Source organism: Contarinia nasturtii, unplaced genomic scaffold (genome assembly GCF_009176525.2).
Source record: "Contarinia nasturtii isolate CC-2019 unplaced genomic scaffold, AAFC_CNas_1.1 Cnas_scaffold_187, whole genome shotgun sequence".
NCBI lineage: Eukaryota > Metazoa > Arthropoda > Insecta > Diptera > Cecidomyiidae > Contarinia > Contarinia nasturtii.
The window spans coordinates 3,521,362-3,665,540 of record NW_022197544.1 but is presented as its reverse complement, the minus strand read 5'-3'; the positions used below and the strand labels follow the sequence as shown (position 1 = coordinate 3,665,540).

The 144,179-nt window shown below is 33.6% G+C and overlaps 12 protein-coding genes, 1 long non-coding RNA gene and 1 pseudogene across 16 annotated transcripts in view; 6 read left to right on the top strand and 8 right to left on the bottom strand.

Annotated features, from left to right (window-relative positions):
- Positions 1-4,974: 4,974 nt before the first annotated feature.
- On the bottom strand, positions 4,975-5,764 carry LOC116336668. Its single transcript, XR_004200727.1, has 4 exons — positions 5,591-5,764; positions 5,448-5,490; positions 5,259-5,384; positions 4,975-5,189 (listed from the first exon to the last, which is right to left on the bottom strand). It is a non-coding gene; the product is annotated as an uncharacterized LOC116336668 (long non-coding RNA).
- Positions 5,765-29,431: 23,667 nt separating this feature from the next.
- Positions 29,432-30,322, bottom strand: LOC116336774 (annotated as a pseudogene).
- A 960-nt stretch (positions 30,323-31,282) lies between these two features.
- On the top strand, positions 31,283-34,991 carry LOC116336660 (epoxide hydrolase 4-like). Its single transcript, XM_031760656.1, has 8 exons — positions 31,283-31,673; positions 31,775-31,854; positions 31,927-31,971; positions 32,065-32,177; positions 33,075-33,138; positions 33,398-33,502; positions 33,566-33,705; positions 33,860-34,991. The coding sequence occupies exons 1-8, from the start codon at positions 31,482-31,484 to the stop codon at positions 34,150-34,152; spliced, it is 1,032 nt and encodes a 343-aa protein (XP_031616516.1). The 5' UTR covers positions 31,283-31,481; the 3' UTR covers positions 34,153-34,991.
- A 4,034-nt stretch (positions 34,992-39,025) lies between these two features.
- LOC116336659 lies at positions 39,026-63,386 on the bottom strand. Its single transcript, XM_031760655.1, has 8 exons — positions 62,466-63,386; positions 46,274-46,704; positions 42,681-42,931; positions 42,392-42,504; positions 41,950-42,085; positions 41,600-41,774; positions 41,216-41,381; positions 39,026-41,079 (listed from the first exon to the last, which is right to left on the bottom strand). The coding sequence occupies exons 2-8, from the start codon at positions 46,320-46,322 to the stop codon at positions 39,894-39,896; spliced, it is 2,076 nt and encodes a 691-aa protein (XP_031616515.1). The 5' UTR covers positions 46,323-46,704; positions 62,466-63,386; the 3' UTR covers positions 39,026-39,893.
- A 1,410-nt stretch (positions 63,387-64,796) lies between these two features.
- LOC116352024 (dolichyldiphosphatase 1-like) lies at positions 64,797-67,046 on the top strand. The gene is made up of 4 exons (XM_031784208.1): positions 64,797-64,941; positions 65,447-65,547; positions 65,622-65,800; positions 65,866-67,046. Exons 1-4 carry the CDS (start codon positions 64,833-64,835, stop codon positions 66,218-66,220), a joined length of 744 nt encoding a protein of 247 aa, XP_031640068.1. The 5' UTR covers positions 64,797-64,832; the 3' UTR covers positions 66,221-67,046.
- Positions 67,047-68,604: 1,558 nt separating this feature from the next.
- On the bottom strand, positions 68,605-71,968 carry LOC116352022 (1-acyl-sn-glycerol-3-phosphate acyltransferase gamma-like). The gene is made up of 6 exons (XM_031784206.1): positions 71,838-71,968; positions 70,028-70,262; positions 69,584-69,918; positions 69,098-69,508; positions 68,876-69,023; positions 68,605-68,801 (listed from the first exon to the last, which is right to left on the bottom strand). Exons 2-6 carry the CDS (start codon positions 70,206-70,208, stop codon positions 68,716-68,718), a joined length of 1,161 nt encoding a protein of 386 aa, XP_031640066.1. The 5' UTR covers positions 70,209-70,262; positions 71,838-71,968; the 3' UTR covers positions 68,605-68,715.
- Positions 71,969-77,017: 5,049 nt separating this feature from the next.
- Positions 77,018-81,080, top strand: LOC116352023. The gene is made up of 4 exons (XM_031784207.1): positions 77,018-77,704; positions 79,930-80,054; positions 80,132-80,569; positions 80,652-81,080. Exons 1-4 carry the CDS (start codon positions 77,489-77,491, stop codon positions 80,971-80,973), a joined length of 1,101 nt encoding a protein of 366 aa, XP_031640067.1. The 5' UTR covers positions 77,018-77,488; the 3' UTR covers positions 80,974-81,080.
- Positions 81,081-83,585: 2,505 nt separating this feature from the next.
- On the bottom strand, positions 83,586-86,898 carry LOC116352455 (ubiquitin carboxyl-terminal hydrolase 5). 2 transcript variants are annotated; one of them, XM_031785063.1, is made up of 7 exons: positions 86,739-86,898; positions 86,376-86,489; positions 85,988-86,302; positions 85,201-85,907; positions 85,050-85,126; positions 83,881-84,963; positions 83,586-83,807 (listed from the first exon to the last, which is right to left on the bottom strand). In XM_031785063.1, exons 2-7 carry the CDS (start codon positions 86,469-86,471, stop codon positions 83,635-83,637), a joined length of 2,451 nt encoding a protein of 816 aa, XP_031640923.1. In that variant the 5' UTR covers positions 86,472-86,489; positions 86,739-86,898; the 3' UTR covers positions 83,586-83,634. The 2 variants fall into 2 exon arrangements, with proteins under 2 accessions (XP_031640923.1, XP_031640924.1); XM_031785064.1 differs by lacking the exon at positions 86,739-86,898 and having other exon boundaries at positions 86,376-86,509.
- Positions 86,899-87,399: 501 nt separating this feature from the next.
- On the top strand, positions 87,400-91,334 carry LOC116352286 (ATP-binding cassette sub-family F member 1). Of its 2 annotated transcripts, XM_031784770.1 has the most exons (8): positions 87,400-87,538; positions 87,666-88,007; positions 88,135-88,777; positions 88,879-89,839; positions 89,918-90,330; positions 90,398-90,576; positions 90,646-91,038; positions 91,107-91,334. In XM_031784770.1, exons 2-8 carry the CDS (start codon positions 87,711-87,713, stop codon positions 91,206-91,208), a joined length of 2,988 nt encoding a protein of 995 aa, XP_031640630.1. In that variant the 5' UTR covers positions 87,400-87,538; positions 87,666-87,710; the 3' UTR covers positions 91,209-91,334. The 2 variants fall into 2 exon arrangements, with proteins under 2 accessions (XP_031640630.1, XP_031640629.1); XM_031784769.1 differs by having other exon boundaries at positions 87,400-88,007.
- A 9-nt stretch (positions 91,335-91,343) lies between these two features.
- Positions 91,344-92,577, bottom strand: LOC116352285 (thymidylate synthase). The gene is made up of 3 exons (XM_031784768.1): positions 92,388-92,577; positions 91,644-92,320; positions 91,344-91,578 (listed from the first exon to the last, which is right to left on the bottom strand). The coding sequence occupies exons 1-3, from the start codon at positions 92,491-92,493 to the stop codon at positions 91,441-91,443; spliced, it is 921 nt and encodes a 306-aa protein (XP_031640628.1). The 5' UTR covers positions 92,494-92,577; the 3' UTR covers positions 91,344-91,440.
- A 236-nt stretch (positions 92,578-92,813) lies between these two features.
- LOC116352283 (U11/U12 small nuclear ribonucleoprotein 35 kDa protein-like) lies at positions 92,814-93,947 on the bottom strand. Its single transcript, XM_031784766.1, has 3 exons — positions 93,540-93,947; positions 93,293-93,423; positions 92,814-93,217 (listed from the first exon to the last, which is right to left on the bottom strand). The coding sequence occupies exons 1-3, from the start codon at positions 93,640-93,642 to the stop codon at positions 92,843-92,845; spliced, it is 609 nt and encodes a 202-aa protein (XP_031640626.1). The 5' UTR covers positions 93,643-93,947; the 3' UTR covers positions 92,814-92,842.
- On the top strand, positions 93,813-95,113 carry LOC116352284 (protein OPI10 homolog). The gene is made up of 4 exons (XM_031784767.1): positions 93,813-94,055; positions 94,176-94,350; positions 94,433-94,629; positions 94,722-95,113. The coding sequence occupies exons 1-4, from the start codon at positions 94,026-94,028 to the stop codon at positions 94,914-94,916; spliced, it is 597 nt and encodes a 198-aa protein (XP_031640627.1). The 5' UTR covers positions 93,813-94,025; the 3' UTR covers positions 94,917-95,113.
- A 1,738-nt stretch (positions 95,114-96,851) lies between these two features.
- LOC116352282 (neuropeptide CCHamide-1 receptor-like) lies at positions 96,852-135,491 on the top strand. Of its 2 annotated transcripts, none has more exons than XM_031784764.1 (9): positions 96,852-97,354; positions 127,827-128,384; positions 130,433-130,659; positions 131,578-131,684; positions 131,988-132,200; positions 132,514-132,617; positions 133,641-133,778; positions 134,974-135,096; positions 135,265-135,491. In XM_031784764.1, exons 2-9 carry the CDS (start codon positions 128,071-128,073, stop codon positions 135,353-135,355), a joined length of 1,317 nt encoding a protein of 438 aa, XP_031640624.1. In that variant the 5' UTR covers positions 96,852-97,354; positions 127,827-128,070; the 3' UTR covers positions 135,356-135,491. The 2 variants fall into 2 exon arrangements, with proteins under 2 accessions (XP_031640624.1, XP_031640625.1); XM_031784765.1 differs by lacking the exon at positions 96,852-97,354 and adding an exon at positions 110,129-110,238.
- Positions 135,492-142,784: 7,293 nt separating this feature from the next.
- The window catches only part of LOC116352578 (trehalase-like), a 3,612-nt gene continuing 2,217 nt past the window's right edge, over positions 142,785-144,179 (bottom strand). Inside the window, exons 4-7 of the mRNA XM_031785286.1 lie at positions 143,819-144,179; positions 143,497-143,742; positions 143,271-143,435; positions 142,785-143,143 (exon numbers count right to left, since the gene is read on the bottom strand). The exon at positions 143,819-144,179 is cut by the window's right edge and continues 353 nt beyond it. Coding sequence (XP_031641146.1) covers positions 143,012-143,143; positions 143,271-143,435; positions 143,497-143,742; positions 143,819-144,179 — 904 coding nt within the window. The 3' untranslated portion in view covers positions 142,785-143,011. The remainder of the gene's footprint in view (positions 143,144-143,270; positions 143,436-143,496; positions 143,743-143,818) is intronic.

Here is a 144,179-nt window from a genome sequence, read left to right as displayed (position 1 = left end):
AAATAAACTGATAGCGTTCAAGCATTTGAACGATATGAAAATTCTCTCTACAATTTTAGAACGGAAAAAAGGCAACTCGAATCGCCATGAATATTTATTCCAATATAAAATTATTTTCGAAAATGTTTGAATGGAGAAGACCTTTCGAATTATTAGTCATGAGAGTCTTCTCATTTCGGTTTGGCCGATTCATTTAACGGAAAATTACGGAACATTTTTGAGAGTGAACAACACATTATTGTTTTTATCTGGTAAAAAGTTTCGTTTTACTTTCTCCAACTTCACGACTGTGCGTTTTTGTTTCGGCTAATGTAAAATAGGCAATAAATCGATGGGCAAATATTGCGCTCTGCATTTCGAAGAGTCTACTAGAGACCAGAGAGAGAGAGAGAGTCATGTGGCATGCCAATGCTGGTTATCGATGCGCGCCATTCACTCTATCTCACTGCGACATTGTATAAGTATTTATATATGTTTGAAACAGATGAAACGCTGCAAAATATATCCATTTTAATTGTTGTAGCGAAAATTTAATTTTACCAAGCAAGCAGCAGGCAAGCAAACGAAGCGAACATAAACATAATGCACACACACACCACACCAAAAGAAGAGAGTGTGAGCAAGACGGCCAGTTCAAAAACGGGAAAAGAAAGGAACAGAGCGTGGGCTAATGTTGCATGCCATTGTTCACATGAGCTCATTGGTGTGGCTCAAATGGCTTTTTTTATGAGAAAAGAATATTTTTACTAAGCGGTAATTAAATTCCATTTGAGTTCTTTATTGTGAATTTGATAAAAATGCGAATTCGTCTTAGAGAACATTGAAAATGTGAGGTCGACCATCGAAGCGATATGATCCAACAAAATGAATGGCACACTTTGTGTGTGTGTATGTTGACAATAAACTTCAAAGTTGATGCATCACTTTCATCAGAACATTTTACGACTTGAAACATGAGTCGTGTTTAGCCAATTTCAGTGCTCAATTTTGTGTCATTTTGTCGACAACGACATACAGCGTTTTGCAATGGTCATATACCAATTGGTGATACCACGTCTCATTGTACAATGTACATACACTCAATCGGATATGATCAATGCTAGATTTATACAGCGAGACTATTTTTTTCTTTCTTATTTATTATTTGATTACAACTTCTGAGAAAGCGAACGCCAAGAAATGAAATTGAATTAAAGACACGAAATGTGGAAAAGTTAGTTTTGTTGTTGTTTTTTGTTCTTGGGTTGGGTGTCGAGTGTCTAGAGGTGATGTACGCATTTGCTCATTTGCACGGCCGGTCGATCGAATGGGCCGCATTCTGTAGCATATTTGAGCCAAAGAAAAGCGTGAATAAAAAAGGTTGTCTTTAACCAAAATTAATAGTTCCGGTTGTGGATAGATTGAACAATTCATTCTTCTTTCGTCAGGTATTTTAACCCAAGAGTACGACGAAATTGTCGTGCGCACCGTCCGAAATGAATCCAAGCGAGAGAAAAGAGAGTTCGAGTGAGAGGGAGAGCGAAAAGGTGGCAAGTGCTCGGTGAAATCTAATTTCCATGTTAAAAGATTTAGTATTTTGAATCCAATTTAAGGTGATGTGAAGTAACTTACCTCTTCTTGCAAAGTGAGAAGAGAGAAAAAAAGAAATCGAAAGCTTTTTGTGCCGACGGAAACGTGGAACGGTTGTATTTCGGCTGCTTTTTACTCACACTATTTTTGTCCACGTAAAACAATTCACTGTGTAAAATATCGTACGTCTTTTTTTTAGCCCCAAATGTTTACATACACTTTGCCATCGGCATAAAATTAGCAAAATTAAACATTCACTTTGATACGTTCCATACGCGCAATGTTATTTTGTGTGCAGTAGAAAAATTAACATCATTCTTTGGCAAATTCAATTACACGGCTGCAGCATGATTTCATTATTTATGTGTTATGCGATTATGAATGAAGAGAAAGCTAAATCACTTTCAATTTTAAATTAAATGCGCATCTAAATGGATCTAATTTGCTTTTGTTAATTAGAAAAAAGTACACAGAAAATTGGATGGAACATCTCTGCTTCAAATGGAAATGATTCGAATCAACATTTACCATACAACTTTGACGTGACTGTGTTTTGTAGTGTTTTTTCCCCATTTTTTTTTTTGTAAAAAAATGCAGAAGCTTTTTTGGATGCGGTTGTGAAAGAGTTAAAAAACGGTACACATTTTTTTTCGCCGAAAGTTCAGTTTTCAAAGGAGTAAAAGGTTGTAAAAAAAATTAGCCTCAAAAGTGGTTTTTATATTTTTTTTGTTTATTTTTTTATTGAAGGTCTATTTTATAGAAAAACATGGGGAGACAAAAAATATGTTCCGCAGGTGACATAGCTCATGGCGGATTTGCTATGTGTGTGTGTGTGAGCGAACAACAAAAATGAGTTTGTTAAATAATGAGGTGAATATCCATCTGCAGATTGGTCCAAAATTCCGCTTCACTGATCGCTTGGCTCGCAAAATATAGGGAGCACTGTGCAACATACAAAACGGTATGCGAGCGAGAGATAGAGATAGAGAGAGAGGGAGGAGAAAATGGCATAAAAACGTGAGACGTTTCATTTTATTTTCAATATAATATATATATTTTTTTATGTCACTAATTAAATGAACCGATCGCACTCGAAATGCGTTTGAAATACCCATTCGCATTTTTATTCTCGCTCTCTTTCGCCATAACATAGAGTTAAACTCGGAAAGAAAACGAAAATCGAATGACCTGAAGAAGAAGAAAGATTGAGATTTTGTTTTTTTTTGGGGGGAACATTTTGTTAAGCGTGGATGGCATAAACGCTGGTGAGATAGATGTTAACATTGCATTGAAAACCCAATATGACTGCGATCCGACAACAAAGGTAGAAATAAAAAAACATTAAAAGATTATCCAGTCCGAAAAAGGAAATACGATTTGGCAGCCGTTGGCGCGTAGCACACAAATATTTTTGATAAGAGAGTGCGAAATACGTAACGGTATTATAACGCTTTTCCTGTTTTAAACACCTCGTGTATTTTCAGTTTGGATTCCATTTTCGTTCACACTCTCTCTCTCTCTCTCTCTCTCTCTTCGCTCCGCTTTATGTCGAACGTTAAGCACTGACCCCATTTCTTCTTATATTACATTAAAACATTGTAGCATTTATGTCGATCCACACCGTAATTATTGTGTTCGTGGACGGTGATTGTGATGGTATGTGGACCATGTAGTAGCATTTAACAGCACCATGACTAACGACAACAATTGAATGAGTGCGAAAAAGACGCACATATAAATACCCGAAAAAAAACGGCACCATGAATAAGCGCACATACTCACTTATTCGCTGAAGCACACACTGTTGAAAATATAATGAGAGCAGAGAGGAAACGGAAACGGAAAAACAGGAAAAATTTATACGAAATGAGAGGGGGAGAGAGAGATAGACAGAGAAAAAAAACTGAGCAAAATATAAAGTGAAAATAAAAAGACAAATGATGCGGCTGTAGATGCACAGGTAGATGTAACCAGTAAATAGCGACACTATAAAGTCCAGTAGTGTTGAACGGATAGCGCATTTATATGGTGACCAAAGCATGTTTCACAAACACATTGGATCATCATCATCATCACCACCAATATGCCTTTTACACCAATGACTGCCATGAGAAATATATATATGAACCATATAAACCAACGAAATAACCGAAATTGTCAACGTTGCAATAATAATAAATGTGATTGTTGCCTGTATTTCGAATTTTCGTCGCCTCTTTTTTCCGTCGGAATGAATGAGAGCAAATGGATGAAAGAGAAAGAGGAACCAATCTGGCACGAAATGTGAATGCGTTAAAGTTACACATTGTGCGTGTTTCGTGTTTAATTTGGTGCAAATATAAAAACATAATTTTTCGAGTATAAAACCATTGAGCAATGAAAACTGGCAGAAATGGAATAGACTGGTATAGGACACACAGATATTTATGGGATAATGCAGAGAGTTTTGGTTTCGGGCTGAACAAAATGGAGAGAGAGAGAGAGGAAGGGAGACCGAACAAAAAGTGAGCGATATGGAACACACCAAATCTGGCGATTCAATCGAACAGAAAAAAATGTAGCCCTTTTTGTGTATGAAACAAAAGAAAAATGAAGAGGTAGCGGCCAGGAGTTGGGGGGTAAAAGCGAATGATGTAAATAACCATCACACTAGAAAAATTACCGAAAACTCATGGTTGTTGGCTTTTTTTATTCTTCTACACTAGTGAACTTGCGAATTTCATTCTAATATTTTAAGGCATTCATTCACTTTATATCTCATGGGATTTTATGAACTCTCGTCATTCAAATTGAATGAGTCTGGCGTTCATAAATAAAAACCGAACCCTCAGTACCCACACAAACAAAAAGGACATAGGCATTTTTATTGGGTGTGCATTTGTTTTCTAAAATTTCCAAGCCACCGCAAAATCTATTTGACGTAAAGCATTTGGGCGCATTTTGTGAACATCTCAGCGAACATGTTTTTTTTTTGTTTGTTTGTTTATTCGTTCGTTGGTTTGCTTCTTTTTTTTATTTACGTTGGGATCTTTTACGAAAATGAAAGATGGACTGAGAAAATCATTTTGGATTTTGGAAATGATTTATTAAATTTGAACGAAAGAAAAAAATCAACAACAAAAATTCTGAATATTGAACAATGACAATGACATTTTAAATTATATTTACTTCAAATTCACTTAATACATTAATATTCTATCAATGTAAGCATTATTTTCAATGAGAGAAATACCATACATAAAATAAAATGCAAGACATTTTTTTTCTCCATCGATTGTGAAGTAGAAAATTTCCGCTTTTCAACGGACATAATTTATTCATTTCGATGCTTGCCGATAAGTAGAAAAAATTCAATTTATAAAGATAAATCTTAAATATTTGCATAAATGTAATGAACAAAAATGTAGGGGAAAACGATATTACGTTACGTTGAATTTTGACCAAGACACCGAAGCTCTCAATTAAAATAAGTTAAATTTCAACATAATTAACGTACTCCAATTGAAAGCTCCAGTGGTATCAATCATGTTTCGTTTGCATCGTGCACCAAATCCAATTTGTAAAAACATGCTGAGCACAGTCACAGGCAGTCAGTCACATTCCTTGGAAAATTATTTTGACTGGAACAAGAAGCGATCATATTTATTTACATTTTTGATGAGAGCAAATATGCATACGCATCCTGTTACCTGCTACAATATGTATTATGAATGTTGCATTGCTGTGTTTTTATCAACAGTCGAATATCGGTACCGCCTTTAAGCGCCATCAAAAATTATGTTTTATGTCAATTCTCGAATCAAATACAACAGCACCTACAACCAGAAGCATGTAGATTTTAGATTTTAACTTTAAAAATTTACACACATCCAGTTTACCTGAATGCAATTAAATCATTTGAAGACAAGACGATTTATCGTTCTGTAGCCGAAGGCGCGTGTTAAAATGAAAGTCAGACGAAAAAAAAAAGAAAATTGTTTCAACTGTTTTCACATTTGAATAAATACGCATTCAGTAGTACTTGTTCGAAGTTGATTTGATATGTGTTGAACGTCAGTTGTTGTGATTTCTCTTCCTTAGTTTCATTCTGATGTACACTCGACTAAAATCAACCGGAGCTGCTGCCATCATCTTGCCATCATCTCGACATACACACACACACACACACGCCAACACATTCAGCTTAAACCAAATGAATGCACATTTAGTTAAATGTAACTGCTCGACAAAACTATGACGTGCAAAATTTTTAATTGGAAAATATACATTCATTCAGTTTACCTGCTGTTTTTGTTTCTGGTTTGGATGTGTTGTTTGGATGAAAACGCGTGTTATCACAGCTTTTCTCTTCAATCACTTGTTCCACTATGTGTATGTGTGACTAAGTAATTTCAGTGCGAAAATTTCATTTTGATGTAAATGAATGCTTGTTACTCTTAATTAAGCAAAGTGCAACTGACGATTTAGTTTCAAGAAAGCCAACTATTTATACATCACCAAACAGCGAACGCGACACAAACCAAAATTTTAGATAGCGAATAAAAGCAGATAAAACATCAAAAACAACAAAGTTCACACAAATAGACGCGTAAAGCGTGAGAATAAATTTTTGTACGTTATAAAACCACATTCACGGAATATATATCCTGTTCAACGTTTCCAGCTCAACGTTTGAGTTAATGCAAACCTTTCTAGAATCTGTGCAACCACACACATTGTATTGTTTGTATGAATCAGAGATTTTTCGCTTTCCTATCTCATTCAAAAACACAAAACTCCCAACCACATTATGTTTTCCGGCTTTTGGTTTGTTTGCGAGCAATTATGCTGATTGCGTGTTGCATGATTTTTGTTTGTATACACATACGTCGATACAGTTTCCTTTCTATCACGAGATGACCGCAACCGAAATGTCCAAATGAGAAATGTTTTGTTATTTGTTCTATTTCTCTCTATCTCTCTATTCTATTTCCAGTTTTTTCTTCTCGCTACTTATCTGAATGTAACCAAGTGTAATTAATCAAATACATTCATATACTTTAACGACAATATTTTTGTATTTTATCTCAAAAAGTCGAAAAACGGAACTTCACAGCAAAACCAAGGTCCAAGCATTGATTTGAACATATTATGGGAATTTGTTCTTATCAAATACTGACTACTCTCAAAAATTCCCATGCAAACAAAAAAAAATTAAATGAGTTTCGAAAAATAATTTTTGCTCGTGCCATACGCAATCTGTCTGGATTTATGGACTTCAGTGTATGTGTGTGTACGTGATTACGTGATGAACGTTTGTCTATCGGTCACATAATTGACACATGTAATATGCAATAAAATTAACGGATCATTAAACCCTTTCAATTAATATTGATTCCTTGATAAATATGTACAACGATTATGCAGGTTTTGACCGATAATATCTGATGCTGGTGTGAGAGCATGCGTGTATGTGTCCATGTGTTGGGGTTTCAATTTGAAATCAAAATAATAACAAAGATGCGTGCTATGTGTGTAGTGGAGCATTTCTGATTCTCCGAGATTGTTCAAAACATAAACAAACTCTCAATTGCAATGCTTTTGTTCGTGCAACATTTTGTGCACACTGAACATGGCACAAACTAAATTGCATACTTCAAATTAACAAACACAGAAATCACAACGGGAACGACTCCATCACCAATCTCTTGGGCGCATCCGAGTTTCGTTCCGAATAGATGAAGCAATTCAAATTAATTTAATTTCGAAGGTCGTTTTTGGTCATGTAACTGTGTCATAATAATATCGCAATTTATTTCATGCATATATTGATTAACAGTTAGTTGGAACTCGAACTGACCAAAATTATATGAAATTAGTCGTTCAATTCAATCGGGAGGAAATTCTAGTCATTTGTAACACAATTGCTGGGTGCCTAGATTACTTTTGGATTTGATATTCCCAGTTGGTAGTATCTATTGCACCTTCTCTCTCTATCTCTCTTTGTTTGATCTCTAACTTGCCCACACCATCCTTCATTCACGCTCACAGAACAACGTTCCATGATAAATCGATAGAAAGTGTGAAAGTGACTTGTGCATGATGCAAAGCGATTTGCTTGTGTGTTTCCAATCTGCCACATGTAACACATTTTGATAATAAATATTTTGGAAATGGTGAGAATTGAGGGCATTTTGGGTAAATAATATTCATGTCGCATGTTAATGGAATATGCATACAATGGCAAACACAGTTTCATTTCACGCACTCAAAACTCAACTCATGCACTCACACTCATTTGCTTTTCGACTTGGCATTACTCTCAATAAACCATTATTACAAACAATAATTATAATCATAAATGCTATGCTACGCACTCAGACACACATATAGAGATATAGAGATGGATAGAGGGTAGAAGAATAGATAGTGACTCAAAGAAAACACAATTCGTTGACTAACGTCAATAATAATTATATTATAATTTAGATGGCAAAATAGTATGTGAATTCCGACGACGATCTATGTACACATAGATAGATGGGATGAGATTAAGAATATGTGTGTAATGTTAAAAGAGTTTCGATTACCAGCATCGAACGCATTTAGTTCATGATCTTGAGAATGTGAAGAGCATTATCGTTGGTAGAATGGGTACGAATTGATATTGCATATACCCTAATTACAATGTAACGGTTGCTTTCAACAACACAAGCATTTTATAGATATATTGGCCTTGAGCTTTATACATCTAGTTTAAATTGATACATACACTTGGCTTGATTGCGCGTCGAATAAACGCATCAACAACAGTGCTCCCTCTCACTGTTATTGTCTCTTCCAACTTTTCACCATGCTATTATATTTCTGTTTGTCTGCTTTTCTGTATTTGCTCCATTTGCAATTCATTTTCATTTGATGAGATTTCTGATTGTTTTCGATTTCGTTACGTACTTGTTTGGATTAAATTATTTCCGCACATAATTCAATTATGAACATTCTACACTTGTCTTTCTGAATCTTTTGCGCAAACGGTATGTAAAACATTTTCAACGCCACTACAATCAAACCACGTCGCCGTTACAGATGGCAATTCGTCGACACAGGCCATTGAAAAGTGCAAAACCCATAAGCAAAATAGCTGTGAGCTTTTCAAATCATCGGTGTATGTATGTGTGTGTTTTTCTTTTAATACATTGTAAACATCTTTGAAAATTAATGTGTTTTCATTGGATTTTTTCGTCGTTTGTTTTCTTGGCGCGTTCCACCGATGAAGAATAAGAAGAAGAAGAAGAAGAAAAAATGAATCTCGGGATCACTTTCAAGCCTCATTACGTTCAAACGTGATTAATACAAAATGATCGCAGTTGTGCTTCGTTCAAAAACAAAACGTAAAATGAAACGGATTTATAAGAACAAAAAAGAAGCTGCCAAATTCATTTGTACTTTTTGATTGAGGCATTGAGCAGGTGTTTAATTGCACCAAATTCATCGGAAATGGAGGAATTAATGAGATTGCCCGAGATTCAGTTTGTATATAACTTTCGGTGATGTGGGTCTCTTTTTGCCAAACGCTCAAAAAGTGAGACAAACAACCACTCACACCACTTCGCTGAAGAAGAAAAAAAAAGAGAAGACACAGTAAACGAGAGGAAAGATAGGGAAAAAACGACCGTGACGAACGGCACAACAATAAATTCAAGACGCTAGTTATAAGTTCTCATACATTGTTAAGGATGACAATATTGCTTTATTTCATGTTGTTGTTTTTTTATTCTTTGCCGCTCATTCTCCCAATGTTGGCTGTTAAACGAATGGCAATCATTTCTTTTGTTGTGTCAGGCCATTTGATTTTTTATGGGTGCACCCACTTTACTTTATTCCGTGTGTATTGAACGATCCCAAGTATAGTCATAAATTTGCGTAGAAATCAGAGTGTCAGTAGAGTCGATTTCAATGCGCGCGCGACAGAGACGCGTTTCAAATACTTCACCCGATTTATCTCTCTTTCTCTCTGGCCGCGTCGTCTTGAAATAAGTTTCACATGTACCGGGGTACTTTTTTCTCTCTCTCTTCTTTTCATCCCCATGCCACTGTCTTTGGTACAGTATTAGTGTTTTTGAGTAATGTGCTTCACTAAGATGAAGTTAGATGGGAAGCACATGATTCATTTCCATCCGTTTATTTTAACACATAATTTTAAATGAAGAAATTTGTTTGAATTTTTATGTGCGAAGAAGTGTGCTCTCGTTCATGTGGTGATGGCGAAAAAGAGACAGCGTAAATTAAAATGTATATGTCTCGGAAGTGTCTTTGTCTAGCGAGGGAAGGAGAAAGAGGTTTCAATACTTTCTCTCTCTCTCTCTCTCTCTCTCTCTCTCTCTCTCTCATTCAATCTTATTTTCGATATGTGTGAGATCGTTTCCCATTGGAATGCGACAATATACGAGAAATGACTTTATGATGAACCTGTCAGTTTTTCTTATAAGGGTGCTGACTTTTTCTTCATCTCTCGTTCCATTGCCTCTTTTTTCCATTTTTTTCCGTCGACTTTTTTCTCCATTCATTTATTTTTCTTTTGGCAGTGCATACGAAATAAGGCTTAAGTCCATCAGTTTTGACGAGCTAGGAGGCACACGAAAGGTTGAGAGAGAGAGAGAGAGAGAGAGAGAGAGAAACGCATGAAGCAACGGGCGCACCCCGTACAAAACCAACCACTTGCCACAGTGGGATGCTGCAAGCATATATGTGTATAACACTTATCGTTGTCGATGCTGCCGTTGTCTTCGTCGTCATTGTCGATGGGTGGAGGCAATGGTGGCCAACGAAAGAGAGCATTAGTATTATGATAAACGATCAAAACTGAGTTTATTTTCTTTTCGGTATTTTAGCATTCGGTTGCGTTTTGCCCGTCACTGAATCATAATATATACGTTTAAATGTATACCATGTTAAATATATTACATTCAACATGGTATGCAAACAACCCACTTCTTATTATCGTTTGCATCTTTAGTGCTTCGCCGTTTTCCCGATTGTTTTCCTTTCTTTTCGAGTTTCGTTTTTTTTCTCTCTTCTTTCATTCTCTTTCGTGCTCATTTTATTCTCTTTTTTTATTTACATTTTTTTTAGCTGCTTTCTTTTGTTAACTTGTGCTTTGCTATTTTATGACTTATATTTTGAATTGTTTCGCTGCTGATTATATTTCTTTTCTTTTCGTTTTGTGTGTATGTGCTGTTTTCCTTATTCGGACCAACTTTAAAAGCATGCATTCGATTCAATTGAAAGATTTGTATTCACAAGAATATTCAGCGCTGTGTGCATTATGTAGTGTACACACTCAATAAAATGAAATAACTTCTTATGAAGTAATAAAATATGTAATTCTTGGCTCCTTGCACCGGTGCGAAGCGCACGGCTACCCCAAACGTCACCATTCAAATGTACTTAGCAACCACAAGATAGAATGAGTGAGCGAACGAATGAAAAAGCGCAATGAAACAAAAAAAAAGAGAAAGAAACGAAGAAGAAGATGAAAAAAAAGTACCCACGCAGTAACGGCAACAACAAAATCTGTGGAGCAGGTGAAGTAATACTTACATGTGGTGAAGTTGGATCAAATTGGTTAAAAATGATGTTTTAAGGAAAAATTGTGTGTAAAAAGATCGAGAGGAGAGAAAGAGAGCGGAGATCATAACGGCAGAGAAAAATGGAAGCGGGAAAAGGGAGTCTCAAGTGACAAAAGTGTATTATGATGATAAATAGTACATATATATTGTTGTTAACGCTTTTCGCAGCCGTTTTTTTTGTTCTCTGCTTCTCTCTGTTGCTCAAACATTCTTTACTTGTGTTGCAGGTTGGCATTTTTTTTTTTCATTTTCGTCAATGTAATAAGTATATATGTGTGTGATTTTTCGCACAGGAAATGGAGAAAAAAAAGGCTACCCCCGTGTTTTTGTCTTGCAATTGCAACCCAACCCCCTTTACCACATATATACATACCCATATATGTACTCATACACACGTACCGTTTTGTGTAGTGCGATAAGATAGCAATGGGTTTATATAACACTTGAAGTCAAGTCGATTCATTTTATTTTCTACATTTTTTTTTCATCTGGTCTTTTGTTAAGCCATTTCCAGCAGCAACTGCCGAAACAACCGACAATTTATGTCATAATAAAGTACAATAACTCAAACAGCAGGTAGAGAGATACCAGCACTAAAGAATAAACCAAATAAGATAAGCAGTGATCTGCTCAAATTTTTTTTTCGATGTTGTTGTTTCGGTGGTGGATTTTTTTTTCTTCGGTGTGTCCTTGTCGGTGCTACACTTCACCTTTGAACGAAATCTTTCTCGTACACACATGACCAACCGTGATATGTACACACCTGCAACATACATGACCAAAAGCTTTATGAAATCAACGTTAGATTCAATTTATCTTGATTTTCATGCTCGACTTGAAAGAAACACCATAGAGGAACGCAACTTAACTTGAACCTCATGAGCCAAGCCAAAAAAAAATGAATGTTTTTCACACTATTTAAAAGAAATAAAAATATACGAACAGTGACAAAAAAAAATAAATAAATACGTAACTTTGTTGTCAGAGCAAAAAAAAAATGGTTCTTGGCTAAATATGGAAAAATGTCTGGGTTCATCTCGGCACATTCAAACGTTTTTCGATCCTATTTTTAAGCTTATGTAGTTTTCTGTAAATCGCAAAATAAAGCTTGGGGAAATAGTTTTCAAATTAATAAGAATTTATTTATCAACGATTCCATTTGATTCGCATTCGCTCATTTTTAGCTCGTTCACTCATTCGATTTGAGCACATTCGTGGAACGAGGACGACGGAGAATAACGACAACGACGAAAAAGAACAAACGATTTTAAGCTTCCACAAAACTTGAACAACTCTTTTGTACATTTCTGTTTATTTTAAAGAACGCTAAAATATCGTCCATTCATTTTCGTTCCATTCGAAATCATTCAATTCGATAAAATTTACTTTCCGGATTTTCGCATCTCTCATGTTCCGTTTAACCGTTGTTGCCGTTGTTATTATTATTATTATTGTTGTAGCATCTTGCATCTGCTCACCCATTCATTTCACATTTTTTGCCTCTCTATCTTCTCTATTTTACGCTTGAATTAATATCCCGTTTCGTGTACGCATTTTCTTTTCGTTTTGTCAATCGATTTATCGAAACAGTCCAAATAATAATCGGCCAACTATTATCTTTGCTAACGGTTGCTTAACAACAACTAAAGCGATTTTGATCCCAATTCACAACATAAAATACTGTCGTTCGTTTAGTTTGGCCTGAATGCGACAATATCACATTTTCTCTCGTTCTCTGTTCGTGCCGGCTTTCTTCTTCTTCTTCTGTTACTTCTTCTTCTGTATTCACATCGAATGCATTTGAATTGAAGTACATGAGTGTTTGTGTGTATGTAAGGGAGCAAATAAAGAGGAATGAGAGAGTTTGTGTGCAATTCACCAAATACCGAGGGCGTTGCAATTTTTCTCGATCGGAAGTGCGTGTGTGTGCATGTACTTCAGGATTTAAATGAACAAGTCAAACTTATTACTTGAAAATCGACAACAAACTTTTATTGCTGGCGCATTCAAAAGAAAATGCCAGAGAAATCGCAACAACTGCACATTTCATTCGTTCGTTCTCGTTCATTCGCTAACTTTATACTCTGTTTCTTCTATCTCTGTCTCTTGCATCTCATAAAGATTGCAAAGGCAGAAAAGTTTCACTCGTTGAATTTATAGAGTTGTCGATGAATAAATGACTATTTTGATGCCTTTATACAATTACATCAAAAGGAAAAGTTACGCCAAACTCATTCAACTTATTGGCTCGCTTTGGTGCTCTATTGGTTATTTTTTTTTCAATCTCTCTCCGTTTTTTCCGCCTCTTCTTCTGATTGCGTTTATGAGAAATAATTTATTTATTGCTTAATTTGTGTTTCAGTTGTCACATTGCAATAATTCTCAATTACAACTTGGAATATTTTTCATGATACTTTAAGAGACATTTTGCCGACAAAGCAAATAATTTATATATTGGAATATTCCATATGAAAAGCAAAATCAACGAGAAAATATACAAAATTGAATGGTGAATGGACGAAGAAACGAAGTGAAGTGAGGTGGAGCACTGTGCGCATCTAAATGCATTCCTTGCAGATTCACAAGTTTTATTATTGAAATGGTTTATGGGGAGACTGTTGTTTGTGTATGCCTGTGCATGTAGCGTCATTTGTGCGTCAATTTATCACACACACGCGCGCAAACACACACATTCATATATAGAATGTTTTTAACTGTCGTTCTGGTGGTCACTCAATAGGCCAACATTCTCAAGTCGTTGGCTTGAGCTCAAGTTGCGTACGTGCTTCAGCTATTAATGGGGTCAACAACAACAACAAAAGCAGCAGCAGCAGCAATATGCAGCATTAACGCCAATGGCAACGACAACAACCACACACAAAGTGAAGAAGACGGTGCGCGTGCACACAAACTCATTTTGATGGTGTACCAAAGCATATATGTGATGGTGGTCAAAGAAAAGTTGAGGCAGCATTTAATCCATGACATCGTAAACATTGAGACAGCTTAATCGTCTTAATCACGAAAGAAATGCCTGTTTCACATTGGCAAAAACATCAATTCATTCTTCCCAGAGGTATACATCAAGACGTAGCGATGATTTTATTCGGCACGTCGAATAACTGACAAAACATATTTGTCGCTTGTCTAATTCGGCTTTTGCTCTTTGATATGCCCCCCTTCACATTTGTTCGTTTCTATCTTTCATCTCTACTTGTCCTTGTATTTTTCTCACTCGTTTTTTTTTTTCTTTTCACTCATTTTATTGTTATTCGGTTTCATCTCACTGTCTCTCTCTATCTCCGTTTTTTTCTTCTAAAAGTAACAAATTCAATTGCTATTGTGTTTGCACGCGTGTGAGCTTTATCTCTTTCAATCGATTTGAGCCTGTGTGTCAGTCAGCGGCTTTATACGATAAATAAAAGTTAATCTGCGGCAATTCAATAGATTATATTTGATGAATACTTTGATATTGGAAGAAAGCTCTTAACTTTACTTGCACGAAATATTATGGCGAATCGAATTTTGTGCTTAATAAAGTGCAATCGAGTTTTGCACTCTTTGTGTCGAGGCCCGTTTGCAGTTGTCCATTGCATGCGATATTCAATCCGTAATCCTTTTCCTAGTTGCTGGTTTTTTTCATCGCCATTATTTTTGCTGTTGTTGTTATTATTATTATAGTGATATATGTGATTTTTCGGTGTGTGTGTGTGCTGTGGCAAATGGCAAACTCGTTGCGTATATTTTTGCGCTTACTCGCTGTGCCAAAGAGATCGAGGAGTGTATCAAGTGAGAAAACATCCCAGCTGCCCAAATGTAATTGAATGAACAGTTCAGCGTTATGCAACCAGTAAATAGAAACGATGCACCACGATAACAGCAAACGATGTTCACCACTCGCCGATAAACTTGATCCTATGAATACGAGAACATACGTAAAAAGGATACAGTTAAACAGAGAGGGAGAAAGGCAGGGAGAGCAAATGAAATTGCGTGCATTTGCATTTTACCGTTAGCAACAACCTGTTATGGCAAAAAGTGGCAAATAAAATCAAAATACTTCAACAAGCCTGATAGCGAAATGAGCTTTTTTTTAACTGTTGTTGCGTCGCCACAGTTGTCGTGGCTCTTGTTGTTGTTGATGATGATGATGTGTTGCTTCTTTTCTAACGCTTTGTATCGGGCATTCACGTAGAATGGCCCCGCAGCACTGGTTGTGAATATATATTTATACATAAAAAAAGAACGGAATTTTCATACGTCGCACCAACGTGCATTAATGGAAATTTGATTGTATGTTGGAAAAAATGAAATTATGTCGAGTGAATAACGTTAAAATTCCGTCTTCATTATCGTAGTCAGCCACTTTTGTGAACATTTATATTACGGATACACATTGGCTAAGCGTCAATTCATGGTGACATTTTAATTATTGAAGCAGGAAACAAATACATTTAAAGGTTGTTACACTTTAAATTTTATACCAAATCACATCAAACTCCAAAGCTTTATGATTTTCGGATCTATTGAAAATGTGCAATTGGCTATTTTGAGAGAAATTTAATGACTATTGACTGGAAAACTATGATTATACCAAACCAAACATAGAATCTCTGTCAAAATATTCCCATAATAATCGGTGATATTTTGAAGGCAACTATAAACACTTCCAGCCAGTTCATCACTTTGAAAAAAAAAAAGTTGTATTCAAAATACTACTGATAACGCTTTCAGCATTCACAAAGCAAATGGTATTTTCAATGAAATTCATACTTAAACAGTAATGTAAAGACCGGCTGTAAGAGAAGAAAGATGAAATGCCTTTAGCTCTATCGAATCTCCTAAGAAACTAAGTATTTACCGAAAATGTATGATGTTGTTTTGTGATTTTCCTGTAATAAATTTACATTGTACTTGTACAAAGCTACAAGTCGATAGAAAGATGGCGCTATATAAGCTATTAAAGTGAACATTTTATACATCTATAGCCTATTTGGCTCTACCTCGGAATCTATATTTCTATATAAAAATTGCTTTGATGTCACATTTCGGCTAAAATCCACGCAACCTCACTCTGCGTTTCCGTTTTAATTCAACTCTGCATATTTAAAATAAATTTCAATGGATTTTAGAGCATTTATGCATGTGAAATATTTAAAGCACTTCAAATCATTGATATCATTTTCAAACAGACCATTCAATGCTATTTAATTTCGACAAAAATTACATGCTGTTCAAAAAGCAATTCAATTGATTTAATTAAATACAAAGTACCATACCATAGAAAACGCAAAATACACGCTTAAATACTCGCGAACCAACTACGTCTACTCGGTCGCTTGCCAACATATCATCAACATGAATTTTGTTTTGTTTTTGAATATGTGTTATTTGTTCCGCTCTTTTTTTTCCCATTCAACTCATTCGCTGCGCAAAACATTCGCAATGGGATTATGTGTGATGAGAGTACGTTTATTATTTTCATCAATGGAATTTTATGTACTATATCACCGGCTTAAATACAGACAATTTATTAAAAGATTTTACAATCTTTCTTGATGAGCACCGAAACGAGGGAACAGATCTTTTGAAAAAATGAATTTTATCAAATAATTATGTATGTAAGGATCTCAGTTTTCCATACAATTAATTGCTACATAATCAGTGATTACTTGCTAATCAGTAGTTACTTGTTCTTATTAAGCAACTGAAATGAAAATGACTAGTACAAACTTTGCAACTGTTTATTTGAATGGGTCATAAAATGCATGATAAAATCATAACGAATAAAATGTTTGAGCAAGTCATTTGATTTTCGAAGAAAAATTCTCCACTTTACATAAGAGTCTTATGCGTATTTATGCATTTTATTGTGTTGTGGTTGTTGCTGATATTCTAATACAAATCGCACATCAACACAAATGATTGCCAATATTACCTGACCTTAATTGAGTCAATAGTATTCACAGAATGAGTCTGGCAATGAGTACACATTCATGGTGTCTGCATACACTTATCCTATGTTCAAAAGAATGGAAGCAAAGAAAAAAATACCGCATACAAATTGAATAAGAAATACCAAACTTTTGCATTTGAAATTGGTTTGTCTGGGTTTTCATAATCTTTCGGGATTTCCATGTGTCACTTTTCATTTGAATCATTTGCAAAGTTTTTTAAAGCGCATTGATTTAACCATTAAATTCGCTTAATTTAAAAACCAAATAAACATGAATATTACATGTGTTCATTCAGTTATAAATCATGCCATTGATTTAAATGACGAAAAAAAAAATGAATCCCAAATCGAAATAGTTTTGTTTAAAACGAATAAAATCGACATGATTACAAAACACCAACGGATAGTTAGATAGAGAGTAGACATGAATATAATCATTTATGCACACACACATAGTATTACGCATACAGCACCGATTTATACTATGTAGTATAGAATTATTTTTTTTAAACCCCAATCTCTTTTATACCCCATTTGTTGAGTTGTGAATGGCACATAATTGCTTTTAATTAGAAGCGCTAAGTTTAATTACATTTATTACTACTGTGAGAGATGGGAATTTTGTTCGAAAATAAATTTAATTACGTATTTATTACTCCGTGAGCGACTCAATTGAATCAAAATGCTTTTCATTTGCGCTTACGCTATCTGCTGTTGTTATTCTCTCTTACCCAACCTCCTTGTTCTGTTCATTGTGCCTGTTCAGTTCAGTTCTCGGTTTTGGTTTAATACACATATTCATGGTGTGTGTAGAGCACATGCTTCTTGTATTCTGCTTTTTGTGAGTCTACGTATTTTTCGCTGGCATATATCGAACATTTTGTGTAACTAGAAAATGTTCATTCCTTTGACAAGCACAACGCTTACAATTAAATTCATTTCACTCCATTTGCTCACCATGTTTACAGCCAATAATACACATTGTGTGTGTGTGTGTGTGTGTGTGTTTGCCATCCGGTGAAACTGGTATATGTATATAGATTTTTTTATTAACAAAAATCGCGATACATTGCACGCGAGTTGCCTTGTTTTTGCGCTTAAAATCATATGAATGAGCGCATTTGTGCTGGGGACTCAATGTTTTCTACACATGCATGTATTTTGTTTTGTTTTTATTTTTTCCCATAAGGCACACGTCAATAATTCGCATTGTGCTTTTTGCAACACACAAAAGTGATATTAATACATGTGTTTGTGCGTATGCATGAAAAGAATAAGTACATCATTGAGTACAGAGAGCATGATATTCAGGGTTTGTTCTCTTGCCAATTCACCCCTCATAATGTCACACAATATACACGTAGAGATGGTGAGAGGTGGTGTGAATAGATTGAAAAGCGCACACTTTTCGCACAATTTCTTGCTTTCGTTGTGTACATTCGAACGACATTGACGTCGTCGTTTTACCTATGCTGCCGCGAGGTATATGCATTTGAATTTTCGAATTTATATTCAAAATCTCATTACATCACATTCACCGTAAAATTTTATTTAAATGTAATACAATATGCTAAGTGCAAGAAGACAAAATAGACGACAGAAAACAACATCGACGAAGATGGTGTTCGTTTTTTTTTGCCGTTGTCGGTGAAAACGATGAAATCAGGTAGTGCTTTGTCTGTTAAAGATAAAATGATTCATTCATTGTGATTCACAGGCTCTGTAAGTAATTTGCACTGTCGTATGTTCATATAGTCGATGGAAGCCGAAAATCTGATGTGACATTTGCCAGATTTTATGTTACAAATCATGTATCTTCGTATATTGTTTAAAAATTATGTCAAATGAATAATGAAAATGGGTGCGTGTTGATTTTTGACCTCGATCACAACAAGAATGACGACAAAATATAAAAAAAAAAAATAAAACAAAATATAGAAATAGGTACAGCAACAACAGCAACTGCTGTACACAACATAAAGTAAGGCAAAAAATAAAAATAACCCAAAACAAATATTGAGAAAATATACGCTTTACCTGCTGTGCGGTTTTGGAAAATTTTATATTAGTTTTTGTCGAAATAATTAGTTTGCGAGCATCTAGTTGCACCCGGCGGCGCATAAACTCAATATTTTTTGATAAACTTTAAACTACGTGCCACTGTAATTTGCACATTACCACCCACAACTTCTGAGCTTCCTATCTCTCTCTCTCTCTCTCTCTCTCTCTCTCTCTCTTTCTCGCTCACTCACTCGATTTCTCTGTCTCTTTCTTTCTCACACTCTTCCTATTCGTCCAATTCAGTTTTTCAACTCACACCACAGTTTCTCAATCATACCGGTTGATGTTCGCTTTGCATTTTACACATGAACGAATTCTTCAGTCATGGAATACAAAGTTTTAACCATACAAAAACGAAACATTTACAATTTTCAAAGCATCCGAACATTATGGAGCGAACAGAGTGAATGATTTTAGAGATAAAGAGAAATAGAGACTGAAATAGGGCAGCGAATATTGCAAACGAACGGATTATTACAAAATAAACAAACGACACACAATAAAACAATATCTGCATATAAATAATAAATTGCGATCTGTTTTCTCCTTGTCTCTGTTGTGGTATGGCGTGGGAGATGGCAATGCTGGTGGTGGTGACAGTCCAACGACAACAAATAGAGAGAAAGCAAGATAAAGGGAGAGAGAGAGACCAAAATGGAGCAAAATTGGAAGAAGATTTTGGGGGGAATAACGGTACGAGTCTCAGCCGTTTATTTCCATTCAACGGTGTTCAACATTTTATTGCTTTATTCAAAACATTATAAAAGGACGTGTTCTGCATTTTGTCTTTTCGTTTAATTTCCGACCTTTGCATTTTGCCAAAACAATATAATGTACATTTGAAAATTCGTGTTTTTTGTTCATACAAAAACGATTTCGAGTATTGGAATTAAGCGTATATTTTAAAACGCAGTCAAAGAAAATGCGAGTGTGTGTGTAAATAGCACTTTACAAGCGTATCTTTTGTTAAATTGAAGTGGGATTGTGTATGCATGTTCTGGTATTGTGGCCAACAGTGAAAAAGGAAAAATCATTACCACATTGAAATTCTTCTTATTCTTTTATTCTTTTTTTATTTTCATTTCACCAAAGAATTCCAATGTTCATGCGGTTTACCATTTCGGCACAGTTATAATTCAAAACATCCTCCCAGCTCAGCAACGTTTTTTTCCCCATTGGTTTTCGTTCTTTACGTTGCTGGTACTTTTGTACTTGAAATCACAAGTACTGAAAATGTATCAAGCACACTTTTCGTGATATTGTATTTTGTTTAAATATTCACTGTTTGAATGTGTGCGCCATTTACCTGCTGGCTATTTTACCTTCATTTCAATTTCCTTGAGCCATCACCGCAACAATTCGTTCATTTCTTTTTGTTCTTTTTTTCGCAAAATCAGACCAAGTTTAATTTCGTGATGTTATTAGCGATTCACGGGCTCAATTGATGCGAGCGCATTTTTTTTGTTTTTTTTTTCTGCTGACAACTTTGAAGCCTCCAATTTGCGCATTTATATGCGTGTAGATATTATAAAGCAATCCAGTCATCTGTCACTCGCGACTTTGGTAACTTGTGGTACTTTTTTTGTGCGTGCCATTGTTTGTTTCCCTTGAAGCGGCATGAGTGCAACGTCTTATGTTCTTCTTGATTTGAATGAAAATTAGTTTGATCGTGTGTAATTATATATCGTCTCGCAATATTCCTGTTGGCATTTTTCTGCAGATCAATCATTTCAATATTGAGAAAATGTTAAGAGAAAAAAAAGGCAGCGACTATGACGATATAACGATGGTTGTTGCGGTGGCGAATGAATAAATGGAAAAGTCAATTTTTAAAATGGATCGCAGAAATTGGTTGGCATGGTGTGTGCGTTGTATTGATGTTGTTGGCTGCTTTGCATGCAGCATCATTTCAGTGCTCAAACGTTTTATTGGCCGAACTTTGAATTTTAACTAAATTTTCATTTATTTTCCCATTCAATTTCAGTGTCGTATTTTTTTTTTATTCGCCGAATGAAAGAGGATTTTTTTGCATCGTTGCTCTTTCATCTCAGTGCGGAGCGACACAAAAAATGAGAAAGCAAGAGACTTCGATTTGAAGTAGTTAAACAGTTGGGGAGAATGGGGTGGATTTGACTTTGCAATACGCTCTCATCCATTTCCTCATTCGTTACAATTCATACAGCCATTTGTAATCAATCTTTCGTCTTTTTAACGTTTTTTTTTGCGTTTCGCCCATTTTTTTGTTCCTTGGTTCATTCTTCTACTGTTTCTTTCAATGTTTCAATCGTATTATTTTCGCTTTTGGTTCATTGCACTCATTTTTATTTTTTCGTTATTTTTGTTCTTTTCTCGTTCGTTCGCTTGCTCGCCCTCTTTTCTCTCTCTATCATTTCGCTATTTCGAATGAATTACGAATTTGAAGATCACATCTATGCACCCATCTAAAGGAACAATGAGCTTCGCGAAGCTCTTGTGAACGCGCTTGTGTTCGTTCACAATGTAAGAGTCGTCAAGTATTGAATATCGGTAATTTATGCGATTATAATGCAAAAATTTTTCGGAAATTGATAGAATGAATCGTTTCGCAACATAATGTAAAAAGTTGTTGCTGATGTTATTTGCTGCTCCTGTTGATGCTTCCATCCCATTTCAATCGATGTTGTACTTGTCGATATGTACATTGTCTAACTTATGCTACGACGGTGAGGGGAATAAAACAAAAGAAAGGGAAACACTGAATAAAAAGGAAGTACAGCTTCAATAAGTCATCGTTTGAAGAAGAAAACCGTACACGTAACTGGGGAAAACAATAAGAACACATTTAAGAACTCCACCATTCTCATATTATATATCCATCAATTTAATTCATTCGATTGGTCGCAAGTCGCTTTCATGTTTTACCATCCCTGTAAACGTTCATGTTCTTTGTTTCATCTTGTTCGATACCGATATCGACAGATAATTTAAGTTTATTTCTTCACATCCAGATCGTTCTTGCATCTTTGATGCGAACATAACAATGATGAGCAAGAAAGAGAGAAGCGAAAATGTAAAGAAAAAAACTCAATCAAAAATTCAAATAACGTAAAATACCTTCGACACAAAAAGCATACAAATGATGAGTAAGAAGAGAGAGAAAAAAAAACGCTCGCGCGTACATTTTAAGACCAACAGCGAAAATAATCCATTTTGAGTGTGTGTGTGTATGTGTATGTATTTTTTTCATGGTTCATTCTTTTCGGGAAAACGCACATTTAAACCGGCCAGTATAGTTGTTGGTCGCCAAGTTAGCAATGCCACAGTTCAGCACGATTAGATCGTGAATTAACCGTTGAAACCAAGTACAAAACCCCCAAATCGTAAATATTCGAATATACCTATGACCATTTTTGTGTTCTTATCTATTCGCATACACCGCTCACTTCTCGGCCTCTACGCGTCTCACAAAAATGCGAAGAAAATTGCGTATTCCATAATAGTCAATCTTATATTGGTCAATGATAAGGCACCGATAAAAATGGATTAAAATGGAAACGCTTAAATGTGAAAATGGTCAAAGCGAGAGGATATTGCATGAATTCACATCCGATTCGTAGCTCACATTCGTTCGCATGAATCAAATCGAATTGGCATGTTTTAGATCGACAATTATACGTGCACTGGAATAAACGGAGCGTAACCGAATAGAAGACGAGCAAGAGAGAAAGCGAAAAAAAAGTCAGTATATTGAACGTAGCAGCAACACATTGTATACACATTCAAAAATGTTCACGAAAATAAGCAATTCATTGGTATTTTGGAAGCCAAACATTGCAAGTGTGCCAATGAGAATAGTAACTATCATAAAAATTGGAAATGCGAACAAAACTGTATAATGAACAACGAGATGAAGGGACACACAGAGAGAGAGAGAGAGAGAGAGAGAGAGAGAGAAAGAGAGAGAGTAAAAAATATATAGAGTGAGAGTATACAATGCCCAAAATCCAAAGATGAAGCTGAAAAAATATATATGTAGTGTCTACGTATTACTTACTGATGCCATGCGCGTATTATCGTCATCATTACATCATTTTTGATGGTTTAGCTGCCGGTGCTCGAGCATAGTTTTGTTATTGCTGCTAGAGTAGATGAAGACTACTCTATATATAAAAAAATAAAGAAAAAGAGCAAAAAAAAAAAAAACAAACCTTGAAGAGCACAAAAAAATCGAAGCATAAAGGACCAACTGTACACATTTTATATCCGATTCATCGACGACGACGACAAAGGATATAGCAAGGAAAAGCTTGAAATTTATAAATGCACGACATCACATTTGTTCGGGATATCTGCAGATACAGAGGAGAAGAGCGACCAAGAGCGAGTGAGTCTCTCTCTCTCTCTCTGTGTGTGTCGTCTCCAGGCGCATTCGATGAAGGCATTTGACGTGCTCAAAATTCGAAAGGGAAATATACTTTACTAATCGAATCACCCAGCGATGACTAGGAAGGAAAAATGAGAGACGAAAGACACATGAACTGCAAAAACATAGGCAAAGCACAAAGCAAAGCTTGAAACGAGTGAACCAAAAAAAAAAAAAAAACAACAAGAACATCGAAATGGCATCGACACCGGGGAGATAGAGAGAGAGAAAGAAAGGGAGCGCGCAAAGAAATATCAAGGAATAAAACACCGCAGGGATACGAACACAGAGAGGAAAAGGTGTGAGAAAGTAAAAAGGAGCCGGGGCAATGGAGAAAAATGGGAATATATCAATGAAAGTGAACTATAAATGCTACACGATTTGCAATGTTTTGCGGTGGCAAATAGACCTTGTCGACAGAAATGGATCGTTTCGAAAGCAATTTTGGGTTGCAGACTGAAGCAACAACAACAACACCATCACCACCACCGTCAGAAGCAACAAAAAAATGAACACCATCGTATGTTATTGCTCCTACTGCTGCTGTTGTTGTTCGTTTTCCATCATGTCATTTTTTTCTGGCTTGGCTTCTCGTGTGTGCGTCATATTATTTCGGTGCAGGTAAGTGCGACATGGAAATCTATATCCACACAGTTTCGATATTATCGATGGTGTTGTCGTGGCACTTGCCGACAGAAGATTGAATTGATTTCATGGCCAAACTGAAATATCCATTGAAAATGAATATAAAATAAGCATTTATTTGGTTTCAACGGCACCTGTACGTACGTACTCTCGAAAAGATGAGAAAGAAGTTGGAAAAAAATGAACATGCTTTTGGCATATATTACCGATTCAAATCGAACGTCTTCCTGTATGTTATTATTACCTCATATTACGCGTCATATTTCGCCTATGCAGCTATCTAGAAGATGAAGAAAAAAAAGTTATCATGTCATAATTATGATTTAAGTGTATTCACTGCCATAACGGAACGGCACTGAATTGATCGAAAAGTCATCATATGTATATATAAAAAGTATATTGACTTCCTCGGTAATATCATTTCGGCATTCATGTTTATCTTATGGTATTCATCGTTTTATGTATTTGTGGAGCGGAATTGGAGCGGAGTGGACCGAAGTGATGGCAAACGTAAGGCATTCAACATCTTCGGCTATACGCTGCTTTTTTCACAGCTCTCTTTTCCCGTAGAGAAGATGCTGGAAGTAAAAGCTAATTTTACAACACCTTTAGAAAGACTTCAAAGTGAAACCACATTATACGATTAAAGCCTAAATGGTTTTTTTCTATCTTTCACATCACACGAATGGTGTTGAAATCGTCAGAACAGTGAGAGAACCATGAAAACTTTAGAGGGGTTGAGGAGCGTGCACGAAACAGCAAGAGAACAAAAGGAAAAAACGGAAACATTTTACATTAATTTCTTAGAGAAATGATAGAGACGATTTTTATTCATTTTCATAGTGAAAGTTTTCGTGCCTTCAAGTACATCATTATTATTTTCCTCTCGCTTTTCTTCTCTCTTTCACATAAATACACTTTTTCGTCACTTCCTTGGCCCGAAGTAACAATTTAAAGGCCGAAGCAATGAGTGAGCGTACGACAAGAACAACGATGATGGCGACGTCAACGGTATTTTGTCCGAGTGAAAAGAGCGTAAATGCAAACTTTTTGCCTAATTAAATACATATAAGTTGGCTTTGAAAAGTAATCGAGCATCGAGTAACGAACAACGATGCAAAATTACAAGCATGCGGTCAGCATTTCGTAAGCACAAAAGCATAATGCGCCCATCTTCGCTCTCTCTCTCTCTCTCTCTCTTGCTTTCTCTTTCTTGTTCGTGCTTCCTCATTCCTGTATACGCACGCCAAACAACTTCCGTTTAAATCATTTACTCTCTCGTCAGTGGAAATGTTGAAAATTTCGTAACACATAATCTAAAAAGTTGTTGCCTCCCATTTGAAAGTGGAAATGCTACAACAAATAATAAGTTTAATTTACCGCTATAAAATATGCATACATATTATCTGACAAACTGTGAGTGAGAGAGATTCAGGCCGAATAAAAGTGACGAAGTGTATGTTTGATGTGCTTGGCTCTTGCATTCTTCATTTTATACTCAGTTTCAATGATTTCCCATAGAATTGTGTGTATTTTAAAAGCAACATTCGTTTCGTTTATTCCATAGTACGATTTCAAAGTGTAGCAAGTTCATATGTTTGTCATTCATATTTGGTGAATTTAGAGAAGAGCAAGAGTATATATATCATGCGATAAAGCTTTTTGAAATGATGCATCGTAGACGAGTGATAACAAAGCGACATGTGGGGGGGAGCCGACGAGATATGAAATGACGTAGTTTTCAATGAGGAAAAGATCCTGTATATGAGCTGTCTTAATTTTCATTCATTTTTGTCGTATCGTGTTGATTTGTCATCAACACCATGTTCAGATGGTTGGCAATCAAGCCGACCCACTCAGTTAGGAGGTTATAGAAGTTTTACCATGAAAATACCCATCCGATAACATTTTTGTCTGTTGTCAAAATAAAGATCACATTTATTTAATATGCAGACACTAATTAAGATGAAAGGCGTATGACGGATATGTTAAATGAATGTAATGTGCATGATGATGATGGTGCTACCTTAAGGTAACGATGATATATTTTTCTACAGCCAAGAGAAATGACGTTGAAATAATATATACATCATCAAGAAAATGTCAAAGTTATTCAATTTAAGGCCTTTTTTTCCTTGTCGTCTCTGCAATGCTTCATTTCTAAATTATTCATTTTCGTTTTCATCGGAACATAAAATATTCACACTCGTCGACAGTACGGTATTCAATTTTAGTATGTGGCACGGAATTTTTTTAGTTGTTGTCGGCTGCGATAGCGATGATGCGCGCAATTTTTGTAAAGAGAAATGCCAAATTAGCGATATAGATTAGACCAAATCATAGAGTTGTTGTGTTTGTGTGTGTGTGTTTTTTTTTGTGCTGGTTCAAAAGAGTTTTTGATCAAAAATTGAACCGAGTGAACCCAAAATGAATGCGAACTAGGAAAGAGGCGATGATTATGCCAACGGCGACTAACATAATTCAATCAACACATCTTTTATTCAGCCACCATTCATTTATGCCAAAGACAAGGATACGTAGAGAAGGATTATGTGCACAAAGGTTAAAAATCAACATTTTGTAAGTAGCCGAAAAACAAATCTAATGTGTTGTTTTTCCTTTTATTATCCATTGTAACGTCATTTCTCTTTTTTAATATTCCACATTAATCAACAAATGCCATATTATTACAACAACAAAAAAATCTCTCACGCACTCTGTTTATACCACTTTGTTTCACAACCAACAAAACCCCAATTACGAAAACGGTTAAATCCAGGTTAAATCTGTGTGGATTTTTGGCACTTCGTTAATACTGATTCAACCAAATTTCATTTGCAACACAAATACACACTGAATAAAATACATAGATACCATTCACATTCACTTTCACGGCATAAAATCAAATATTAAAATCAGATTATTTTAACAATTTAATTACAATTTTTATGCCGTATAATTTTTATTGTTGCATTTTTTTTCGTTTTCTCACTCCCGCTTTTTTCTCTTCTCCAGTCTCGGTCTGTCGAATAAAAATTTCTTTTCTGACAGTTAAAATGTTTGTTCGGTAGCGTAATGTGCACTTGATGTGGTTGCTGTTGAACACAAGTGTCCGCATCAACTGCATTGGCATTGAAAATTTGAAGTCAAGCTGTTTTATGAAGCGCACTTTGATTATTAGTCAAAGTTATTGTAATGCGTGCGGTACCATAGAATCTAATGGTTATGAATTTAAATTGTTCTAATTAATCTCTCTCAAAAATGTTCGCTTCAAGGCAAAACCAGTTTTGTTTGCTATGTTCTGCACTAAGAAATTAACCCATTGCAATTTATGTCAAAATACGAGGAAAAAAAACAACATCACTGCCCGGTTTCGACTGTGAAAGTTTTGTCATTGAGTCAGAAAGTCGTGTAGGTGAGAAAAAGAGAGATATAGACAGTGATTGATTGATAGATAGAGTAAGAAAGTAGAGAGGCAAGGGTACTAGTGCAATTAACATGAGAATTTGCCGACAGAAACGAGCACATAAAATAATTTTATGGTTGCAATCATGCTTTAAAATTGACGTGTTTTTTTATTGCACGGACAGATGTGGAGAGAAAATCAAGCGAACCAAATTACAGAAAATGAACGATTCAATGATTTTGTTCAGTCAAGTTCAATGGGTCGTTTCATGTACGTAATTTCTCTCTCTCTCTCTCTCTCTCTCTGTTGCTCTCTCATTAACTGTTTGTGTTGAATCATATCCAGAAAAAACATGCACATACACATCACACCTCATTTCGAGTATCAAGAGAGCTTCGAACAATGACTTTGTTGAAAAGAAAAATAAAATCGAGAGAGGGAATGTTGTAATGGTAAACAACGTGAAAATGAGCCTCATATTTCCATGTTGCATGATATCATCAACGTGGGCTTGTATACAATGGTGTTGGTATGCTTGTGTGCAACAATCACATACTGCAAATTTTACCCGATTTAAAAATACAAAGTGAACATCAAATCGACAATTCGATTTGTATCCATTATTATGTACACCTTAAATATTGGTGATGCGGTGGTGTGTCTTTCATATATTCTTGTTCGTGTTGTTTTTTTTATCGTGACACATTAAGTGACATATTAACCAACAATTTCCAATGACGACTTACAATACAAAGAGAAAATAAAAGTTGTTCCAAATAATACACACTTCATTCTTGGGGTATACGTTGCGATAAATGGTAGAATGTGGCTTTTTTTAGCTCTACGTGTTTATAGTTTGTTTCAATCATTCTACACACGTTTTATAGAGGAGACGTGTTGCGAATCTCTTATGAAGAAAATGCTCGAGTTTTTTACACGAACACACACACACTCGCTCTCTCACGCTATCTCTTTCACTCTATCTCTGTCTCTGATTTACACTCTTTAGAAAACCAAGAACGATGTGAAGTAGAGATAGATAGAGAAAGAAAAAAGCACAAGAAAAAAATTGCACAGAAGGAGGGAGAGGATGATGATATCTGGCATCAATGCACTATCAACATCGTCATCAACACGCTAACGAAAGTATCAAAGCGATTTCAGTCGTCAGCGTCATACAGAATTCGTATGAAAACGCTTGTCCTCAATTTTATAGATATAATCATTGGCCACAACCATTTACCATAAACAGCGAGAAAGACACATAAGGGCAACGGTCGTTGATGGTTATATGTTGACATCATCTTGCTGTGAAATTGTTACAAACAAGCTGAACAAAGTTTTGAAACAAAGATTCAGAGAAGAAAGAAAGTGTTTCGCAAACGAGCAATTTTCGCGTGAATGATGTTGTTTCTGTTTTCGTTTAAATTTGTGTGATTTAACTAATAATTGCTTTAATGTACGAATGATGGCGACACTATACAACCATCCAATTGCATTGGATATGCTATGCGGAGTATAGTCGATGTTTTAACCACAAGTATGATTCATTCCATTGAGCATAATTGAACGAAGATTTGAATATCTCAAACCTTCAAAATTACTCAAACTTTTTTTTCTACATATGTAAAATGAACAGGATTACATAAATCAGTCAAAATGATACCAGTTTACAAGCGGTGTTCACTACTAGCTTTATTTATCGAGAAAAAAAAAACATTTACTTGGTCATCTACTATATTTTTGGTAAGTAATTTATATATCATGTAACACTTGACTTAAACTTAAGGTATTAGTTGATGACGACCGTAAAGACTATAATCGAGTGTAAATTCTTTCAATTTTACTCCTACTTCGATAAATTTCTGTGCTGCATATAGTTGTGATTTTGACGGCCTGATTTTATCAAAGTTTCCAATGAATGCAATGCGAATGCCATTTAAACCATCACTTTTTGTGTCTTCGTCTAAAACATCCCATCCACGGCCCACATAAACGGAACCATCTCCACCAATTAGGAAATTGTATCCAATGTCATCCCATTGTCGTAACTCCATGTCCAATTTTTGAAGTCGATTTAACACGATCGATGCATGATGTCTGCAAAACAGAAAATATTCGTTTGGAAATTATGAGGAAAAGTTCATTCTATGGTATAAATACCTGTGTCGTACAGTTTTCAGTGGCCGTTTGTGTGATTATAATATGTGTTACGGACAAATCAAGTGGTGTCAACTCACGTCTAGGCGGTGCAGCTATCCAATCAGATCGAGAAATTACAGTTAACGGATTGCTTGGTGGCTCTGTGTTGTCAGAGTTAAGTATAAACCAAATAAAACTCCATTCATTGTAAAAATCAAAACCAAAATCACACTTATGAACATAAATTTTGTATCACATTTCTGTAAATAAGTCATGTCCTCGACATCTGAAACGAAACACAATTAAAATGGTGGAACAAAAGTTTCACAATAAATCGTAAACTTCATTATTATTATTTTTACTTGGTTCGCTTACTTCCTTCGACCCAATCATTTTATGAACGAATGATTTTTATTGGAGCGTTTGCACTTTTATTCAAACAAATTGATCAGCCTGCCATTTCATTGAAAGTACATGGAATCGATCACTTACCTTTTTGCTTTTTTCATTCCATATTTGATTAGATAACCCATTGTGAATTCCATTCATGATATATTATATCCTTTTGGACACATAAATAATGAGATCAAACACAGCATCTAAACTGACCACTTGAATTCAAAGCGTGGACAAGCTTACATCAATACAGATCAAATTGAGCGTGTATTGAAGTTTCCATTGAAGAAATCCAGATTCTTCATAACTTTCTATCATAGTTTCTGTTGTTGAATATTTGATGAGAAAAAAGGAGAATTTATTCTTTTACGAGAAAAAAAAATTTACTCCATATCTAACATTTCCAGACAGTTTTTATTCTTTTACCTTTATCTTTATTGTTTTTTTTTTTAATGTAAGTAAACAATTTTTTCAATTGAAATTCAAATTGAAAAACATTTACCAAGTCAAGCGTGCATTTTACACATTCATTCTGTGAAAATAAAATATAAAACGTATGCGATGTGTTGTGCGATGTGTCCCAATCAAATTTTATTTTATTTTTATTTGTCTCGCTTATCATGATTTCAAATCGAAATTGTGAATTTATCAAAATATTGATAAGAATATATGAACATAGACAGAATATTTGAATGAGCTAGAATAAATACCCAACTTGAAATAAAAATCAAAAAATTGGAACGCATCGTCTTTCATAAATGTACAATTGCCTTGAAAAAAAAATCAGTGATGGTTTTTTGCTGTCTGAGTAGCCCTAGATATTTGTAGCGCCTATACAGCATTGCAGTTCAGATACGATGGCCGCATATTTATTTTGAGTCGGGATTTTATTCTAACCACATCATTTAAGTGCATGATTTTGCTTCGATTCGCAACAAAGAGCAGCATACAACAAACACCAGCAACAGTACGTATTAGGTGTACTTGGTACGTATGTACGCACGGCACATCGTATACTTGTATAACAGAAACCGACTCTTGTAAGCATACATATATATATGAAATCAACTCGCTTCAATTTAGTAGACGTAGATAGTATGTAATTGGCATTTGTACATTTAACAGCACACAAAGTCATCTCTCTGTCAAATAACTGGAATATTTTCGATTCTTCTCAATTCGTTTTGAAAAAGAAACATTTTGTGTGCGTACCGTACAATATACTTTTGTCAAATACGCACATTTTGATTGAAAATCAACTAAATTGAGTGGAATAGATTGTTTTTTTAAGGCAAAATGTTTGAACTCATTCGTAGTGTAATACTTTGGACATTTTGTAGTGTCTACAGTATTGTGATCGTCCTTAGGCTATGTGTGTTATATATTACAAAGTTTTCATCGCAACCATGGAAACCAAAAGATCGTCCCAATGCACCGGCCGCTTTGACTGATCCCAAATATGGCGTTCATAAATTTGCCACAGTTAATGTAAGTCATTTTAATTCAAATCATTTGTAATTTACATTTACGATTAGCTTCGTAAAAAATTTGATTTTTTTTATTACTGTTTGCCTAAATTACACGTACAGGGAATTCGTTTACACTACGTTGAAAGCGGAGATCGAACCAAGCCGTTGATGGTTTTTGTACATGGTTTTCCAGAATTTTGGTATGCGATTGCAGTGTAGGAATTGCGTGTGTGATTAGTAATGAATTTAAAAATGTTTATCCATTTGATCAGGTACTGTTGGCGACATCAAATTGTTGAATTCTCCAAGGATTATTGGTTTGTTTTTTTGTTTTTATTTTCTATTCAATAAAATATCTGATATGGCAATAAAAATCGTTATTATTTACTTTATTTATTCGATCGTTTTAGGGTTGTAGCAATTGATATGCGAGGCTACAATCTCTCCGAACGGCCGAGTGATCAGCAAAATTACGAAATCCAATACATGGTTGATGATTTACGTGCATTAATCGAATATCTGAGTAAGTTCATTTTATTGAAAATCACGCAAATTGTGATGATATTTAACTTCGCAAAAAGCTATTTAAAGAACGAACATTGATCATATGAATTCAACAAAGTTCCGGCCATAAACTTTGTATTTTCTAACAATCATCAACATTGATCTAGCCCGTGTACAAAAAAAGTGACTGACTATTTTGGGACAAACTGACTGACTATTGACTGTAGAAACAAGCAACCTTAGTTAAATTTAGTTAACTTCAATCAATTAAAGTAAGCTATGGTTAACTGCAACAGCTAACTATAGTTGACAATAATCATAGTCACCCGATAGTCGAAACGTCCCAAAATAATCGCCTGACTGACTGAGTAACTATAGTCGATTGTTTTCCATACAAAATTTTAAAATTCATGAATATAGCTAACTATTGTCACTTACAGTCAATAGTAACTTAGTCACTTTTTTTCCACTCGGGAGGCCAGTTGAATCACAAATATAATCAAATTACTTTTCCACCAGAAATTATAGTTTATTTTCTTCCCTAAATGCGTAAGCAATTATTCACGAATTGTATGAACAAATTTATTTTAGACCAATCGAATTTCATTTAGAATTTATTTTAAAATTTATGATTAAATAAATGCGTATTAGAGCGTAACACAAATATAATAATGAATGAAAAAAAATTGATCTAGGGAATCTCCCAAACACTAATCAGTTACTAAAAATTGATCTGACATTTAATTGTGTCAATTCATGGATCCAATATTGGAAATTTTCCAAGTGAAACCAAAATTAAAGCAAATCATCGTCATTTATTAGAAATAAAAACCGGAAGTCATTAAGCTCGATATGGTGTATTGTAATAATACGAAAATGTTTTATAATTTTTAATGAATAATTTCCATTGTTTCAGATCGAAAGAAGTTCATTTTAGTTGCTCATGACTGGGGCGCGTTAGTTGGCTGGGAGTTTGTTGCGTAAGACTTTTTAAACACATTTTTTTTGTCTTATGTTGTGCTGAGAATAAAAGTGAGATTGGACGAAACCAAGTTTTAAGACTTATTTCTGATAAGAGATAGCTGACAAGTGTTGTCAAAAACGTTGAAGACCCCATCAAAACGTTGAAAGACACTGCTCAATTATCTGCCAATCAAGAAGTTAATAAAGACATTGTTTCCCCCTTTTATTCTCGACCACTCGAAGTAGATAAATTATGATTTTCTGCATTTCTTCAAGTCAAAACAAGCAAATGATATACAAGTACGTGATGATGGGTGCCCCGTCTTCTCAAGTTTTCAAGAAATTGTTCAATTCATCGTTGGATCAATTTAAAAAATCATGGTATGTTAAATCAAATGGCATACCTTAACGCGCTCGAATAATGTTTTGACTGCTCTTATATAGGTACATATTACTCTTTCAAATGCCAATTTTGCCCGAGCTAATGTTGTCATCCGATGACTTTGCTGGATTTGCGGCTGTATTTAATGAATTTTTCAATGCCGATGATTTGGAGGCTTACAAATACACCTTCTCCAAACCGGGTAAGTAATTGTGTGTACAAAAACAAAGCACATACTTACGCATTTTCCGCATAGAAACCAGCAGACACCTGACATCACAAAATATTAATTTTGATTTCTCGAATTTAAATTAAATAATTTTATTAAACAAGATTTTATTATGATGTATTTCTAGGCACATTATCGGCTGGCATAAATTACTATCGTGCAAACTTTGGTGGCGCGTCAAAAGTACAAAAATCGGATGAATTAGACGGTACAGATGGAATGTTCGTATTGGGTGAATATGAACGATATATTTCAATGGATGCAATTGCGTTAACAGCCAAAAGGTATCCGAAAATTCGTGTCGAAATCGTGAAAGATGCCAATCATTTTCTGCAGCAACATCAATCGCACGCCGTAAACGAATTGTTAAGAGAATTTCTCGGTTCACCCGCTGATTGTTCAGTTGAAGCACTCATATAATCGTCCAGTTTTTGACTGAAATATAAACAACACATGGACAACACAGCAAAGAAAAAGACTCGGGATTTGATTCAAGAAAAAAATGTTATTTATTTTCGTTACTTTTCTTTTTTTTTGTTTGTTTTGGGCATTCTTTTTTTTTTTTGTTTTTATCTCTTTCTTTTTTAAACTCTTTTTTTTTGCCAATCACTACAATGGACATGCACGCTATAGGTGTGCTGTTCATCCATTTGAATAAGTTAGAATTTGTCATTTATTGTTTCTGCTCTAGATGAATACTACGGATGCACCAGGCCATTCATTTTTTTCATCATCATATTCCTCTTCTTCTTTCAATTCGAAAATGAATGACGCCGATTTGCATACAACTCTTGTTTTCTTTTACACATATTCAAAACAAAAAGACAAACATTATGCAAACAAAGCATGTTGTATTGTGTTGTTGTGATATTGACTGTAACACATTTCAATTATTGATCAAATTGACACACGTCGAAATTAAGTAAACATATTATGAAGAAAATTATCGAGAGAACATAGAAATCAATGTAATTTTCCTTACTCTATTAAGGTCTTAAGGCATTCGTTTATATCGTTTTCATTTTGACGACTCCAACTATTTTTTTTTAAACATTCGCAAGAAAATATCAAATTATAAATCGTGTCAGTTCTTATTCCATCGCTTAGTTGATATTGCAATATTTAGCACGGCAATCATTTTAAATGAGAGAGGCAAATTGACAGAAAAAGAGGGAAAAAATTGTTTGGCTCGGTTTAATTATTCATAAAAGTATTAATGTGTCACATAGTGTAATAAATGCTGTTTCTAAATATTCTCATTTTTGTGTTGCTTCATTTTCTTTTATTTAAAATCAAATTGAAGAGAGAAAAATAATGCAAATCAATTTTGAAATACAATCTAAGTTAATAAATATTGTATTGTGCATTTTAGATATTTTCTTTTATTATATGTTTCTCAAATTAAAACGATTCACCTTTTTTCCCCCATTTCTTCAATCATTTTTCTTTTTAAATTATTAAAAGATTGTTCTTCTTCTCTAAATCTCGATTGAAACAATACATAAATAGAAAGCTGTGTGTGTGTGACACATCGAATTATTTAATATGTATCTTGTTCGTTTAAATGTTTGTTGTGTGCATGAAAAATGAATATACATAAATTTGTGTTTGAATTTGATTGATCTTTAAAATTGCTGAATTAAAATCGGACAACGAGGAATAGCACAAATTGATAATTGTATATTGTTGTTGGTTTTTTTTTTTAATCAGTAAAACGTGTATTTTAAATGAATTCTACTACTACTACTTCGATCTCTCACTCTATTTAAAAATATTTGTTTAAAATGATCAATTGATTTTTTATTACATTCGTTCGTTTCTCTGTTATTTTGTTATTATTCATTATCAAGTTTTTGCAAACTGTCTGTACCGTGTTAAGAATTTGACTTTTGTTTAAAATTCGATCGTTATTTTTAATTAATTTTTTTCCCATCGATTATTGATGCTGAAGATTTACTCACTGTTATAGCTTAAATTTCGTATTTTATTTTTTACTTTTTGATTAGGTGTGAATGAGTTCATGATTTTTTTTTTAATTCTTGTTGCTTCATCATAAATTATCAATATGATTTTGTTGTTTTAATTGGATGTCATCTAATAAATATTCCCTGAAAAAAATTTCTCATATTTTCACAACAGCTGCTCGATAGCAAAATGTTTGCATTTTGTAAAATAAAGCTATACTTTCGGAGACTCATCAGGTGTGTGTGTGTGAAATTAGGAGGAGGAGGAGGATCGTACGAAAAATGCGATGTATTTTATCAGTATTCTCTTTTTGGCTACTGTCAAAATGACTGAATTGGCTTTTCATTCAACAATTTGTTACTCACGATATGGGCGAGTTGAAAAAGAAATCGAAGAAAAATCAGTTTATATGATTTCTTTTATTTTAAATGATTGCCTATAATAAACCATCGCTCGAAAGGATTAGATTCTGGATTAATATTTTTTTTTCCTGATGAGTTAAATGTGTAATTCACAATGTACATTCATTTTTATTATTCTTGTTAATCTCACGTTTAAGATCAATTTGAACTTAATTCTATTCAAAATCAAATGAAAAGGAAACCAAAATTGTAACAATTATGCTACGATTGCCATTGCGATTGCCAAAAAAGTTAGATTTTTTATATGTTGAATAAAAAACCACACACACATTTTTTCAGTTTAAAAAAAAAAATTCAGTTTCGGTCACATATTTTTTGTGTTCTTTTCTTCCCTTCTAACGTTTCGTTTTGGCAGAGAAAAGTTGAGAATGAAGGCAAGGAACGATGATGATGTGAATTTTGTGAGAGAGGTGGTGACTTCGGGGGAAAAAAATTGTTTGAAGAAATGTGCCTGCATACAAACATCTATCTAGTTACAGCGAATAAGAGAAAGAGAAAAATCTCACTGATTATCATTAATATGTGTGTTTTTTTTTAGTACGTTTTAATTATTTTGTTTTCATCTAAATATAATTATGAAAATATGCATTCACTCTATCTCAGATATATTTTAGATTTTGTTGTTGTTTATTATTTGATTCTTGATTTCGTTTCTCGTCTCTCGCTTCTTCGATCTTCTCTAAAATGTGCTATTATTGTTGGTGGTGATTGTGAATGTGGTGGTGGTGGTGGTTGGTGGTCGAAACGTCGAGTCAGTATCGTAAATGCTTCTCGTTATACTCTCTTCATTTTTGTTTTATTTCTTGCTAATTTTTGAAACGCATTCAAGTGGTCACCTGATGCGACATTGTTTTTTTTTTCACATCTTCTTTTCGCATCGTATAAATTTAATATAAAAATATAGTGACTTTTAATTATTTTTTTTTTCTATAATAAATGTTCCAATACCAATTCATAGTTTGCCCGCTGTCACTCGTTATCATATCGCATCGAACCGTTTGAAATATACAATATCTGTTTACATAATCGCAACGAAACGAACGATTATTTTGATTGTTTAGAATCGAATTAATAGCCGCTATTATTTGTGAAAAATGAAGAAACGGTGATATTATTGTGACACGTTTCTATGAACGACCAACACTATTCAGGCAATTGCATTCGATTGTTTTTACTTTATCAATATTGAATTTTTCGGTGATATTAGTTTCACATTTGATTCGAATTTATTTGGTTAAACATTTTCGTGGTGATGAGCAATGACAGCACGCCAAGAAACGATCATGTATCATCAATGATTTCAATCAATCATAATATTCATCAATACCCAGCGTTAAACCTAAGATCACCACGACTAATATGAGCTGAGAAATGAATGGAGGCTTTGATGCAGATGACCGACGACATCCAAACAACAACGCTATCATTTTGCACTGGTGCATAGATTTACGAATCGACACTCACCAATTTTATCAGCAAAAGAAAATGGAAGCGTTGAAGATGGAACATTACTATATACAATATCAATTCAACAATTTGCATTCGACATGCCAAAGATTTTGAATCTCGGGAATGATGGTATTTGTGTTTTCTCTTGTAACGACGATAGTCTGACGATATCATTGTGTATTTTTGCACCAGAACTGAATTCAGAGGAATCATCGGTAACGATAGAATCAAAAAGTTGTACGAAAATTATTACATTTATGCTAGAAATTGAGACGGGTATTCGTATATATATATTTATATGTATGGTATGTAAGCACAATGAAACCGATAACGAAGTATGTTTGTTTATATCATTTTTCGTTTGTAAATGTCAGGAAAATATCACAATTAGCGGTTCGGGCGAAATATGGAATCGAGAAACACAAAGTTGAAACTTATTGTTATTCCTATCCATCGTCCAAGAGACGTTAAAATTATATGTGCTGATGTAGCATTGCTACATTGAACATATCAGTGTGAAGGTGATGAGGCCAGAAATGAAAATTCACCCAAAATGAAATTCCAATCAATTCAAATTGGCAGTTGGGAAAAGTAGTTATCACGAGGAAATGCAATCGATGGCACCAACCTAGACACCAACAAATGGTTGATGATGGGAAAATTCATATCAGAGTCCCATTGAAGAGTTCTACATCAACTGAAAAGTGTTTAGTATCGAGATATAGTCGCATCCAAGCGTATTATGTACATACATTGGTTTTATATGGTTTGGAACGAATAATCCGCAACTACCGAGACAAAATCATGGCAATGCTGCAGATGACGACCGCGACTACGTTTATTGTACCCATAGGTGAGTAGAGGTTTTTAAAAATAGTTTCCATCTCGAATGGATGCAAATAGTGGTCATTTCTTTTTTTTTGTTCATATATTCTTACTGTTACCACGCCAAAATTTTACGCTATGACAACCATAAAAATGATTAAAATTACAATCAAATGCTGCCCCCAAATGCTACCGTGAACATTCCTGGCAATGGATGTATTAACGTTAACAATTGTTTCTTAGTTTTCTATAAAAATACAGTGACTTTGTAATTTTGATAAATAAAAACCGCAATTTGGTGTGAAAGGCCTACGGATATTGGTGTCATTTCTCTAAAACCACGAGATAAAATGAAATGAGAAATAAATATAAAATTCTTTAGAAACCTATGTGTTTTGTTAGTTATATTTCATTTCATCATCATTTTCTTCTTCCGCTAGTATGTGAGTGTGTATGTGTATTTTTAAAATTTTCAAAAAAACAGACGAACAACCAAATAAAAAAAGTAATGGCAAAATATAAGGATTCAAAGAGAGAAAGAGATAAAGATAAATGATTAAGAGTGCAAAATTATCATTTGGGATTCGAAACATGATTACTTGAATGTGCACAGCTCAAAATATATTGTTATATTGTTTATTTGTTGTTTAATTACTTGCTTTGTTTTATTTTTCATCTCTAAACAGCAAAAGCCAAAACGTACAGGCAAAAAAATGATCACTACAAAAGTACGAATATAGATAGTTTGAAAAATGCTTAACAGATTCATATCTTCTTGCAATATATATTTAAATTTCTTGAAAAAATCTCGCTACACAAATGTCTAATGCTCTAATATTATGAGTAGTTCATGTTTGTCTATTTTCTTTTGTCGGTCAGAGACAGAGTGAAAGACAATTTAAAGGGATTTGGTGATTGTGTGGAATGATTATTGACAAGAAGTGATACGACACAATCGAAACCGAATATTTACTGACGAGAAACAATATCTCTCCCAAATGATTTTCATTTGAATTATGCACGTACAGTTTGAGTTTGAATTGACTCGTTTCACCGAACGATTGAGGTTCAGCGGTGTGGGTTTGATTTGCTTTGAAATAAAATTAAAACAACAAAAAAAGAAGAATAATAACGGGATGAATTAAATTATATTTCAAATATTTAGTTCAATAGACATAATTGTTAATTGTCGCTTTGTATGATAGAACTATACGAATAGTTGAATTCTAATTTTCTTTTCTTGATGTCACATCATATGATAAAATTTGTTATTTAGCTCAATGTTGACAATGGCTTCATTTAAATATCGTTTGTTTTTGTTCACATTCTCATTAGCATATCATTTTTTTTCTTTTTCATATATAAATTTTCATCTTTTTCGAAAACTCTTGATCTCTTTGTTTTTCTTCAATTCTTCATTTATTGTGAATAAATTGTGTAAGTATTGTGTACGCGCAGTCACAAATCCGTATTTAAATTTTATTTTATATTTTTTTTTGTTTACTTATTGCGTGTTTTATTTTGTACTCTTCGTGCTTTCTTATTATAGTTATCACTTAAATTAGAATTGGCAAGATTATTGGTGGCCATAGCATTGGATTTGCAAATTGCCATTGGATTGTCCATTCCATCGCCGCCGCTGCCGGGCATATTCAGTATCGCATCATTGGTTGATTGAAGTGTTGTGCTATCATCCAATTTACGTTTGCCATAAAATCGTAACACGGTTACGCTGTTGTTGCTGCCGTTGATTGGTTTTTGTTTAGTTGGTTGTTGTTGTTGTTGTTCAATTGATGGTGCTCCTGAGGCTGGTGCTGTGGGCAATGATTGTGCAATCAACGATGATGATGTTGTTATTGTCGTCTGTGTCGAATCACATGCTAAACTATTTTCGATAAAATTCGTTTTATCATAAGACGAACATCGCCATTCGTTCATATTTTGATTGGCCTTGTGCCGTGCCAATTTCAATCGCTTTTCGAGACTATCGATATAACCATTGCAATTGATTGGCGTTGTGATATTTGTTACACCAGCACTTGACGATGATGACATTGGATTAATCGTTGGACTTATCGGTTCCGATGTTGTTTCGGCTGGTATCGATAAACCCATGGACGATATGGTTTTTGAATCGTCCAATGCAATCGTTGCATACTTATTGTCATCAGAGTGCATTAACATCATTGAATTGATTGTATTTGTTTTGGGCATTGTTGCTGCTGTCGCTGCTGCTCCAACTGTGAGATCTTCTGAGATGCTTGACTCATGGCTTTGTACTTTCGATTCCGATTCAAAATTACTACATTTACCTATGACATTGATTATCTCATCACGGCTACTATTGATATTACTATTTTTCATTAATGCTAACAAATTTCCCGGTGGTATGGTTAAATTAGTGGTTTGACCACAATTATTGCAGATCGGGGTGGCTGGACTTTTTGACCGATAATAATGCAATTCATTTTTACACTTATTCAATTCTTGTAACAATGTCGAGATTTTTGATGACATTTCTTCACTTTTTTTATCATTTTCATCCAACCGATTTAAGTATTCGAGCGTTTGCTTTTGCTGTTCGGCCAACATATTTTGTAATTCGGTGATTTGCTTTGCTTGATCCGTTGATTTTCGCTTGCAGAAACGTAAATCGGTGCGCAGAACAGACAATTGATTATTGTATCTAACGAAGAAGAAAAAAACAGATAAATTTTTATTTCATTTTATTTGAAAATAAATGATTGTTACTGAAAAATTGAATTTACTTTCCGGCATTCTTATTTTAAAAATGGTTCATACGTTTAGAAGGAATTACTTACTTTTTCATTCCTTGTTTAATTTTTCGTATGCCTTTGCGCAAAACCATATTACTTTGGGGTGGTGATGGCATCGAACTAGATTGGCTCGATCTTGTTGATATGGACACTGAATTTGCTGATGATGTTGATGATGTGTCAAATACAAAACAATTTTTTGATGCTGCACCTGTTCAAATGAATCATTCAATCATTCATCGCCATCATAAATAAAGTCATTTTAAATCGAGCCTTTCTATTAAACTGCTGTCAATAATAAAAGCTAATGCTAAATTGCTCATAATTAATTTTTAATTGCACTTAGCTAATTCTTTATTGAATAATAATTGTAATTGTAATGTAGCTCAATGGTTATATATAATTATACATGAAAAGTGATAATCTTACGTGTTGCAGTCGAACTTTTGCCAAAAAATTGTGGCATTGATGGCTCCAAATGATCTTTAAAATATTCCATAGCCATCGTTGATAGATCTATCAACTCTTCGGTTACTTTAAATGGACGACCTAAATTTGGTGTGGTTCGGATATCATTCAATACGTTGTAAACTTCATCAAGAAACTGTAAATGAATTGGTTTTGATGACACAAAAAAAAAAACAATTAAAAAATTAAATTATTTTTTATAAAATAAAAAAAATACACAGAAATTTATAGCGAAACAAAGACACAGATTTTACATATGAAATAGAAAGAAGATAGAAAGAGAGAGAGAGATAGAAAAATAAAGTACGTACTGCGCCCGGAAAGAAGCATATATGTTTGTGCTCAATGTACCGACCAAATGTCATTTGCAACAATGATAAACGCATACAGCATGTCTCAATGATATCACATTCGTAGTACAATGGATGCGCTCGCCGAGCTGATTCTCTATAGTGTTTTGGATAGACAAAACAATGTGTTATTATTTTTAGTTCTTTTATTTATTTATTTCTTTTTCTTTCATGCGAGTATGGTATACAACAAATCGTCATTTTCGACTTCACATCAACATAATTAAATGAAAATTAAACAATAGAATCATTTCACAATTTGAATCGCTCCGTTAGTTTGCAGCCACAAAAGCCGTACATTGCCTTTTGTGATCAAATCAGAACACAATTCTATTTATCGTTATATTGTACAATGTACAGTGTACATCGTACATTGATTTATGTTGAAATCTCTGCCACTTACCTTCTGGGCATGATTTTTTTTATATTTTCAAAACGTCTTATCAATTGTGTTTGCAGTTTTGTGAATGTTGAATTTAAAATTGTCTTACAAATTTGATTTGTATGAGTTGAAACCTGCATAAAGAATAAATAGAAAAAAAAACCATACAAACGACTGATAAAAAAAAGAATGCACATTGAAATACATTCGAACATTTTGATTCAATATAAATTGAATGTTAGCGATAACGTGCGTGTATGCAAAGTGATCTAATTTTGTACTTTTTTTATTTCGCTTATATTTTCCTTACCAATCGCATGTTCGACACTTCCTTGTAGCCGGTGTATTGGAAGATTCGCTCAAAAATCTCCAACGGCAAATCTGTTAGTTGTATTTGGTATGCCGGAACAATAGCATCAGTATTGGAGTGAGTTGAATCGATATTAGCCGAGTTGGTGTTCGATTGTTGTTGACGTGATGTTGAGTTATTGGTGCTTTGGTGACTGAGTGAATTAGACGTCATTCGACTCGATCCGTTGTGTGTATTCACTCCCGACGATCCTAGTGTTTCAGCAAAGGCAAAAAAAATGTGCGAAAAAAAAGCAAATGAAATGAGCATAAATTGATATCTTGAATATTGATGGTTTTTTTCCTGTTTCTTTTTTTTCTCTTCTTCCTCGTTGCTATTTAGTTATCGTTAATTCAATCGTTCACTCATACCCCAAAAAGATGTAAAAAGAAGCTTTTATGAACGGTTTTTTTAATATGCAAGTATTGCGACTTGAAAAGTCAAGATTGTAAACAAAACAGGCAATTGATAACGCACACCATTTAATCGAGAGAATGAGAAAAATATAAAATGAACATTTATAACAATTTAGTACGAAGTATATAGAATTTATATTCTAGACTATGTAATACCAATTGATTTCAGCTGAAATATTCAAACATTAATTCAAATAAAAATCAAATGAATGTCAATTAAATTGTGTTTTTTTGTTTTTTTTTTAATGATCTAATGCTTTCCGCTCAACATATATCTTTCAATAAGAAATTTAAAGCATTTTATCATCAAAGTTCATTTTCTATAAATGCTTTTTTGTGTCTTTATCGTTTGTTATCTATCATTTCGCGCCGTTTTAACAGTGAACAATGTAAATGAATTTGGAACAGCGGGCAATAAGTCATAAACAGAGAGCATTGTGTTGCAACACCGAAATCGATTCTCGCAAATATAATAAACATCACTGTTTTGTTTTGAAAATCGTGAGAATCGTCATTCGTTCATCGACAAACATTGACAAAAAGTAGATTTATTCAAGTTGTATGCAATGGTGTCTATAATTTGGAACGCATGCGGTTTTTGACACTTTACAAAGCACACAAATGGTGTGACAAATATTTTGTGAGATTTAATTTGCTTGTGTTTAAGATGGTGCCGGTATTAAAAAAAACTGTGTGTCTGATTTCAAATTAAAATGCATATTTGTGAATACAGCCAGCATTGTTATTTTTATTGTGTTTGATTCAAATTGTGAGGTTTTGTTTTTGCTGTTGAAACATAAGAAAATCTAATAAATCGATCCATTTTGTTGTTTTTTTCTTAAAATAATTGCTTCACATTTTTGTAAAATATCAGTGTATATTCAAAGGCAAAAGAAAATTGACAAAAGTTGTGTGTGGTTTGTGGTTTTTGAAGTGTTCACCACCAGCAAACAATTGATTTAAATTGATGATAAAATTTGGAAAGAACAGAATGTAGTGTCACATTAAAAATCTCTGTTTATATAGAATATCTGTGCATTGAATTCAAAGTTTGAAAATATTTTGTGGTTTGTACTGTCATTATGATATTTCTCCGCACACATGAAATGCAGTTGGCCAGCATATTTTTGGTTGCTTGCCAAATTTGAGTACAAGCAGTCAATTGTATGCTGGAAATCGAATTTTCTGCACATCGACACTGCTTTCCAAATAAGTTGAAGAAATGGATTTATTATTTAATTTGCCTGTAAGTATCGGAGTAGATCGAAAGACTTCACAGTTGATTTTCATCGGTCACCATAATAAAAAGAGGCTCCCACAATTGCCGCAGCAAGCACAGATAGAAAATAGAAAAGCAAAAAGTTGTCGAAATACCGACGATCAAAAGTAGTCTACGAGCTGTAAAATCGCTTGCATTTCAAGAATTAATTACGAAAAATGTCAAAGTTTTTGTTTGAAGTTGGGCAGATTAAATAAACATTATTTTTCCAATTACTAGTTCAAAATTGCAACGACGACAAAATCAATCGTTTTTTCCGACAAAAAGTCGATAAAAAATTCTTTATTGATTATTTTCGGAGCATGGATCGTGACTCAATTGCTGCATCAAATGCAAATGGCTACAACTTGTTTTCAGCAATAAGAACACTGTGCTAGAAATATCAAGTACACGCACCATCAATGAGCAAAAAAAATATGCATGCATGGATACAGACGCATGAAGCGATTCCTGTTGCATATAAATTCCGATGGAAACAAGGTTCACAATACTCTGGAGTATTTGTTCAAAGAAGATTCTTCATGCACACCGGATCAAGATCGGTTAGACGCAATTGTTTCAAATCTACATCCAATCGATTGGATAAACAACGGGAAAGCGTACTTTTACAAAATGATATTCACTTGGCATCGATTTGTACCTTTGTTCATTCGACTACAAAGGTTCGTTCACGATTCTTTTTTATGGTAATTTTCAACGTTTTTTCCATAATGTTTTCTTTTTTCCATTCGAACACAGTTACATTCGTGAACAAAACAGTCAATTTGAGCCAAAGAAACTAAAAGAGGTGAAAGAAATGTCAAAACAGCAACCAAAACAAGAACCAAAACCACGCAAAAATAACAGTCGAAACCGTGTCATCAAGCGTAAACGGAAGATCAAGAGACGACATAAAATGCACCTCGATCGATAACAGATTTCACCGTCATCATATCTGTATTGACGATTGTGAACTATTTGAAATGGTGAAGAAGATTGATCCAGAGCGGTTGCAGTAGAATGAGAAGAGAAAGGACGAAAACGGCAAACGGATCAAAGTGTTCAAGAAATTTATGAAGGGAATACGTTGAATTTGATGCTGACGAGAAACGATCATTCGAGCGAAAGAAACCATAAAGACCAGGTGCTGCTGTCATAAAGTTTGATAATTTCATTCGAACCGATGGTGTCTCGAATGGTGTCATTTAATGGAGCGAACCAAAACGATTGTGCACAAAAGTGAGGAGGAACGCAAATCCGTGCTGCACAATTGTTAACATCAAGAGTATGCGTTCGATTTTGGTCACTGAAACTGTCACTTGGCGGCATTCGATTTGATCGGTCGGCTGATTCGGAAACTAACCACCGACTCAAATCGACAAAATTCCACCATGAAACCGGTTGCTACAAACGCCAGAAGAAAATGGAAAATATGAGAAAAGTGTTCGATGAAAAAATGTGCCTGCATCCAAAGACTTTGTTGCGTATGCTGATTGATGCATTTCAATGAAGCGATTGAAGCATACTGTCAATACAATTATGCTTTTCAATCGTTGCTAAAGTATATCGAGATAGGCTGGTGTGATGTCATGAGCTGGGTATCTTCACGAAAATCAAATTGATTTACCGGCTCAGGTTTGTGGAAATGATTTAGTTTGAAAGTGATGTGATTCTATTGTGTTTTTTATGCGGAATGATTCTGTCCAAGGTCAAACTCTTCAGAGCGGAAGCTACGACTTGAGGATCTGGAAGTGCTACTTTGTAAGTGCCACACAGTTCTAGAGAATAGAATTTTCGTACTAAATTGCTATATAGTTATCATATTACTAATATTCGGTTTTTTTTCTATTTGCAGTGTAAATAAGATTGAAATTCGTTACCTGTTTCAGGACCGATGGTAGTTATAGACATTTGCCGTGTTGAAACCATTTTTAAATCGCTCGTTTACTTTGGGGGGACTGACTGCTTCGCAGACGACAAGCACTTGAGATTTATGATGAAGCACTTTATATTATTTTTGTTTTGGCTTTTTTTTACTTTTTTCCGTTACTCGAAGAAGAAATGGAAAAAAATGCAACAACTCCACCAATTCTATCAATACACTACTCAAACACTCACAAGCCGTGTATACAGTCTCGCTTTCATACAGACTTACACGCACCTAACACATTCACACTCATGCATACATACAATCTCTTTGAATAGCACACACGACGAGTATTGAGATGATCAACAACAAACTCAATCATATATATCTATCCTTCTACTTTAAGCTCCTCCGGTTGTTGAATTAATTGTTTTCGCTTCAATCCTGAAAAAAAAGAAGAAGAAAGAAATTAATTAGAGTGAAATATAATATTGATCACTATGTGTGTCTCTATTCAAATATCGATTAATAATTTATATAAATATAAAATTCAACGATTGTTATTCAATATTAACAATCTAAATAATTCAAAACATTATTTTTGAAAAAAATTAATTGTTGAAAACTTATGAGTACGCAGCCAATATTTCAGTGTTTAATATACACTGTTTATATTATTGATGACAGAAAGAAAATGATAGAATGAAAGTAATGACTGTTTCCGTTTAAATCTGATGGACAATTTAACTATGCATGAAATTGATATACGAACGGATGATAAAAACGACAATGGAAAACGGAAAACTCTCTCTCTCTCTCTCTCTCTCTCTCTCTCTCTCTCTCTATCTCTTTCTTTGAAATAACTTCGTATTAAATAACCAAAAAGTTTCGATGCGTGAAGGTTCAAGGCGAAAATCAGGATACAAAGGGAATAAAATAAAATTCATGGGAGCATTAAAAAAGGCAATAGAAAATAAAATGCACAAATCGTAACTTTCATGTTTTTCTTTAAATGGTGCATATACTGACAAGAACAAATTTTTTATCTGGAATCGTGAATCATTGTTTCTGCCTTTCGCGCATCTCTACAGTCCCAATACACACATGTACTGGTAATCCGTTAGCAAAACGAAAAAAAACTGATGTTCAACAAAACGGACTAACGAAATAAAAGCGCATCGTGCAACAAGGAAAAAGAAATAAATAGAAAATGAATTAACAACAAGTAATTCGTGTGTATGTGTAATGCAAACGGCAACAAATAAGGCAAAAGATGCAATGCGCTCACTTGTTCGATGCATATTGGAAAAAAAGTTGAACGGCTAAAATAACAACAACGCCAATGATGACTATGACGACGAATGGCAACAACAATAAAAAAAAATTGACTATTTAAACAGAAAATCAGCTACGTTTCATTGTTTCACCGAGAGATTAGGTTCGTTGTCTTATTTTGCCATTCACTCTTGCATCAGTCACTGTTGGTGTGCCTTGTGCCTCTTATACACCATTATATACCATCATTCTTCGGCCATCTCCTTTTCGGAAACAAAGGCCTTCGTTTGGATTTTCTTTTCGAGTTTTGTAAAATCGCTAATTGCTTTTTATCTGTGTGCCTTAAGTTCTTCAATCTTTTTCTCGGCATCTTTAACTTGCTTATGCCCCGTTGCTCACATCTCCTGACCCGTGTACAAGTCTGTTTACCCAATCGCTCACGTTCACTTCAGTTAGAATTGTTTCTGTCTGTTTTTTAATACATCTAAGTTTCTTTTCATTTCTTTTTTTTTTTTCACTAAAGAATTGTGTTTTTTTCCAAGTGAGTGGTACATTATGAAAGGCTCACATTATTTTCATTCACTTCGTCTCCCGATCTAACTATATTGATTTTTCTGTTCTCGTTTCATCAATGCGTCGAATTCAGTTTAGTTTCTGATAGTTATTGCTTTGTTTAATTCGATTATTGTGAAACAAATGTAGAAGACAAATAAAAAGCAGCAACAGCAACGATAGAGAGAAAAAGAAACAGCCAAACTCACACGTACTATCTGTAGTTTAAATTTATTGTCTGATATAAATAATGAACCACTCACTAATGCACTTACATACATACACACAGTGTACGAATACTTTTTCAAGATAAATGGAGACTATCAAAGGGCGTTCGTCTTTTTTTTTGGTTGCAATTTTGCATTTGATTCGAGTCAATTAGAAATACATGAGTGTATAGCAAACGATACCGTACAATTCGACTCTAGCACTGTATTAAGTAGAAAGGGCCAAAAGACGCATCATTTGACTGAACTTATCAAAAACAGAGACAAAGAAGAAGAAGAAAAAAATAAGGAAACGTTCGCGACAATCGATTGTTTTACGAAATAAACGCGGCACCCATACATACTTGAACGAGAAAAAAATAAAACAATGTCAGCATGAGGTTTTTGCGCTTAAATGACGTTGGATTTGTCCGATGGATCGATCCCCGCATATACACAAAATCACATATGCACAACAATAACAACAGAACATAGTCAACGAACGAATGATTATTAAACGATAGCAAAACGAAACACGTATAACGGATAGATGACATGTACCTCGGCTCGAATCTTTAAGCTATAAATTTATTACGCCATAATTTTGCTTTTGCATGACTATCACACTTTGATGTTGATGTATACAAAAAAAAAAAAAAATTGTGGACGTATGAAAGTGCTACTTTATCAGCATTAGGCATCCACTTTTCGTTTATTCTGATCAATTTGCTTGAGTCAATCATATATTTTTTTGTTCTCTACAACAAAAAAATAATCGTGTTTCGAAGTGTTACCCTTCCATAAAGCATTCACACGTTTTTGATACGTTCAATCGATATGTGTATTCAAAATTCATAAAAAATGGAAGTATATTTCGAAACATGCATTTTGGGAAAAAGTAATCACCCATCAGATACTCCCTGGTCTGGTCATATCTTTTTCTCTCGAATACGACACCTAAAATGCATCGCATCAAATATATACACATTCCGAAATCTATATTTCGGGAAATTTGAAGTTTAGCGAATTATATTTTTTCTCAAATGAAAAGTTCAGACACACACACAATATGGTTTTGTTCTTGCTACATTCTGGTTGTTGTATTAGATAAACTATAGTATATAACTGTGTGACACATTTGGTGTAGATACGTTTTTTTGACATTTTAATTAAACATTTATGTATTTATGCACTTGCATGGCATGACCGAAAAAAAAAATCAAACAAAAAACAATATTCATGCCAGTAAATTGACAAAAAAAATGTTTTATTTTCAACAGAGAATCGATATCATGTCAAAATCGAAACCTGTCTGCATATTATCGTTCAATGTTTCGACACATGTTCAGCGTCCATAACTCTTTTATGCAGGTCAACGGCTTGACAATGAAACAATTGATCGTTCAAACGATGCTACAAGCATTCACATATAATTCTAAAAAAAATCAATGGAGACATCGAAGTCAAGAAAAGGGCACATTGATTACAATGCCTACACCAAAGAAGTTCTTGTGTCGATTGTCGATTGTCGTGACTTGGTACTTTTTAATATGCTACTTTTTTTCTCTACTCTCTTCTCTTTTTATTCATTTATTATATTCCTGTGTATTGCGTTCCTGATTGCCGTTATTTTGCTGCATTTGCCGCACTGATTTCTAACGTTTTTTTTTCTTTCTCTTTTTATTATCTTTCTTTCTTAGCTCTTCATGTTTGTTGTTATTGTTGATCCTAAAGAGTTTAATGTTTAACCGTAAGCATTCTACCATATACTTTTTTTTTCTGTTCGCTTCTTTCATTCGACACGAAGTTATCTCCTTTTAGAAAAAGTCGCGGTGCAATATATGCATATGTATTTATTCTATGGCACGATCATTTAAAGTACTACAACCGATGAACGTGATTAAACAAAGTTCGAATGGAAACATTTTAAACAAATTAAATGGATTACAAATCGATTGGGATTGAAGAATAATAAAGAAATGAAATTTAAAAAAAAACTCGTTGACTTTCCTAATGGCAATACACTTCCACATTAAAAAAAACATTATAGTCAGGAGTGTGTTTACTATATTTACTATGTTTTCACTTCAATATTTCAAAAAAAAAGTGTATTGGAGCCTATGGAATACTAATAAGTATAACAAAATACGTAGTAAGTATAGCAAAAAAGTATCCAATTCGTAGAGAAAGAAATCTTTTTGACAAAAAAAAAAATTAATAAAAAATAACACCGACAAAAAATAATTACATTTTAACTTTTGCGGTCATTTTGTCATACAAACAGGGTTATTAACGGTAATTATTTAAAGAAAAAACGCTCTTAAAACGCTCTGATTCAAGATACAAAATTCTTCTCAAAATGTCTGCAGTCTGTAGTAGTGAGTTTTGATGAGAAAAATTAAAATTTCTAATTTTTTCTTCAATTTGTTGAAATCAGATACAGTCGTTGTAAGTGGAAGAGTGGAAGACCACTTCTAAAAATATTGAACCAACTTCACCAATTACAACTAAGCATAGCAATTTTTTTTTAAAGCCATACGTCCAACAAGATTGATGTAACATGAACAATCAGGTGTTATATGATTGATAGTTTTTCTCTCGTTTTCAGCAAATCGTTCAGAAATCTTAAGTTTTTTATTTTATTTTAATTGTAAGTGTTTGACGGACAAACTACTCAAGATATTTGAGCGTACGCTGTATTTTATTTGCTGTTCAAAGCATATAAGGTTAATGATGATAGCGTGATCCGAATATATGCGTTTAAAACCGTTTCAATGCATCGTTCGATCAAGCCGTACGTTGTTTGTATATCTGTTCTAAATTTTTCATCGTGAGTACTTCGACATCGGTCTCTATTTAAATAGACTGCGCTTCATTCAGTTGCAAAACTATGACTAGATATATAGTGAAAAAAATGTAATGGAAACTAACAGAAGGGAGAGAGAGAGATACAAAAGAACCAAGCAACAGAAACAGCTACAAAAATATATATATCTATATGAAATACCGCAAATACATCGGCGAGTCTACATGTTGTGCACAATGTATACGAGAAACGACCAAACGAACGAATGAATACGTGCACACAAATTACGCTAACTAATTTAATACGAAATAAATTAATGTGTTTGCCGAAGATAAATGGCATGAGTCTGAACGAAAAAAATAAATATATATATATACTATAATAATAATAATGGATAACGGAGACAAACATGAAAATTCACTCATTTGTACACTCAAAATGTATGAACATGGGAACGCATTTATCATTGAGCACACGTACGGTTATATATATGTGTGTGCGAGTGTGGAGTTTGCATTTGGGCCTGAAGAAGCGCGCGCGCTACCATGATCACGCTCATTCTTCAATCCATCCATTTCGTACACAATTTCTATTCTGACACAATCAAGACTATCACCAGCACCATCACCGATGAATTCGTGCCATTCGATGTGATATATGCTGTATGCATTAATCATGCAAAACTCTATGACTGCATCGATATCAAAAAAAAAAAAAGAAATTCTTCAGCAAAAGGAAATCCAAAAGCACATTTACTAGACCAGCAAATACAATATGCACACATATAAAACCGCACATGTATCCTCTATCTCTCATCCTCGATACCACCAACAATAACAACTTCGACTTTTCAGATTTTCGATTTTTACGATGTTAGACCATACTGGCACCAATGAATTTCACTGTCTTCACTCCGAAAATTGCATAAAATGAGAAGCAAGAACGGTCCGGGCCCGTGTTTGTATGTGTGTGTGTGTGTGTTTCTATTTCAATAAATCAACATTCGGGCCAACAAATATCTTCCGTTTGACTCTCGGCAATATTACGAGAGAATCAGTGCAACACAAATCCATACCGAGCGAAGATGATAGACACAGAAGAGAAAAACAAAAAAACACAAGAAACTACTAATCTTGCATTGAGTCTTTCTTTTTATTTTCATCTCCTTCTTCTTCTCAATCGGTGTATATCGGCGTCTTGCTTTCTTTCTCTTCTCAATTGCTTGCTTTCATCAACATACAAATACTCGTTATCCATCAGGATATTCAAAATAAATCATTTTACCATGTTTGTTTTTGCATAATGCGTGTGTATCGGATGTCGCTCGAAACGATTCTTTGACGTATTTCTTTCGCATTTTGAATTATTCTCTCTTGATTTTGAATCGTACGTTGTGAATAACCATCGTCATCTTCAATATTCAAACTTCACAGATAGATCAAAAGCAGATAATGTGTCACACAGAGACTGGCACAAAGAGAGAGAGAGAGAGAGAGAGAGAGAGAGAGAGAGAGAGAGAGAGAGGGAGAGCAAGATAGACATGTGTTTTTGTTGTGGTTGCGGATCGAATTGTAAATTATTCTTTCTATTTCGTCTTTCTTTATCAAGAATTGAGAAAAGATTGTGATGAGACTTTTTCTGGCATTCGCAAATGGTTTCGAAACACTAATTGGCCGTATATAATTTGTTTTGAAAATCTAACTTATATTATGACCCTTGGATATAATTTCGTAGTGAAATATGGTTTTTGGAAGGGCAAAGGCTGGTTGAAGTGTCCAAGTATATGTCACAATTCTATATTCTATCGTTTGATGTGAGCTTTATATTTAGTTTCATAAATTCATTACTCTTCTTGATTGCACTGTTTGACCTTTTGGATATATTAAATGCTAACGTCTATCTACGTCTTTCTCTCTCTGTGTGTGTTTCTCTCTCAGTGTCCATGAAATAATTGCAATGAATTTTCCTTATCATTATGTTAGATATGTTGATAAATGCAAATCGATGTGAATTTTTAGTTGGAAAAGTAAATGGCAAGTCATTGCCAACCGAAGGAAGCAAGAGAAAATACCACAAATATTATGTGCTATGCAGAAAATGAAAATCGCAATTGAATGGAATGAAATACACTCTCCGTACATATTTACATAATAAACAACCATGCATGAGAATGTTTTAACTTGTATGTTGAGGAAAATTGGAAGAGAGAGAGAGAGAGAGAGAGAGAAAGAGTAAAAAAATGAATTCCAAGGCTATAACAGTGCAACAATGCGCGATATATGTATATTATTACATCTTGCGCGATATCATTTGCTTGGCATGTTTTATTTTTAATTCAATTGGTGCGCTGTATGTTCACTAATAATACGCCACATACAATGATTGCTTATTCACAATGGAAGAGCGGCGTGCAGTGGAGAAAGAACTAACCAAAATAAAAATGATGAAAAGAAACCAACTGAAGAGAGAAAAATATTTATGCGAAAACAAAACGAATGAAAACCAACAAATCATTGTGGCTCTTTAGCTCTTGGTTATGAGCATAAAAGTCAAATTTACTTTATAAGAGTATCACCCAAAATGATGCATATACCTAACGATAATAACGAAACCCAGAAAGAAAGATAGAGAAGAAATGACGACAAGGCGGAAAATGGCTCGCAGGAGGGCACAGCAACTGACCGTTTTGTAAAAGACGAAGTTAGAAAATATATAAAAATCGTACATAGTTTTAGCTAGTGAAAATTCTGGCATAAAAATCTCGGACGAAAAAAATGCAGACTAAAGAAACTGTGAAAAGCGTAAATGTTCAATCAGGAAAAACTCATATCCCTCCAGTGGTTATCCAGTCGATGACACTAAATTATGCCACCAGAAATGTAACATATTTGACATTCAGAAAAGTTAGCCGATTTTTTTCTTGCGCGCACATACAGTTGCCCATTTACGATGCGAATAAAAAAAAAAGTTTACCGAAAATTCATTGAGCATATCATGCGGTTTCTTGTGGCATATTCTATCACTCTTTTTTCTTGCTGCTCTTTGGCTCCGTCACTATACAACTGTCTCGTTTCGAGTTTGTATTTTTCGATTCTCATGCAAATAAAACGTGAAATACGTACATTAAACACGACTTTGAATAAGAACAATTTTACGAAATTGCACGCAAAAGGAAGTTTGTAACGGAGCAACGAAATAGAGAGCGAGAAAGGGAGAAGAGACAGAGAGAAAAGAAAATGAATGAGATCGTGGTGAACAATTGTTATTTTCGTTGCTGAATATCATCTCTTGGAATATAGCTACAACAAATCCAAATCAAAAATAACTGTTTTCAGTTTGTGGAAACAAGCAGTAGCATAAGTAAATTGAAAATTAAACGGCAACGAGGTGAATATATACATGAGCGCACAAATAAAACAGACCATTTGCATCAATGTAAATGTACTTGCGTCGAGCTAAACGGTTGTGAGAGATAGATGAAAAAAGCAAACAAAATAAATGCATATTCACAGTCCATTTGACGGTAAATGTGACTGAATATATTGAAATTGAAAAGGATTCAACGAAACATTTTGATTAACTTCCTGGTATTTTGGTATTGAGTAAGCTGTGGACTCCCTCTCTTTCTATCTCATTTGTGTGTGTGTGTTTATTTATTTCGCACTGCCAATATATTTGGTCTTCCGCATTCTCATCTGAATGTTCAATTTAATCATACATTGTTTTCTTTTAATTTGATAAAATTACTTTTATTCCGGTTAAGCATGTGCATTTGTTTGATGGCTATCAAAGCAAATCACCGTTGAATTCGTTCGCATTTATAGTGAGTCGAACTCCGATCGATAAATGAACTCTATAATAATTTCGACTCTTTTTTTTTGCGAAAGTTCAACTGGCACATTGCATTTGAATGAAAATGTGTTCTTAAGACGTAGTTTTATTTTCTGATTTAAGACCCATTTATTGTGTATGTGAAATGTGATGAGAAATCACAGAGAAAATCACCTGTACTCTATGATTTGGAAAAGTACATTCGTAGCGAGGGAACAGCACGAGAAAGTCATTTTGTAGCATAAACTGTATAATCGATTTACCTTTAGGTCGCGAACACTCAACAACAACAAAAACGACGACGAAAACAATATAAAATTATTCACGGTGAAACAAAAAAATAGTCAAAACCGAATGTTTGCTAGGTTTGTATTTTTGATTTTCGCAATATCATTGTGGCTGTGTTCGTTTTCTTTCTCCGAGAATTTTGTCGAATTTATCAACAAAAATGGAAATATGTTTTCTTCATATGAAAAAAAAAGACCACACGGAGCAAAGGAGACGTCGAAAGTAAAGAGCAAAAATACACTTATACACACAGACATAGTTGAAACATAATAGAATCAAATCAAGCGGTGATTCTAAACTCAGCAAACATTTGCAAACAAAATGAATTCGGATTGCATTTTATTCTTGCTTTTGTTGCTGATTTCAATAATCATAATGAATAATTCTCTCATTGCAATGGCATTGTGAAAGAATAAAATGAAAAAAAAAAACAATATGCATACCAAGACCGCTTTTTCATATTGCTGAAATGAGAACGTGGTGCAAGAATCCAATGAAATTACCGTACAGACAATTCATAAAAATAAATGATAATATATATATATAGACTTTTTTCAACAGTATTCCACACACACAAACACACACGGACAGACAAGAAAAAAAAATTACTGAATTGTCGATTCAGTTGAATGTTCCCCAAGTCTAAACGGGCTCCTTTTTTTGCACTGTCGTTGCTGCTGCTGCTGTGTTTTTTTTAAAAAGCCAAGTAAGAGACAAAGATAGACAGCATTTCAGTTTCGTGCGCTGCTCTGTTATCCGGTATCAATGCATCGGTACACGTGTATTTGTGCTATTGAATAAGAGCTTTCCTCAAACTTGTACACCGCATGTTCGTGAATATGTACATTTTTTATATGTATAACATAATTTTCTACGAGAGACAGAGACGGGGGAGAGAGAGAGAGAGGAGCGAGCGAAAGAGAGATAAGACATTAACGACAACGTGTATAAGTCTGTGTGCTTTGTGATGTTTTGTCGACCCGGCTCCTTGTTCGTCGATTGCTCTTGTATCAGCGTCATGTTATGCATGCATTTTGGTTCATTCGTGTGTTTTTTTTCTATGTTGTGTTATTCCTTTAGTTCGCCAGAAATTAATTTCACATGTGCAACTGAAACCAAATTTTAAGTTTTCGACGTTTGTTTGTGCAGCAAAAAAGCACTTCTTGCTGTTGTTTCACATTTTGTGTCTGTATGTATGGCCCATACAGTATGGGTATTTTTTCATTTTCAATGAGTGTTGGCATCTCATACTTTTGTTATACGGAGTTATTTTATTAGTACATTATGACTTATGTGTGTGTGCGCGCGCGATAAACTGTCGTTTTTTTAAAAATTCAAATGAACGATGAAATGGCAAATGTGAGTGTCTCAAATCATTCCAAATACATTCGACAGGAATATTGTATCTCTCTTTGTCTGCCTGAATGTACGTACACGTATTTTTTCTTCTTATAGACTGTGTTGCAGTTACATTTTTGCAAATGCAACAAATACATCTATATTCGCACCAAAAAAAATGAAAATTAATGAGAAAAGTGATGCAGAGAGAAAGAGAGAGAGAGAGAGAGGGAGGGAGAGAGAAACAAAAGTCGAAATCGAGGTAATGCTGTCAATTAGTTTGGCTGCTTACTAAAAAAAATGAATATAATACGATGATATTTTGTTCGAATGCAATTTAGTGTGATTTGCAGAATCAACGGCATAGATTTTATTATTAATATTTTGCAATTTTGATTACTTGAAACTGGTTTTACTCATAAATTATGCAACCAAGTAATATTTTATCCATTTTTATTTGCAATTTAAAAGCGCGGGCGCGCTCACATTTAATTTGGTGAAGAATATGAAGAGAAAGGGAGTGCACCAAACATTGATGGAGCAGTCCATTTGATAATTTAATAAGTAAAATGTCTTGTTGCCTTGCAGCCTTTGTTGTCTTTGAATCAGATATTATAATCACAAATACGATTAAAAACTAAACAAGATGGAAATGAAATATGAAATGAAATCAAAGGCTGTGGAGAGTTTGAGAGGAATATGAAAAAAGAAACGTTTGAAAAATTCGTGTTGTGTGTGTTTTCTATGCAATATTACCGCTGTTTATTTTTTGTGTTAGTGTGTATGTGTGTGTGTTTGTCTGTATACAGAATCGCTGATATAACAAAAATATAATAGAAATTGGGTACATATTTAATGAAATATACTAACTTAGAAATGTTCATTGCATGCGGTTGATATTTGTTTGAAATCAGTATTATTAAATTAGTTAGTATAGCCTCATAAACACTCTCTATTTCTAGCCCCATACATACTCTCTATTTCTCATTCTTTATTATTTATATGAGCGGCGTTTTAAAAAAAATATATATATTTCTATTTCATTCCCTCTTCTTCACATGCAATGAGAGTATATTTCTTTCTTTATTGTTCTTGTTTCGTCTTATTCAAACTTCGCTTTGCGCTTTGGCATAGTGCGCCCGCGACAGAGAATGAGTAGTATTTGCTCAAATGCACATTGCGTTCGTAGGCACCGTCTATAATTCTATAATTGTGATGTGAATAATATAAAAAAAATTACTATATGATACATTATGGAAAGGCAATTTACATATAGGGTATGTGTCGGCAAGAGGTGACGAGAACCGTTTCAAAATTGTGATCATAAAGGAGAGACGCTAGAAACGAAAGACCAAGATGAAGAAAGCAAAAAAATACAGCAACAATGTAACGTGAACCATTTCAATGAATTGCCCTGCCAATCTAATTGGTATGGCATGCACAGTGTATAAAACCCTGCGCGCTCAATGTGAACGATGTGAACGAACATATGTGAAAATATTTTTCTTCCGTCATTTGCACATTAAACATCATTAACTTTTGCAACAAAAAAAAAGAAGAAGAAGAAAAAAGAGTAAAATCATCGCCAACTATAACGATGACGATAATGACAACAACAAAATGAAAACAATACAGAATTAGTATGTGCACCAGCCAGTAAACCCGCGCGAGCTTCGTTTCTTTGTTCGTATTCTAGCTCCAATTTTTCCGCTTATTATTATTATTACGAATTTTTAAGTGGTCTGATAAATATATTGGCCAAACGTCAATAACAGAAATACGAGGGTTGCTCCATAATTTTTTTTAAAAACATATATAACACAGTTGTTTTTTGTCGAAAATGGTTTTATTGTTTTTCAAAATATTCCCCGAGATGATCGATACACTTTTGCATTCGATGAAACCATTTGTCATAGCATTCGTGCCACTCCGAAACTGATATCTCCAAAACGTGTGTTTTGAACGCTTCAACTGCTTCTTCTGGTGTCGAAAATCGTTGACCACGTAGTTTTTTCTTCACGCTTGGGAACAAAAAAAAGTCATTGGGTGCCAGGTCAGGACTGTACGGTGGATGACCCATCAGTTCGATGTTTTGACCGGTCAAAAATCGAGTAGTTTGAAAAGATGTGTGAGAGCTCGCATTATCGTGATGAAGAATTATTTTGCGACGGTGGTTGTTTTTTCTTATTTCACCAAACACTTCGGGCAAACAAATGGTGGTATACCAATCAGAATTGACGGTCTTACGATCCTCTAGTGGAACGGTTGCCACATGACCACTTATCGCGAAAAAACAGGCGACCATTTGCTTCGCAACACTTCGAGCTCGAACAACTTTTGTTGGGTTATCTTCACTTTGAAAGACCCATACAGTCGACTGCTGTTTAGTTTCGGGCTCATACGCGTAGATCCATGATTCGCCACCAGTGACGATTTTATTAACGTCTTTTGAAGCACCACGATTGAATTTCTTGAGCATTTCTTTACACCAACTCACACGAGCCATTTTTTGTTCATCGGTCAATTTATGTGGGATCCAACGAGAGCAAATCTTTTTTACGGCTAAATGTTCATGCAAAATTGTATGTATGCTGTGGGATGAAATGCCCAAAGATGCCTCAATCTCACGGTAGGTCACATGACGATCTTCCATAATCAGTTTTCTGACAGCATCGATGTTTTGTGGCACAACAGCCGATTTTGGACGACCTGTATGAAACTCGTCTTTGAGCGAACTACGACCGCAACGGAATTCTCGGTACCAGTTATAAATTGTCTGAAGGGTTGGTGCTTCATTGCCAAAGGCCAAATGAAGTCGATCGAAACACTGTTGTTGAGATAATTTACTTCGAAAATCGTAGTAAATCATTTTACGAAAATCTTCACGTGTAAAATTCATTTTTTTGTTGAGTCGCAGTTTACCAGTCACTGTAAACAATACAAATAGCGTTCGTACGACAAAAGGTTCAGGGCACGAATACATACCAAAACATCAAACTTTACGAATATGACAATGGTTTACATCGGGCAACACTATAAGTACCATTTTAAAAAAAATTATGGAGCAACCTACGTATTCCAAAAAAAATTGATAATGCTCTATATTATCGATTAGAATATTTAGACAACAAATTAATATCATCAAAAAAATCACATCTCTCCTCATTTCTCTCGCCATCGCAAAATGCATTTTAACAAATATCAAATGGTTGAAACCGATAAAATATATGAAAAAAATGTCCAATCACCTCATTATAGACAGACATATTTATGTGCATTACATTAAAAATCAATTCGTATATTGAAATTTAAATCAATGCGATCGTATTTTGTTTGTGCGTTGTTACATTTATCAATTATTAATAAAAAAGGGAAAAATGCATTGTGTGGTGAATCGTTTAAAACAAAATTGTCAACGAGTAACCGATTATTTCGAAAATTTTATCCGAATTTAAAGAGCAAGTTTGCGACGCAACTTAAAGCAGTGACGCGAAGATAGAGTGAGAGAGGAAAAGAAACTGAGTTTCCAGTTTTAAATACTTTTTGCAACGAAATATATTGAATACAAGAGCAAGCGAGAGAAAGAAGAGAGAGAGAGAGAGCGAGTTACGTTGATTGCTCAGTGTTTACAGTGAAAATAGTGGCTATAATGGTACCACAAATGACGAGCACTTGGAATACATACTATATTACTATATATTCACTATATTTATTCATTTGTTTGTCGAACTGAAGGTTCTTCCGTGATTTATGCAATCAAGTTGCGCGAGCTCTTTCAGTTATACAATGAGTATAGCTATAGTTAGTCGAATCATCAGAATCGAATGTACGACGATACAATAAAAACAGCTAAACAACGACAACAACAACCAAATAAAACATAACCAACTAACTTCATTCAACCATACAATAACATAAATTTGATGGTGAATCGCTCCCGTTCAATTTTATAAAAGAGCCCAACAAACGTTCGTACGAATTGTCAACATTTTCATTCGGCAAAACAATTTAAAGTAGCCGACTCAAAAGCATCGTTTAACTTCCGATGTCAGTTTGCTTCATAGAAATTGAACAGTTTTACAGTTGCTGTGTTATCTTTGTTTTGTCACTTTTAATATTGTTGTGACACAACAAAGATCTACATCTTTAAAACTTATCGAACAGCTCAATTAATTTCGTACATTAATGTTTTTTTTTTCATTATTTGTTTTTTTTTTTTTTTTTTCAAAATTTTGAATCGCAATCAGACATTACGGATACAAGCATCAACAACAATTCGATATCACCAATGAACACTTGTACTTTACACGCTAAGAGTAAAATGCAAATGTTCACATCGGAACCGAAACGGGTAGACGATGTGTAAATTAGAATTAATCGTATCTTTTTTATATTCGTTCATTTACTGCTACTGATTTTGTTGCTGTTGTTTGGGTTTTTTTCGCTTGTACGTATGACTACTTTGCTTGCCCTTGTTAAGCACTCTGCGCCAATAATCTCATTGTTCGACTTGCTTTAGGCTTATTTTTATATATATATATTTATATATAATATCGAGATCAATTTGAGGAGAGCGGGACAAAAAACTAACCGGGTGCTGTGTGTTTGAAAAAATCGTTTGATTTGCTAATGAGAATTTATTCATTTTCGCTTTTCAATTCAAGTGAATTGGCAAATGAAAATCACTTACTGTGTGCCTCGATTTCATTTCAATCGAACTTTTCGACAAGCTTTGCAAAGTGACAAAAAAAAGGCGAAGAAAAAAAAATGTGTGTGTGTATTTCAAGTTTGGAATGCGAAATGTCTGTCGTTTGTTCGTTCGTTTGAACGAAATTTCCGAATTAAGTTTCAATGATGTTGTCAAAGCGAACGAGAATATAAAAACGAACTTAGATAAAGAAAATTGAAAAGTAAGGTAGAGCAATCGCAGCAGCAGCTAATGGCAAAATCAATTTTTTACGTAAAATCTCAATTGCGATCGACTGCGATATAGAGAGTGGAAGAAGGGGAGATTTAGTTAAGCAATCAAGCAATAAATGTTAAAATTACAACGATGTTTTCGAATCAAATTTCCACTTGCAAGCTTCACAAAACATATATATATATAAAATTCAAGTATCTGTGAATTATTTCGAGTTGTTTGTAATTAAATTAAATGACAAGGACGGTTTTCAATGTGCGAATGCGCGCACTCTCACAGGAAAAAGTAATTAAAATGATGAAGAGAGCGATAGAAAGAAATGGTCGAGAAAAAAAAAACTCACGCAAATTACCAAGAAAAATCATGAAAATTGAGAACGCACACAAAATTCAGCGAAAAGAGAGGAAGAGAAAGAAAGCGCACATGCAATACAATTCAAATAATTAACAACCACAGAATGCGATATTTTTTCTGTTCATTTGATTTGATTTTCCATTTGGTGCATTCGATTCTCTAAGTGCTGCTGCTGCTTTTTTTCGTGTGAAATATTGTTCACTACTTTTGTCTCCACATATTCGATTTTTACAGTTTGCTCAATTTTTTTTTATTACCATAGATTTGTGTGTGTGTATGTTTTTTTCTTCGCTTATTCATGTAGAATAATATGTATGGTCTTTTTATCTCTTCGACTTGAACGCTTCGAGCCATTCATTCTCTATGCTGTCAATGACTTGATGGATTTATATGCATTTCAAAGTATATTATTATTGGTGCTACCAACTATTAAAACTGAGGACTTCTTTCACTATATTTTATCTATATATGTATACTTGAATTCTATTTCTTTTTTTCTTGTTCTGTTGCGCCTGTTAATGAGCGAATGTGCTTGACTAACAAATTCAAAATTATAATTCGAATAGTTCAAACTATTTACGACAAAAAAAAGTGAACTAGAAAAAAAAATCGATTTTATGATTCTGGTATTTACATTTAAAAAATTGCACTTCTAATCCAGATTTAACATCATTCTCCTTTTCGTCGATCTGCTCTCTATTCACTTTGCACAAAATAGAGATGTATAATAATTCGCGTGATCGTTGGTCTTTTTTCATTCAATGAAATTCACATTTATAAACACTCACACGCGATTTTTCTTTTTTCTGTCTTGCTCGAATTTTGATTTAAGTTCGTAATTTTATGTCACTTGTTGTTGTTTTTAAATATATAATATATTTAATTTCAATATTTGGTATTCGATATTACCTAAATCAAAAATTAATTTGCTTGTACAATTTTTTGGTCTATCGTATTGTTTTATTTAGACATTGAAGCATTTTCGTGCAAAACACCGGGATTTATTTAGCGGGAGACGGAGGTCAATTGCGCGAATAGCGTGAATTAAAATGTGAATGTTTTATAATAAGACGAGCTAATTGTTTTTTTATTCAGCCGTGGATTTAAGCAAATAGTCCGTAAATTATATAGGAACCCGCATTTGGAAGAATACGTAGAAGATAATACATAAACGAATTCCAACCAAATCAGTATACCGAATGAAAATGATTAGTGGGTCCGTGTTTTTTCCTTCTACACCGATTTTTTTTTTATTTTTCACGACACACTCCGTTCACTTTTCCCTTATTTTTTTTATTAGTTTTTGTTGTTGTTGTTTTGGCTGTTGTGGTGTCTCCTTGTTAGCTCTAGTATAACTTATCGGTGTGTATTTTGGAATCGATTCACTATTTTCATTGTAAAAAAAATTAAACTAAAATTCAACTTCTGTATGCAATCACAACGAACCGAAGAGAGAAAAAGTCATCTTATTTTAATTGTATGTGCGTTTTCCTACTTCTGTTTCAATCTTCGTCGAGCACTCACTACGCACATAAGCGACGAGAAAACCAACCAAATAACCAACCAACCAACTAACCAACGAATACTCATACAAATGCACGAGTGCACAAGCACACAATCAACATGTCATGCACACATACATCGATGTGTATAATGCGCGTACGCAAACAACAGCAACACTGTGTCATAGACAGGGTAATTCAATACTTAACTGTCATGCAATAAATGCCAGAGTACGTGTGTGTACGGTGAGTATGTGTGTATGCGACATTCTATATATGTACATTTGCCGAACGGAGTATTGTTTATGCCAAAATATATATATATGACCATCTCATTTTCACTGCCGTCAAAGAGCCAATTGACAAACATGCTTTCTTTCGTTTGCACACAATTTTTTTCCCAATATTTTGCCGTTCATTTGTGTTAGAACACACCGATTACAATTTAATTGACCATTTTTGTGTGTGTGTCTTAGTAGTGGAAAAGAGACGAAAAATTATTATCAAATTTTTGTGAATAGACATCAATTTTTCGGCTCGAGAAATTTCGCATCGGCAAACAAAGTCGCTTTCAATGCTTTAGAAAATGCACATTTTATTCGATTAATTAATGTCATTGAAATATCGATCTACGATTATATTCCTTTCGTTCAGTTCTCTTCTCGCTTTTCTTTCAGTGTGAGTAATACAAGTGCGAATTAATGTACGATGATGATGGTGATCAATACATTTGCACCAAACAATTTAACAAACACGTACACACAACTGTATGGCACAAATAAACACATACTCTAACACATATACACACACGTGCGCATATCCATTGCTCGCTATCACCATCACACATCATCACAATCATTCAATTATAATTTGATTCAACGATGACGAGATAGAGACAAAATATACATGACCATGAATGAGACGAATATCGATATTTCAAAATTAAGAAATGAAGCATCTATCCAAAGCCGTTCATTAAATACATTCAACTCGACATGGGAAAATGTCCGAAGTTCGGCAAGCATGCAATTTGTTAATTTTTGCCAATTATTGATACAATTTAAATTTAAAAAAATATATATGATGTGATCATCGGTGCCCGAAAAGTGCCGTTAATAATTCACATTTTCATTTGGGTGTTAAATTAATTACCTTGTACTTGTAATAATATGTAAATATATCCAGCCAATAAATAACAAACCTCTTCATATATCCGCATTGCACAACTATATATGCACATTTAACATTCAAACGAAATAAAAACAAAAAGAAGAACTGAATATTTGATGTTGTTCCAATGATTCATTTCATTTTTGATTCTGGTTGCAATGCCTGCACATTTCCCATGAAATTTAAATTCAACGATTGCAATACTTTTGGCCACTTAAGTATGTGTCAAATACTTTGTATACATTGCATGCATTTTACTTTGACATTTACACTTTTGAGTGTTTGATGTTGAACTCGTACCGAGTGTGTGACATGTGTCAAGAGCAAAAATGTCGTCGAACACTGATGACACGAATTTATTAGCGCAAAATAATAATTTAATTTATAATAGTTTTGACTGGAAACCAATCACATTTACCCATGTTGAATATCCAAAAGGTAATTCGCACAATTTTCATCGTTTCCGTAGTCGTGCATTTATTTGTTTGAATGTTTATGTGTCGTCTATGCGAATGGGTGCCACATTCGCATATATCACCATTTCTATCTTTGGGCACAAGAATACCATTGTATACCGCAGAAGATGCGTGCACCATTACGAATGAAAATTGACCATTTTCGGTTTTATCATTTAATTACATTAATGCTTCCACATATTCAATAAATTTCCCATTTTTTTATTATTATTTTTATCATTGTGTATTTGGCTGTATGCGTACGTGTGTGTGCGCGGTAACATTCATTTGTGAAGATAATCAAAACAATACCTCATTTGATAATCACTTTTACTTGTGTATTTAATTTTAATTTTTTGCATTTAAATGGAATTCAATGTGCAGTTCAAAATTAATTCGACGTGAATTTAATTAAAAAGGCACTCTTGTTTTAGTGATTAATCGACAAATGAAAAATTCTCAAAAACAATGCTTCAATCAATTTACAGGTGACCTTTTCGGCCAATTATTGGCGTGGATTAGTTTGGCGCCAATGGGAATTGGAGCTGGTTTCGTTACACTAATTCTGTTTCGTAGAGATTTGCATACAGTAAGTTTTTTTTATCAATTTTATCTGATTTGTTTGTGTTAAATGTAATTTGTTTCTCTGTGTAATTGTTTCAGATAGCATTTTTTATTGGAACCTTAGTAAATGAAGTTAGCAATATAATATTAAAGCATTGGATTCGAGAGCCCAGACCAATCAATCGGGTACATATTGGAACGGAATTTGGAATGCCATCCAGTCACTCACAATTTATCTGGTTCTTTTCCACATATGTCACTCTATTCATTTTCATAAGGTAAGTCTTTATCGCCGTCTATAAATATTAAAATTGTGCTTTTTCTTAATTTGATTCATTTTCAGGCTGCATCACATTAATAATAACACCTTATTGCCGCTGGAGCGTGCCGGCCGATTATTAGTTTTAGTGTCATGTTGGTGTTTGACGGCGCTAGTGTGTTTAAGTAGAACATATTTGCAGTACCATACATGGAATCAAGTGATTGTCGGCTCATTGATTGGCATCATCACTGGATTATTGTGGTTTACATTAACTCATCTAATTTTAACACCGTTATTTCCAACGATCGTATCATGGAAATTATCGGAATATTTATTGCTGAGAGATACAACACTGATACCAAATATTTTGTGGTTTGAGTACACGGTGACGCGACAAGAAGCTCGAGCACGAACTAGAAAATTAATCAAGAAGTGACATCGTTGGCCCTATTGAATGGGGCTCATTTTCACAACAACATTCGACAGAGAAAGAAAAAGACATACACACAATAATTTCATTCATTTGTCAATCATCTAAATGAGCGTCGACAGTTTATTTTTTTTTTTCTCGTAAAATTAAGTTTTGCATTCTACATTTTGAGATTGAACGAACGTGCATGATTCATTTTAAATCGAAATCATTTAGAAATGTACTGACCGAGCCTAAAGAGTAGAAAATATAACACATTAACAAAGGCCACAAGCAATAAAATTAACAGTTTTATTCGAAAAATACAAAGAGAAAAACCATTCCCCGGACAAAAAATGAATCATTCACAAATCACTTTTTCACTGCCTATATTATTGAGAATCAAACTGAAGACCCCTAACAACAACCACAATCAATAAAATCGAAATAGAGTCGCTAGAAAACAATAGAATCGTTTTTTGTCCAACAAATAAAATGTCTTCATAAAAATGTGCATCAAACTGCACCCGTTAAACAGCAACATTTGTTAGTGCAATTTTGAGAAACATACAAAACAATTTAAAATAATTCCTCGAATTTTTAAAACCTCTTTTTACTTTGATAAACGTCCCATTTTATGAAAGAAAACACAAAAATTTAATTAAAATTTAAATTAAACGTAACTCATATTCTAATCTTAATGCGACATTTTTAGATTTGTTTAAGATTTGTGTATTATGTTTTTCTTTGTCTAAACTAATTAGAATTTTATGAAAATTGAATACGCACACTACTTTTGAATTGGCTAAGAAAACCCATTGGGTGCACTCATTAAAGCGCACACTCATTTAAATCGTCTGACTTTTTTTTACATCGTCGTTTTTATTGCAAAAATCTGGTAAGATCACTTATTAAATAAGTTTCAATTGAATAATTGTATGTTTGTTAAAAACATCAGCGAAAAATAATTTGAAATAGAATTCACTTTATAGAATGTTCGGCAATTTATTATCACAATATTTCTATTTTGATTAAACACATGGCATTTATGCCGGTGGAATTTACTTATGTAAATAAGTTATTCTCAAGATAAGATGGATACCAATGTTTTAAAGTGGTCGGAATGTTTTAAAAGCTACACAGAGCGAAATATTTGAGTAGGGTGACTCGCACTTGCAGTGTTAGCAGAGCATCTACCCTTCAAAATCAGTTACACATCATAGTGAAAGAAGAAATACACGTGTAGTCATATATAACTTTGAACGCATGCGGCTATGACTAAATAGTATCTCTTCTTTCACTATGATGCGTTCACTTGGATGAAATTAACACCAAAAATAGAGTAAAAGAGAGTGCGTAACTCATTTTGAGGGTTAGATGCTCTGCTAACACCGCAAGTGCGAGTTACCCTACACAAATATTTCTCTCTGTGTAATCATCTAAGCATCTAAGAGCTAAACATAACATTGAATTTGTATTGTCTTGAACTTAAGGTTTTAAAATATATACTTCAGTGAGTAAAAATCATTAAATAGAAGATTCAGTATTATGTTTAGTTGAAAATTTTTATTATCTTGAATTTAAGTTAATGAACAAAAAACTGAAACCAAAATAAAAAAAAATTCCATGGCGAAAATTCATGTTTTTGTTATATCTATTTATCTTCTGCGTACAGAAGTGGGGTATTGGACCGCTTTTTTAAGAAAATTGATTAAACATTGAACTAAAACATATATACAAAATACACATTTTTGGCAAAAAAGAATGTATAAAAAAACATAAAAATATACTTAAAATACGCCTTGAAAATATGGATTTTTTATTTTAATTAAATTTTAGATTCATCGAGCCCAACCGAATTTCTACGCGTTATTCTTTATTCAAGTAAAAAAAACCATATTTTGAACTAATAATGAGGACAAAGTGAGAACGGTTTCATGCCTTCTTTTAAATTTTTTTTAACTTTTTAAATAAAATTAAAAAAAATATGGCATTGAAAGAGTAAAATACCAATACCAATTACATTTTAATCAATTCCAGAAGAGTCTTCCATCAAAACAAAAATCCGATTTCGACTAAAGCCATAAAACATGAGACTGATTATCCGGAACGAAAAACAGAACAGAAAGCATGTCTGCGTGTTTATCACTTGCGAATAAAAATTTTTCTTCAAGCTAAATGATTCTCGATTCTTCTTCTTCTTACCTCAAAGAGCTTAAACACAACAAAAAAAGACGAGAATCCGATTAATCCAGTCACTGGTGTAACAAAATTCCTTACAATTCCACTCAAAACGGAATATTATGAAGAAAAAAAATAAGTATATAGTCAATCTTGTCTTTAAGTTATTTAATAGTTTTTGTTAAATATATTTTTCAAATGAAGCATTCATTAAAAGGGCTCGGTTCATGTCATTTGATATTTGATGATAATTGGGATTGAACAAAAAAAAAATTTATTCAAAAAACTGTGTATTTTTTTCATTGTTTTAAATTAACAATTAATAACAATTACGTTGGAATTTAACTACTATTCTTTGTAGTGGCACCATATGATGACCCTTTACTTATTTTCGACATTCCAATAGCTTTCTGCATCAAAACATAGACTAAAAAAATAAATATAATAAGAATTAGTTAACGATTTAATCAATATTCGATTTATATTATAGTTTATACTTACACACTCCGATAATGGTTACGCCAATTAGAAAGTATAACAATTTCCCACTAAACAAAAGACCAATAAGATAGTATAACATTGGCACTAGCGTAACGATGGCCCAAAACACAAGATTTCCAAGAGTACCAATGGTTGGCTTGTACACAATCTAACGTAAATTAATGAAATGTTAAATGTTATTGTTTTGTTTTAAGTGAAATTAAATCAATTTTCCACACATACCGGTTCAACGGGAGTCAATCCAGTGCCTTTAAAGAAATCACCGTGTGTATGAAAACTATCTTGAAGTTTATCTTTAAAACGGAATAAATCTTGCATCCATTCAGCAGCTTCTTCTTCATTATCGGGTAATGATTTCATATCAATGCGACGAACATGCATGTATCCAGTGACACCACGTCCATGTAATAAATTACCAATGGTTGGTTCGATCTTGTCAGTTTTTTTAAATGCAAGCTGAATATCTAGAATCGATGGGCATTTTGCTTTCAATGATGGTAGACTGGCAGTGAAACCCTTTGTGCGTGGAATTAAATGATGTTTCAAAACGGTCATGCCACGTTCTTGTGCGAATTTTACGGATGCTTCATGTTTTGTTTCAGTAAAACGTGTTCCTTCGGCGTTTAGCAATAGCTAAATGAAAAATAAAAAATCGATTAAAATCATCAGAATGTTATCGAAATACATTCGGATGGAAAAAGGACATACCCAAACCGGGTCTGGATAATCGAAGATTTCATTTATTTGTCGTCCAATAATCTCCTTGTCTTTATCAAATGATCGCTCCAAAAAGACAAACTCAGCAAATTTCCATGACCAACCAATAGCTGGAATGTATTGAATCACTTTTTTTGCATATGCCTTGCAATTGCCAAGCACACCGACTTTTTCGCACAGCATCCATCCAATTAACCAATCAACGTCATATGTATGGTTCATTAATAACAATGCATGCTCTTTGCCTAAGTACTTTTTCCGAATGTCTTCATCACAATAGACGTACAATTTCGAGCCTGACCACCAATCGGCAATGAAAACCATTTCTGAATAAATGAAAATTGAGAAAAAGAAGACACGAGATGTGATTGCATTACAATTTAAATGTTTGAAACTTTGAAAACAATCGACAAGAAGAAATATGTTTATACTTACGGCTGTAAAATGAGTAGCATAAATAGTAGCCGATACGGCGATACAATCTCTTATTGAATGGTTTCAGTCCATAGAACAATATACATTGTACAATATTTATTATGAGTCCAGATGTAAAATACGAAATTGCCAAGCACAGGTGAACAACGTTCGAACTTTTAAATTGAGCCAATAAATCCATTTTTGTGCGGAATCTTATTTACAATTGCGGTCAAACATTCAATAACATATGTACCTGTAATACAATTTATATAATGTTGAGGAAATTTTTTAGATTCAAATAATAAATATCATTAAATCAAGTCAACAATGACTTTTTTATTTATTTTTAGTTTTTAAATTACGAAATGAAAAGTGTATTCACATGTGTAATCATTGAACTGAGTACTATGTAAACGTGTATGGTTGACGAAAAAATGACGTTGATTTCAAAAATGATATATTGTCATGTATAGTAATAAATGTAATCATATCGAAATATCATTGAAATTAAAGGAACAAAGGAGGCCGATTGAAGTGTCACTCGAACGTTCGCTAAACTTATCGTAACAAAAGTCCAAAGATCATACTGTTGAATCTTGAATGGAATATGTTATGGTTTGCATTCGACACTATATGGAAACGTCACATTATAATGTGGCGCTGTAAACAGTTTTGTTCGAAAATATTAATAAATCTTGCACTGCTCTTGATTTTTTTTTGCAACATCAACAACTACCAAAAAAGAAAATCAATTGAATTATGATAACTCAAGCAGAAATAAATTGACATAGTTCTTGAAATCAGCGCCGTGGTAATTTTTGAAAATCATAAATAAGGAGCGTGATTAAAAAGAGCTGAATATAACAGTTGCTCGTATTATCTCTTTAACATTTTCTGCCACCCGAAGAGAATGTTATCACATTGTGCATATAATCGATTGTAGATCAAAACGCCGATTTTAGAGTATGCCAATGGTCATACATACGCAATGACTTTGAATTCAATCGGGTGATTAAGCGAACGATTTGCATGACATTACAGTCATCATTTGAAAGGCAAATCAAGTAGTGTGATGTAATTATCAGAAACGTTTTTTATGAAATGCCAATACGATTTCGTTCCATTTATGTTTTGTAGAAGGACAACAAGGTGATTGTGCCTCTAATTTCATAGCAATTTTATCGAACGATTGATATTAAATGCTTTTTTCATGTTTCATTCAATATTATTTCACATACTCCCGAAAAATATCACGATTTATTTCTTTTATAAAAAGTTTTTTTTTTGGCACGTTTCGCCCAACCTTTGGAATGACCACCGCCTTTAAAAAAAATCTTGTCATATTTTTTCTAATTATTAAAAAAATGCAATTAAAAATAAATGCTCTAACTCAATAGAAATCTCTAATTACTATCAACACGAAATATAGAACATAATTATGTATGGCCATCAGTAGAGATGTATATTTTTCAAAAAAACAAAACGTGGACAACACTCTCTTATTCAACAATGTATTTAATACAGTAAAACTTCACATTTGGCCACATTGAATAGTCCATATTTGGACATTTTGTCTGCGTAAACATGCAGTATTTTTAAAGATAAATTACTAAACAAAATTGATTGTTTAGAATAGTGCACACTTCATCTGTTGAAAACTCATCGAATAACACATAAAATATTAAATTTTATATTTTGAAAAAGCACTTATTATACTCCACGGTAGCTGCAAATGTGTTTTGCTCAAGCTGAGCACATTTGCTGACACAAACCAATAACCATATTAATCGTATTTTAATACAATAAGAAATGCATTTAGAATTTTTACCATATTTTACGCGCTTTCTTATTGAGTACTGATTAAATCACAGTACAAATCGGGTTTATTGCAAAACACTGAATGAACTATCAGTAGCTGCCTGATTCAATGCAAACTAAATGTTTTGCTACGACAGTTTTTCATTCAGGCAAACTGTCGTTGTCAAGTGGCGCTGTTATCAATTTGAATGACGTGAAGTCAACGTTCGTTAAATAAATGAACGAAAAACGTGATTCAAAAACAATAATTTCAAATTACACGAAAAATCTCAAAATAACATAACTAAAAACTTGATGGCAATATAATAAATGGAAAAAAACCTCTTTTTTGGAAAATTGTACTTTTTATTGCATACAAGTAATTAATAAGCTAATTTGTTGCATTTATATTTCATCAATGATGAATATTGTCAGCTTCGTTTGATTTTATTATTATCTTTTGGGATTTTTTGGTCCAACTGATTAAAATTAAATTTAAAATTACGAAATGTTTTTATGTTCGTTGTTTCATTTGATTTATTTAAATTGAATTTCCATACATCATTTACCCGCTTCTAGAATTTTATGAGTTGGCTTTTTTTATTTATAAATATCGTCATTATATTTATTATATCGTCATATTCTCATTATAAAGAAACGATGTTGGTTTATTTTTTGAACATTTGATCTGAAGCTTATTCTGCCATTCAATGAAATAAACACAATATGCCAGGTTAATACATTTCCATCCCTTAACAACATAACCTCTTATAGTGTTTTCATATTTTATTTCATTATCGATGATTAATAAAGACGTATTTATTTTGTATTTGGAATTTAAAAAAAATGTATTGATTCGATTGTTTGAGAGTCTTGCAAATATCGGTGAAAGAAGATTTTTCGCTTAGGTTTGCCATGATAATAGAAGTCAGAACATTGAAAAGAGAATTGAAGTATTTTAAATTTATTATTTTTTTTTAAATGTCGTGTTTTCACAATTTGTTGAAGATGAAGACAATAGTACACGTGTTAATGGAGTAGATTTTGTCAAGCATAGCAATTTTTGGTAAATATTCGATTGTTCGAGTTTTTCAAATGGGCAACTGATTAATCTATTGAACTTTCAATGCTTTGTCGGCATTACTTCCTGGCGTATAAATACAGCCAATCAAAAGAGTCCATCAGTCGAATTCATTCTTGAAAAACATATCGAAAATTTACAAAACAACATCGGAACCGGCATCTCGTCCGTTCATAAAAATTTCGTCCATTTTGAAAACACGATCTAAATGGTGCATGGAAGCGTGAAGTAAACACCGGGCGAAAAATATAACTCAACAATCAATTTATTTCAATATGAAGAATGAACTCACTTTTTGCGATGATACAGGATAGTGTGCATTCATATGCATGCGGACATTTTTTTCATGTGACTCATGTGAATTTAATAGTGATGAATGCATGATTGTAATTTGTTCTTCTATTTTCTTCATTTTTATTTTAAAAACCGATAATCATCCTGTCTTCCAAACAAAGCCCATTTACGTATTTATTGATGCATTCTTCAAAATTATTGCTCATCATCTTTGTTAAAACTTGTAATAAACAAATAAATTCAATTAAGAAACAATAGTTCATGTTGCATACAGCCAAGCAGCTCGGACTTCGGTATTATCTAGCTGAGATAGGAAGACAAGTATAGGAAAAATTAATTCATAACCAACGATGCGATGGCGACATAATTAATAGTTCAATATATAAAACGTATGATATAGTTCATTGTAAAATTTACTTTGATTAAATTCCACTCGGGCAGCATGTTTTTGTAGAGAATTAAATTTTGATGAATTTTACAAACATCTAATCGAAACTTTCAATCTATATAGTCCACTTTTTAGTGCAAACAAATTAAAAATCACTTTTTCTATTGCACATACCCGATTTGTATTCTTGAAATGAGATTATTGCGTGAAATTTGTGCATGCAATGGCAATTTTGTCTCATTTTCTCCTACAAATGAATTCGTGCATTCAATAATTTATTCGTTAAGACCGGCTTATTAGTAAAAAAACAGAGTACAGAAGCAAAAAAAACCCAAACGATAGAGATACGCATGAATATTTTCTCACCGCATACAAATACGAAATGGAAACGACAAAGCCATACACCGTATCGCGATCGTTTAGTTACTTTACCTAATTTGTGTATTTCTTTTCATTTATTGCATTTCATTGCTCAACATATGATTTCACTCTATCTCTCTCCTTTCATATGTAATTACCGCAGTTGACATGAATATCAGTTTGGGACGACAAACTAAAAAAACACTTTGTATCACAAATCAAAGCGTGCAACGATATACAGGTAATAATTCATCGAAAATGTTATTATGTAATGCATTTGCATTGTTATTCGACGATGGCGTGAAAGTAAAATTATCTCTTTGCATTGAACCGAGACACTTAGTGATGGTCAACAAAAAATCGTTTGAATCATGCATAAGACGCGTGAATCAAAAATGTTTGGAGGTCATAAATGCATGCGTGCATGGGTGAATGGCCGATTTAACGACAACGTGTCACAATTAAATTAAATAAAAACGAAAAAACAATGGTCGATAAACATTACCGGTGCAATACGGAAATGCGGAACTATCTTATTTCATTTTTATTTCATGTCATTGGAACAAAAAACTACTTACAGTAAAAAAAATCCAATCAGACATGTGAACTGCATTAACCATTTTTTTTGTATTTCTTGAAGGAATACATAGTGTGTTCCAAAAGTTTACGAAATTAAGTATTCTCAAAAATACTTCAAGGAACCACCTTTTGAAGCATTTATAAGAAGACGGTTTTTTCCGAGTCGAATTTGTAGTCAGTTCGCATCATGCGAATCGCATGCTTTTGGTCCGTATGGTCCGCTTATATTTAGAATACACTGCCAGTTTTTGGCCGTAGAGCTTAATGTGAAACGTGGAACCGTACTACTAAGAAAAACAAACTACTCGACATTCATATTTTGAATTTTTTGCCACAATTTTTTTAAAATAAATTACACCTTGAAAATTGATTTTGCCAATATTTTCCTCATATTGCCTCAACGACTACCTATGCGCTCCCACTTCAAAAAGTTAGTAAATCCTATAAATTATATAGATGGTTTTCTTGAAAGCTGCGCTGATGATCCATAAATGGTGAAATCGTTCAATTCAATTACTGAAATGAGAACGTCCAGAACTACCTAATAAATGCATCACATGGATTTCGTTTTTCTCTAAGGTTTTTGTCAATGCCATAATTAAATTGAAATTCCAAAACTCTTCACAAGTTTGATTGGCTAATAAGCTATATAGCGTTAGAAAGAGGACTTTGGGAGCTATCATCTGGCGAAATTTAATCAAAATCATAGAACTAGGTTGCTTGCAATGAAGCTCGAAAATGTACTTTACCTATATTTTTCTCATTTTGGCTATATTGCCACCTATGGAGTTGAGCTTCAAAAAGGCAGTAAACCCCATAAACTACTCTCAGAAAACTCAGATGTTAAAATTCAAAGTAATCAGAGGAAAATGCCGCAATAAATTTCCCCTTGAAAGTTGACTTTGCAAATATTTTCACTAATTTGCAGTGAATAGAATGACGCTAGTGATATATCATGGTACTATTGATAGTACGATATGAATATCGTGCTATTGGTACATTTCAATTTTGTGACAACAACAATTATTTCTCTTCAATATATTCCTTCAAATATAGAGCTCTATTTTGATATTTTAGATTCTACATTTGCGGTAAAATATTGAAGAGCCAAATTGTTGTTGTCACAAAATTAAAATGTACCAATAGCACGCTATTCATATCGAACTATCAATAGTATCATTGATATATCACTAGCGTCAATCTACGGCCACCTGGGAAACACATCCACAAGTTCGATTGGCTAATAAGCTATATACCGTTGGAAAGAGGGTTCCAAGAGCTATCATCTGGCAAAGTTTCATCAAAATCATAGAACTAGGTTGCTTGCTATAAGATTCGGAAGCCGATTTTTCTCATAATTTTTCATATTTCGGCCAAACGGCCAGCGTAAAATGCCATCAAACCTGCCGGAAACTCCATAATTTATATACCATTCGAAAGGTAATTTTATAAGGAATCTAAAACAATTTGGTGCCTCGGGTGTCTCCAACTTTTTTTCAACAAGTTTCATCTAGATCCAAAGTAATCAAATTAACACTGAAGTAAAACTCATTTATTCCATCGTTTATCCACCCAATAAAGTTGCGGAGAAAAATAATTCCACCCGAATCCATTCGTTATCCACTCAATAAATGGTGAGTGGAATCGAAATATTTTTCAAAGTGGAATCCAAAAAAGAGGGTCCATGAATGAAAAAATTAAATGGGGAGCACTTATGGGGAAAATAAAAAATACGTCTGGAGGGTTTTTTATGCCCTATCGAATGCCGAAAACCCGAACTCTCTATCTTTTCTGGTTTTCTCTAAAATCACTGAACAAATATATATATATATATATATATATATATATATATATATATATCTTACTATTCCATAGCTTAATGTATAAAACTACGTTTCACATTAAGCAATAAACGTAGCAACTTTTTTTCTAACGTGTAATGCATAACTTATAAGTGTGCAGAAATTGCAAAGTACATGTTTCGAAAATAAATTATAGTTATTGCTATTTTTTGCATCGGAAATTATTACTCTCGCAGAGATCGTTTTGAATGGTCGATAAACACACATAAAACTCATCCTAAACCAATCGAAGCGTATTTATTTTTTTAACGCAAAAACTTGTGTATTTCGCAAATAATCATCAAATAAAAAAAAACATACCAAAACAAAGTCGCGACAGTTTGCAAGAATATAATATTTGTCATCTTCATCTTATCACTCTGATTCATTTGTATTTTTATCTATTTTATTGTTTGTTCAGTGCCACATATGCTGTGTCTATGTATGTTCTACGTGTACAATCTAATTTAAATAGAACTTCTTTTACACATTCTACACGAAAAAAAAAACGGCGAGAATTATGTGTATGCGTTGATGCAAACGTATTTAACCGAATCGTATGATTCGTTCGTTTAAACGGGCCAATAACAAAACTAACCGACGCAACATACAGCAGCGTGCTCACACGATATAAGTCATATACTTAAAATCCATATAGTGTTTGATTGTTATGCAGTGGTACCGCGAGAATATAAAATTTCAGTCGGTCGCTGAACATCGATTCATTCAGTACTGGTAGCTAACCAGCTAGCTCAAGACCACAAGAAATACATATAGCTGTGGACAGCTGTGTGAAATAGTTTACATATTTCAGTTGGACCAGTGCAATTGATCCGCAAAGAAACACTTTTCTTCGAAATCGTTCGGGTGGTGCAGATAAATTGCATAAAAAAACGTGATCTATTTTTAACAATAAATAATATTGCCATTATATATATCAATCTTCTGAATAATTAATATTCACATAGCCTGTATAAATTGAGAACAAAAAATAAAACAAATACAACGAATGATTGATTTTACTTTGGAATTGTGTATTTCAAAAAATCAAATAACCGATTCAAGTTCGTCCAACTGTCGATTTTTACGAAACAATTCAGAGCAAAAGAAGTGTCGATTTAAAGAAGAATAAGAAAAAAATGTTCCATTCAAAATTGTCAACGATGCGAATGGGAGCGACGGCTGTCATCAGCTCAGCTAATCGATTGCACTTTGCCATTGATGCACATGCCAATGGATCGACATCAACTGCATCGCACTACCCTTGTCGAGTGCAGCATGTATTGTGTACTGCACCGAATATCACGGTGCAAAATACACGAAACTATTCTGTCATGACGAAGAAATATACTACCGTAAGTATTATCATAGATTATTAAAGTTTGCCGGTGATATGTTTTTTTTTAATCGGAAAAACGATGAAACAACCGAACAGATGATTGTCTTCTGTTTCTTGCTCTTCTTTGTAACATCAACGATTCTGGACACTCTTCAGAGTGTGAGCAAAAAAAGTGTTCGCATTCATTTCCACTATGTAATTTCCAGACCATAGAAGGATTTCAGTTTAGTTTTTCGAATGCATCGATTTTCATTAATGTCGACCCAATTTTTGAATGCATTGCATTGACAACAGCGAAGAAAAAATACACCAAAAATATATTCACATAACGCTATGAAATGAATATATGCGCGAGAGGGAAGGGGAGAGCACGAAGTATGAAGTCTTATGATATCACGTTTTGAACTCATGTACATGCCGCTACACAGCAACAATCCGCTTTAAATCAATAACACTGTCGCTCTTCCCAAACACGAACACGCATTTACAATTTGTTTACAGAAAATGATTGTGTTTTGTTTTCTATTAAATGTTCTCAATTGTTATCAAGCATTTTTTTTTTTTTTTTCCAAAATAGATTGCACATTTTATTGAATTTACATTTGAAATTCGATCAAAGCGATAATACTGTATCCAAACAAAATATAGAAAATTATTCAAGCCACATACGAACATAAAAATCGATATTGATAAATTGAATATTCACATTAAAAATAGACGATTGGTGTAGTACCAATTTAACGAAAACGTTTATACGTTTCAAGGCCTCGCTTCTTGTCTTTAACATTGATTAGTTCATAAATTTGTGATGAGAAAAGGTGCCATTTACTGTTTCTGAAGATTAAAAACAATCGCTTTTGTCACAATAAATAATTTTGATGAAAATGACATACAATTACTTTTGTTTATATGCTTCGTTTTATTACATAAGATGACATAGACCCAATTTGATTTATTTTTCATTGACATCTGTTTCTATGTCTTTAGTCGAAAAATCCATCTCTCTATTTGGATACTTTTTTTCGATTCCTCTTGCCGAAATGAATAGAAAATCAAGAATTGCGTTTTATTTCTAAACTACAAAAAATTGGATTTGCTCATAGGAATGATTTGCATTTATAAGTGCTAACATAAATTAAACGACGAATGATGATATAAAACCAGAAACATGACATTTCAATAAAATCAACTTTTTGAATATCGGACACCATGCAAACACTACTGTTGTGGTTAACTTATAAACAGCTGATTGTCTGCATAGAAACAGAACGGTGTTCAATGAGACGAATTGTGTATTTTAAGCGACATCTAACTGGTCCATAGACTTTATTCCAAAATTGCAAGTTTTTGTAACTGTGGGCAGAGGCAGACGGTTTTTTTGTACTTTTTGTTCTTTTTTCGTTGACCGTGACAATTTTGCTATTGTGCTTCAGATGTGCCTGCGCTTTGCTGTATATTTTGTTCATTTTTATGATACGATCACGCGGTCACCTTAATGAAGCTCGCGCAACATTATATTGTTGCGAACCAATTGGATTTTTTTTATCTCTCTCTCTCTGTGCTTTTCTTTCTTCTTTCCATCTTTATTAATATTCTGTTCTTTCTCCGTCTCTACCACTCTTTTCACTCCATTTCGCTGTATATGCTGACGTGTTCGTTCAACGATAATTATTACCATCAACTAATCATCAATTTGGCGTAATGTAAATTATCAGACTGGTAACGTTTAATGATTTTTTAGATAATTTTTTCCCAAAATAAATTTATTCAATTTTAAAGTTTTGTTTTTCTTTTATGGTTCAATATCATTATTGACAATGTCCAAATGCAAAAAAATTGCACCTCTTTTACTGACTTGCATTAAGTGATACGTTTCTTGTGTACACATCTATACCAATATTTTTTCCAATTCCGTTGCATTTAAACGTTGAATTTTTATCGAAGGTCATTTTATTGATTGTATTGTGTATTTTAATGCAAACTATCGTCTATTTTTATGTGCATGAATTCAAAAAGAATGAAACTCATTCCTTTGTCATTCAACTACAATTGACACTCTAGTGCTCGAGCACTTGCAAGGTTTCACTTAATAATGACACAACCCATATATCATTGTATACAACGGAAACAAAGAAACAGGCAAGCTTTCGATCATCTGTTCGTTTTGCATATTCTATATACTCTATAATGGGTTTGATTACATTGTCAACACTAATCTTTTATCCAATTTCCGTCATTTAGATTGAACGCAGTTATTTGGCAGCATTTTCACAGCTTCGCTCAATTAGCACTCATGAAATTACAAAACACATGCGTTTGTTGAGCGAACAAAAGCGATGCATTGAAAAGGATGAAACCACACTAAGGTTGGTGTTTTCAAATTAAATTTTACGCCAATTCAAAGATTATCAAAAATGCGTAACCATATGTGTCTTTTTGACAGATTAAAAACTGAACTCGATAAACCGTTGGTCGTTTTATTTCAATGGCTAATGGCAAAACCGAATCACATTAAAAAATATGCTCAACTTTATATTGACCAAGGATTTGATGTGATGTCGGTGAGTGTTACACCGTGGCAAGTTATGTGGCCAACAAAAGGAACACAGCTGGTTGCCGCCGATGTTGTCAAATTTCTAGCAAATAATGTGAGCACAAAAAATCCGGTGCTGTTGCATGGCTTTTCGGTTGGCGCTTATTTCTGGGGCGAATGCATGGTTCACATGTCACGGGACATTGAACGATATCGACATGTATTAGATAATATTCAAGGACAAGTATGGGATAGTGCGGTTGAATTGTCAGAGCTCACTATTGGTGTACCAAAAGCCGTATTCCCTAAAAATGACACCCTAGAACGTGCATTGAAGAATTATTTGATGTAAGTTTCATTTGGAAAATAAGGTCCAAAAATTATGATTTTTTTCTTCTGAAAATACAATAACTTTGAATTTTCTATACAGATATCATTTGAAGACATTCCACGAACCGGCCACATCGCATTACATCCGCTCGAGCCAAATGTTTCACAGCACTTTGGTGAAGAAGCCAGCTCTCTTTTTGTTATCACACAAGGATCCAATCGGTTCGGTAAACTCGAATTTGGCTGTAAGAAACTCATGGGAATCGCTTGGTATACGCTGCGATTGGAAGTGCTGGGATAAATCATCGCATGTGGCTCATTTCCAACGATATCGTGATGATTACATTAACATATTGTATGACTATCTTCAGTCGGTTAATATGATTCAAAGAGAGCAAGAAGTAATGCGTGCCCGCATTTAAAACATCTTTAATTTTTTACAGAATTAATTTTCTTTTATAAGCACTATCATACACATTATTTTTGTTTTGTTTTTCGGACATTTTTCCGAAATTTTTATTAACTTTTTTGGAACGGTTCTTTTTTTTTAATTCCCTTTCAATGATTAATTATTTTTAGTTATTTTGAAGAAGAACAAAAAAAACTCGTGATTTTCTTTTTCAATGTTTACATTCATAATTCAAAATATGTTTAAAAAATATATATATATATTTTATGATCAAAATTTTACCCCCCAGTTTATTCATGGTTTTTGGTTTTCATTGCGTCAATTGTACCATTTATTTTAAGTTCAGCATATGTTGAAGAATTTCAGAGAAGAAAAAAATCAATTTTGTTGAAAAATGAATGTTGCTTTTAATATCATGAAAAATAATAATGTTCGAAAAAGAAAACACTCTCTTCATCGAAGCGTTGATGCAGACGCTGCTTAATGAAACCAACATGAAACATTGTTATGAAATCAACATTGGCGACATTTGGCATATTCATTATATCACATTTCATCGAGTGTCTAACGCACACTCAGGCAAATGTTATAAATGCTTGTGTTCATGTCTCAAAGTAAGAAAACTATTCACACACGAAACACCAGGATCAAACATTCACAAACATTCACACCACAAAAGAGTTGGATGAATGTTTTGACTAGCTAAAAATTGCTAACTTTTTCATTATTCGCCATTTTGCATTCACAAAATTCAAAAAGAGCCTATCATCTGTGCACAGTGAATTGAATTTTTCAAATTTCGGTAATTTCTATCATTTTTTTGCGTCCGATAAGCCGGTCAGTGATTTTCAATTAATTTTGCATTTTATTTCGACAGTTTTAACAAAAGATTTGATTTGAAGCGAATAAAAAACAACGATCGATGCAAAAATGCTTTGGGAACGCGGTGATGAAGACGGTAAATCACATTTAAATTGCAATTTCCAACGAAAGTTATGCATATTGTTGGAGCTGCCGAGAAATACATCGCATCGTTTGAAGAATGTATTCAAAATATCGAAGGCCTGTACTATTCTGGCATTATTGGCAACAAAATGGCCAGTACAATTAGTAGTAGCCAGTCTCACAAAAATAGTCTTTATCAACAATACCGTACCGTTTGCAAAATTTAATTTTGTACAGTTTGATGGAGAACGCATGAAGCTCAAAGGTGCACAAAAATTGAAGATCTACATCGATTCGAAAGGAGGCGATAAAACTGGAAAAATCAATGATTACTTTTAATTTGCTTTGTTTAATTCTGGTTTCATTTTTTATTTGCTTACAGGTAATAAGCTCGATGAGATTGAGCGAACACTCAATTTGATTGAAGTTATTCGTTGCAGCAGTGAGCCACAGAATAATCCACATTTTCAGAAGAAGAAATATGAAAATTCACAATGAAAATATATGGCGGTGCAATTTTTGCCACCCATGGTCCTCGATGAAATTCACAAAATGCCCCCACATGCGCCCCGATGCAGATTTCTAAAGTGAATAGCTCTCACAACCCTGTTGACATTTTCTTCCTTTATTTTATTTTTTTATCTAAACCTATCATAAATTATAGAAAAATGACTGGAATTTCGGTCAATGGAATGGTATGTTTTTAAATCGATTGAATCGATTTTTGAAAGTGTTTCAAGAGGTGTCATTTATTGCATTACAAGAAAAAATAAAGAAACTCATTGCTCCACTCATACGAAATATTTGTTGACGTTGCATCGTGCGTTGCATTAAGGCCAACTATCTTGTATTTGTGAAATAAACAACCACTTTTGCGGCTCGTGACACTTTTAATCCCATCAACTGTTCACCGAATATCCAAAACACACACAAGCATTTCTCATAAATGTGTCAAAGACATTCCGTAGCATTCAAAAAATGTACAACATATAAGCTTGTTAAAATTTGTTTTCTGTTTTCACTGGGCGCTTATAAGCCGCCAATCTGAAGCCGAGTCGAATACACGATATCGTTCATTGACATCAACATTTTCTGGAATTCGGTAATTTTGTTCAATTGTTTGTTGCGCCAGCACAATACTAACCAACATTTGCAACGTTCAAAATATCTTCTGTTCACGGTAAAAAACGAAGGCGTTTCAATTTTTGGCCGAAAATACAATGATCGTATTCAAAAAAAAAAAAAAATGGTTGCAGTCCAAGGAAATCTAATTTTTTGTCTTCATTCTTCCACTTCGAAAATAAATTACCGGGAAATAACCCAACAAAGTAATGAGTTTACTTTCGAGTAAAATATGTCTCGAAAAAGATTTATTTCAATCCAATACAGCAATTTTATTTTGAAAAAAAGGAAAATAGTGCCAAAGAAAGAAAGAAAACCCCGATAGCAATGTTTTTGCGCAAATATTTCTTTATTCATAGATTGTACTGAATTTTATGAAAAAAATCTTGTTGAACAAAGAGATTTTTTGAAGCGATTTTTCTTTCAAATTTGATTGATTTATTTGTTGCCTTTTTTGTTATTAATTCCATTTGTTTTAGATGAATCATTTGAATTATATTCAAAAATTACTACATTTTAAATGCCTTATAGTTCGATGAGGTTATGCGAAAATAAATGTTGCTTTGAATGATGATGTTTTATTTTTCTTATTCGAATCATTATTGACTTAGAGCCGTTGATACAAATACAAATAGCCTAATTCCTTTGGAGGATTCTGTGAAATGGCAACTTTGCTGTCATTGAATATAACCCATTTATCGTTTTTCAAAATGTGACACACATAATGACCGACTTGTGATGATGAGCCCATATGCGATATAAATGCGACCAATTTGTATTCTGAAACACATAAAAAAATGTACACAAACAATTAAAACCGGAAATAATCATTTCGATTCGAAAAATCACTTACGACTGTCTCCATCCCGTTGATTTGATTGAGCTGCAGTTGGTTCTGGTGCTGGTGCTGGTGCATTCTCAATGGTCTCAATTTCGATGCCATCTTCCAAGTTATCGATTTCCATTTGATGAGAGAATATCCAATCGGCGGCCCGTTCGACGTTGTTGTTTGTTTCCTTAAGTGCTTTTGTTGCTTGAACAGCATTAAATCCCATATTCATAAGCATCTCCAATCCGGATGCATCTGGCACAAATGCAGCTGCATTCTTTGATAAATCTGTGCCGGGTGGCACAAATGGATCACCGAAATCACTGTCCGAAATATGTTCCATGATCCATTGTGTGGCTGGTTCAAGGCCGACATTTTTCGTAAAGAATACAGCACGTTTGCATGCGTCAATTGGAAAGCCCATATCGACCAATTGAGCGATAAATGTTTCATTGAGTTCAGGTTGTGGTGGTTCTCGATCCAACTCCGGCAATAATTCTTCATTCGGCTGCAAGCCGGTTGAACGCAACGATCCCAAATCCAAAATGTCAGGAATTTCAACAGCAACATCAAGCTTAACACATGTCCAATCCTCACGCAATGTAAATTTTTTCAAATGCAAAATTATATAATCGGGCATTGTTGCCAGACGGGTGGTTTTCTTTGCATTTGTCTGGCCATTAATTGCCGTGCTATAGAATTGTTCAACAATTTCGGTCTGACCGAAACGATCTAAGCAACATTGCAATGGAATTCGTGGCCGAACATGTAAATTTGGATCAATCTTTTGACCACGACTCTCAGCTTCGGTCACTTTTAGATCGTATGCCCGAACCTCAGCTGCATTTGTTGCTTTCTGCAATGGAATATGCAATGGCAGACAATATTCATCACGTTTCGTGTATTTCACCTTGCCGCTGGCGCAGCACTCAAGACGATCTTCGACCGAAAATTTTAACGCATCGGCCGGATTTGTTTCGTTGCGGCTATGCTTTTGCAATTCACTGATAATATGCAGTAAAAATTCTTGAGCATCTTGTTGTAATTTGCTGGAGAAATCTTTGTGATTTTTTCCAATCAAATTTTTGAACATAACCGGCGAAATACCTAGACGAATAATGTAAATTAATCAACATGTAATGGAACATAATGGAATGTAATGGAAATGCAAGTTAATAATGAATGAGTAATACCAGTATTATCTGAGTCCAATGTGTTATCGGCAACGCCACTATATTTACCGCTCCATAAGCCGGTACCAAGCTTTGCACTGAAAGATATTTACAATTATTATTAAACTACGATAAAAAAAAATGAAAAGTGAGAAAAAAAACGTTCGCTTACAATTGAATATCAAAATCATTGGTCGGATCATTGGGGTAACGTTCAAAAATTTTCGATGATTTTGTGACGAAACGATCGATGAAGTCGGGAATTGTGAATAATGTTTGCATCACACTGTTCATATAACATGAATTTCCAAGATTTTTCATGCCAGTGTAACCGGGCCCACAGATTGGCTCCAGATTGCTTGAACTTTCGGTTAAAATGCTCCATTCACCAATTCGTTGATTCAAATCCAATTCGAGTTCAACCATTGATTTTTCAGTCTTTTCCAATTGATTTGATTTAATACCAAAATGTGCCAAATGCTCAATCAATTTTGGATCTTCAACCATATCGTCTTCAACATAGCTGAATACATCGCCTTTGCCATCTGGGGTAATTGTTCCCAGTTTAACAGCCAACGGATAACCGCATACATTGTAATGTTGAATGGCATGATCATTGCCACCGGAACCATCGAAAAATCGACGACCACATAAAATCGAACCATCCGTTAAATTCAACCATAAATTATTGGTTAAATCACATTTTTCGCATTTCCATCCGGATGGTGGAATTTTCTTTCCATTGTCTAATTGTTGTAAATTGTTTGCATATTGCGATACCTGACGCTTTTCACCATCCCAAGTACCAGTGAGTGCATCTTTTTCCAATTTGTTAGTCACCGATTCGGCTGACATAATCGCTTCGACGGCATTGCTAACCTATAAATATTGGATGAAAAAAAAAAAATTGAATTTATCATCATTCAAAATGCGTCTACTTTATTCAAAAAGTTACTCACCAACAATGGCAAATCAATGTTTGGATATGGAATTTTAACGGCATTCGGAAAAACAACCACACTCAAATGATCTTTGTATTCGTATTTTCGTTTGTTTTCATTTGGATCGAAACCGCCTTCAACGCCAATTGCCAATCGTGTGATTTTCTTTTCGGGACCATCATTTTGTGTTTCATTTGATCCGGGTATTTCAATTTTTTCACGATAAATGTGTAAAAATACAGCATTGCCAGTCTTTTTATAATAACCTTCAACGTATTCATGACCAAAACCAAGGAAGGACCATAAACTCACATACAGTCCAGTTGGAGTTTCCTACATTTGAAATATATGATTGCAATTAATAAAGTAGAAATAAAAAAGGGGAAAAAACGATTCAAACAATTACCGGTGTGTCGTATGAATAAACGCATTCATCTTTATAGACATTATCCGAACCGCATGGAACTCGAATAGCTTTCAAGTGTGCACTCAACACCTCCATGTTTTATGTGAATCGAATCTTTAATCAAATGAAACAAAAAAAAATGAGTCATTTCATAAAAAACAAAAAGAAGAAGAAAAAATGCGATGACACACACGCCAGAAAATCAATGCGGATTTAATGTGTCTGTCGATGTTATGTATTTATAGAAACAATGTGAAAAAAAAACCGATAAATCCCATTCCAAGCAACGAAAAAAAATGGTTTGCCAATATTTTATTGATATTTGTATTTGAACTTTGGTGATGCACAACAGTTTCTACTTACGTTTCAAATGAAATAGAAAAAAAAAAACTTTGATTGTAAGTAATAACTCAGTGAAAACAATGGTGCATAAAACCGCTAAACTCTATTCACTAAATGAATCTAAATATCAAACTATTTTGATGGATAAGCGCTTCTATCTTTTCGCTGTAATCGAATGACAAGCAAAATACGACAGTCATTCAGAGTAATTTCACCATACGAATGCTATTCACATTTAATGCACATCGCAAATGTTCTCGACGCATTTTTTTTGTATTTTCAGTTGGCCAAACTGTGCCGTTGAAAAATTATTCCATTTGGCAACTATGATATTATATTTCCAGAAAATGGTAAAGATTGAATTTAAACAGAGTAAGAAAAAAATCAATGTTGAAAAATCAATTTTTGGTCAGTAAAAACGTTTTTTATCTTCTGAAATAATCGAACCGGCTCAAATGCACAACATGTTGAGTACTCCGTTTATTGTTTGATGTGTGGTGAATTGAGTTTTTTTTGAATGAGAAACGAATTTAAGGCCAAAGTACATTTGACAGATAGAAAGTAGCAGCCACAAAGATAGTGTGAAAGAGAAGCGAAGTGAATGCGACGAAGCGCGTGAATGTATGTGTTGGAGCACGCACATGTGATTGTAATTTTGACATTTTAGTTTTTAATTGGTCATACACGCGACTGGTGTGTGAAAAGGAACGTAAAACGTTGAACGTGTTAGAATAAATTACGTTCACGATCACCAAATTGCACACATTTGTGTAATTAAAGTACACGAATTTCGAAATCAAAAGAAATTTTTGTAAGGGAAAGTGAGTGTGTGACACATATGTGCTGATTTTCATTTCATTTCCGACAATTTTGTTCGATGTGAATAAGTTTGATTTTGTTGTTGAGTTTAAAATCCAATCACTTTTGTTTTCTTTGTTACGTGTTAAGTTTTTTTTTTGTTTGCGAGAGTTACATTGAGAAAAGAAACGAAAAATGTCGAAGAAACGTGGAAATAAGAAGAAGGATTTTGATGACGATTTTGATGATACGGCCAGCAAAGTATCCTCGGTAGCAGACAGTGATATCACCAGTGTCAGCTCGAAATCGGCAGCTTCAAAGAAGAAAGGTGGCAAAGCCAAAGGTAAAAAAGGCAAAAACGATTGGAGTGATGATGAGCCAGAAACTTTCGATATCGAGGAGTCTTCGTCGAAAAAGAAGAAAGGAAAAGGTAAAGGCAAACGAGATGACAGCGATGACGAACCAGTTGGAATCTCAAAAAAATCAGATAAGGTAAAATTGAAGAGAATCCAAAATGTGTGAACATTTCAGCAAATCTTTAAATACATTGAAATGTTGTACATTTGGCCAAATCAATTGAATAGAAAACTAAATAGTAGTGTATATTGTGTATTTGTAGAAGAAAAACAAGGGCAAAAATAAGGATTCGGATAATGAAGATGATGCTGCCAGCGATGATGCAAGTGAAGTTTCATCAAATGCGCCAGCCAAACAACAAGCAAAATCAAAGAAAAAGGGAAAGAAAGGAAAGAAAGATGATGACTGGTCAGATGATAACGAAGAGGAAGAAAGTAAACCAGCGCCAAAGAAATCGGCCCAAAAGAAAGGTAAAAAAGGCAAAAAAGGTGATTGGTCTGATGATGATGGAGACGATGATAAATTAGCGTTGAAAGATGAATCCGAAGAGGAAGAAGCTCCAATCGCACAAATCGCCAAGTCAAAGAAAAAGGGCAAGAAAAGTAAAAACGACGATGATTGGCCTGTTGATGATAACGCCGAAGAGGAGAGTAAACCAGCGCCAAAGAAATCGGCCCAAAAGAAAGGCAAAAACGGCGATAAAGATGATGACTGGTCAGATGGAAACGAAGACGAATTGGATTTAGAGGATGAATCTGAAGTGGAAGAAGATGAGTTTCCAGTTGCACAAATTGCCACCAACAAGAAGAAAAATAAGAAAAACAAAAAAGTCATAGAAATTGAATATGAACCACTCTCAGATGCACCACTTTCAGATGATGAAGATTTACTCGATGAAGTTGAAGGTAAATTGAATTTTACAATTTCTGTCTTTTTGTAAAAATTTGATAGCATTCAACAAGTGTCCACTACATTATGCTCAATAAAATTTCATAAATATTTACAGATATCGTAACTGAATCATTGGCAAAAGTGAAATTAGATGAGCCAGTAGCAACTCCAGAGCCTGAACCGAAAATCGAACCAGAGCCCGAAAAAGTGCTAACTCCTGAGGCTCTGCCAACTCCTCAGCCTCAACCAGAACCAGTAGTCGAAAGCCCAACGGAACCAACGAAATCGCCTAGTCCTGTGAACGATGAAGAGGAAGTAAGCGAAAAGAAGGAAAAACGCATTACAAACAAAGAGAAGAAAAAATTGAAAAAACAACAAGAATATATACAACAAATGGAAGCGCTTACGAAAAAGGGTGGCCAAGGTCAATCGGAACTAGATTCGAATTTTACAATGTCACAAGTGCAAAAGAGTGGCGGACAAAAAGCGGCCTTGGAGCATGCGGTTGACATAAAAATTGAAAATTTCACCATTTCGGCAAAAGGAAATGATTTGTTTGTGAATGCAAATTTACTCATTGCAGCCGGCCGTCGATATGGTTTAGTTGGACCAAATGGTCATGGTAAAACAACATTATTGCGTCACATAGCAACGCGTGCATTTGCAATTCCACCAAATATTGATGTATTGCTTTGTGAACAAGAAGTGGTAGCCGATGATTTTACCGCCGTACAAACAATTTTAAATGCCGATGTAAAACGTACGAAATTATTGGACGAATGCAAAGAATTGGAAGAAAAAATTGAAGGTGGCGATTTGGATATTCAAGATCAATTAAATGAAGTGTATGTTGAATTGAAAGCAATCAATGCCGATTCGGCCGAACCAAGAGCTCGTCGTATTTTAGCCGGTTTGGGCTTTTCGAAATCAATGCAAGATCGTGCAACGAAAAACTTTTCCGGTGGTTGGCGTATGCGTGTATCGCTTGCACGTGCACTTTATCTGGAACCAACACTTTTAATGCTCGATGAACCGACCAATCACTTGGATTTGAACGCTGTTATTTGGCTCGATAAGTGAGTCACACATGATTTTTTTTTTAATTCTTGAAATGTTGCTCATGGTTCACATTTTTTTTTCTCTTCGTATTTCAGCTATTTGCAATCATGGAAGAAAACCCTTCTGATTGTTTCTCACGACCAGAGTTTCTTGGACAATGTCTGCAATGAAATCATTCATTTAGACAATAAAAAATTATACTATTACAAGGGGAATTATTCCATGTTTAAGAAAATGTTTGTGCAAAAGCGTCGTGAACAATTGAAAGAGTTTGAAAAACAAGAGAAACGTATAAAAGATTTGAAAGCACATGGACAATCGAAAAAAGCAGCCGAAAAGAAACAAAAGGAAGTTTTAACGCGAAAACAAGAAAAGAATCGTAGCAAAAATCAAAAGAACGATGACGATGATGCACCACAAGAACTATTATCGAAACCAAAAGACTACATTGTTAAATTTAGATTTCCCGAACCACCACCATTGCAACCGCCAATTTTGGGAATTCACAGTAAGTCAACAGTAAAAGAAAATGCAGTATATTGACAAAATTATAAAACATATTTTTATGTTTTTAGATGTCACATTTAATTTCGATGGACAAGCACCATTGTTTGTCAAAACCGATTTCGGTATTGATTTAAATAGTCGTGTTGCCATTGTCGGACCAAATGGTGTAGGAAAATCAACATTTTTGAAATTATTAGTTGGCGAATTAGAGCCGAAAGTAGGCGAACAACGGAAAAACCATCGTTTGGTATGTCCAAGGTTTTTTTTTTTCATCCGTAAAAAAACGCAAAAATTAATTTAATTTTTGTTTTTTTAGCATATCGGTCGATTTGATCAACACTCCGGCGAACATTTAACAGCTGAAGAAAGTGCGGCCGAATACTTACAACGTTTATTCGATTTGCCACATGAAAAAGCGCGAAAAGCATTGGGATCGTTTGGTTTGATTAGTCATGCGCATACCATCAAAATGAAGGATTTGTCTGGTGGTCAAAAGGCGCGTGTTGCATTGGCTGAATTGTGTTTGAGTGCTCCGGATGTATTGATTCTTGATGAACCGACCAATAATTTGGACATTGAATCGATTGATGCATTGGCTGAAGCCATCAACGAATACAATGGCGGTGTAATTATTGTGAGCCACGACGAACGGTTGATTCGAGAAACAAATTGTACATTATATGTCATCGAAGATCAAACTATCAATGAGGTAAGCATTTATTTATTTTTCAGATTTATCTGTGCGCACAAAAATTCCATAAAATTTTCCATTCGTAGATCGAAGGTGACTTTGATGACTATCGTAAAGAAGTGCTGGATAGTTTGGGTGAGGTCGTGAATAATCCTAGTGTTGTTGCAAATGCAGCCGTTATCCAGTGATAAATCGAATCACAATTTTGGCTTATGAAAGATAAACTCCCTTGTATAAAATTCTTTTTCAAACTATTTCACTGCATTGATTTAAAAAAAAAAAAAAACAATAATAAATTAATTTTTGCTAAACCATTTTAGCTCTTTATTTTTTTTTATCACTTTTGTTCCGATTTATTTTATTCTTTGAATAGTAATGTTATATTAATTGAAATTTTTTGTAGTAATTTTGAGATTCCCCTCAGACTGCCATTGCCATTTCGATCTTTGGATGTGGATTGTATCCAATCATTTCAAAGTCATCGAAAACGAAGTCTTCAATCCGTTCAACATTGCGTTTGAAGCGGAACGTTGGAAATGCTTTTGGTGTACGAAGTATCTACGCAAAAAAAAAAACAAATAAAAACAAGGATTTTTTTAAAGTCTAATTTATCAAGCGCCTACCTGTTGCTGCAACGGTTCAATGTGATTCAAATAAACGTGTGCATCGCCAAGTGTGTGTACAAAATCACCCGGTTTCAAACCAGTGACATGAGCAATCATGTACGTAAGGAGGGCATATGATGCGATGTTGAATGGAACACCAAGTCCCATGTCAGCTGAACGTTGATAGAGTTGACACGATAATTCACCATCAGCAACATAAAATTGAACAAAACAATGGCATGGTGGCAATGCCATTTTTGGTATGTCAACAACATTCCATGCGCTCATAATAATGCGTCGATCATTTGGGTTATTTTTTATGCGTTCAATAACTTCGTTCAATTGATCCACACCCTTTCCGGTATAGTCATCGTGGCATGTTTTGTATTCAGCACCATAATGACGCCATTGAAATCCATACACTGGTCCCAAATCGCCTTCTTCCCGATCATGAAAACCATTTTTATCCAAAAATTCACGTGTACTATTGCCATCCCAAATGCGAACCTTCTTCGCTTGTAGCTCTTTTGCATTGGTACTGCCTTTGATGAACCACAACAATTCTTCAGCTACGCCACGCCAAAATACTTGTTTCGTCGTCAACAATGGAAAAATACCATCGCGTAAATTGAAACGCATCTGTGCACCGAATATTGATACAGTTCCAACGCCAGTACGATCACCGCGTTTCTTTCCTGTAAAATATCAGAAGAAATTCAATTGGAGATGACTGTCGATGGAATAAAACTGTCAAAAATAAACCTTTTTCGATGATATCTTTGATCAACTTCAAATACTGATATTCATCATGATCGAATGACAATGCATTGCCATTGGATGCAATATTTTCCTTTTGGACTTCGCTCATTTTGACTTCCTTGAATTTATCGTACTTTAATTTTATTTTTGATTCGCTGACTCAACTCAACCGATCATCAATAGTAATGCTATCTTTTTGCGCGCCAATTTTTGACAACAGTCGGCAATTTTGTGTTGGGGTTGCACGATGTATTAACATAAAATTTATTTATATTTAAATTTAAATATCCTTTGGTATTCTATTATATTTTGTGTGATCATTGGTGTACCTTTTTTAGAATGGGAAATAATTGAATTTCTATTATTTTGAGAGATTTTTTTCTTTATTTTATTTTTATTTCATTTTTTTTAAATATAATATTTCCAATGTATGTACAAATTAGCATAATATCGAAAAATCATTTGCGACATTTTTGGTGTCGAAAGATTTCCTTCATTTGGGAGCTTGTCATTGGCTTGTTGCTGTCATATGGTCGTTGAAATGGTCGTGCTTTACATCCAAATCTCAATTGACCCGATTCTTTTTTACCACCAAAACCTCCACCCAAACGTCGTGGTTTCCATCCTTTAAGCTGGCGTTCGTGTTCAACGTCGACAATAATCTCTCGTTCATCGATCACTCTCTGATCCATATCATAAATCGCATCTTTGACACTTGCGCTTGAATCATATTCGATGAATGCATATTGTTTCGAAATACCAGTTACAGCATCACGTACCAAACGCAGATTTACTATATTACCATATCGTTGGAATTTTCGCCTGATAGTTTTCTAATCATCAAAAAAGGTTCATTCGTTTATTCAATTAAATTCTCAATTGTGTATTACTATGGTGGTGGTATTTACCTCATCAGTTCTGAGATGAAGCCTTCCAATGAAAATGGTATGCTTTGGATTGCCTACAACTCGTTCATTTGGTTTGTAATGTGAGTTTATGGCTCGTACAATGCCATTATCATGTGGATCTGTGTCGGTTCCTGAATAAAATCCAATCAATTTATTAAATAGTTTCCTTTTCAAAATTCTTAACAAAAAGTTAATGCACGCATTAAATAATTCCGAGCGTCGCCGGTCGATAAAAAAAAATACTAACCATCGATTGATCCAATGCGAATAGGATCATAAATTTCAGCATATTTTTTCCATTTTATCCCGTCTTTCGTAGTATCTTTCGTCGAATTGTTTTTATCACTCATTTAATTCCAAATTTAAATGTTCCGATTGTAAACAAAAACTCTGTATGTTGTTTTTGCGAGAGCAAAACAAGTGAAACAACCTTAAAGTGACAGTTTGGGTATTAAACTCATCCATTTTATTTTAAATGACATATTCATCACTACCACACACTCATGTTGCGGTCCGATTCGCACACAACTAACATATGTACGCATTAATATATTCGCTAAAAACTCTTCACTTTTCTCCGTTGTTTACGTTTTGAACTTAATTTCCTTCCAGAAGAATTTTTTTTTTCTAGCATTGATTCAATTCGTCTGATTTAATCATTTCTATCTTTTGGATAATTGTAATTAATTTTTCAAATTCATTTGATTATCGTGCGACTGAATAGTGTTCAGAAATGTTGGGGTGTATTGTATCTGGACGATTGGTGAGCAAAATTCTATCTAGAACATTCTAATGGAAAAAAAATCAACTGTTGAGCACATTTTATAATAATTTTGTAAATAATTCGAATGCATATGTTTCGAATACTTCATTGCAAATTTAGGTCCAAATGGATTTTCAGCAAGTAGACGAAGGAAAATTTTTACTCAATATTCCAGAAGCCGACAATATCAATCACATTGTGATTTTTTTAACGGATGCCATTCCGGTCGGATTGGCCGGTGCTGTTTATTTCAGCTGGCCTGATCCAGTTGCACCGCCAAGTTGGCAATTTTTAGGTAAAGAATCCATCGTAAATGTTAAATGTATCTGTATGCCATTTGTTAATTTAATCGATTTTTACTTTCCAATACATATTAGGTTATATTTCAAATAATAAGCCATCGGCAATTTTCAAAATATCAACGTTGAAAAAGTTGGACGAAATGGAAACAAATGGATTGTCAGCGGCAATGTCACAGTTTAATGTGTTTGGTGCACAGCCGATCTCACATACCGCACAAATTGGGGTTTCAATTGAACCAGAAGCTACTGTCACACAACTCGAACCGGCAACGGTAAATAGAATTCATTCTTGGTTTTTAGCAAACAATTTATTCACATTCAAAAGTGATTTTAAATGTAATTTTGATTTTGTACACGAATTTAGACCAGCCCAACGAATTACATTCAATTCGGACAGAAGATGCTTGAGAATTTCATAAATTTTGTGAGCAGTTTTGCCGTGACCCAGGCTCAAATGGTGCCAAATCCAACCGAAACATTTGTTCCACTATCAACGATTCAAACATGGTATCAAAACTTTGAACGACGACTTCAACAGAACCCAAACTTTTGGAAATAGTCATCGAAATACACCGATTGTGATGCATCAGTTCTTATTGATATTGAATTAGGAACATTTTTAAAAATAACAAATGCGATATGAATGCAAAACACCAGTTTTATTTCGCAAACTATTTGAATAGGTTTTTTTTTTAAATTTATCTAATGTTATCGTATCGCATTGAAGTATGCATGACTAAAATTAATTGAATTGTATTCAAATACCAATATAAATACATATTATATATATATGATTTGTACAAACTAATAAAAACAAAACATTGAAAAGTGTAATGAAAACGAATGAAATCATTTTCATTTCTCTCACTCTTTCAGTGGTTTGGAAGTTAAGTATGTGCATTTTGAAACGATTTTATAAGGATCTTACGAAAAGCAGAAATCTATCAGACTTTGGACTTTTGTAAAACGTCTAGCGAAGACTACGGACAAATTTTTTAATAATCTGGTAATAATGCAGACAAGGACAAATTCAGAGCTTGAGAAAAAAGAATGAAAAAAAATACACTACATCTCTTGCATGTGAAGAGTCTTGAAATGAGCTCCGAACGCTACTCGATTTACAGATTAAAATACATTGTTTTCCAATTTCTTCGAAAAAGTTATCAATTCAGTGGAATTCATGTTTTTTTTTTCAAATTCAAATAAAATCTAAAGCTGTCCAATGATGAATCGAATAAGAGGAGCTCACTTTATTTGAAGAAAGTCGTATGAAGTGGAATTACAAGCAGAAATGCGATACATCAATCAACTTAATGCGCTTTTATGGAACCAATGAATATAGTTAATTCTTAAAATCAATTGTGTGACGCATTTCGCGTCCTTAAGCGGTAACATTTAAAACTGGGTCTTCTTTGTAACTTGCATCAAATGTATTCTCTGAATAGATTGTACTCATCTGAGGAGTCTTTAGAAATTAGGTAAAATTGCACGATTTATTATTTTTCGAATTTCAATTTAATTCTATAATTTTATGAGTGGAAACCTTTCATTAATGCACGTTTAAGCGTAAACTTATTTTAATTAAAATTTTGTGTGGTATTTTAAAACAAAGTTGAGCGCAAGCATTGGTAAATAATAACAACAATAAAAACACACTGATATCACTTGTGTATATGTCGGCGTTTAATGCTTTGCTACTGATGGCTGTAGACTAAATTTTCTGTGCATGGATTTTGTCAACTAACTGGGATTTGGTATGAGGACATGGGAAATAATACAGCTGAAAGTTCAGTCGGCAATTTTTAGCAACCATGAGTAGTATAGTATTGCACTAATTATCGCAAATTCGTAAGTTAATTGAAAGTATTTTCGGAGCGCAGAAAACCGCTTGAAAGACATAAAATTCAAAGAGCGGTTTCTGAGAAGATTTCAACTATTGAAACAACAAGGTTAACAGTAGTAAAATGTAAAAAGAAACACAATGTAGTTTCGTTATAGTCTAAGCGTTTTGCATTCCATTCTCTAGCTTTTTGTAGAGGGTGAGTAAGCGAATAGTTTAAGGAAAATATTTGTTTACTTATAACGGAAAAATCTCTTTTTGTTGATGGAAAAACTGCTTGAAAGAAAATACCACTCGAGCGCACACGCACGAAGCGTGCGAAAGAGACACGTCACATGCGTGCTGTTCAATACGAACAACGGATGGATTTGGATGTTGGTGCGATGTACAAAACGGAGGATACCCACTTCGGTAAGCTTATTTTCCCACCAACAAAAAAAATCGCATCGCATGCGAAAAGAACGAATAACTGAAACTGAATTGGACAACATGCTGTTATACTCCAACTCCAACCAGCTACTACTATGCTAATAGACAATTGATTTGAAAATATTTTCCCTCAACAGACGACGGTTGATCAGACTCACGTTGATGATCAAGTAAAGCAGCTCATTTCAACTGCCAACCGTTTTAGTATCACTTTGTACTTCACACCAGACAGATGCTTGAAGGTATTAGTCTCGCATATTTTTATTCATAATTTTCTCGGAACACTTTCGTTTAACAATGTGACTGTGTGTTTGTTGTTTTTGTGAATCAAGTTAAATTGTACGTTGCATTCAAAAAATGAGGGAAACTTTTCCATTGAAAAAATTATTTAAATTAAACGATTGGCATAAAATGGTATTCTTTAAATTAAATGATGCAACCGTTAAAGATCGTTATAAAACAATCAAATACAGCATTAAATGGGTAAACAAAACATCTTACACAAATGAATCCACACCCTTTCAACATTTGATGCAATAAATAAGTTGCCAATTAAAATTTTGTGCGTGAATTTCGTTGGTGAACAATTTTCTTTCCAACACAGAAAAAATAATAATTCAGAAACACAAGTGACAGCAAAAAATTTTAAACAAAGATTTAAATAAATAAGTTTGGTGTTATTCATCACGATATCGTTTCCTCAAACATAAAGAACATACAAATTCAATGTAAGTATCAGTTTTGAGACGTTTTAATTTAACTAAAAATTAATTGTAGCAATAAAACATGGCATTTCTAAGCCGTCTTTTATACGCCATACATGTCGATGTTTCATATTCGGTATAGTGCAGTCGGTGTGCATATGTGCATTTTTGTAAGAGTGTATGAGCAGCCGTGTGCTTGCAGTTGTTTGTTTCAAAAACTTTGCCAACGTAAATACAATGGTATGAAGAAAAACGGGCGCGAGCGACGTCAAGCGAGAAGAAACTTAATCGCCTGAAATGGCCAAAGTTATTCCCATTCAACGGCATTGTATTTATGGTATGAACAGAAGTTTCATAAATATTTTCGGAAAATGGGCAATTATTTACAACACTTTAAATTTTAAATCCTTGTATTTTCATCGTTTTCTTTTCCTGTAGTCTATTTTCGCCTAGTATTTTCGGCAGTTCGTCGTTATCGTATTTTATCGCTGCAATCGAGCAATGCGCCAGAGCGCTTATAAACTTTACAGCATACATATTTTAGAGGGTAATTTTGTCGATTTGATAAAGACACCAAATTGATCTTGAATTTCTTGTTTCATGTGTGGGCGCTAAACCAATTCTTGAAGTTTCGGTTATTTATGCTGTAATGTTGATTTAAATAAAATAAAAGTTTCCAACTCAAACAAGGTGTAGAGTGATTCAGTTCAACGGTTGTCTCAATAAATATTAATGCCAAGAAAAATGGAAATTTACAAATTGGGCAATAATTTATTCAAATTGGTTGCTCCTGTATATCAGCGCGAACCATCTAAATACCTGAAAATATAAAAAAATTTAATTACATGACATTTTTTTGAGGCACCATGTTAAAAATCTGATCGAGAAATTATTTCAGTTAAAATGTGCATAAAAATGCAAGTTTTTCAGTTACTCATACATCAAGATTGAAATGAAGTGTGATAAGTCGTAAATATATCATCATGTAATATCAGTAACAGCTGGAAAATGCTTTAATATACATCTTGTTTGTGTTGGAGATTTATTTTAACTCATTCTGAATTAAAGGTATCCAAAATTATTCGGTTGACATTATTCACTAAAAATGCGTTTTTTATGTTTAAAAAGGTAAGAGTTAAAAGGGTAGTGGTTTCATTTACTTCAGTTCGATCTCACATAATGAACAGAAAATAGTGAGAAGTAAGTTTCGGCTAATAAAATGTTTTTCAATATATAATTCATCTCGAATAGTGCGTTTACAAAGTCCATTCAAAGGCTCTCCCTTGAATTGGTTATATCACATTCGATAGATAATTATATTAGTGACATTGAACGATTATCGAATTCATTTGGTGTTTGTGATACTACTGCCCAAAAGCACAAAAAATAGTAATTGAGAAACAATATGAACGAACTTTTGTGATAATTATATTGTTTAATAGAATATTATAATTTTCGTGGGAACTTTTGCATATAGATTCATCTCCAAATCTCAAAAAACTTTCGTTGCTCATGAAACAGCAGACCACATTTATCAAATTATGTATTGATAAGTAAATTGACAGGTGTCGAATGACGAATTTAATACTAGCTTTGAGATGATTTACGTATGAATATTGAGTTGTCATATTTTCATTTCATTGATAGCATGTAATTTATGACAGTTTTAGGACCATTTTTTTTTAAAATGATTCCATTTTTTGCAATGTTTCATCAATATTTTCGGAATAAAAAAAATCGAAAACAGTAAAAAAGGGGATACAAGAGCAGCGAAATATGTTCATAATTTTAGTTTATTTGTTCAAACGTCTGTTCACTTAATCTTATTTTAAAAATTTATAAATGATAGAAACATCAAACATGACAAACTTCGAAGAACTACGCTCGCTATTACAGAGAAATATTGTGCGGTAAAAATAACTTGCTCATTTAGAATCTTCAAGCTTTTATAAAATATTGTCATCATTGTTATTTAAGTAGCTAAGTGAGCATCGCCATAACTGCGAGTATTTGTTCTCGGAATAATACATATATAATCAGTTATTTTCGTTTGACTGCAAAGCAAATGTAAGGTATCTCATTGATAAAGAAAATACTCATCATTCGTGTAAACAAATGCTGGGTTTTCGTCTACCGATATCGTTTGAGCATTGATTTATGTTGATTGTAAACAAGAAGGCAAAGGTGCAGACACACAGTCAATTGACGTGAATAACGGAGTCTTTCTGATTAATAAAAGGTGAATAATTTCATAGCTCATGTCAATAAAAAAATATAGTTGAAGCACACGCTCTTCAGAAATTGAAAGTTATTTCTCAATCAAATAAATATCATTAGGTCAAAATAATAATGATTGATCCGTTCGAGCGAATGTAAATGGTTTTGACTTGAATTTTTCATTGGAATGTCAATTTTTGATGTGTTTGCTTTCATTAGTATCAGCTGGAAAAGCATGAGCAACAGCACTAGCAACAATATCGCATTATGAAAATAGCATAATATCTTAATAAATCTCCCCCCAATGAATATTTAATAGAGTCTTCCAATGGAAGACAATAGAAAAACGAGAGAGTGAATTTCATGAAGCCTGATGTGTAATTGAAATCTTCTTCAATTCGTTTTCAAATAAATTCTTGTTCATATGATGAACTTTGATTACAATACATTTTATCGAGTATGCGATTTTCTCATTTTTCAATGACAAAAAACACACGCACACACATACAGAGCATAAAGTGTATTGAATGAGAAGCTCAAATGACAAATAGATGGGGAAAAATCAATTGAACGAAATGGAAAAACATAAACGATTTATCACATCATTATCTCACAATGTCGTTTTTCGTGCGCATGTAAGAGCTAATTGATGCTCTTATGCTTTCTATAGCATGAGATTAGTCAATCAAACTTTATCCCATTTTGAATTTGCCATGTTCACACACACTTTGTAACGAAAATAGTTTGCGGAGTCACCCATATTACACCTCGTGGATTTTTTGTTTTTGTACGAAATGATAAATTCATATCAACATCATAGCAATTAAACAAAAATGAAATTAAAATTTAATTGATGTATGATGCTCATTAACTATTTAATTGAAATAGTTTATTACAATCACATACAGCGTTATCTTGATAAGGTATAACATTCCGAGTCGAATGATTGATATTTTATGTAGTTATTTTTTATTTCAATTTGTTTTTTCTTCGTTCAGACCATGGCAACGATTCCACTTGAAGCATTTTAAAATGACACTCCTCGAGAAACATCACTGTAGGAGCAAAACCTGGTTCCAAATTTTGATACAGCTTTTTTTGGATCAAGTCTTCGGAGAAATGTTAGGAGAACTTGAAGAGTTTTGTATGAAAATCCAGAGGGATTTAATGTTATTACGGTAAAAGCTTGAAATAATTAGTATAATAATTCCATATCAACATTTTTGTGCGCGAAAAATTGACAACAAACATTTATGTGTGAGTTATATGATATTGCATCAATCATCACTTCTATCTCTGAAATTATAATCGAGTCGACCGGAAATAATTCATCTATGTTCGCTTACATACAATGCCGTTGAAAAGTTCAAGCCCACTCCGAATAAAATTGACATTTTTCTACTTCAAATAATCTGATCCAAATGATTTTTGGCATGATACTTCCATGTCACGAGTGACGGCAGTGTTTTTATTTTTGTGTTTCACCAACATTTCTATAGCTTTGTTTCTAAGAAATTTTAAATGTTTGAATCAGGATGCCAGTTTTGGTTGGGCCGAGTGAATCCGGCGATTTTTTTCTAAATCCAAGAGAGATATATATGGGCGAAATACAATTTTTTTGATGGTGGATTTGTCAATATCAAAAGTACTACAAAAATTATCACTTTTGACAACCACAAAAAATCCAAATTATTGAAGCTATTCTTAAGAGGACGACAAAAATTGTAAAAAAAAATCCTAGTTTTTGCCTCGAAAATCCACAAACGCCGTGGGCGATCTGGCATCCCTAGTAACATTTTTTAAATCAGTGGAATACCGATTCAATGCCATTACGTTGATGTAGGAAATGAAATGTCTTTATTTTTTGTGTTCTTTAAATGTGAAAATAAATTATATAAATACTAGGAATTGAGTAACACAGAATTCCGATTAATAAGAAAAGTTATTCATGAAATATTCGTCTTTCCTCATCTCATTTCACAAGAAATTGTGGGCGTAAGAAACCCCGGAAAAAACGGCTTTTTATTTTTAAAAAAATGAAACGTTCTATAGAAAATGTTCGTATTAAGAGTTTCAATGAAAAATGAATGAAGAAATTAGTCAATTGAAGAACAAAAACGTTCTCTGAAATGCTGTTAACGAGTTTTGTTACAAAATTATAAACTTTAGCTGTTCACTTAATGTTGATAATCTGAATGTTTGTTTTTGCTCTTAATCCGTTATCAATGCGCATTTTCCATATGAGTATTTTGCCAATGAAATGTTTAGTCATTAAACTGAATCAATTTTAAATCAGAAAAAATAGACACTTCCACAAAATATGAGTAATCAATTTTATTGTGAAATGAATGCTCGATTTCAAATTGTATTGTGCCACCGTTGAAATCACATTAATTTCAATTTGAAATGAAAATGAGAGAAACCTAGTCAAAGCCAGATCAAACAATAGAATTGGGTGAATCATGCAGATGACATGTCGTATTTTGCGGTGAAAGCAGAAGTAATATTTTTTCCGCAGAAAATGACCAAACAATTGAATGTTAACAATGAGCTGTATGTTTTAGATTTTCGCAATGAAGAACATACATTCAAGCTGTGCGACCAACAAAACATCCAAGACCAACGAAAAAAAAGAAACCGACACAAAATCTGTAATAAAAAGATTAAAGTTCGATGTTTGTTGTCGTATATTTTATTCGCGCGTGGCTAATCTTGGACATTGACATCAGGCCCAACAACAAGTGAATGCATAGGGAATAACCAAATAAAGGCATGTATATGAGCATAAAGGCTGCCGATAAAGTCTTACAGAAAGAAATAATTTCGGTAAATCTTTCATCATATGTGATTTGTGTCTATTTTGGCCTCGGTACAAACGTTTCTCAAGCGTGAAATAAGGATGAAATTGACTTGGGCAATGTATTTTTTTTTCTTCCTTCATCCAACAATAATAACGGCAACATCACTGAAACCATAAACTATATTGTATTATGGATGTCATCGAATAAAAAATATGCCCATTTATTGTGAATTTAAAAAAATTGAAACCAGTGAAATAAAAATGAACGAATGTTTATAGCTGGCATTCAGCAAAGAGAATCCGTAGCACGATAACAGATTGGGCAATATCTTGCTGCGCTTTAAATAATCTATTACACAGCTGACACATGATTAAATCGAGTGATTCGATGGAAAATCGCGTTCGATTTTTCTCTCTCTCTTGATATATCATCTTGGATAACAACGACATGAAATGAGATTTGCTAAGATCGAACGCTCGTTTGCAACAATTGGATAACCGCAATTTGAAAGCGATTTTCACCAATATATGGGGACAAATAGCACATCAAGAAATGGACAAAAAAACATTGGAACGATTGCAATACATAAATTCAATGAAGAAAAAAAAGTTGAACAAAAATAAAGATCTTGTTCATTTGTTCATTTACAATTTCACGTGGCAATTTTTTCCTTTGTTATTCACACATATTTTTTTTTTCTTTTTCTCTTCGATAAATGAAGACTAATGGAAGTACCGAAGCGAAATCAACCATAAGTGTATAAAAGTATAGTTGAAGCGGAAAAAAATCGCCTCATTGTTTACTGTCTCTTTCTCTCCGTGTTTTTTGTCTTGGATATGTGTTTCTCTTCTTTTATTTTTATTTCATGTGCACTTTTTCCATGCTTACCGTTTGTGCAACATTTATTCGTCGTTAATGTACGACTACGTTTTTCGTTTTGGTGTGCGGGAGCGAGATGTTCTTTCTTTTTTCTTTCATACGTATGTAGTAAGTACGTTCAGATGTTTTCCGTTTTGTTGAAAAAAATTGTATTACTGCCGCTTTGGACTTATGTTCGTCCATTGCTCCAAAACTCGCTCCTCTTTACCTCTATCTCCAATATCAAATTGAGAAGGACCGAAAGAACAATGAAAAAGAGTGTAAAATAAAGGAAAACTTCATATTACTTTTTTTTTAGCAAAGAACAAGCATTTCAAATTCAACGTTATTGCATGAGCCGCACATATTTTCATATAAATATTTGTCAGTTGTCACTGTGATTTTCGAATTGGGTCACATACGCAATTTTATTGTGGTTAACCACCAAACTTTTAAAGTCAACTGCAGCATCATTTCGATTTGTTACAGAATAACTCCGGCAATGCCACTCAGCGACACAAAATAAATAAGAAAACGAGCCCGAAAACCAGATAGGAAAGTGTAGTTCAAAAAGGCCTATTGAATTTATATTGTCTCCCCCATTTCTATGAATCATTAAGTACTATGTTCCCGATTGCCAAGTGCGCATTTTCTTCGATAATTAAGCAAATGTTCCATGTCATGCATAACTTAAACACTTTAATATTGAATTTGACAAGTGACAAAACTTTGTCTTTTACATTCATATGGTAGATTCGTTCCATAATTCCCATTATCAATACGCTTGTAACCAAATCATTTGAATGGTGCCAATTTCTTTATTTCACTTTGGTTACTCTGCTCTTACACTTTTGGCGTCATTAACAAATGCAAATAAATGCGCATAACTTCTGAAAACACGCAAAACCAAACCAGACATTATACAATGTAAACAATTTCCACGTGTGTACCACAGCATTTTTTACGCTCACACATTTTCACACATCGAGAATATTCAGCAGATTTATAAGAGAGAAAGCTCTTAATTGAGACCCAGAAGTAGAGCGTCGCCCATGGATACGCTTCGATATGGTTTATGTTCCATATTCTGTTGAATTTATATTCTTGTAAAGACTTCTAATTAACCTTTTATAATATACAAAAAATAGAATGAAATGAATAGAAACTAGGAGAAATGTGTGGGTAGAGACCACATGGACAGAAAAAAATTCTATGACCTAGAAAAATAGAAATCTCTCTCTTTATTTGTCGTATGTTTATTGGAAAATGAGATGTGATTTGAAATTAGCTTTTAATATCGCATACAAATATGAATTCAATCAAATGAAATGCCACGAAATATGATTCGATGAAAGGATGCATTTTACGAATAAGAATTGGAATCATATCATCAAGTTCATCAAAGACACCGCGAAAAATATTGAGCAGTAACAAAATAAACGAATGGAAAAAAGGGTTCTTTTCTGATAAAATATGTTTATACTTTAACCGATTCGTTTTGAATAACCAACAAAATATAGTTTATTAGTCCAATATAGACAATGAAAATCGAATACAATATCAATCCGTCCTTTTTGAACACCTACACGAATGACTATGGTCACAATACAATTGCAAATCATTTATTTTTATGTGCTACGTTTATTGGCGAAAATAAATTGTTTAATATGCCATAATGTTATTCTATTTGCATGACATGCTGTGGAAATTCTATCTCTCTTTCATTTTCGAATCCGTCCAATTCGAAATTGAGAGCGATGACGATGAACACAAAATTTATGTAATCCGAAAATATGATAGTTGGCAGAAATCAAATCAAATCAATGACATGAGCAGCCAAGCGTACATATAAAAGCAAAGACAGCAGCAGCAACAGCAACAGTATTGGCAGAAGAATCGAGTGAATTGATATGAAGACTGTTTCTTAGACGATAGCCAAAAGTGATAAGCAACGTTCATTTTCGTGTGATTTCATTGGAATTGGCTATTGGCTTTTTTTCGGTCGTACAACTTCGATGTTTGTGTGTATGTCATTGACGATTGTACCGAATTGTGTACGATTTCACTTTCATTCTCTCATTTTAAATTATTAATATTGATAAGGGTCGGACATAAATTATTTTCATATTGAGCCGCATTTGGTTGTCGTTCTGCCATTTAATTTTATGATACATCAAACATTTGTGAGTGGCCAATTTTTCTGCACAAAAAAAGAGCATTTATCAATTTATCTATTGGACTATTTTGATTATAACTGCTATGGCCAAATATTACGCAAATCAGCTCAAGTAAAGATACTTACCAACAAGCACCATCAACACGATCACGAATAATAATAGCACACGTATCACGTTCTTTCAATGAATATATTTTTGTTGTGGTTTCAATCATTCATAACCTAAAGCAAAACACCAATTCGGCAATCTAACAAAATAAAACTTCCATCATTTTGCATAAACTTTTCATTTAAGCAGATGTCGAGTAGCAACAACAACAACCGATGAACAAATGAATTGTTTTACAAAACAAAAGTACTTCAAAAAAATGCAATAAATAAAGACGTTGATATCAAGTCAAGGACAACAACTCTTAGCCATAATTTGCCCTAGGGGCTCGGAAGTATTTTTTATACGTGAAAAACCATGCATATTCACGAATATTGGTCCATTTTGAGTAGTGAACAATAACTTTACTTTCTGTGAATATTCGTGAATAAAATCATTATTCTTGATTATCGTAAATACGCAAAATGGCGGCAAATGGTGCATTTAGTGGAACGTCATTTGTAAAATCACAAAGGCTTGCTATATTAAAATATTAATTACACACTTTTGAAGTTCTTCTGAAGTTTTTTTGTTAAAGAAATATAAATTTTTAAAACTGTGTTTATTTGATGTTTTTTTTTTCATGTTCCGAGCCCCTAGAATTTACCTACACATGTTTATATTTTTGACTTCTTTCCGCACCCGGTTTCTCAATTTCCGTTCCATAATATAACATGTTAAACACGTCCAATCGACGCCTTGCGCAAATGTGTACAATGGCAATTTCATGATCACAAATCGGATGGTTTTGTTCAAATGATTTATGATTTACATCCGTGTTTTGTTGTGCGGCATGACTTCCACTGATTTTCGGTTGGCATTTTGGTGAATTTTTCGCGTTCCACTGTTTCCATTTCATTTTTTTTTTTTCATGAAATCCTGTGTGGAAAGGAAAATAGGCGTCCGTCGGTCCTGCACTTGATATGTTTACATATGAGATTAATGCCACATGAAAATGAAACCAACAACAACAACAACATTGTAAATATTGTGTTTGAATTCACAGAGATAATGATGTTGACATTGAAAAAAATAAAATCGAGCCAAACTACAAATTTATGCAGCACAATCCAGTGATTATGACTCAGATTTGTGTATATAAATAGCAATATTTTCTAAATATATTCAACATATTATGTTGTCACTCAGAAACCATTTTTCTTGCACAAATGCTATTTATTGCAAAGTAAAAAAAACGTCGAAAGTGAAAGAAAATAATCTATTTTTATGTTCTATTCGAATTTAGTTTACCGCGTAGCATTTACGAAAAGTTTTTTTTTTCATTTTTAAAAGTTCATTATTCTTTTTGTAGAGTTAACAACCACATTTGTTCATTTTATGTATTGGAATTTTCTTGAAAATACTTTACATTCAATTTTTTAAACTTTGAGTTTGAGCCGTTCTTATTATCTCTCTCTCACCAATACACTTTTTTTCCCCGGCTCAATCTCTTCGAGTTCTACGCAGAGCTCTCAAAATTGCAAGAATCTTTGAAAACCAAAAATAGTAATTTTCTGAAATATGTGTTATGAATGAATTTTATACAAAGTACAACATCTGGCGGTTAATTAAATTACGGAAATTGTGATTGCGGTTTATCGAATATAATAAATGACCGTGTAAATCCCAATGTTTTCATACTCTCTTTGTGTGCATCGCATTTATCTATCAATTTTCATTCCGGCTGTAATATCCGATCCACTGGCACCGATATATACTCGAGAAAATGGCGAAAATGTGCTAGTTTTATAGGTGAAACTGAGAAATAAATCCAATAGTAGATGATGTCAGCTTGGAATTCAGCCAAAGTATAAATTTTTTTTATATACAAATGTGAAACGATTTGGAAGGATATACTCGAAAATAACACTCACTCACCCAAAATAATCTTCTTCAATCGATTTGAACGATTCGATGGAATGGATTAATAAAAATGTTGGTAAATGTATATCTGTGGACGGGGATTTATTCAAAACATCCTATTAAATAGACACACACACAAACGTGCAAAAATTTTTTTTGAATATAAAACAGAGTGAGTGAATGAGTGAGAGAGATATATAGATATGCCTAATACAGAGAAACAATTTACGATAAAGAAGAAGAAAAAAAAAATACTACGATAATGTTAAACAATGAAACTTTGTATTGAATGAAATAAGACACCGAGCATTGTTGCACATGATCCAGAGTGAAAAGAAGTGAGCACGTCTGACGAGCACAGAGAATACATGCATTGTACTCACGCATCCTCTGCTATGAATCGAGTCATACCAAGTGATTTATGAGAAAATAATCTTTTTTTACACAGGATCAGGTCATAAAAAAAATTCTAATGATAATAATAATAAAAGCGATAAAAATAATGAAAGCCATTGAAATGATTTTTTCTTGTTTCGTCCATAGACACAGTCGTAATATTCAAATACAGACAATGCCACAAAATATGTATGGTGTATTGTATTTATCGCGGTATATATATTTTTTAATATGAAAATTGTCCATGACAATGCTTTGTGAATAATAAACATTCATTTCGTGACTGGTAATTTTTGTCTTTAATCATGTTTATGACCAAAATCACCAATATTAAACAGCTCATTTGGTGAAACAAACAAAAAAAAATCCAAATCATTTCTCACATAAAGGTGACCAATTGCAATTATATTCGACTGAAATTGCATTAATCTTGAAGCGACTTTGTTTTTTTTTGTGTGTGGTTTTCCATTCATAAACATTTTACATTAAAATGTATAAATCATTCACTAAATACACAGAGATGTATTTTGTAGCACATTTGTTGAATAGCATATACAAAAGTGGCGTTATGTATGAAAATATAAAACCAGAATCAAATGAATACAAATTGTGTTGGCTTTTTTCCGGTTATAGTAGTCATTCATCGGATCCAAGTTTCTTTCATTTGTCCATTGCATTTATGCGAAATGTTTGAATGTGATTTGGTGGTTGGTGCACGATTTTTCGCTTAAAGTATACCTTTCACAACTTATGAAAAGGGTATCGTAAATTCACCCATAAAGCTTTTTTTTTGTTCGCACTGTGTACTATTTGACGGTTTATCCTTATTCATAATTTCGCTGAAGGGGCGCGCGCGCTTTCAAACGGAACCGTTGTCAAACGATAAACATGGTCGATATATATGTGTATAAACACAAATACACACACCCTTTTGTGTGTTATAATTTATACACTTTTCTAATGACTCTCTTTGTTGTAATTTATAATATTTTTCGTGAGATAATAATTCAAAAGACATGTGTATGTGCAATGGCCGTCTAACGAGCATAATGATAAACAAAAATTATCATTGAAACACAGCACATATACACAGAGTCCAGACAAGAGTGAGACACAGACAGAGATAAAAACGAATATTCCAAAACCACTGACAATTCATTTAATTTATAATTATTTCAGTGTTTAAAAAAAAAACAGGTCAATATCACATGGGAATTTAAGGTTTCGACGACGGTCAAAAGATAACGGAAGTCGGACATGATTTAATTCTCAGTGAATAAACCGATGTATGCCAAAATTTTTGACATTTTGAAGGGTTTTTTTTTAACCAACTCGTGTGATTTGGAATGAAAGACACCTGCACAATTTCAAAATGGCCAGACAAATAACAGATTAAAAAATGTACACACGCAAAATCCCATGCAAGTGGAGAGGTGGTGCTCATGAAATGGAGAGAATTTAATAGAATGAATTCCCTCGTGCACTTTTGCCAGTCATTTTTATCGTTGTGTAAGCGCAAAAAAATGTGAAGCGAACAAAAAATAGCATATCTACTGCAATAATAATATGAAAATGCGTGTTGGAATCTCGCCAAATGAGCAATTTTTTCCAGCACGCATTTTCTTACTTTTTTTCCCAATCAAATATCGTGTTTTGTTCACTGAACACAGGTGAACATGGCATTGTAGTAGTTAAATGGTAGTAACTTGCCATGCCAACCATTTCTAAGATGCTCATTTTGTTCCAGTAAATACAAATCCGTTCAACATTTGGTGTTTCGTTCATTATTTCGTTATTCGCAAGAAATGGTGATCGTGTATAAGTGAAGCCATTTACATTTGTACAATTTCTGTTGCTAAACGACGGCTATTTGCACAAAATATTCTGACGGTATTCAATTCCCACGCCAAGGAATAATATATATATTGTGTTCACTGGCTTTTGGCACTGCTTGTGTCATATTACATGGAAACGCACAAGAAATTCCATATCAAAACTTCACTTCCAAAATCAAAAAGGAAAAAGACTTAACCTTAAAAGTTATTAGCAACAAGCAGCACACAACTTATAGGCATAATCAAAGCAATTATCTTTATTAACCGCATACATAACTTCACCATCCCTATTAACGCCGAGGGTAATTACGTTTAATACACACGATAAACAGGTTGGATCTACGAAAGTAGGCAATATCTCTAGACATACACAATCCAAATGCATTTCGTAATAAAAAAAAGAAAAAAAAATGAAATTAATTGCCAACAGTATTGATGTGTTAAATGCTCGTCTTTTTTCTTTGCAGAATTATTAATATGAGCGATTTGCAATTGGTTATATGATGACAAGAAAAAAATCGCTTGCATAGAAAAGCTTAGGTGAAAATCCATCCAACGCAGATTTATTTACACAGACCCAAAAGATTAGATTTACAGAAAAAACGAAGAAAAAGGTTTGATGCATGCAAAAATAATAAAAAAAAGTGATATGCAATAGCTGGTTGGGTAGCGATGATGATACTAGGTATTAAATTTTTTACCTTGTCATAGAAACAGTAAGCAGATTTTCAAAGCTGTACATTGAACATGTTCCTTTCGGCAACACGAGCATTCTCATATTCACTTTGTTGACAATGTGAATTTTCTATCGTTTGCTCTCTTTTTTGCGCTTGAAACGTGAATACGATGCCACTTTTTTTATTAAACGAATACTCAATGAGAATTCATGGTACGCTTGCTCACATTTGGTGTCGGTTTTTACATAAGCACATATCAACACTCGACAAATATTGGCATTTTACATTTAAGAAGCACTCTTACATGGCATTTCAAGGCTCTAATCAGTTGCATCATATTCATTCGAGATGCACCTTTTAATTGGCTTTGCAACGTATGTTGATCCTTAATTGTACTTATAATTCCGATGAATTTTTATGTGCACCAATTAATGTGGTGAACCCAAATCAATTATTCGTTCGTGGAAAATCCAATAACTAGTCAGACTCGAAATGGGACATGTTTCCCATGCAGTTCCTTCCAGTTTAAATACTTTTACTTGTGAACACACGAAGAACCCTTGATTAAACGACCAAAAGCTAATGATTACAAAAACATTTCGATCAATTTCGTCAGACCATTTTTTCGGATTCGATTCTCACTTCATTAAATAAGAATATTTCCTCTTTTTCACAGACTAGACCTTTTCACTCTTTGTCTTTTTTTATTTACGGTTTTCTTAATTCGACATTCCACACATTTAGCAGGGGTATTTGCTCTTTTTATTCAATCGTATTGTTGATTTTCTCAATTCACTGAAGATGGTGACAATTGCCTTGTGTTTATCTATGATTCAATCGCTTTTATAGAGAGTTAAAATGAGCCGAGCACCGAGCTTTGGTTCTAATCAAAGCAAAATCGTTTTTTTTTCAGATTTGGAATTACTGTGTAAAATACACGCTCCCGTCTATGTTCGTCATCCAAAATGGTCCGTTGTTTTTGTTTACAATTTCATTTAATTTTGATTTGATAAAATGCGCATTGCGTGTAAAATTGCACCAATTTTTTATATTATGACTTAACTGGTCTCTTATTGAATACAGCAATTGAGCAAACAAAACAAACTTTTTAAATAATTGCGTCGGATGATGAGAGCCACTGTTTTTATGCAAATCGTGTAGACGATTTTGTGAGAAAAAAAATGTCGAATTATGAGCGTCATGAGATGAGTAAGCTCAAAAAAGGTCCCATTCTTAACACACTATATTTCAAATGGCACTTTCTCACATTGTTTACAATTGCGTGCGATGCACACTCTATACGTTCGTCCTTTCGCATTTTATTCCGTTTTAAATTTGCAATTTGAACCATTGCCAGAAAAAAAATGATAAAAAAAATAAATAAATTTTCAAAACTATTAATCTTACTTTAAACCCGGTATAATCGGGAAAGAAAGACGGCAAAGAATAAGCATCCAGAGTCCGTTGAATGGTTTCTTTTGATTTATATCCCAGATTTTCTGTTTATTGGATAGAAAAGCGCCTTTTTCGACATATTCAATGTGGAGTGTCACAACGTCGCAAAAGCATCAACCGATTACAATAACAACAAAAACACGAACAACAAAAAGAGAGAAATAGAGAAGAAGGCGCAAAACCGAAAAGCAACGAGCAAAATTGCGATAGAAGTCATATATAATAAAAACCAATATGAGAATATTAAATTTATAAAATTAATGCGATAATTTTTTTTGTAAATTGTATTAAGAACGCGTGTATAATGACAACTCTAAATCGCCAAGCTTTCTCATTATCAACACGATATTTTACAAAATTGAATTCAAGTTTCGTTCGCTGAAACAAAGAAAAGAGAAGAAAATGCGAAATCAATTCGATTATGGTCCAAATTGAATACAATGGCTATAAGACTTCACTGGTTTTGACATAATCTATTTGGTGAATCACCAGTATTACATGACAATGTTCCCCCATGCATTTCACGAGCGACGAGCATTTGCCATTAATATTTTCATCAGATAAACAGTGGACACATGATTGATAACAATTTTCAACGTTATGAAACTGATTGAGTATGACTAGATTTTTAAACAAATTTGCATCATGAATAATAAATTTGGCGACAACACGCTTTTCATCCAGCACATGGATAACTCAAACATTAATGCCAATTATGACGTGCTGCTCAATAGACGAATTTTCAAGCGATTGCAACTCTTTGAAATGTAACCTTTCTCACTCTATTCTCTTTTCTTGCTGAATAATTCATGCGAAATTTAAGTTCTCAACTAATTAAAATGGTTGATTTTACCTAATCAGGAACAAATTTTTCAATTTTTCTGTTCTTTTTTGGCTCACTTTATTCCCATAGCAAATTAACAGACACCAAAAACAATTGGCATTTTTAATCGTTTTGTAAGTATCGCAAATTTTATGATATCCATTTTTTTTCTCCACAGATTCTTGTACAACTTACATTTTTCGGCACAAAAAAAGTTTCACACAAGTGATCAATAATCATAAAATTAATGGAATTCATTTAAATGGGAAATTTATGAGTGTCATTTATTTTGAATTATAAAAGCACGTGTGCAGTTGGTGTTCTCTGTCTCCGTGGGTGCATCCTTTTTAATGAACTTTTTTCTGCTGGAGTTGAGCGGGAGCTGTGGGTTTTTTTTTGGGTCTGGTATGGTTTTCTTCTGACTAAACGGTATAATGTGCAAAAATAAATGCTGTGATTACATATGCCCTTTTGTATTTATTGGCTTTTAAATGCATATGGGACAATTTCATTGTGCACTGCAAATGCGGATACGGATTAATTTTAATTTGGTTAGCAGCACACGTTTGAAGTGTCAGTTTAAAATGCTTAAAATATCGCTTTCATTAATGGACGCAATCGGCAGACTTTTACGCGGTCACATAACGTTCTGAAATGTCGAATGAGCTTAAAATCAAACCTTGCACATTTCACACGCACTGTTGACAGCTGCCTGTTGCCAATTCATTTTGATAAACAAAAACAGCATATTGTTACTTGGACGAAACTGAAAAAAATCACTTGAGTAAAAAGAACTTACGGAAAAAAACCACTTGAACAATATTCCAAACTAATGGCTAGCCAAACATAGTTCAAAATAACACGTTTTCCACTTATTTGTAAGTTTTGATCAGCCCAGCAATGCATGGAAAAAAGTTCGAAAAAACTTCTACAATGTAGCAATTGAAATTGAGACGAAAAAAAAGCAAATTACAAATAAATGACAGCAATGTACAAAAAAAGCGTTTAAAATTATTTTATTGCTGTCGAAACAAAAAAAAAGCTATGGTATTTGCGATTGATTGAGTTTGTATGCAAAAAAACCGGATACATAAATACATCAAAGGCATTTGTTTGCCGTAATTTTGTTTTCGAAGTTTTTTTTCATGTGACACGAACTTAAATCAGGTGTACGCATAAACAAGGCACAAGGCACACGCTGCCACAAACACCGAAATGCACGACGAAGAAATTGTTTCCAACATTCCAGTGCTGTTCATTGTGGCTTTCGTTTCTATTTTGTTGTTGTTCGGATATAAATTGTTTGTCGGGCGGTGAACGGCGTTTAAATAGGTAAAAGTCAACAACTTTTTTCTCAATATATTTTAAATACGTTTTATTCATGGTCTCAATTTGTCGACGCACTTTCCCGAGAGCAAAAAAAAAAACACGTCGGATAATAATTTAACTTCGAATGTGAATTTATTTTTCTGTCAAACGTTCTTTCGCACCGTCTTCACTTCAATTTTTCATTTGCTGTTGTTGTTTTCTTTTTATTCGTTTTCAATTTCATCCGTACGTACTTGAGTTTCGTTTGGCATTCGATGGAATGCTTTCATTCACCCTATTAATTTTGTAAAAAGTTTATTTTTTTCTATACTCTCTACAACAAACGAATACACTGTGGTATGATAATGATGCACATTGCTTCACAGGAGTTCAATCTCTCTCTCTCTCTCTCTCTCTCTCTCTCTCTCTCTCTCTCTCTGTATATATACCAAAGATGTTCAAATAGCCCGGTAAAGGAAATTAGAATTCGGATTGTATGTGTGTGCGCGCCCTGGTTTCTTGTGAAAATATTCCACTTTGAACAAGTTTTCGGGCCTTTTATCCAAACCGATGCACGTTTGAAGACACACAAAACATTATTTAAATTGTTTTCTAACTTCTGTCTAATCGCGCATGAAGAAAAAACGCATGAAAACAACTGAAAGAATGAATAAAAAAAGACTGATTGTAGCACACTCGAACCCAACCAAGTGGAATGTGATAGAAAACGCGAACATTGATTTTAGGGTATTGTCTGTCTCTCTTTCAATCTCTTTTTTAACACATACACACACACATACATTTCGTGTTCCACTTGTATACGATCGCATAATGAATTTTTGCTCGCTTTACATTGTCGCCAAAATGTAAACGTTCTTACCTGCTCTTCATATACCGTGTCCAGGTTGTCAAAATTAGGCGTGGAAATTGCCGATGTGGAAAAAAAAAGTAATCAAATAACTCTCATTGCATCATCAATTCAACGAAAGCCTCAATCATTCTTGCACAAACAAACTCTCACGTACAATGCACAAATGTTCAAACGATTTATCGTTATGTATAATGTATTTATTCATTTAGGTAGCTTGTTTGGTTCAATATTGATGACAATATCTGCAGCAAAAAAATCGTATTTGTGGACTTTATTTGATACTCAAGTTCAAGTGTCTCTTCGACAATCAATAATTTGAATCTTTGAGAAACGACCGTCAAAATATAAAACGACAAGCATCACTTGATGGTTTAAATTTGAAAATACAAAGCAAACAAATCGAGAATGTAAACGTTCAGACGTTTTTAAGATGATTATCGCTGTTGACCATTTTCACATAACGTCCAACATTTGAAGTCGTCACGATGGCAGTTCATTTAAAGGTCATCAGAATCAAATGATAACTATGGCGTAAAAGTCAACATTTGTCCATTTCTCATTTCCTCTCATTTTCGATTTTTTGCCCCTTTTCCTCTCTCACAACGTTTGCATTGCAAGTCAATTGATTCGTTTTTTTTTTTTATTTGAAAACGAAATAACATGTCGACCATTCAATCGAATTGCCCCCAATAAAAAGCTCATTTCGATCGAAAATCCCGTGTGATGGGATAATCGGCTTCGATTTCCCAAAGTCACTTCCATCATATACAATTCGGTCCTTTTACGACGAACAGAATCATCGTCAAGTTTTAACGTAGTATATCAACAAAATAAAAGCGAAAAACTGGTTTTGCTCAAAACTGATACGATATTCATGCTGTGTACCGTGTTATAAAATGCATTATAACATGCAACGGAGAAAACTATTTTTTGCGCTCTGACACGAATGAATATAAATGCAAATGGTGAATGCACAGCTGGACCAAGCTATAACTTAAATGACTAATTATGATGACTATGGAATAATACACTGCACTTTTATCAGCCGTAAGGATTAATGTAAGGCCTAGGATATTTTCACCATTTTGCAAACTAAAAAAATATTATTGTCATTGAAAGTATTCTATTGTATGCGTCCTTTCAATGCTTAATGGTCAACATTTCACATCAAGCATTTTTACACTGAGCTATAAGCTTTTATTATTATTTGTGTGTTTAAGCTTTTGTTCATGATTTGTTCTAATGTAAAATAAGTAAAAAATATGAAAACACATGGCAGAAAACCCCAAAAACCGTAAAACAACCCAATAATTGTGGATGATCATCAGAAATATGTGCATCCGATGAGATGAAACAAAAAGAAAAATACACTTGACGTGTTTGTGTTTATGTTGTGTCGTTTCAAGCCAAGTTAATTATTCATCAGCATAAATGTACGTGAACAATTTAAATAATGGCTAGTTTTGCCACATTCAGTTCTCAAATTATGACGAATTGGTTTTTGTTTGCCAAACATTGAAACGTGATGAATATTTTTGTCTCCAGCAAATAAATGTTTTGGAATATCAGATAGTTTTCATTGCATCCATTGCTAGAGTAGAGTCTCTATGCTACATACATTTGTTTCAAGAGGTGCTTGCATCAACGGGTACATGAACCCAAGCAAATGCAAACAAATACTGAGTGTATATTAAAATATAAATGTGATGTATTTTTTTTATCTCAATAGAAGCTAGAGTAGCTTGTAGATTGAGAGAAAAAAAAGAACATTGAGCGCATTGTTCTTTTCATTTTTAATGGAGCGGTTTGTTGTATGCGCTACCAAAATGCTTTCTAGTCATTAAATGCTGAAATCGTTACGCATCAGACTGCATGCAGACATTGTCCTATATTTGTTTGTTTGGATAGGATTTACTTTTCGGAGATAATTTTAATGAGTCTCTTTTGTTGTTATTATCATTATTGAAGTACCCACACAATGAAATTGCACTGAATCATTGATTTTTTGTCGGTTCGTTAATTCCACACTAATCCAGGATTAATTTTGTTTTGTTTATATTCATTTGAGCATATCATGATTCGAGATTACACAAAAAATAATTCCAACTGTCTGTATACATGTCGTTGTGGTATAAGTTAAATTTTAATCCAAATAAACAATAGAAAAAAGAAACTTTATATTTGCTTAGTCCAACTTAATTGATTTGCAAATATGTAACATGTGTATGTGTCTGTGTTACAAATATTTTCGCATTTAAATCAAAAAATAAACAAATACAAAACCAAAAAATCACAAATTGAACTAACTTAAAAGTTGCATTTCTGTCTGAAGTATACGACGAAATGGATGCGAAGGGAAGAAAAGTATATAAATATTTTGAACCACCGTAAGTGCTTTCGAAGTTTGATCGAAACTTCGTATTTACTGATAAAATTGAACTTTGTTTACTTCTTCGACTATCGACCACTATAAATCTACAGATCTCAGCACACATGCACATCTCGTTAAATAACCGACACATTACTGTACTGCGTAAATCAAAGGCTCTCTCTCAATTCACTTTTACACCATCAATGCACCAAAACCGTCGTATTACATTTGCTGGGCTCGGTTGCGTGAGCTTGAAAAATTTATATCAAATACAACATGATAATTTGGTAAACATAACTTTCGAAACATTCTACAACAATAATATGAACATCGAAACAATGGAAAATAAACGCTGCAACAGCATCAAATCGCTTCTACTTATTGAAGTTTGAACATGAATTAATATTTTGAACATTTTACACCAGCTGATGCAAGAGAATCATTATTCGTCTAAAGAAAATATGAATTAACTCGTATATTGTTCAAGTGTACAGTTCGCACGGAGAGCGTACTTGGAAATATTTAACAAACTGATTTATTGGTACACATAAAGAAAAACCCCGTTGAGAGTCGGAAGCTTGGTAGCGATATCGTATCTGTAGTCTGTAATCGACCTTAAAATAAATCATATTCGGAAACTGAGCATCGAAGATATCTTGCAATACCACATTCGAGTAGGCAGTATCTTAACGAACCAAAAGTTCTTGGTGACTATCCATTGGATTTTATACCGATGGCGTTGAATTGATTGAAGAGCGACGTCATTATCCGCTAATTCGATTTGAATAATAACAAAGTAACAAAACATCTGCGGTCCAAACGTGATTGAATTAATATTCATGAAAACAATGCATGTTTATGGAATTGCGAATAGTATACATTGTTGACTTCATTCGTTCGAACGAATATAAATTTGAATATTTTTCCATATTATACGATTGTGCACGGGCTACAAATTCACATATAGTAAACACTTGGAATCATAGCTTTTGACCAGGGGTTCGAAAGTTCGGATTAACGTCCCCCTTCCAACGGATTCAGAAATTACTCCTTATCAAATTATCGAAAAGTGAAAACCTTTTTTTTTTGGTAATCAATTTTCCGAGGTGTAATCTATTCTTGTAATTCCCTAAAGGTTTTTGATAAGTGAAAAACTATTTCGACTTGATAGGTTTTGTTGGCCCGTATCATGCACTTTCGGATAACAATAGTTATTTTTTCTATTTTGCAAAAAAAAAGTCATCGTTTATATCGAATGAAGACCCTGCTTTGAATCGAATATATTATCCGAGCGTCAACTGTACAAAATACTTCTGCGAACACATCAATCACGTGCATTGTTAGAATTGTAATTATACTATTATTATTGGTCCCGTATAAATTGTTGGCCTACTCAAATATAGAACCTATCTCAATATTGTTATGTTTGTGCATCGGAAATTATGCGGTCGATAAGAACCGTATTATACTCCATGGTAGTTTGAATGAACAAACTTTATTTGGTTCTATTGTTGATCGCCTTCAGACTCCATATACATTGTTTTGCGTGCGACTATAACTTATAAATCTAACACCGTTCACTTGCTGATTAAGTAAGTTGAACATTTGGTTTCATTTGTTTTTGGTTCAAGATTGAATTCGCACCAATGCAACCAGTCAATGTTTGCGGGGTGCGGGCAATTTATTACATATAATTTTGTTTTGTAATCATAAGAAATGAGATCAATTTATTCGAGGTCGTTTATTTGCGATGGCCAACTGAGACGCTTTATGTGCAGTACATTAACTATACTGAATATCAGTGCAAAAAAGACAGCTTTGAACAAAAGTTGCGTGCAACGAAGAAAAAAAGAAGAACTATTCAAATATTTTGACTCGGATTGATTTGAAGCGGAAGTTTCAATGAGTTCATTTACTCGTGAACATTTTCCGTTTGGAATACGCGTATGACAGAAACGCAAAAGAAAAAAAAACAAACCATTTAACTCGAAAAGTCAGCAAGTTACTTCGAAGTCATTTTTTTCCTCCTTATTTTGAGGTGACAGAAGTACTTCAAACAAGCAATAAACGAATGAAAGCATATTAAAACAGCAGGAATGAACATGATGAAGAGAGGGAGCAACATTTTTTTATCGAATTTCGTATGAAAATAAACAACAACAACAACATTCAAAAAAATATTAATTTGAAGTTGAAGGTGAAAAAGAAAATTCATCGCTCTATTTACCATCAGACTTGAATTTCCATTTATGCGAAAATGAAATGGTTGGCCAAATCAGTTTGTCACTTTTTATATGTTTTTTCCCCTTCTTTGTTTGTAGATGCTGGCCAATAAACGAAATGAACTGAATTTTCTGTCAATCCGTTTAATTGGATTTAGATTGAATTAGATATATCAGAATCTGTTAGACGATCGGATATTTACAATATGCTATGTTCATGCAATACGCGTACACACCAGTTCAAATGCTTCTTTCCGTCACAATATCCCAAATCGGTCATAACTATTTGGAATTCGAAATGAACGAAAGAACACACACACAAAAAAAAAATTACATCGTTTCTCTTCTGGTGACCATAAAAAATGCGGCCTCGTTCGTTTTGAAATCAGTGTGAATACGTTCACACAATGGAACCATATATACCGCTTGTTGTCGATTATCTAGTTGTTGGTTTTTTTTTGTGTCATCCCAAGCGTAATGAAAAAAAAGCACACACCAGAGAAGAAACAAGAGACTGAAATCGAGAAGCAATAAACATGAGCGTGAAGTGAATGCAAACGCTACGACCATAAATAAAACAATGGCAAACATAAAAATTCCATTCAAATACACAGTTGCCATGCAGTTGATTTTCAGCTTCGTTTTTATGTTCAATATAGTATTTTTTTTGCTGTAACATCCATAATAACAAAATTTCATAACAATTGGATTTAACAATTAAACAAGCATGACGCAAATATCCTAACCAGAAAATCAAAAACGTCTGGCAACCATTTTTTGAAACTAATTAAAAGCGATTTGAACGGAATAAATAAAACAACGAATTTGAATGTGATCAAAAGGACCGCAAACATGCGACAGCACTTTACAATTGCTGAAATTGATTGTTTGATGTTAAACCACTTGATTTATTAATTTAATTTTATTAACACCAAATTCTACCGGTAGACATTTGTTAGCATCTATTCCGAAGTAAGCATCAATTTATGTAACCATCCCTGTGCGGCAGAATCATTGAAATTCAAGTGATATGCACTGACATATGTCACTTAAAAATGCAAATACACGCGTTTAACATCAATATTGTTGCGGTGATTCCTTATCACTGTCTTGATGAAAGTGATTGTTTTAATATGTAATTTATACCTGTGCTGAAGGGTAATTTGTTTAAATGCCATTGGCTTATATTAGCATTGAAACAAGCAGGAATGTGATATTTTTCGCCGGGGATTAGTAGAGTGGGCAAAAAGGCCAAAAAGTAAGAAGAAGCTTTTACCATTCTATCTTCTTTTTCAAGACAGATTTTTTCTTTTACGCATTTAAAGAAAAAATCCCGTCTCTGGTGTGTACATAATGGATATTGAGCCTTGAGTTCGGGCCTTTTTTTTATTTGAGAGTTTTTCGCTAGGATTGCAGCTTTAATCTGTATTGATAACACTCACATCGATCATTTGGACAAATGTTTTAAGTTGGCGAGACAAGTACAAATTGTGATAGTGTTGTGTCATCATTTCAATGCCAAACACATTTTCCATTCATGCTTTGCAAAAAGTGTGGATCGATTATATCAATTAACCGGTATATACATTCTAACTATCGTTCATTTAAAAAATAATTCGATTAGTTGTCAAATGAATGATAGTTTTGATAATTTAGATTGTCAGATTGAATATATGCAAATTGCAATTCTAATCGATTGCAATTTCGATGAGTGGAATTGATTACGTTTGCCACAAGAAACCACTTGTTCACACACTCAAAACTTTGATTTTAAGTTTTATGTTCGCGTGTACTTCGTTTTTGTGTACATTGAGTTGGCTGAATCGGGACTGAGATTAACCGTTTGAGACAGGCGATGTCAAGTGGTTCAATGCTTTTGAGCGTCTTACCAAACTTGAAAGACAGCAAAGTGTTAAGTTGATATTAAGCATACAAATTAATGAGAGGACAAACAAAGGCACGCATCATTGGTACCCAGCTCTTTGTCTGCGAAGGAAAAGTTTATCTACTGGAAAACAATACTTTGCCACTTGAAAATGGAAATTAGTTTAGAAAAAAAGGCAACAAATACATACCATGCCTATTATCAAATTGAATGAAGAGAAACAAAAAACACGAATACATTGTCTGATCGCAGATGACAATAGCGCATTGCGACACACTTATTACAAACTGGCAAATGCATAAACCTTCTCGATTATTACATAAATAAATACCAAGAAGCTTTGCCAAACCCGGCTTGTTTGTTTTTCAATTTGTTCTTCGAACTCTCTTCTTCATTCTCATTTTCCCCAATTCCGTATTTTTCCGAGTGATTTGCTCTCGCTAATCCGTGTTGGTTGCTTAACGAAAAACTACCACATAACTTGTTTTGTTTTGTTGGTTTTCATTTTCTTTTTTCATTTGTCTGACGCGCATTTTGAAGCAGTGGCGGTGAATTGGATACGCGCCAACAACCAAAATGATTATCTGATTGAATTAAATTGAGAACAAAACATCTAATGAATTTCATTTAGAGAAGAAAAAAAGAATGAAGAGAAATATGAACTTAATAATCCAACGAAAATAACGAAAATGAAATTCACTGACATTTTAAGCATATTGAATCTAAGAGTCTCTGCGGTCATAAATGGCATTATGGCAAAGATAGAAAAGCAGTACGACCAAATGTAAACTTACATATGTGTGTTCCATTTTTTTTTTTCAATTTTTGTTTTTGTCGACATTTAGAGAGACACAATGAATTTTGATGCAGTTGTCAAGTTCAACACGGGTATTTGTGAATCTGTCTATCAAAGCATTATTTGATTTTCACATTGTTTGTCAGATTCTCAAATTTTACTCTTCCTTAGTCGCTTAACACTTGGTTTTCCTTTTCATACGCTCAGATGGCGAATCGGAGGCTTTGAAAGCAAACATTATCATTATAGTATTGGATGTTTGTGTGTATGTTCAATGTGCTAGCTGTTTTTTTTTTTTTGAATTTATCATCAGTTAAACACATACGTCAATCTTTGATGTGATGAAGAAAAATTGGCAAAGAATGCTCGGTATTTTGACAGTGACATGAAATGAAAGGGCACTTACTACACATACATTGAGTCTTATCAAAAGCTCTATAAATATAGGCTTGTAGTGAGCAGCTTAAAAATTATCTCTTTCCCATTCCCTTTCTCTTGATGTTTCGAGATCCAGGTTTGAATGATGTTGCAAAATGTTATAGAGCAGCTTGACTCCGTCCGTTTGTGATAATCGTTATTGAAAAAAAATAGAGAAAAACGATAAAAATGACACTTTCAAAAACAAAATTTTCTCCACGATTTCGATGAATGAATACTTTCTGTCGGATATATTTTTTGCACGCTTTTTTCACTCATCACTTCCAAATACAAAGAGTTTATGTCGAAATTATTCTCGCGAAATATTTGGAATGCGTTATCAGCATGATTCAAAGTGTTGGTAAATTTATAACACGTGATGGCGTGCCGTTTTGGGTGTCTGTCATCGTCAAACTTGGTAGAAGAAAATCGTGACACATTTTTGCCGACATCCAGTACGCAAAAAAAAATCCAACGACAAAATTGTTATCCAGTTGCTGACAAATAAACAAAATCGCGAAGAGCGAAGAAGATGAAAAAAGTTCACTTCTTTTGCATCGATCCAGTGTAAAAGGACCGAAACAAGCCAAATTGTTGATTGAAAACGACGAGCCACATCGAACTAGAGCAACGACATCCAAAACAACCAGTATGAAAAGCGTTCAACTTTTTCTTGGCATATTTTTCTTTCAACAATTTCAAGAGCTTATGGAAAGCGCGAATAAAAAATTTGATTTCGTTTACCACTCACGTTGAATCAATTGAAAATCATGCTATGCCGGAGAACCGTTCTGATGTCTATTACATTTATTTAATCTACAGACACAAACATTTTCAATTCAAAATTTCGCATGCTCTTAAATCTTCGTCGGTTTTTTCGCCTTCGATGTGAATTTCGATCATTTTTTTTTTCTTGGAGAAGACATTGTTAAATGTAATTGAGGAAAATTGCTTTTTATTGTATTGTATTTGCAGCTTTAAACTTGCTTATTTTCAAAAGATAAACTGCTAAAACAGTCATGAGTTCCTTTTTATTGTCATCTCTCTCAATTCGACGCGTTTGTTTTTTGTTCGAAATACATTACATCAATTATTTTTATCATTAAAAAAAGGTTTAATATTATTATGTCCTTATCCTTCCGACTTTCTAATTCGCTGCCACCAATGCAAAATAATATTCAATGTTGATAACGCATCATATATTTCAAATGATACTAATTGACTTTGAATGTGTTCTACATTGGTTTAATTGAAAATTTAACGACAGCGTTAATAATAACGCGTTTTGTTATGCACGGAAAATAATAAAAAATAACATAGTTATATATCTTGCTGTGATGAATACATCTGCATATTTTCGAATGGATGAAGAGACGATGAGTACCTAATGACAGCTACATGTATGTTAAATCATTATCAACTACTTCGCAATCAGTGTACAAGCGGAATGAAGTTTATTTTTCTTTCTTTATTGGAATTTGAGAACTTTTACTTGATTACATACGACAACGTTGTCATATTCAAGTGGATTAAGCTATCACTAACAGTTGTCTGTATTCTAAGTTATGGGTTCGTTTACAGTGATGATATGTGTGTACTCTCGACATATGTGGCTCGATTTAGCAAACTTTTGCTTTATAAATAGCGTGTCGATAAATCCGATTAATAGTTTCCGTTCTCCGTCTGCCTGATGAAATTATCATTTGTGATCGTAAATTGTTGGCACGAAAATGAAATAAAGCTACAGCGGTGAATTTAAAAGTCATTTCAGTCACTTTGCGGTCACAAACTTTACCGATTTATTTTCGAATCATGTGCGATCGTTTTTTTCTCTCTCTAACGATATGGTTGTTAAATGTTAATCACGATAAATCATTTGAAATGTGTCCAGTTTTTGCACTTCCACCCAATGCTATTTGCTGTAAAGAAAAACATTGGCAATAGTTTCGGGAATGCGACACTCCATTCACATCAAATTATCGCAAAGTATTTCCACAGACGATAAATTTTTTGAGCCAACATAACAAAAAAAAAGAAAACGGAAATCGACGTAAAATTTGCTGAAATGGTTCTTCAGCTCTTCTTTCCTCTCTCTTTCCCTTTTTTCTTTTAAAGGGTGTATCATAAATAACTTTAGTTTTGTTACTCAAGGGGTCAGGAGCAAAAAATGAAACATTGTTTTTCAAGCTTTGAGATTTATTAGGTACTATTCCGAATGAAATGTAGAACAATAGATCAATGAATTTGAGCATTTTGGATACATAAACCAATATACTAGAATTACGGCCTGCATATTATTGCACAGAACGAAAAAAAGTCGTATTTTTAATTCAATTTTGGTATATTTAATATAAAATCAACCAACAACGAATTAAATTTACCTTTTTTGGCATCTCTGAGGCATATTTTTCAAAAGTGACTATTTGTTGAATAACTTTTATCAACTGCTTCATTACATTTACGAACTTTACAAAAATATGCCTCAAAGATGTCAAAAATGGTAAATTTAATTCGTTGTTGGTTGATTTTATGTTAAATCTACCAAAATTGAATTAAAAATACCACATTTTTTCTCTCTGTGTGCTGGAAAAATTGCTTCGTTTTTCGGAAAATTGTCAGGTGCTGAATTTCATCTACCAGTAGCGGCAATTAATCAATTTAGTCTGTGAAGAAAATGGATCATAACCTTTTTTTGGGTTATTTATAAAAACATGTATTGGAGTAAAATGTTTTTGTTGAACGGCGTGAAATCCAATAACATTAATTTACACAAAACATTTTGCTTTAACTTGATGAAGATGAGGCGCATAGATGTCTCGAAATGCATTCAAGTAAGAGAATTTAATTTCTTTATTGATTTTTTGACTCATTGTGAAATCAAGTTAAAGCAAAACGTTTTGTGTAAATTAATGTATTGGAGAGTCCCAAGTTAATGAAATTCCCTGTATTGCTAGAAAGAACCGACAACAAATATGTTTCACCCCATGATATACTCATAAAATGTAATTGGCATTGAAAAACCTTTGGGCATTAAATTGACTTTGTTTCGTAAACAAGATTTACAATTGCAACTTCATTTTTATCGCTATTGGATATCGTGAATACAGTCAATAGGAAATGTGTAGTTTTTCATTTAAAATAAATCAAAATCAGTTGAACGCTTCCGCAAAAGCTTAAGGTGCATTTTCCTAAACAACGATTGTAATCGTTGACGATTTCAATCGTTGATCTAGATCGGGAAGGATTGTAATCAATGTTAATTTCTATATACAATCGTGAGCGATTGACTGTTTTGTGTTTTTTACCTGGTCAAAACATGTCAAGCATATCGATAAATTTCAGATTTTCTTTCTTAGTTCCGTGTCGAAATGCTCATGATATGATTGTTTTAGCACCTAATTGGCATATTCTTTTCCATTCCACTTTGCTGGCATACACGTTTATGTGTTAAAACACATGAATCAAATCAAAACATTTACATTTAATGCTAACCCATTGTGAATTGATGATGTATAGGTGCATGTGTGAGACAGTTTATGCAAATTTCAAATATTCGTTTTCTAATACTGAACAATTGCAAAAAGGGGTGAAAAACAAATTTGACCTTGCCGAAAACATGACAGTGCAAACCACATTTTGCTAGCCATCATTGTAATTTTCTATGTAAATTCACAATTTAAATAAATCGTAAATGCGCTGACAGTTAATACTCCCAGTTCCTTTTTTTATTGCTCTCTATCACCACCGTTAAGTTTGGCTCATACTTCTAATTTTGTCTACGGCATACGAATACAAAGCTTTTAAAATGATTGAATTTGTCCTAGCGAAAATTACAAAAAAAAACATTTAAACTCGTTGAAAAATCGCCGTAACGCAAGCGAACTATGACGGTTCTGCTGAAATTTTACCACAAGCAATTTACATGACAAAAAAGCTTGATTTTTTTTCACTGTTGAATATGTACTTACAATATGAACTTTTAATGAACTCTGCGTTTTACGAAAAAAAAGTGGCTGAGTATCATTCCGTATCAAGACTGGAGGGCATTTTTCAAACCGTAAAAATGGCCCGTGCACATGTGAAATGTTAATGAATTTTTTTCCGGTTTTATTTTTCAAAGCTATTTTTGTATTTTTCGAGTACCTTTTTATGATACTTTGGCTTGAGAAAAAAAACGAAAACCGTTGCGGTTATAATTTCACGTGCACATCAATCGTCCTGGCATTTGGATATGGCGTGTGGGCGTTCACCAGCCATATCCAACAAAGCTGAATTTATTATTATTATTATTGTTGTGTTGATAAGTAACTTAGATGCTTTTGACACAGTGAAAACCTGTTCCGTTTTTCAACCTATAACTACCATAATTCTTATAGAAATGAATGTGACGTGAGATAAAACAAAACACTCTTATACATTTACATACGTCACTCTACTTTGTTGTTTCCCATGTTCTGTGTGGGAACTTTTTAACTATCATCCCACCGATAAAGCCCACCGTACTGGACAATTCAATTAATGCAAAGAAAAATTGATATCGATTGCTTCCTTTCCGCTTCGAAGTTTTTTTTTCTATTTCGCCAATTGACTTGGGATTTTATTGTGTTAGCATCAATCGTGCTATAACATATTATCGTTGATAAAAACCAAATAAGTGGTGACACTTTGACGTGCATGAAAAACAAAAGTGGAAGAATTAACGACATGAACTGTGGGAACATCGACGAGAAAAGACTTTGTTGATGTACTTGTCGAAAGCTTTTAAACAGAAAAACCATTTGGCGAACAAAAAAAAAATGCTAAAAGTAAATAAATTGGCGGTAAATTTGTAAATGTGCGAGAAATATGGTGTGTATCGTGTGCAATCAATTGACTGAAGAAGATTTGAAAATCACTGTGAAAAACACTGTCCAACGTGTTTTATTTCTGTGGCAATAAACATTGGTTTCGTCACATTTCTTTCCAAGTTGTTTTAACAAAAAACAAGAGAAAGCTCACTTCGCTCGCTAAGCTGGTTGACCGTTTATATTTTCAAAATATCATTTTGTTACCATTTTTTAAACTATTTTCTTAGCCCTACATGACATGTACAGCTATTGGATTTGTTGCATTCTTCAGTCATGATGACCTTCGATTTTTTTGGACTATTTATGTATACTTTTTGATTTTTATTGTCAATCGCAGTGAAGTTTTTTTCGCTACAAGTATGAAATCAAACAAATCCAACATTTTTTTGTCATTAGATCTTCAAATTTTAGCAATTTACCCCTTTTTCAGTAAAAAAAATACAATGATGGACTTGTCCAATCATTTCATATAGCGTTAAAAAATTATAATTATCCCGATTCTATATTATGTTTTCTCTTTTCTCTTCCAGGCAAGTTTCTACCAGAGGTCAAAAGATGCACAGAGAAAATGAAATCCGAATAAATGTAAAAAACCGTGTAATGTATAGAAAGCATCAAGTTCGATTCATTTGAAGAAAAAAAAACAGTATTGTTTTCAAAGAGCTATACTTCATTTTGGCCACACCAAAAGGGACGGAAATTAATCCGTAGTGTATTTGTGTGTATACTAAAACGGATCCATATTAGCGGTAAGTGGAAAACCACAATAGCCAAATGATGGTGCATTCATCCACAAGCGAATGGTCTGAGCTGCGGTCGGTCATCACACAATCACTGATCGAATTGAGCGATTCGATTAATACAGTAACCGATTCATGGTCAACCGAATTCAACAATGATACAAATGCAACAGCGGCCACCACGCCAATCAATACCGAAGAAGTGTCGTACAAAGGCTATCAATATCGACCCGAAACATATATCGTACCCATTATATTTGGCATCATTTTTTTGGCCGGTCTTATGGGCAACGGAATGCTAATAGCCGTTATTATTAAACATCGGGCCATGCGAAATGTACCCAACACGTAAGTTTAATTCATACAGTTTCCATACCGAAAATATACACATTTTTTATAGAATAACACCGAGAAACACAAAGTTGTTATTTTTACGAAATTTGCTTAATGAACGAGCTAATGAACGAGAGACTGCGAAAGAGAGAAACTTCCGTAAATTGGTCATAGTAAATCACTACATAAAATTGGAAATGTTCGAAACATTTATTCTTCTTATGGTTTGACTTTCTTTCATTTCCTTATTTTCGATCCAATCTCGTGTGCTGTGGTACTTTTTCCTCAAAGGCAATTTTTTGATATTATTGCAAATGTAATTTGCGCAACAACGTTGTCAAGCTCCGAACGAACATTTCGAAGGTTTTCGAGAAAACTAAACGAATCTCCTTATTGAACAAACAAAAACCATATAAAATTGACCATTTGTGGTAACAAAAAGCATATCCATTACAAGACAAAATGTTGAACTAAATAGGAGGACATAAATTATGATTCAATCCAAGTCTCAATAAAAAGACGGTCACCATTTCATACTTGCAAATTTACCATGATCAATGAGCATATTTTTATTTGGATTTTTTTTTTGTTTTTGGCGAAATATTCGAATACGATTCAGAGTTAAAAGTGTTAGAAAGCTTACAATTGTATCAGACAATTCGGATTGTATCAAACTAAAATCACCACCATGTCTGGATCTAACTTGATCAATTTCTCGCTGATAATCACATACATGCGCTCTCATTCCTTCAAACAAAACGTGTGAGCACCAGCTTTAACTACAAGGCAAATTGCAATGACAACAGTAAATAAAATGAAAGCCATTTTCTCTTATTCGTTCTCTTCAGCAATTTTTCGCCAATGGCACCACCACCACCACCAACATCGAATCGTATGCTTGTAATTCAAAATAAAATAAGCTCAATATGCCATTCGGATGATAAACGCATTATCATCAATAGGAATAGAAGCTTCTGCTATCAGTAGCAGCGAAAATTCATATAAAAAAAATCTGCAGCCATATAGACGAATAAGATAATTCAACACACACACACACACTACACAATTTGACATAAAGTACATTTAATCAAATATCTATAAAATCTCGGAGGTTTTGTCGACTTTTCTGGGTCTGTGTTGTCAAAGAATATTCTTATAATCAATGAATTGAGGGGAAAGGGGTCTGTTGAATTATCGAATAGCTTACCAACGGCTGAAAGGCTGACTATCTCTCACTCTTTCTCTCTTTCGATTGGCATACGTGCAAATGGTTTCAACGAAGACATTTAATAGAATGAGAAAAGCCTCGACGTCGGCTTTTTCTTCGTCTTTCGTCAATATTGTAAACATTTCCAGTTTGATATTTTGTTGGCTGGATGCCAACAATTTTCGCATAATATTCACAATTTAATCATTTTAATTCAATAAATCATATTAGATATTTTCACATCTCCACCTCTTGTCACGACACACCATTCAAAACATGCTTTCACTATATACGCCTTTTCTATGCTTTTAATTTGAATTTAACCAAAAAAAATCGTTCATTTTTTAAATGATAGTACAAACCATAGAAAGACTTTGAATCGATGCATTCACTTCGCATCACGTTTTGAATGTAATGAAATCGCATGATATTATCGATCGATGTTTAATTAGCGCATTTTAAATAGTAAAATCACATTTTCTATTATATTAGATGCTAAATGAAACTGGTTTCGCAAATGAAATGAAGTCACATTACATTAACATTATTCAATGTATAGCGACGAGAAATAGAGATATTTTGTTTTGGCTCCATTTTCTATTTATGTCGTGGTATAGTATCGCATTTCCTCCCTTTCGCTCTCTCTCTATCTCTCCCTTCCATTCTCTCTTCCCATTTCCAACCACTGCAACCACCGCATTCAACCAAGAACAACAATAAATACCTACCGGAGATAGATACACATTTTGTTGATATTAAATGTCGTTAGTAGTTATTATAGTTATGGTTGAAATATGCTCTAAGCTGCGATTTTTTTTCTCTCTCTTTTTTTACTTTTTCACTTTTGATGTTTTAGGCATATTTTGTCGCTGTCGATAGCAGACCTAATATTAATATTGACGGCTGTACCATTTGTATCCGTTGTGTATACGGTAGAATCGTGGCCTTGGGGCGATCGAATGTGCATACTATCCGAATTTATGAAAGATTTTTCGACAGGTGTTTCAGTATTTACCTTGGTCGCAATGTCGCTTGATCGATTTGTCGCCATCGTAAATCCGTTGCGAAGATTTCGTGGCACTGGTAAGTTGACATTGGTGTAAACGTTTTTGTTGTTCTTGTTGTTATTATAGTTGATGGTGGTCATGTGTTGACCATCTGCTGAAGTATGTGATTAAAATTACATTTTAACCCATTTTGTGGGCCCAAAAACATCTGTATTACCTTTAACATTTTCAATTGTGGCATTGAAGATGAAAAAAAACGGTTGAGAATGTTTTCCATATTGTGCGTGTTTGGGGAGCGGGTGTGTGATAAATGTTGTATTCTATCATATTGAAGGATAAAATCCCTAAAATCACATAACAATGCATGTGAAAAGATAATCATTTAATACGTATATAAATCAAGTAGTAATTTATTCGTTCTAACTAGTTGTCACGATACGCCTTCGAATCGACCGCAATATTCTATGCAAATAGCAAACATACACACACTGTAGTGGTACACAATCGAAAGACGATGAGAAATATATAGAAATGTAGCAAATGCTATTTGTTATATATACACCGCAAAATACTTGAGACTGTATCCAATAAACGTAGCATGCGAATTAATAAATCAAAAGCTCCTGGCTGCGCTTAATACATGAAATGGTTTTAAATGTTGGCTAGTACTTTTCGATAAATAACAAATCATATGATAGACAATACACATAGAATTTTAAAAATGAAAGGCAATAAAGAATAGACGCCACAATAAATCATTATTAATTAGTTGTCGATGAAATGGTTATAAGCTTCAAATGAATTTTGGTCAAAATCCACAATTCATTACGAAATATGCGGACAAATGTGTTTGAACAGTGTCATCCAATTCGATTTAAATTTATTTGGCTTATTATTGGTTGAATGGCTCATCTCTCTCTCTCTCTCTCTCTCTCTCTCTCTCTCTCTCTCTCTCTCTCTCTATTTGTGAATATTTTGAAAATGATGTGCACAGGTGTTTCTGGTAAACGTACAACGCTTGCAACCTTTATAATTGCCGCATTTATCTGGATGTTGGCAATTATATGTGCAATTCCAGCATTGATTGGATCCAATGTGAAGGTATGTATTTGTTTGATCAATTTTAATTTCAATAAATGTGGCAATGAAACCACATTCAAAACAATTTTATTCTCTCTTTCCTCATGCATAAATATCTTTCATTTGTTGAATATGAACGTACCGAACAAATGTCATATGCAGACACATTGAACACTTTTGTTTTTCGTGCATGAAGATAGACAGAATAGAAAACATTTTGTGAAAATTGATACAAAAAGCCCCATATTTGTATTCGCACTTGTATTTTACGGATGTATATTTTCTAATTATTATTATTATTTTCATTCTCTGTGTCGTCCATAGTATGCGTATGTCAACAAACATACATCGTTCAAGTACTGTTATCCATTTCCAGAAGAATGGGGACCCGACTATCCGAAGGCCGTTGTCTTGGCCAAATTTTTGGTTTATTATGCAATTCCATTAGTAATTATTGGACTATTTTATATTATGATCGCTGTACATTTAGCCTACGGTGCTGGTGTTCCTGGTGAAATGCAAGGCGCTGTGCGACAGGTATCTATCTACAATTTCTACATTTAATATACATTCTATGAACATTTGTAATTTCCGTAAAGATAAAAGCATACACACACCACACATACCATTGCAAACAACTTTCCATAAAATTTTGGCTTTGCTTGCATCGATTATCTCGAGGTCAAAAGGTTTTTTTTCTCTCGTTTGGCTTGATTCAAATAAAAAACCATGTTTATATTTTACTCCGTAATAAAAATGGCCAAACCTTAATTATCCATTTATATTATAAGTAGTATGTACGCTCCAATCAAATATTAACCTTAATCGTTTACATTTCTCCGTTTCGTAGGTAAAAGCCCGACGCAAAGTGGCCATCACAGTTATAACATTCGTCGTAATATTCTGCATTTGCTTCTTTCCACAACACGCTTTTATGCTTTGGTTTTATTTCAAGTGAGTAAAAATGAAAATTGTCATTTGAAATGAGTGAGGCACAATCACACAATCAACACACAAAGTTTAAAGTTTACATGTTTTTTTTCTTGTCAAATGCAAGGACAAAAGGAAAATGCAAACGAAATTCGGTTAGAATTGCACGCTCTACTGTGGAAAAAGAAATTGAATTCAAAGGGAGAGAAAAAAAAATGAATACAAACCAAACCGCACAAAAGTTTGGCAATTGAATTTTTATAACTTGTAAATAGAATAGAGAGTATACGGTTTCGAAGGAATCGTTTGCAATTCATCGTCTTTGGCATCGGTATGTGGTACGATGGAAGTGGTTGTAACAAAGTTTATTTTACACGTTCGAATGTGTTGCATGAATGCAGTGCGAATTCGTTTTATTTTACACACAAATACCGATATCATTGTAATATATGAAGCTTACATGATGCTCTCACATTCGTCGTATGGATTCTGTTTATTTTTCTCTCGATGTCGCTACAATGGCATTGGTTCTATTGTTGCTTATATCTAGACAAAGCATGTATTGAACAGCCGATAATTGGAAAATATGATTGTGGGGCAGCAAGAGCTTTTCGTCGCCATCCATGCGAGCGAAAGTAACACATAAACGTTGAAAAGAATGAACGCGAATAAGTCGGATTTTTCTTTGGGGAACAATTGTGCCCGACATGAAAATACAACGCCTCTTGTTGAAATGAGGCATTTCAATAATACATTAGCTGCATCCGCGACGATTCTATTGCTGTATCTGACTTTTCAACTTTATATTCAATATAGATACTTTCTTTTTCACTTCTTCTAACTAGTTTACCTTGCATGTTTTCCCTTTGCAAGGCTCTTTGTCATCAAAATGCATTTGAAATATAATATATTTTTTCCCCCATTTTATTTCTTTTCTCCCGTTTTGTCAATGACGTCTGCGTTTGATGCCATTTCGCGTGCAACACACATAAAAAAACAAATCCTGATGTGTTGGGCCTTTTGAATGTATGTGACCGATGTTTGCAGTAAAAATTCACACGCAGAATACAACACCTTTTGGCATGTTTTACGTATCATCGGATTTTGTTTATCGTTCGGAAATAGTTGCGCCAATCCAATTGCATTGTATTTTGTGAGTGCTGCATTTCGAAAACATTTTAACAGGTAAGAAAAATACATTGAAATGCCATTCAATACTGTCATTGTATGTGTGTTATTGTTGCACTATTCATTGAATGTCGCGCCATCGCTTATTCCATTTATTTTTTCTTCGTTCAACACTCAAAATGTTTATTTTATTCACATTCGAAGCCTTTACACGTAATATGCAGCGCCTTCTCACGGTAATTTCTGCCATTTTTCGACATTATTGTCATTAAACTGTTTAATAAACATAACATTGCATACATGCCGGAATCATCATGTACATCGAACGTTTTTAAACAGTACCCTTAATCTCTCAGTGAGAAACGTATGGTAATGTAATGCATATAAACGAAACTGTTTGAAAATTCTCCGGAAGAAAACGTTTTTGTTATTAAAAATTAAACGAAACATTTAAGCTTCGATTCGTTTGATTTCGAATTCAATTGGAATTTGATTCGATTGACGTCTGGAGACGTAATCTAAAGAAAATGTTATTTTGTCGGGCTTCAAAAATCTATAATGGTTCACATTCAAATCGATTGAATGTGTTTTGTTTTGGTGGCGTAAATCCACCGAGGGAAATTGCAGGAATAATGCAATCACACAAATGATATTGCACATTAAATGGAATTAAATTGAATTCGAATATTAAATTTCAAATGAGTGTAAATTGGAATAGAGTCCATTTATCACAATTCCAGCATGAAATAAACCTTGAGATTTCTACACATATAAAGGCATTTACATCACGTTTCACACGCTCAATTAAATTGAGCTTCAAGAAACATTTTCAATTACTCTTTTCATTTATTATTATTGTTTTCATTGTGTAAATACTGTAAATATTCTAAAAACGAATAAAAGAGAGAAAAATGAAGACTTTATATTTTTTATCGCCCACATCATTGACTTTTTTCTTTTCATTCATCATGAGATAGGTTGTTGTTGCGCGAAACAAGCAAATTTCATTAATAATTTAACTGAAATGTTGCCCATTTTCGTGCGCATTTGTCTCATACAAATTTAAATGTATATTCACTGCTCAAATTCCATGTACATAGATTTGTTTAAGCAATGGCATTTTTATGGAAAATTGTGTGATGTTGATTGTTTTTTTCTATTTTTCTCTCTCTCTCTTTTGCAATTGGTCGCACTCAATTTTCTTTTCTGTGTATTGGATTCTTTGAATGCGATTACACCATTAAAACATCAGGACGTTTAGGTTTTTACTCTGTAAAGGTCCACGTAAGCCAGTAAGGAATCATATGTCATTGACGAGCACAATATCGCGTCGTTATCCATCGAAACGCTACTGTCAACAGACGATGTTAGGCAGGTAAATGGACTTATATATGGCGAAACAAAAAAAATACAAATTAAAACATTTTGCGCTTGTCAAAGAATACATTTCGAAAGAGTAGCCCGATTTGCATTTTCGCCACATATCATTCTCTCTCACAATTGTTTTCCCATTTTTATTCCTGTATCTGTGCAAATCATCAAGTTCGAGGCAACTACAAGAGACAACCATCACAATATTTCCAAATGGAAATAATAACTATGGCATCGATATGGATAAACCAATTCCAGAATAAACGTCCCCAAACAATACCATCGACCAATTCAATGCATCGTTTAACATTGGCTATATCGAGACCAATATAGACTGTAAATGGAAACATCCTATGGAATAATGCTATCAGAGAACAAAACAAAGAACCGATGACGAGCTAATCATTTTGTCTTTGTAAAAGATTTTTCAAAGTCGACTTTGATTTAAAAAATCGAAAAATTCGAAAAATTCGAAATTTGTTCAGCTCGTTATCAACGTTTTTCGTTTTCCATAAGTTATGACATTTCCGGATATGTGATCATGGATTTTTGGAATAAGTGAAGCCTTCGGATCGGCTTAACGTAGATATTTAAGTATATTTTTTCCCCAACTTAATAATTGGAGCTCAATTACAGTGATATGTCATATAGAATAGTTTCGAAGTGAACATTTAAAAATTTAACTATTAATAAGGAATTGATAATTAATTCACTAAACTTTTATAGATTATACATTGAGCCATCGGATTCGTGTACAGTGTCAAACAAATGAAAATGAACCGAAATCTGTGAAAATTTACTGTATCTCGTCAATGTACAATCACAATTATGTTTCATTACAATAACATTTCGTAATAGAGTTTGTGAACACGATTTTAAAGTGAGATATACAGTGAAATCTCTATTTAACGGAAAGTCCACTTAGCGGAAAGTCGCCGAATAGCGGATTTTGGATTTGACCCATATTCATATTTTCGACATAAAACGACTTTTACCAAGGACATCCTCAGATAGCAGAAAATTTTTTGGGTCCAGCGAGATTCCGTTAAATTGGGATTTTACTGTTGTTTTTGCAATTTTGTGTCATTTATAATAGTCTGGTAGTTTTTTTAAAACAAATCTAAAAAATCACGTCAGAAAATCAGAAATTAAGTGCACAAACTTTGTGTAAGCGATCATATCAATTATATATTGCACATCTTGATAAACATCCTTTCATTTTTGCAAGAAAATTCATGATTAACTATAAAAAATATTATAATTCCACAATGACCAATGAATATGTAAGAACGAAGTGAAAGGTTTCTTCCTGATTTGATGACAAGTACTTTATTTTTCATTTTTCCAAAAAGCAATGGAAAGCTAGATGGAAAGTGATTTATGTGCATCAATGTTGATATTTTATAAAATTATAGACTAGTTCTAATACTGAAGCAAACGGAAATGGTTTGCAGAGCTGTTGTAGTCACCGTGGAGGTGCGGGTACTTTGCTTGTAAGTGTCGCTCTTTCTAGTACACAGGTATGGTACTTGAAAAATGCCCGTGTTTTCTCTATGTGCCTTTGAAATGGCACGGACGCAGAAGTCTGCACCTACGCAAAGTATATGTATAAAGAATGAAAGAGATGTGAGAGTGTAGCTATGTATGTGTATGTGTGTGACATTAGTTGTACGTCTGAATACAAGTGAACAGTATCATCATTGAATACGCAAAGGTGCAGACTACTGCGATTGTGCCATTTGAAAGGCACAACGAGAGAACACGGGTGAAATGGGTTAGTGCCCGCACTACATCGATGCCAATTACAGCTTTGATTGTTTACATAAGCCATAATTAATTTCGTTTCGGCGTTTGATATGCGATATTAGCTTAAATCAAATCGATTCATTTGGATCGAATGAAAATGTTGTTTAACGTAAATAAATTTGCGTACGATAAATCAATACGGAGTATGATTGAGTTCGATGATGCGGTTTTGTATGTTTCAAATTTCTATCTGTATCGGCTGTTGAACACCAACTTCTGTTGATCACAAAGTATTAAGACGAATTTATAGAAGTATACGAGATACGAATTGAGATTTCGGAAATGAGCATTCGATTGGCTTCAATATTGTTTTTCTTTTTTTCTTTTGTACCTCGCACTCGTGACGTATATACGAGTTTAATTTGAAGTTCGATGAAAAACGGAAACAAGCGCATACCGCCATCCGGTTTTACTATGTGTATGTTTGAGGAGATGACCAAGGACGTAAAAGCTTCGACGGACCTCCAATCTTTTCCATTCACATCATAAAAAACACATCTTCGTAAGGTGATTTCTTTTTTAAATAATCATTTTGCCGTTTTTTTGCATATTTCTTCAACACAACTCTTCCAAGTACGCATAATAATAAAAACAAGTATTAACAACAATAATAAAAATCAATGGAATCATCCATTAAAACGTTGTAAATGTGTTTTTCACCAATAACATTTTCGTTCAATTAAGTTAATTTTCTACTTCACAAAACCGCTTTTTCGTGATATTTCCATATCTCTCTAAGCTGGCTAATCTCAAAATACGCTTCCAAACTTTGTAATTTTCTCACTCCATTCATTTCAGAAAGTTCAATGATGTGAAAAATTCGAGAAATATATAAAAGCTCATTATTTTTCAAGTTCATATAATTTCTATCATTTTATTAATTAGCTTATACGCCAGCTTATATGAGTGCATCAGCCATAGTACATTCGATAAATATTGCTCAATTTCACCGATATGTTGATCAAAACTCGTAGAAAGTAAGGCTAACTAGGGCCGGTATTCTAGAACAATCCACAAAAATCGTTCGGAATCATTTGTTTATATAAACAACTCAGCTCAGTGAAAACAATAAAAATTATTGTTATAATTATATTAACACTCACATTACTACAATCACTATAACAACCACTTCTATTGTTTTCAGTCCGATTCAGCGCCTGACTGTAGCTAATATTTTGAGTGTGTAACAATTTTTTTTATATTTTCAATGTTTGGCGACAAATGTAGAGCTCTATTAAAGTTATATTTTGGTACTTTTGGTGTACATATTTGACGCCAAACGTTGAAAAGACAAAAAAATATAAGTTTCAAATGAATAGTCCGCTCAATATATTGTCGGAATAATTCCACTGTTGAAAGAGGTGTCGGAATAATTCCGAACAAAATAAGTGGAATATTGTTTATTTTTTTTTGTCTTATGAATAACGACTATTATTCTCGTTATGTGCTACAATATTATTCAAAACAATATTCATTCATAGAAATATGTTTTTCGGAATAATTCCGAACAAATTGATCGGAAAGTGGCATTAGAATACCGGCCTAGGTTTAAAAAAATGTGCATATTTATTTAAGTGCAAAAGAAAAACAATCATAACAATTATTAAAACTTCCTTACCCAAAATATATAGTTTAACACTTTCTATCAGAAAATGAAAAATTCGGTGGGCGCTGGTGAAGCACTTTTTGTATGGAAATATTTGTTGAAAATTCAACAATACGCCACCTATTAAAGACAATATGGCTATCGCTGTAATACTAAGAAACACACTTCAATTCTGTTTATGCGTATGTGTTATAAATTTTGCACAAGCAGCTACGGTTGACAACTTAGTGCAGAATTTGCAATACAAACAGACACACAAAATCAGGGTCAGTGTGTCCTTCAGTAACAAAAAACTTTATGTCTTTTAATAGATGTCGTATTCGTTGAATCTTCAACAAAAAATCTTCGATACCAGCGCACACCGGAAAAATTCTAGAGCGAATTCTAATTTATAAAAACTCTTCTCCAATTACTTAATTAACTTTTAAGATGCATTTGTAAATATTTTTTTGAAATAAATTGTGGGATTTTATATTTCGTTAATATTATCAAGAAAACGTGTTATCATAGCCAAAGAAGAGGAAAAAACTTGTTAAAAATGATTTCAAAAAAATGTATGACAAATGAAAGTAAATAGTGATATAAGCCTAGATGTGTAGCCTAATTTTCATTGTCGACTCTCATTAGTGAATGTGATTAAATAAAAGATTTAAAAACCCGTATTTATGCTAGTTATGATATTTTTTTAGTTCGATTTACAAATTAAAGCTCAATTGAATGGCTAATGACGATGGTCGCCGCATTCTCCTCAAACACCTCTTCCGTTGCGTTCATAGGTAAACAAGCTTTTTGTACTTTTCTATTCACCTTTTCTCTATTCTTGTGAGATATTTTTCTGTTTGATTTTCAAGACAACGGAAAAATGCAAAAAACAGCAAGGAAGAAATATAATAAACATTTGCTTCGATAAAAAAAAATAGTGAGAGTTGAGTCGAGAACGAAGAAGAAACGTAATATTTTTGAATTGGACTTTTTTCCTGTCGAAAATTATGTCAACGTTTCAATGCGTAGAATCTATTCAAGCAGTCATTACCGAGCATTTGCTGAGCCAATTATGTAAGTAATTTGAATGCTGAAGAATGCAAGCACACAATTCACTTAGGGGTTCTCTGCTCCTAAGAACCAGTCTATGTATTTCGGATGGATATCCATCCGAGATATTTTAGAATATCTGGATATTTAACGCAACTGCACAGAGCCAGAGCTGTGTGCGTCGCACATATAATCTACGGTATGTCGCTACACGTAAAATACAGACACAGTGTGACTGTGTACGTGCGACACTTGATACACATATACGTCGCGACATACCGTAGATTCTATTTGCGATGCACGCAGCTCTGGCGCTGTGCAGTTGCGTTGAATATCCAGATATTCTAAAATATCTCGGATGGATATCCATCCGAAATACATAGACTGCTAAGAACTAAGCACTTCCTAATGAAAAATGAATTAAATTTCAAAATAGAGAATTTTCCATGAGAATTTCTTTTACTATAAATTTATCGCCAAGTATATCATACGTGAATTTTTAGTTTTTGGATAAAATTTTATCATTATTAAATATTGTTTCACAATGTTTTCAATTATTGTTCAATAAATGGAGCAATTTAATTATTACTTCACCGTTGTGTCTTGCATTTAATGTTCAAATTGTAATTAAATGTCGATTTATGGGAAACTTTTAAAATGTTATTAGTTGAGTGAGAACAACTTAAAGGTCAATCTTAAATGGAGAAGTGGAAAAATGTGAATAGAAAACCGAACATAATTCTATCCTGCTTTGAGTGATGGCATCAACGATTCATCATTGCCTAGATATATGCGCTGACGCTTTGTTGCTTGCGTAAACTCCAGCATGTGAAGGAACTGAGCGACAATATGTTATACGTCACACACAACACAGCTCCGTCGCTCTATTCCTTCATACGCTGTAGTATGCGGATATTTTTATGCAAAGCATATATCTAGGCAAAGATGAATCATTGGATGGCATCATATCATGTAAAAAACAATGATACCTAGCTAGGAAAACACGCTATGATTCTAATTTTATTAAAAAAATTCTAACCAGTGTGACGAAGTACTTCGCTAGATATACTCAGTTTGTCTCAAACACAAGCAATAGGTATTTATTCTGCATTTCTTCTCTTTATTTTTCTTTCTCTTCATCTTTTTGCATTGAGAACAAGACCAGCGCAGTGTGTCTTTTATTAGAGTGCAGCTGCCTGCCAAAGTGTTCAATGTATTTGTTAAATATTGATATTTTTTTATTAATTAGAGATGCGAAATTGATATTTCCGTTGAGTATATAAACGTTGTAATCAAATACAAACGGTTTTTACGTGACCGGTAATATTCATGTGGTATTTACTTTGCAAGTACATTGAAATTGTGATACATCGAGAGGAAAATCGCGGTCTAAAAAAATGTGAGTAGGTGACCGTATGGCGTACGTGCCCACACAATTGCAATTTATCGTTCAAAAACATATCAATGCGGTCGCATTAAAGCTTCAAAAAATTCTTCGATATAATTGTAGACTCAACGAAACCTACGTGATGTGTGCTAATTTGTGCTGTAACTGATAGAACTTTGCACTTTACGTTTGTTATTGGATTTCCATTGTTGATACGCATTGTTCAAGGTATCATTACGCTCTTGAAACACAGTCGCCAAACATGGATAAGATGACAGAAAAATCAAGTGAACCATTTTTTTTACAATCATTCGTCATTCATTGTGCCTTTACATTGTCGATAAAGTTTTCATGCGATTCAACTGTCTGCTAGATAAATAAATCCAAACAAATTTAAACTTAATTAGCAACATCTCCTTATATTATATTTATTTATATTGTTGTAAAATATTGTTTAGAGTAAAATTCAATGTGAAGAGACTTTCTTTCACATGCTTTTCTACCGTAGGAGAAGAAAAAACATGCTCTCTCTCTCTATGTGTGTTTTATTATTTTCCTCTCGTTGGAGCTGATGTTTGCAGTGCATTATGCTGACAATGTCAGCCATTCAATGTGCGTATTCAACTGATTATTTTGTTGACATAACACAATTATAGTTGAAGTATTTGAACTTAAGCATCTGATAAACATCGAGGAAGCAACTAAATGAATGTCGAATGAAGAAATGAAAAAGACAATGAAACGTGGAAATAACGTGGAGGAAAAGAACAGCAGATAAAAATAAAAACAAAACAGCAAACAATATGAACAGTATTGTGTGAAACAGTGCTCTGGGGACAAATTGGCCTTGTGTTGGCCTTCAATTGTTGTTCTTGGTAGCAAGATGTGATATAAACGTGTACATGTTAATATAATTGAATCAAATTCAGGAATTTTCATGTGTTGAGTGATAGAAAATTCTAGTGAACGTCAACAGAAAGCACTTGTCGAAGATAACACACACACACACACCACATAGTCACTTTCAATGAAACCAAAGAAAAAGAGACGCATGCAGTGATTCGAGCGTACAACTGGCGTAGACAGTTCACACAATGGGAGCGCAAGACAAGCGTGAAAACGACCAATTTTGACTGAATCGTTGATTTTATGAACGTTGCAAACAAAAAGCTAAATGACTATATCTCTCTATCGTGTGTACTACGCACTGTGTGTAGTGTATACCATGTAAGAAAATTGAAATTTTATTTCTGTCATTTATTCGGATCAACTTGCCATTTTTTCGCTTCGTTTCATTTCGTTTGCGAGCGAATGCCTTACGCTCAAAGTTTCAAGACTCAGACTACTGTATGTCTGGACACATATGGATGCGTTTCGGTTTACGTCAGTCCCAACAAAAACAACAAAAATGCACACAAATTGAATACAATAGAATGCACAATTGTCGTTGTCACACCATGATTAGTTGGATCATCACGAACTTTATCATCCAAAAGACAAACTCATAAATCTTTAGATTAAATTCGATTCGATTCATATGAATGAATAACGAACGAGAAAAAGGACAAAGACATGTAATTGAAACGAAGACTGATACAGTTAACTGCTGATTTAAATGAATCACATGGTTTTATTTCATCTTTGACGACCAATGCATTATTTATAACACATTTAGTTAAGTAGGTTCTTTTACGGCTTTATTTTCAAGTCGACTTTTTGCTAGCACATTTCATCAGACCAATATTTAAAGGAAGGGTGGTTACTATCAGTCAAAGTTTTGTTTAATGCTCTCCGATTCTACCTTTTTGCCAATTTAAAGTGATAGTGAACGTAAAAAACGAAATTCACTCAAAATCAACGGTATGTGTATTCAAATGAGTTTGTTTGTAAGTAACTGACTTTATTGAATACTTTCAACGGTTTTGTTTTACAATAAGTAATTTCAGGAAACAAAAAACAAACATAAATTAAGCAAGAAATTATTTGAAAGACAAACTAAAAATGTGATACATCTGGAATCTGTATTATGATTATTTGGCAATATTTTGGCAACTTCAACTATATATAATTTGAATGTACGTATCACATTCAACTGAATGCTGTTATATTATGGCCATATTTTGCCAAATATTCAATAATAACACCATTTGTCCAGCCAAATCCAACTTGTACTTCGTATTCACCTCCACCACCGTGACCACCCAATGTATCAGCCAAATACTGGAATAATTAAGGAATTTAAAAATTTCGAAAAGATGAATTCGTAACAATTATGTCATTGATTCATTATGGTCACCGAATCATTTTATTGTTGTATCGGAAATGGAAAACATAAATTGAAAATTACCTTTTCATACATTGCTGTATAATTAGACTCCTTGAAAGCGATAAAATTGGATAAAATCCATCGTTTTGTCCATTTATTTGCAAGATCGGTTGCCGTTTGATCATCAAGTGTACGTAATCCTTCGCTAATCCAATGTTGCATCGGTGCCCATGCATTTGGATAGTCCTGTACATACATAGAAATATAAAAACTCTATACATGCAAATGTATACAAATAAATACATACCCATTGTTCGCCAGTGCCCAGCAATGTATTGGGAATGCCTCCGGGATATCGATCGATATTGGTTTCATTTCTATTGATATAAGCGAGAACTTTACGAGCAATTGATGGTTTATCAGTGGTATTATAGCATTCAAATACCAATGGCGATAGATTTGTTGCCGCAAAATATGGTCGTGGTGTTTTATTAATCAAATCGTAATCCAACCATACACCGTACTCATCATTCCAAAGCACTGCTTGCACAGCCTATGCCATTTCGAAAAGAAAAAAAAGGCCATCAAATTTAAATCAATGATCACATGTGATCGACGTTTCAACTCACTTCAAATAATTTCTGTGCTTTATACCGATACTTTTCGACGATATTTGTGTTTCCAAGTGTGTTATGGAATTCAGCAATAGTTTTGGCATTAAAATAAATCATTGCATTTAAATCAACCGGAACAATGGAACGAGTCTGAACTTCAAACAGTTTACCATTATTCGAACCATTATTGATGAACCATCGACTTGAAAAATCCATTCCACTTTCAGCGGCCGCAACAATATTTACATAAAATTTAAATTTCTCCTTATCAGTTTTAAAATATCGTTGAGCCATATCGTAGTCTTCATAGTATGATTCGGGACGGGGGCCATTTGTTATCGGTGCCCCATACGTATACATTTCATAACCATTGACA

Coding starts and splice junctions, on each gene's coding strand:
- LOC116352286 (XM_031784770.1), top strand. CDS start 87,711: ATGTCGAAGAAACGTGGAAATAAGAAGAAGGATTTTGATGACGATTTT. Junction 88,778..88,878: donor TTTACTCGATGAAGTTGAAG/GTAAATTGAATT, acceptor AAATATTTACAG/ATATCGTAACTGAATCATTG. Junction 90,577..90,645: donor AACGGAAAAACCATCGTTTG/GTATGTCCAAGG, acceptor TTGTTTTTTTAG/CATATCGGTCGATTTGATCA.
- LOC116336659 (XM_031760655.1), bottom strand. CDS start 46,322: ATGGTTTCAACACGGCAAATGTCTATAACTACCATCGGTCCTGAAACA. Junction 42,932..46,273: donor TACCATCGGTCCTGAAACAG/GTAACGAATTTC, acceptor CTGAAACACTAG/GATCGTCGGGAGTGAATACA. Junction 42,086..42,391: donor AAAAAAATCATGCCCAGAAG/GTAAGTGGCAGA, acceptor AAAACACTATAG/AGAATCAGCTCGGCGAGCGC.
- LOC116352023 (XM_031784207.1), top strand. CDS start 77,489: ATGTTCCATTCAAAATTGTCAACGATGCGAATGGGAGCGACGGCTGTC. Junction 77,705..79,929: donor TGACGAAGAAATATACTACC/GTAAGTATTATC, acceptor TCCGTCATTTAG/ATTGAACGCAGTTATTTGGC. Junction 80,055..80,131: donor AAGGATGAAACCACACTAAG/GTTGGTGTTTTC, acceptor TCTTTTTGACAG/ATTAAAAACTGAACTCGATA.
- LOC116336660 (XM_031760656.1), top strand. CDS start 31,482: ATGTTTGAACTCATTCGTAGTGTAATACTTTGGACATTTTGTAGTGTC. Junction 33,139..33,397: donor GTTGGCTGGGAGTTTGTTGC/GTAAGACTTTTT, acceptor CATTTCTTCAAG/TCAAAACAAGCAAATGATAT. Junction 33,706..33,859: donor ATACACCTTCTCCAAACCGG/GTAAGTAATTGT, acceptor ATGTATTTCTAG/GCACATTATCGGCTGGCATA.
- LOC116352455 (XM_031785063.1), bottom strand. CDS start 86,471: ATGGAGGTGTTGAGTGCACACTTGAAAGCTATTCGAGTTCCATGCGGT. Junction 84,964..85,049: donor ATTGGACTCAGATAATACTG/GTATTACTCATT, acceptor TTATTCGTCTAG/GTATTTCGCCGGTTATGTTC. Junction 83,808..83,880: donor TCAACGGGATGGAGACAGTC/GTAAGTGATTTT, acceptor TATGTGTTTCAG/AATACAAATTGGTCGCATTT.
- LOC116352024 (XM_031784208.1), top strand. CDS start 64,833: ATGTCGTCGAACACTGATGACACGAATTTATTAGCGCAAAATAATAAT. Junction 64,942..65,446: donor CCATGTTGAATATCCAAAAG/GTAATTCGCACA, acceptor ATCAATTTACAG/GTGACCTTTTCGGCCAATTA. Junction 65,548..65,621: donor TTCGTAGAGATTTGCATACA/GTAAGTTTTTTT, acceptor TAATTGTTTCAG/ATAGCATTTTTTATTGGAAC.
- LOC116352282 (XM_031784764.1), top strand. CDS start 128,071: ATGATGGTGCATTCATCCACAAGCGAATGGTCTGAGCTGCGGTCGGTC. Junction 128,385..130,432: donor ATGCGAAATGTACCCAACAC/GTAAGTTTAATT, acceptor TTGATGTTTTAG/GCATATTTTGTCGCTGTCGA. Junction 131,685..131,987: donor TGATTGGATCCAATGTGAAG/GTATGTATTTGT, acceptor TGTCGTCCATAG/TATGCGTATGTCAACAAACA.
- LOC116352284 (XM_031784767.1), top strand. CDS start 94,026: ATGTTGGGGTGTATTGTATCTGGACGATTG. Junction 94,056..94,175: donor GTATTGTATCTGGACGATTG/GTGAGCAAAATT, acceptor TTGCAAATTTAG/GTCCAAATGGATTTTCAGCA. Junction 94,351..94,432: donor GCCAAGTTGGCAATTTTTAG/GTAAAGAATCCA, acceptor AATACATATTAG/GTTATATTTCAAATAATAAG.
- LOC116352285 (XM_031784768.1), bottom strand. CDS start 92,493: ATGAGCGAAGTCCAAAAGGAAAATATTGCATCCAATGGCAATGCATTG. Junction 92,321..92,387: donor CAAAGATATCATCGAAAAAG/GTTTATTTTTGA, acceptor GATATTTTACAG/GAAAGAAACGCGGTGATCGT. Junction 91,579..91,643: donor TTGAACCGTTGCAGCAACAG/GTAGGCGCTTGA, acceptor TTTTTTGCGTAG/ATACTTCGTACACCAAAAGC.
- LOC116352283 (XM_031784766.1), bottom strand. CDS start 93,642: ATGAGTGATAAAAACAATTCGACGAAAGATACTACGAAAGACGGGATA. Junction 93,424..93,539: donor TCGCATTGGATCAATCGATG/GTTAGTATTTTT, acceptor GATTTTATTCAG/GAACCGACACAGATCCACAT. Junction 93,218..93,292: donor TTCATCTCAGAACTGATGAG/GTAAATACCACC, acceptor TTTGATGATTAG/AAAACTATCAGGCGAAAATT.
- LOC116352022 (XM_031784206.1), bottom strand. CDS start 70,208: ATGGATTTATTGGCTCAATTTAAAAGTTCGAACGTTGTTCACCTGTGC. Junction 69,919..70,027: donor ATGCTACTCATTTTACAGCC/GTAAGTATAAAC, acceptor TCATTTATTCAG/AAATGGTTTTCATTGCCGAT. Junction 69,024..69,097: donor GATTGACTCCCGTTGAACCG/GTATGTGTGGAA, acceptor AATTTACGTTAG/ATTGTGTACAAGCCAACCAT.